Genomic DNA, 144,179 nt, shown 5'->3' with positions numbered 1-144,179 from the left:
AATGTGCAGTTATACTTTTTTCAACCTATCATCTTCACATCTTGGACAATTATGTCTTGCTGTACTTTCCAGAAGTGCCATGCATGCACTCATTTATCAAAACCATTCCATAAAATTGTTGTGCATTTACTGTAGGCCTCACACTGCAATTGTGCTCTTCTCCCCTCTCCCCCAGATTGAACACAGCAAGATCTATGGCCCTCTGTGGAAGTCAAAGTACGGGCCCTTGGTGATAGTGAATGTGGCCAGTGCTGAGCTGATTGAGCAGGTGTTGAGACAGGAGGGCCGCCATCCCACCCGCATGGACATGCCCCACTGGAGGAGTTACCGCGAGCTGAGGAACCACGCCTATGGGCCCCTCACAGAGTGAGTAGACAGTGGAAACACAGTCCCAGACCCTTTCATTGTAGTCTGATCCCAGATCTATTTGTGCGGCCGTGCCAACTCCTATGGTATGACGAGGGCCATACACTCTTAGAGAAAAAGGTGTTATCTAGAACCAAAAAGTTATTTGGTTGTCCCAATAGGAGAATCCTTTGAAGAACCCTTTTAGGTTCCATGTAGAATGCTTTTGGTTTCAGGTAGAAACCTTTTTGGTTCCAGGTAGAACCTCTGTGGAAAGGGTTCTCCCATGGGGACTGCAGAATAACCATTTTGGAATTCTTTGTTTTAAGAGTGTCGGAGCTGGCTATACAGTACAATCTAGGATCAGGCTACTGTCATTGTACAGACAGGATATTTTGTATTTTATTACGATCCCATAAAGCTTCAGCTACTCTTCCTGGGGTCCGAACAAAACATAAAAAATTACATAATACATAACATTAATAGACAAGGACAGAACTACATATTTTTTTATACATGCTTTCCTACATTTACAGTGAAGTCGGAAGTTTACATACTCTTAGGTTGGAGTCATTAGAACTCGTTTTTCAACCACTCCACAAATTTCTTGTTAACAAACTATAGTTTTGGCAAGTCGGTTAGGACATCTACTTTGTGCATGACACAAGTAATTTTTCCAACAATTGTTTACAGACAGATTATTTAATTTATAATTCACTGTATCACAATTCCAGTGGGTCAGAAGTTTACATACACTAAGTTGTCTGTGCCTTTAAACAACTTGGAAAATTCCAGAAAATGATGTCATGGCTTTAGAAGCTTCTGATAGGCTAATTTACATTATTTGAGCCAATTGGAGGTGTAACTATGGATGTATTTCAAGGCCTACCTTCAAACTCAGTGCCTCTTTGCATGACATCATGGGAAAATCAAAAGAAATCTGGTTCATCCTTGGGAGCAATTTCCAAATGCCTGAAGGTACCACGTTCATCTGTACAAACAATAGTACACGAGTATAAACACCATGTGACCACGCAGCCGTCATACCGCTCAGGAAGGAGACGCGTTCTGTCTCCTAGAGATTAACGTACTTTGGTGCGAAAAGTGCAAATCAATCCCAGAACAACAGCAAAGGACCTTGTGAAGATACTGGGGGAAACAGGTACAAAAGTATCCATATCCACAGTAAAACGAGTCCTATATCGACATAACCTGAAAGGTCGCTCTGCAAGGATGAAGCCACTGCTCCAAAACCACCATTATAAAGCCAGACTACGGTTTGCAACTACTAATGCACTTCACGAAATAGATGGCATCATGAGGCAGGAAAATTATGTGGCTCTATTGAAGCAACATCTCAAGACATCAGTCAGGAAGTTAAAGCTTGGTTGCAAATGGATCTTCCAAATGTACATTGACCCCAATCATACTTCCAAAGTTGTGGCAAAATGGCTTAAGGACAACAAAGTCAAGGTAATGGAGTGGCCATCACAAAGCTCAATCCCATAGAAAATTTGTGGGCAGAACTGAAAAAGCGTGTGCGAGTAAGGAGGCCAACAAACCTGACTCAGTTACACCAGCTCTGTCAGGAGGAATGGGCCAAAATTCACCCAATTTATTGTGGGAAGCTTGTGGAAGGCTACCCGAAATGTTTGACTCAAGTTAAACAATTTGAAGGCAATGCTACCAAATACTAATTGAGTGTATGTAAACTTCTGACCCACTGGGAAAAGCTGAAATAAATAATTCTCTCCACTATTATTCTGACATTTCACATTCTTAAAATAAAGTGGTGATCCTAACTTAATTTTTTTCTAGGATTAAATGTCAGAAATTGTGTAACAGAGTTTAAATGTATTTGGCAAGGTGTATGTAAACTTCCCACTTCAACTGTATGTAAATGTATTTTGCAGTTTTTTATTTTCAATACATTTGCTAACGTTTCTAAAATCTTGTTTTCATTTTGTCATTGAGGTATTATGTGTAGATTGAGGGAAAAAAACAATTTAAAGCATTATAGAAAAAGGCTGTATCGTAACAAAATGTGGATAAAGTCAAGGGGTCTGAATACTTTCCAAATGCACTGTAGATAACAACTCAAGGACAGAACTAGTTACCTAGATTTAAAATAAGAATAAACACTTCATACCCTTAAGCCTAACATTCAATACATCAACAATACTTTGATCTACTGAGGCAGGCCCTGAAATCCTAATGTCACTGCACCAATGTTCTTTAAACAACCTGAGAGATTCTCAAGACATCAGCTAGTCAGTGAGCTGAGTAGACTATCATGTCATACGGAGCATGACTGAAATCCTTACTCTACTGAGGCTTTGTTTACAATTACTTTCTCTGAGCAGGCTCGAATATCCTAATGCCAAGGGCACACCTTATCTTGAACTTCAGCCCAAATACCAGATATTCTCAAGAGGGAGATGCTACAAGCTATTTAGGTCAGAGGCGTTGTGCTGTTTTACTTGTTTTTTTAAAGCAAAAGTTTCTGCTTTGGCTGCTTGCTTGAGTCATTTGAGTTTGCAAGGAGTTTAATGCTATCATGCTATCACATACATTACTGTGTGTTGCCTTGAATTTGTTTTGGTTATAGGGACTGGGAAGAGTCTTCTGGTTGCAAGTCTTGTGGAGTATGAATGTCACTCCACTGGTATGTAGTTATTCCTGTGTTGCTTGTCCCAACACCACAGTGAAATATCAGTGTAGTAGTAGGAACATGTGCAAGAATTTGACAAGCACAAACACTTGAACCATGGGCTGCATATACAGAGCCTAGATGAGCCAGACTGTACATGAAACACAAAACCTAGGACATAAAACCTCAGCATGATCCATCATGTCGTGCTTGAACCAGTGTTGTACTAGCAAAGGATTGTGGTGCATCTGGGGGATATGTTAAAGAGATTTTCTGGTGCTTTTGAATACTTTTTAGCCAGTAGTTCTGAAAGCAGCGCTCACAAGCCAAAAGTGGTCCCCGAAAAATAGCCTACTACATCACATATGTGCAGATATGCGCACCATGTCATTGTTCTCTCTCCCGCTCTGCTGTGTGTGCATCTTGCTAGTTGTCACCCGAATGGCTACGGCTCATTGGCTAGAACTCAAATTGCTATGGGCTGGCCCACGTGGGACCACATTTTAGGAGAATGGCGCAGCACTGTTGTCAGAAAAACTGTTGCTTTCAAACTAGGTATTTTGTGGCTAAATGAGGTAAAAAATAGTTATTCTGGTCATAGATTATGCATGTACGAACCCATTGACACATGCAGCACAAATCGATTGTGTCACTTTTTACACACAACAATACAGTGGGGCAAAAAAGTATTTAGTCAACCACCAATTGTGCAAGTTCTCCCACTTAAAAAGATGAGAGAGGCCTGTAATTTTCATAATAGGTACACTTCAACTACTTTTGCATATTCTCTCTGAAACAGTTCTTCTTTGTTTCAAATTACTATTCAGTGCATCTCTTCTCCATGATTCTGTTTATGTCTATACTACAGGATGGGTGCTCAGTGGCAGCGGATCAGGAGTATCCTGAACCCGCGGATGCTGAAGCCTAAGCATGTCTCAGCCTACACCAACGCCATCAATGACGTGGTCACAGACTTCATAGAAAAGGTGGCATGGCTCAGGGAGACCAAGGGAGAAGGGGTCATGGTGAACGATCTGGCTGGAGAACTCTACAAGTTCGCCTTTGAAGGTTATTAACAGAGGAAATGACAGTCTGTAATAATGTTCTAGTCCCCATCATATTCAAATCTGGACCTCTAAGCCAGTTCCGCTGCTTTTAAAAATGATTCTGTTCTTATCAGGGACCTGGGACACCAAGTGGATGCAATTATTTATACGGTTGAACAGAAAACCAGAAGTAGTCCAGACCTCGTAGGGTAAGATTTGAATACCCCTGGTCTAGTCATTAGAAAGGAAAATCTTAGAACAATTGAGGAACTGATATCAGCTTCATGAAGTTTAAAAAGCTGTCCTCATCATGATCTTATAATTATGTCATTTTGACGTTACGTTATTTTGACGTTCTGGCACAGGTACAAGTGTTTCTGTGTCTTTGGTATCTGTTTTCTGTGAATTGGGAGAAACGTGTGAATGTGAAAGGACAAGGTGCATTGTGAGGGTTGTGGACGGCTATATCTGTTAGAAAGTGATGACCTTGAAGTAATTGCACAGTGATCTTTAGCCTTGGAAGTTGAGTAGATACTGAGTAGCTGATTGTTTGACTACCTTGTTGGGTAGGCAGTTCTTAATATAATTTTGAAGGACAGCGTATTCAGTTGGTCAAGGGCAGTAGTGATGAAAAATGTCTATCTGGATGTTCTAGATCACGAGTCAAACTCATTCCATGGAGGGCAGAGTGTCTGTGGGTTTCTTCTCCTCCCTTGTACTTAATTAATTAATTAAGGTAATTAATTATTGAAGAAATCCCCTCACATGGTTGTCTAGGAATTAATTGAAAGGAAAACCCAAAAACCCTCAGACACTTGGCCCTCCATGGAATGAGTTTGACACCCCTGTTCTCGATCCGTACTATGGCCTTTGCTCGCATATCGCGATTGTATGATGTGACATCATCACCATCATACACTGTGTAAACTACCATCCTGATGCTGTAATGTACCCTTTAACCTCACATAATGTCATCATAGTCATGACATTGTCCTAAAGAAACAAACAAGTAATTCATAGGTTCTAATTGTGTAATTACCCTTTTACCATGCACTTTTAAGTAAATACCTGTTAATTTCTCTACCGGCATTGAATTTGATGCCTTAGATTTATACTTTATTGATATCCAATCTAATCTATATCCAATTAAATAAACTGCTACCATTGTTTGTCTCTGTCCTCAGGGATCTGTTCTGTGCTGTTTGAGACCCGTATGGGCTGTCTGAATGAGGAGGTTCCTGAAGAGACCCAGAAGTTCATTTTTTCAGTAGGAGAGATGTTTCGCCTCTCCCCCATCATCGTTCTCTTCCCCAAGTCCACCTGGCCCTACCTCCCCGTCTGGAAACATTTTGTGGCTGTCTGGGATCACCTCTTCAAAGTTGGTGAGTGATCCAGAAGCCTTGGTTTCCAGAATGAATCATGCCATGTTTCACAATTGCACAGAAATTAGTTTTGCATCACATGCTACATCACGTATAGAAAATAGTTAAAAAAGTTACACAGTAAAACTTCACAACATAACACATCATCACGTAGCCATGAACCTAAGTAACCTCTACTACATGCAAGCAAGTGAGGGGCGGGATGTAGGGTATATTTGGAGGGCACTCACTCGTTTCGCATGTGAAACATGGGAAACTAAAATCTGCTTTATGTCATTTTTACCAGCATGTCACCTGTGCAACTACTCAAACAGGACCTACTAGTGACACGCTCAATACGGAATAAGAGGTTCAATGAAGCGGATGCTAAGCTACAGGACTGTTTTGCTAGCCCAAACTGGAACATTTTCCGGGATTTATCCAATAACATTGAGGAGTTTATCACATCAGTCACCGGCTTCATTAATAAGTTCATCGACAACATCATCCCCACAGTGATCGTGCGAGCATACCTCAACCAGAAGCCATGGATTACAGGCAATATCCGCACTAAGCTAAAGACTAGAGCAGCCGCTTTCAAGGAGTGGGACACTAATTCGGACGCTTATAAGAAATCCCGCTAACACCTCCGACAAGTCATCAAACAGGAAAACCATCAATACAGGACTAAGATCGAATCCTACCATGCCTGTAGCAGGGCTTGCAAACTATCACGGATTACAAAGGGAAACCCAGCCGCGAGCTGCCCAGCGACGCGAGCCTACCAGATATGCTACATGCCTTCTATGTTCGCTTCAAGGCAAGCAACACTGAACCATGCAGAAGAGCATGAGCTGTTCCAGATGACTGTGTGATCTCGCTCTCTGTAGCTGATGTGAGTAAGACCTTTAAATAGGCCCCTCAGGGGTGGGTGCGTAGTCCCATCCTGTACTCCCTGTTCACCCACGACTGCGTGGCTGCGCACGACTCCAACACCATTATCAAGTTTTCTGATGACACAATGGTGGTAGGACTGATCACCGACAACGATGAGGCAGCCTATAGGGAGGAGGTCAGAGGTCAGCGATGGAGGGGTGAGCACACCCCCATCCACATCGACAGGGCTGTAGTGATCCTCAGAAAGTTATACAGCTGCACCATTGAGAGCATCTTGACTGGCTGCCTCACCGTTTGGTACGGCAACTGCAAGGCACCACAACGTAAGGCGCTACAGAGGGTGTTGACATCACTGGGGCCAAGCTCATTGCCATCCAGAACCTTTATACCAGGCGGTGTCAGAGGGAGGCACAAAAAAATGGTCAAAGACTCCAGCCAACCAAGCCATAGACTGTTCTTGATGCTACCGCACAGCAAGCAATACCAGTGCACTGACTTTGGATCCAACATGACCCTGAACAGCATTATACCCCAAAGCCATAAGACTGCTAAACAAGACTGCTAAATGGCTAATTAAATGGCTACCCGCTGCTACTGTCTATTGGCTATCCTGTTGCCTAGTAAGTTTAACCCTACCTAAATGTACATAGCTACCCCTGCACATTGACTCGGTACTGGTACTCGCTGTATATAGCCATGTTAATTTTTACTCGTTATTCACAGTGTATTTATCTCTAACTATGTGCTGTTGAAAAAGGACCAGTGAGTAAGCATTTCACCGTTAATCTACACCGTGTTTACGAAGCATGAGACATAAGATTTGATTGGATTTCTCATGTAAAAGGAGTGAGTGCCCTCACATACCCTACAATACTGTCTCCTTTAGTTTCAGCAGAGGTTTCAAAAGTTCAATGGCTGTGTTTCAGCTCTAAGCAAATCAAAGCAAAGTTCACACTGATAATCTTTGGCTTGTTGACTTGAGCTCAGGGTGCACCCCCATAACCAATTCTTTCTTTGGCCGCCTCTCCTTCCAGTCCTTCCAGTTCTCTGCTGCCAATGACTGGAACGAACTACAAACATCTCTGAAACTGGAAACACTTATCTCCCTCACTAGCTTTAAGCACCAACTGTCAGAGCAGCTCACAGATTACTGCACCTGTACATAGCCCACCTATAATTTAGCCCAAACCTCTTTCCCTACTGTATTTATTTATTTGATTTATTTATTAATTTTGCTCCTTTGCACCCCATTATTTTTATTTCTACTTTGCACATTCTTCCATTGCAAATCTACCATTCCAGTGTTTTACTTGCTATATTGTATTTACTTTGCCACCATGGCCTTTTTTTTTTTCTGTACCTCCCTTATCTCACCTCATTTGCTCACATCGTATATAGACTTGTTTATACTTTATTATTGACTGTATGTTTGTTTTACTCCATGTGTAACTCTGTGTCGTTGTATGTGTCGAACTGCTTTGCTTTATCTTGGCCAGGTTGCAATTGTAAATGAGAACTTGTTCTCAACTTGCCTACCTGGTTAAATAAAGGTGAAATAAAAATAAAATAAATAATAGGCTGTCATATTACATTGTAGTATATCGCCATCTAGTGGCAGATATCCTACATGAGCAAAAATAACATCCCATCATGACTCAGGTCCATATCAAGTGTCTTTTCTCGATTATTCGCTTCCTCTCCTTGCCTCCTCCTCAGAACATCAGAGGGAAGTGAGGGCCGAGAAGAACATCCAATGCCCTCCTCGCTCTTGTTGCAATTGTAAAGGATGTCACACTGCTTGCTTAGCCAGTCCTACTTTCTCATGATTCAGCTCATACTGAGGCTTGAACACAGGACCTCTCACTTGCAATCACCTGTAACTGCCCTCCTGAAGCATCTTCCCCAGTTGCGCCACCGAAAAGCAAGCTATTCTGCAGAGCAAGTGGGACACTTTAGGCTGAGGAGTGAGTTTCACAGATCCCTATCTGCTACACAAGGATTGAGAAAAGACTTGAGATTCACCCTAAGTATTTATATTGTCTTTGTGCTGGTTGCTATATCCTCTGACTTCAGCTCTCTCCCCATGCAGCGGAGGAGCAGGTGCGTCAGAAGATGGAGGAGATCCAGGAGAGGATCTCCCTGGGCCAGCCAGTGCAGGGAGAGTACCTCACACACCTCCTTGTCAGCGAACAGATGTCTGTCACTGAGATACTGGGCTCCATCACTGAGCTACTGCTGGCTGGGGTCGACACAGTGAGGAGGGATGTGTGTGTGTGTGTGTGTCTTAAAATACCAGTGAGGAGCTGTTTCACAGTGGGGTGAAAACAGGTGGGGAAAGGGGTGATGGCCTGGGGGGTGGGCATGTTTTTTTTCTTAATTTCAACCACTTTAGATTGTGATTTGTTGAATGAACGTTTGCAACATACCACATTTGCTAACTTCGTCATGTACAGTTACAACAGCAGCATAACAGTATCCATACAATATTATTAGCTTACAACCTATTCCTATTGTAATTGTTTTTGTATGCTCCAGACGTCCAACACCGTCTCGTGGTCTCTGTACCACATGGCCCTGGAGCCAGAGATCCAGGAGAAGCTGTACCAGGAAGTGATCAGTGTCTGCCCGGGGGACAAGGTGCCAACTAGTGATGACATCGCCAGAATGCCCTGGCTTAAGACTGTTGTCAGGGAGACACTACGGTACGTTATTAGTCATCTGTCATCCCCACTCAGGTCATTTTCAGTAGATTCACTAATTAATAAAATGAATAATGGGTTATTAAAGTTATTATATTCATAATGAGGTCCTCATAATGAGTTGTTAAATTCATTATATGCCAATGTGCTTATGTGTAGTTTTTTTAAATGATTTATTTCTTGTTAATTAGTCAAATGGAGCAAATCCCTTTCTCTCCCGAAGATGGACCACATAGCGCTATTTTTTAGCATGAACTCTGCAGGCGAAACAAACTCCACTACACTCTCTACTCCTAGTGACTTTCTTGTATTCTCCCTCCTCAGGATGTACCCAGTAGTACCCGGGAATGCCCGCATCAATGTGGAAAATGAAATAGTCGTGGGGGACCACCTCTTCCCCAAAAATGTGAGTTTTACTTTTGTCATCTTGTACTGTTGGAAATGGTTGCTATTGGTGAACTTAATTACTTTTCTTTTCATCCTGTATGGAGAGGAGATCCGATCACACTTGTATATTCAGTTTTATCCAGAGTTATACATGCACTTTCACCATTCAATATTTTATTTAGTTCAAAACCAGGGTAGAGTTTTGGTTTGTCAATATCGCTCACACCAAACAATTATACAGTATACCACTAATCAGAGTTAGAGAGCGACTATGTTTGACTGTTCTCCTCTCTTCTGTCCTCTCCCTCCATCACTTCTCTCTCCTCCTTTCTTTCCATCTCTCTGTTCCAGACCCTGTTCCACCTGTGTCACTATGCCGTGTCCTATGACCAGACAGTGTTCCCGGAGCCCCATGCCTTCCTGCCACAGCGCTGGCTCCGTGGCGGCCGGGGGGAAGACAAGAAGAACCAGCACCCCTTCGGCTCCGTGCCCTTCGGTTTCGGGGTCCGGGCCTGCCTGGGCCGGAGGGTGGCCGAGCTGGAGATGTACCTCATCCTTTCAAGGGTAAGAATTCCAGGCCTGTTCTGTAGTAGCTACCCTTCATCAAACAGCATTATTCTGTTATGTAGGACTGTTATAGTAGCTTGGGATGCTGACCACTTGTTAAAAAGCTAGATTTTCTGCATCTGATAATGGTCAAGGGTCAATACAGCATCCTCTGGCTATAATACATTTCCTACATCAATTTTCATATTGGTGACGCTAGAGGTTTGAGAGGTTAATGCTACAGTAAGTTTAACCTACTTTTTAGCCCCAAAACCAGGACATTGAGTAAGTTAGTTAGTGTTGCTCTAGTCTGTAGTAACAGTCTTGTAGAATCTGGTTCAAATTGTTGTGGTGTTCCTCTGTTAGCTTCTGCATTGGAAGGAAAACATGGCACTTCTGGCACCGACAGAGATGGCCGCCTCGCTTCGCGTTCCTAGGAAACTATGCAGTATCTTGTATTTTTATGTGTTATTTCTTACATTATTACCCCAGGTAATCTTAGGTTTTATTACAAACAGTCGGGAGGAACTATTGGATATAAGAGCAACGTCAGTTCACCTACATTATGACCAGGAGTACGACTTTCCTGAAGCGGATCCTCTGTTTGGCCTACCACCCAGGACAATGGATCGGATCCCAGCCGGCGACCCAAAACAACGGCAGCGTAGAAGAGCTGTCTTCTGGTCAGGCTCCGTAGACGGGCACACCGCTCCCGAGCATATGTCCAGTCTCTTGACAACAAGGTAGATGAAATCCGAGCAAGGGTAGCATTCCAGAGAGATATCCGAGACTGTAACGTTCTTAGTTTCACGGAAACATGGCTCACTCGAGACACGCTATCTGAGTCGGTACAGCCACCTGGTTTCTTCCCGCATCGCGCTGACATAAACAAGCATCTCTCTGGTAAGAAGAAGGGCAGGGGTGTATGCCTTATGATTAACGAGAAGTGGTGTGATCATAATAACATACAGGAACTCAAGTCCTTTTGTTCACCTGGCTTAGAATTCCTCACTATCAAATGCCGACCGCATAATCTACCAAGCGAATTCTCTTCAATCATAATCACAGTCGTGTCTATTCCCGCCCAAGCAGACACATCGACGGCCCTGAAAGAACTTCATCGGACTCCATGTAAACTGGAAACCACATATCCTGAGGCTGCATTTATTGTAGCTGGGGATTTTAACAAGGCTAATCTGAATACAAAGCTCCCCAAATTCTATCAGCATATCGATTGTGCTACCAGGGCTGGCAAAACCCTAGACCACTGTTATTCTAACTTCCGCGACGCATATAAGGCCCTCCCCCACCCACCCTTCGGAAAAGCTGACCACGACTCCATTTTGTTGCTCCCAGCCTATTGACAGAAACTAAAACAGGAAGCACCCGCGCTCAGGTCTGTTCAACGCTGGTCCGACCAATCGGATTCCACGCTTCAAAATTGCTTCGATCACGTGGACTGGGATATATTCCGCATTGCGGCGAACAACAACATTGACGAATACGCTGATTCGGTGTGCGAGTTTACTAACAAGTGCATCGGTGATGTTGTACCCACAGTGTCTATTAAAACATGGATTGATGGCAGCATTCGCACAAAACTGAATGTGCGAACCACTGCTTTTAATTAGGGCAAGGTGACCGGAAACATGACCGAATACAAACAGTGTAGCTATTCCCTCCGCAAGGCAATCAAACAAGCTAAGCGTCAGTACAGAGACAAAGTGGAGTCGCAATTCAATGGCTCAGACATGAGAGGTATGTGGCAGGGTCTACAGTCAATCACGGACTACAAAAGAAAAACCAGCCCCATCGCGGATCACCATGCCTTGCTCCCAGACAGACTAAACACCTTTTTTGCTCGCTTTGAGGACAATACAGTGCCACTGACACGGCCCGCTACCAAAGCCTGCGGGCTCTCCTTCACCGCAGCCAACGTGAGTAAAACATTTAAACGTGTTAACCCTCGCAAGGCTGCAGGCCCAGATGGCAGCTGGCTGGTGTGTTTACAGACATATTCAATCAATCCTTATACCAGTCTGCTGTCCCCACATGCTTCAAGAGGGCCACCATTGTTCCTGTTCCCAAGAAAGCTAAGGTAACAGAGCTAAATGACTCACTTCCGTCATCATGAAGTGCTTTGAGAGACAAGTCAAGGACCATATCACCTCCACCCTACCTGACACCCTAGACCCACTCCAATTTGCTTACCACCCCAATAGGTCCACAGATGACGCAATTGCCATCACACTGCCCTAACCCATCTGGACAAGAGGAATACCTATGTAAGAATGCTGTTCATCGATTACAGCTCAGCATTTAACACCAGAGTACCCTCCAAACTCGTCATTAAGCTCGAGACCCTGGGTCTCAACCCCGCCCTGTGCAACTGGGTCCTCGACTTCCTGACTGGCCGCCCCCAGGTGGTGAGGGTAGGTAACATCTCCACCCCGCTGATCCTCAACACTGGGTCCCCGCAAGGGTGCGTTCACAGCCCTCTCCTGTACTCCCTGTTCACCCACGACTGCGTGGCCATGTACGCCTCCAGCTCAATCATCAAGTTTGCAGACGACACTACAGTGGTAGGCTTGATTACCAACAACGACGAGACGGCCTACAGGGAGGAGGTGAGGGCCCTCGGAGTGTGGTGTCAGGAAAATAACCTCACACTCAATGTCAACAAAACAAAGGAGATGATCGTGGACTTCAGGAAACAGCAGAGAGAGCAGCCCCCTATCTACATTGACAGGACAGTAGTGGAGAGGGTGGAAAGTTTTAAGTTCCTCGGCATACACATCACGGACAAACTGAAATGGTTCACCCACACAGACAGCGTGGTGAAGAAGGCGCAGCAGCGCCTCTTCAACCTCAGGAGGCTGAGGTTCACCAAAAACACTCACAAACTTTTACAGATGCACAATCGAGAGCATCCTGTCGGGCTGTATCACCGCCTGGTACGGCAGCTGCTCCGCCCATAACCGGAAGGCTCTGCACAACGCATCACCGGTTGCAAACTACCAGCCCTCCAGGACACCTACACCACCCGATGTCTCAGGAAGGCCAAAAAGATCATCAAGGACAACAACCACCCGAGCCACTGCCTGTTCACCCCGCTATCATCCAGATGGCGAGGTCAGTACAGGTGCATCAAAGCGGGGACCGAGAGACTGAAAAACAGCTTCTATCTCAAGGCCATCAGACTGTTAAACAGCCACCACTAACATTGAGTGGCTGCCGCCAACATACTGACTCAACTCTAGCCTCTTTAAGAATGGAAAAATGAATGTAATCAATTTATCACTAGCCACTTTATATAATGCTTACATACCCTACATTACTCATTTCATATTTATATACTGTACCGCTATACCATCTACTGCATCTTGCCATCTTGATGTAATTAAATGTATCACTAGCCACTTTAAACAATGCCGCTTTATATAATGTTATCATACCCTACATTACTCATCTCATATGTATATACTGTACTCTATACCATCTACTGCATCTTGCCTATGCCGCTTGGCCGTCACTCATTTATATATTTTTATGTACATATTCATATTCATTCCTTTACACTTGTAAAGGTAGTTTTTGTGAAATTGTTAGGTTATATTACTTGTTAGATATTACTGCATGGTCGGAACTAGAAGCACAAGCATTTCGCTACACTCACATTAACATCTGCTAACCATGTGTATGTGACAAATAAATTTGATTTGATTTTGGCAGACCAGACCTTCACCTTTGGTCTGATTCAGCCCATCTGGATACATGGTGATACCATGAATCTGTCTGTCGGCAAGGAATATGTAATCATTAACTTAACTTGGATTGTTAGAAGGAAGGAGTTGTACTTTCAAACCTCCAGTCTTTAAGATCCTGTATAGTGTTCTCATATGTTTTATTGATTCAGAGACACAGCTGAATAATAGGATAAAACAATGACTTTCACATCTATTTACTGTACATGTTTCAATTAGGAGAGTTTATATTTCTTGGTTATTGTGCAATTCAAGAGTTTTTGTTCCTTTTATCTATTATGTACAGTATGTATCTTTCCATTGAACACATGGATAGCTAATATTCTCTCAGACTAGGACAATAACATACTAATGTCAACATGTTTTCCTCTCTCTGTCCTCCCAGTTGATAAAACACTATGAGATACGTGCAGATCCTGCTGGAGCCACAGTTAAGCCAATCACAAGAACCCTTCTTGTCCCTGCTACCCCAATCAACCTGCAGTTTATTAATAGGACAGTCCAGTAGCAAGAGGAACCAATGGCAGCAGAAGGAATTTCCCTATGAACCACATTAGTATCAAAGGTGGTATATTATATTGACAAGATAAACAAGTGACCGCTGTGACAATGGAAATATATATCCTGAAAGATAGAGGAAGCCAGATCAGGTGAGGCCATTCTAGCCAATGAAAGGGCAGATGTGTGTGAACAACAGGCCAAAGATATAGATAGAGGACTCATCTTTGTATCTGTGCTATTATATATTTATTTTTGTTATTTGATTATTTAAAAAAAACATTTTTACCCCTTTTTCTCCCCAATTTCGTGGTATCCAATTGGTAGTTACAGTCTTGTCTCATTGCTGCAACACCCGTACGGACTCGGGAGAGGCGAAGGTCGAGAGCCGTGCGTCCTCCGAAACACAACCCAACCAATGTCGCACTGCTTGTTGACACAATGCCCACTTAATCTGGAAGCCAGGCGACCGTGTCAGTGTGCACTGTGTCAGTGTGCACTGCGCCCGGCCCGCAACAGGAGTTGCTGGTGCGCGATGGGACAAGGACATCCCTGCCGGCAAAAACCCTCCCCTTACCCGGACGACGTTTGGCCAATTGTGCTCCACCCCATGCGTCTCCCGGTCGCGGCTGGTTGCAACGGACCATGGACTCCCAACTCATAGGAATTCCCACCCAGTTGACTACTTTAAAATGGTGGAAGCCCTCAAAGGCAATGTCCATGCTAAAGCGTATAATATTTGCCAAAGCGTATATCCATGATGAGTCCTCTATCTATCTATTTATCTCTATGACACAGGCACAACTCAAAGTAGCCCGAAATGCCACGTGCATCCACTTATATCAGTGCATTCGTAACAACCTAAGCATCAAGATACGTATATTTAATCAAATAAGCATCAATTAGCAATTCATTTTTTTGATGACCAAATTAGACACTGATTGGCCTCCATACAAACATTCCTTACTTTGTATGCTTATTTTCATGGACAGATTTTGGGCAGCGTATAACTCCGCTTCATCTCTGTTAGTATACACACCGTGTAAGTCTTCCTGTCACCAAGCACTTGTTAATGGACAAGTCACTAAGTGTACTACTTTACCTCACTTAACTTTCCCATGCCTTAATAAGTGACCCACAAATGTGTAACGTCAGGACCACAACACAGCGAGACCACAGTAAGACCCTGTTGTTGACAGTGTGTTGTCATTAAATTAACATGTATTTCTGTAGATAGGTTTAGTTTAATTTAACAACTGTCTTGCTCCATGTGAGGCTGTGTTATTTGTTGCTAATTAACACAGTTTAATTTGTATGTTTTTTTAAAGTTCTATGATTTTAAAATGTATTTTATGATATATGACAATGCACATATTATAGATGTATAATTACCTACAAAGTTATGCTGTTGATTCAGTATTGAAGATGTTCTAAATGAATGTAACACAATAAAATAGCCTTTTAGCCACTTTTGTGATGTATTTTTCACAGAGATTCCTTTTGAGGACATTCTCTAGTATTACAATGATTGATAAGACAGTTTGGACTTTGCCGGATGAAAGCTGGCTTATGTCCCAAATGGCACCTTATCCCCTAGTGCACTGATATTGACCGGGGCCCATAGTGGATAGGGTGCCATTTGGGACGCACACCTTTAGCCTCAACACTACTAGAGATGCTACTGTGGAATAACAGCTTGTACTGCTGGGAAACTTTAATTATGAGGTTCCACAATTCCACAGCACTATTTGTTTTACTACTTTACTCACATCTGTAACAGTGTGACAGTACACTGTTGTTACACTGGCTTAAAGCTACTGTAATATAACGTGCCACAGAAAAGAGTTGTGACTAGAGAGAGTACAGCCATGACCGGAAGTGACTTTTCATAGCAGGTTAGGAGAGCATTTTAGCTAACCCTAACCCTTTTCCTAACCTTAACCTAAGTCTCCTAACCTGCCACTTTAATTATCCTAACCTGCTACAAAAAAAGTAACTTCCGGTCGCAGCTGTACTCCCTTTAGTCAGAACCACAGAAAAAGTTAGATTTTCTCCACCAAGCATGGTGACTTCAAGCCGTGGATAATAAGACTAGATAAGTCTTATGCATACTGAACAGTATTTTATCACAAAATATATTCAGTATAAGTCCTGTCATTCATGTTTCCCTAGTATTCAATTCAAAAAACGTTTATGTCCTGAGAGGGAACTTCATGAGCGGTGACAGGGTGATACATACAATACACTTAACAACATAGCAAAATAGAACACAGAAACATTAACAGTATAACAGATTAGATTAGAAGCAATCTATGCAATCACAGGCTATACAGTGGGGCAAAACATTTATTTAGTCAGCCACCAATTGTGCAAGTTCTCCCACTTAAAAAGATGAAAGAGGCCTGTAATTTTCATCATAGGTACACTTCAACAATGACAGACAAAATTAGAAAAAAAATCATCCAGAAAATCACATTGTAGGATTTTTAATGAATTTATTTGCAAATTATGGTGGAAAATAAGTATTTGGTCACCTACAAACAAGCAAGATTTCTGGCTCTCACAGACCTGTAACTTCTTCTTTAAGAGGCTCCTCTGTCCTCCACTCGTTACCTGTATTAATGGCACCTGTTTGAACTTGTTATCAGTATAAAAGACACCTGTCCACAACCTCAAACAGTCACACTCCAAACTCCACTATGGCCAAGACCAAAGAGCTGTCAAAGGACACCAGAAACAAAATTGTAGACCTGCACCAGGCTGGGAAGACTGAATCTGCAATAGGTAGGAAGCTTGGTTTGAAGAAATCAACTGTGGGAACAATTATTAGGAAATGGAAGATATACAAGACCACTGATAATCTCCCTCGATCTGGGGCTCCACGCAAGATCTCACCCCGTGGGGTCAAAATGATCACAAAAATAATTTTCACAAATCCCAGAACCATACGGGGGACCTAGTGAATGACCTGCAGAGTGCTGGGACCAAAGTAACAAAGCCTACCATCAGTAACACACTACGCCGCCAGGGACTCAAATCCTGCAGTGCCAGACGTGTCCCCCTGCTTAAGCCAGTACATGTCCAGGCCCGTCTGAAGTTTTCTAGAGAGCATTTGGATGATCCAGAAGAAGATTGGGAGAATGTCATATGCTCAGATGAAACCAAAATAGAGCTTTTTGGTAAAAACTCAACTCGTTGTGTTTGGAGGACAAAGAATGCTGAGTTGCATCCAAAGAACACCATACCTACTGTGAAGCATGGGGGTAGAAACATCATGCTTGAGTGAAAACCTCCTTCCATCAGCAAGGGCATTGAAGATGAAATGTGGCTGGGTCTTTCAGCATGACAATGATCCCAAACACACCGCCCGGGCAACGGAGGAGTGGCTTCGTAAGAAGCATTTTAAGGTCCTGGAGTGGCCTAGCCAGTCTCCAGATCTCAACCCCATAGAAAATCTTTGGAGGGAGTTGAAAGTCTGTGTTGCCCGGCAACAGCCCCAAAACATCACTGCTCTAGAGGAGATCTGCATGGAGGAATGGGCCAAAATACCAGAAACAGTGTGTGAAAACCTTGTGAAGACTTACAGAAAACGTTTGACCTCTGTCATTGCCAACAAAGGGTATATAACAATGTATTGAGATAAACTTTTGTTATTGACCAAATGCTTATTTTCCACCATAATTTGCAAATAAATTCATAAAAAATCCTACAATGTGATTTTCTGGATTTTCTTTCTCATTTTGTCTGTCATAGTTGAAGTGTACCTATGGTGAAAATTACAGGCCTCTCTCATCTTTTTAATTGGGAGAACTTGCACAATTGGTGGCTGACTAAATACTTTTTTTGCCCCACTGTATATACACATATAAAAAAATATATATTAAAACGAGAAGCTGCTCTCTTAGAATTGTATGACAGATCTACAGTATATCTGTGTCCGGAGGGTAGGGGACTGTACTGGTAATGGAGTATGTGCATAATATTCAAGGCTATTTGTTCCCCGTTATTCCTTGTTTTTTTTTATAGATGTCACTAAGGGGTTTCTGGCTTTCTCCAATGACCTTCCCACTGTTTTTTATTACAGTGGGCTCTGTGACGACCCTCCCACTCTGTCTGACGAATTCTTTCTCTTTGGATGTCGGTGGGCGGAGCCGGGAGGGTCGTCAGTGAAATGGGACACACTTGGGCTCAGGTGTGTCCCAGGATAAATGCACCTCTTCCCCATTCATTGAGGAGACTCTCTGCATGCAGACACAGATTTTGGTTGTGTATTTTTTGTGGCTGATTTTGGTTGTTTGCGTTGGCACCTTTCAACATCCCTCATAATCACATTTATGCACGCAACCACTCACTTACACTACTGATTACTGATTACACACACCATTGTTAATTATATTTAGTTAACTTTAGTTAAATAAATATATTTTGTTATTCCCTATCTCCATGTTGTCTCGTTTGTTTCGTGCTTTGAGACGGTTTGTGAAAGCTTTAACTAGTGTTCCATAGAGCACCAAACCACCACACAATATTAAAATCTAGGATGGAATCTATAAAGCATTTATGAAATGCTTGGAGGATGGCTGGGTGTTCATTAAACTGCCTACATATCTGTAAAAAGAACAGCCATTGTTGACATTTAGAGTGAATCTGTTCAGTGTTCCTTTTGAAGGAGAGCTTGTTGTGAATGTTGGTTCCTAGGTATTTATAGTCCTCCACTCACTCAATGATCTGGCTGTTAATCTCCCCTTCAAACAGCATAGCTTCAAGTGCATCCTCATCCCTAGATAACCAAGCCAAATGGTGCAGTTTCTGTCCTCATTCGAATATCATAAAGGAATAAAAGAAAGGTGTTGGCATGAAATTGCAATATAAAACAGGGGACCTTTACACTTTATGGCATTATTTGGAGTTAATTGTGACTTAAAATGCACTTGACAAATCAGTGTTGTGGATTTAGAGGTCATTTGAAGTCACTGGATGATAAGGGTAATATCACTATCAGATCTATTTGCTTATTTTAGTTACCATAGATGCAGCGATTCAGTTGGCACAACATGTTTACGAAATAACCAATGTTTGAAACTGTTAACCCTTTTGGAAGTGGTTCCATATTGAACTTGCAGGCTCGATTTTCTTTTCACATCAGAGTTCTCTTTTTTTTTTCTCTCTCTCTCTCTCTCTCTCTAAATTCAGCGTGCAGTTAGCATGCTGATTACAGGAATATCCACCAGAGCTGCCAGAGAATTTAATGTTCATTACTCTACCATAAGCCCCCTCCGACGTAATTTAAAAAAATGTGGCAGTACGTCCAACCAGCCTTATACAACTTCAGACCATGTTTATGACATCATGTGGACAAGCGGTGTGCTGATGTCAACGTTGTGAACAGAGTGCCCCCAGTTGTGGCGGTGGGGTTATCGTGTGGGCAGGCATAAGCTACAGACAACGAGCACAATTGTGTTTTATCGATGGAAATTTGAATGCACAGAGATACCGTGACAAGATCCTGAGGCCCATTGTTGTGCCATTCATCTGCCGCCATCACCTCATGTTTCAGCATGATAATGCATGGGCCCATGTCGCAAGTATCTGTACTCAATTCCTGGAAGCTGAAAATGTTCTTCCATGCCCTGCATACTCACCAGACATGTCAACCATTGAGCATGTTTGGGATGCTCTGGATTGACGTGTACGACAGCGTGTTCCAGTTCCCGCCAATATCCAGAAACTTCGCACAGCCATTGAAGATTAGTGGGTCAACATTCCACAGGCCACAATCAACAGCCTGATCAACTCAATGTGAAGGATGTGTCGTGCTGCATGAGGCAAATGGTGGTCACACCAGATACAGACTGGTTTTCTGATCCACGCCCCTCATTTTTTAAAAGTATCTTTGACCAACAGATGCATATCTGTATTGCCAGTCATGTGAAATCCATAGATTAGGGCCTAATGAATTCATTTAAATTGACGGATTTCCCCATATGAACTGTAACTCAGTGAAATCGTATAAATTGTTGCATGTTGTGTTTATATTTTTCTTCAGAATATATTGCCTAAATAACACCAAAAACCAACAAAGCAATTAAACAAAGACAAAAACAATCAGACAGCAAACAATACACATTTAAAATGTGACATAGTTTTGTTTTTTTTCACCTTTATTTAACCAGGCAGGCCAATTGAGAACAAGTTCTCATTTACAACTGTGACCTGGCCAAGATTTAGCAAAGCAGTGTGACACACACAACAACACAGAGTTACACATGGAATAAACAAACGTACAGTCAATAACACAATAGAAAAAAATCTATATACAGATGAGGCAAGATTAGGGAAGAATGGCAATAAATAGGCTGTAGCGGCTATTAGTAAGCTATTGCGACAATGTGCAACTTGTAGAATGAATGATTGATTGAAGGGAACTAAATAGGCAGATACATGTTGGTTATAGTTTAGTTTAGTTTATTTTTTTATTTTTACAGGGACAGTGCACATTAATCAACGTTTCAGTAAAAGTGCCCGTTTTAGCCAGCCGGCTAATTTTCAACCGCAGTCCCTGGGCAGGTTATTAAAAACAATTAAAATATAGACAATAGCAGCATAGGACAAGCAAGACATAGCATACAGACAGAGCAACATAGGACAAGCAAGACGTAGCATACAGACAGAGCAACATAAAACAAAAAGCAGCAAGACAAAATTCATAAAAGCAACAAAGTGTTTCCACACCTCACAAGCTACAGACAACAGACAACATGGAAAGCGGCAACACACAGCTAGGGACCATGTTCACAAATCTGATTGACCTTTAGCCATGTCTTCAAGCATTTTGTGAAAGTGTGATATGTGGTGCAGTTATGTGTGTCTGATGGCAGTGTATTCCAGACATGGGAAGCTCTCACAGAGAATGCAGATTTACTAAAGGTGCTTTTCCTTAGGGGAACTATACAGTCACCTTTCATGGCAGACCTTGTGGATCTGCTGCCATATGTCTGGGTTTTCTGTTTAACAAAAATATTGAGTGGAGGGGGAGCCAGGCCATTAAGGATCTTGAATACAAGACATGCGTCGATGTATTGCACAAGATTTTCCCAACTCAAGAGCTCATGCTTTCTAAGAATGTGACAATGATGATGGCTATTGGGCTTCCTATCAAGCACTTTGAGAGCCTGTTTGTAGACAGACTGAATAGGTTTTAATGTTGTACAGCAAGCTTGGGCCCAACTAGTCAAGCAGTATGTTAAGTGGGGGAGTATCATAGATTTGAAGTACAGTTTTGCTACCTCTGTAGTCAAACAATTTCGTATAAATCGGAAATTAGCTAGGTTGAATTTGGTTATATGAATTACCTTTTTCACATGCTTTTTAAAAGAGAGGTTGGAATCAAGTATGATGCCAAGGTACTTAAAATCGGATACCACCTGGAGCTTCTCCCCTGACACATAGACATCTGGCTCAGTAGCATCTGTTGCCCTCTTTGTGAAGAACATGCAAACAGTTTTTTTCACATTGAGATGCAAACACGAGTCACTGAGCCACTTTGTAACCTGGACCATTACAGTAGTGAGTTCTTGTGCAGCTTGTTGTTTGCTCTTTGCATGCACATATATCACTGTATCATCTGCATACATTTGAACTTCAGACCCAGTACAGACAGAAGGCAGATCATTAATGTACAGGCTGAACAGGAGGGGCCCCAATATTGACCCTTGGGGCACGCCCACATCATAGCTACGAGTGGGCGACAGCTCATTGCTCACTCTGACACACTGAGTTCTGCCTTCAAGGTATGATTTCATCCATCTCAAGGCATCAGGGGAAAAGTTGAACTTGGACAATTTTGTGATGAGAATCTCATGGTTAACAGTATCAAAAGCCTTCCTTAGGTCCAGAAACATAGCCCCAACAGCACCCCCTTTGTCCATCTTGGACTTCACATTTTCCAGAAGAAAGCAGTTGGCAGTTTCTGTGGAGTGTTTCGCTCTGAAGCCAAACTGCATGGAGTGTAATGTGAAGGGGCTGTTGTTGAGGTGGGCAATCAGTTGTTCTGCTACACACTTTTCAACAACCTTTGACACCACAGGTAGTATACTAATGGGCCTGTAGTTACTCACGTCAGCAGGGTCACCTGATTTAAAGATGGCCATTATTATGGCCGACTTCCATACCCTTGGAAACACACCGAGACCAATAGATGTGTTGGTGACCTTAGTAATGGGGCCAATGAGTGACTCTTTGTAGTTTTTAAGAAAGGTAGAGTCCATCCCAAACACATCTTTGGCTTTAGAGTTCTTTAGTGAGCTAATCACCTTGTTCACCTTTGACTCAGAAACCTCCCTTATGATGAAGACAGGTTGAGTGTCATTCACTAGCACTGAGCCCAAGAAACAAGTGGAGGGGTTCTGTGTCAGTGCCCTGACAGAGTCAATAAAGTAGGAATTGAAGGCTATTGCTATTTCGACTGCATCCTGTGTTAGATTGTTATTCACCATGATTTCTAGTCTTTTTGCAGTGTTACTATGGTCTTTCCCTGTTAACTTTTTTAGATTCTCCCATATCAATTTAGAATTTCCCTTTGCTTCACCAATTATGTTAATAAAAAAGTTTGCCTTGGCCTGTCTGATTTCTTTCATCACCTTATTTCTCAACATGGTAAACTTACGTCTGTCATGCTCTAATTTAGATTTTAGGGCTATTTTTAGAGCATAATCAATAATCAATTTCCAGATTTCTCCATTTAGCCAAGGAAGAGTGCTCTTTTGGCCAGGTTTGGATTTGATTTTCTTTAGGAAGCCATTTATTGTAGTCTGGATTGTGGATAGAAAAACCTGACTATCAGCTTCCACGTCTGTATAGGACAAGAGATCATTCCAGTTTATTCCCTTAATTGCTTTTTCAAAATAGTTTAATTCACTCTTAGGTATTCTGAGTTGATCCGGCTTTCTAACAGTAGAGAGGTTAAACCTGCTCTTAGACAGCTTTCTGGCTATAAGTGTCAGATTATGATCAGACAGCCCAGTAACCATATTGAATGATTTAGTCACTCTCTCTGGTTTATTACTGAACACCAAATCAATCTGTGTTTTAGAGCAACAAGTCACCCTGGTTGGCCCTTTAACTAGCTGTGTAAGGTCAAAGGTATTAGTGATCCGTTTGAGGGTTTTCCTACAACACTTGTCTTCATAATTAATGTTAAAATCTCCCATTAAGATGACCTCTTTCCCAAAATCACATTCCCTAAGCATGGTATTAAACTGATCAAAAAACACCATTTTGGTGGAAGGTGGCCTATACATTCCAATGAGGGTAAAAGACATTTGGGGAGACAGTGTAACGTTCAGGCCGATACATTCTAGTTCATTATCACATGACCACTCAATTTGTTTACATCGGATATGTTATTTAATGTATATCATCACACCCCCTCCTCTTCCTTCAATCCTGTCTCTCCTGAAAACATTGTAGCCAGGCACAATCAAAGCAGCATATGGAGAGTGTTTATGGAGCCATGTCTCTGAGAGGCAGAGAAAGTCAAGGTTGGAGTCTGTGAGTAGATGTTGAATTTGATCACTTTTTGGAATGACACTACGAATGTTCAAGTGCCCCCCTAGTAGTCCCTTGGGCTTAGCTCGTGGGTCCCAGATGACTCGAGAGTGATTGACACATTGAAAAAAGTTACATTTTCTGTGTTTTCTGACGGCTGGGTTTAGGCCGGTTTGTTTCGTTTTGATTAGGGGCAGTTCGGTAGCGCAATTAACAATCCCTCCCGCCTGCACTGGATGCGGGGAACTAATTAAAATAGCTTGCGTACCAGAAACAGAGTCAGGGATCGCATATAGCGACTCTGGTATGTTTGAAGAGTCAAAATCTATCCTGGAGCCGGGTGAGTCGAGAGAAACCATAGGACCATAGCACTCACCCACCTCCACAGCGGCGACGACCAGTGGACGAGGCCATCCACCGCTCTCCACTCCGGTGCGTATCACTGGCTCGGTGATATTGGGCCCAGGATTGAGTTGTACATCCCCGGAGAGCAGGAGGGCCATATATATATTTACATTGGTATTTTTGACTCACTGGCTGACCTTTTCTTGTGGCAGCAAGTCACAAATCTTGCTTCTGGGATTGCACACAGAGGTATTTCCCCTAACAGATATGGGGTTTTGAATTTGTGTTCAAATTCTTTGTGGATTTGTGTAATTTGAGGGAAATATATGTCTCTTATATGGTCCTACATTTGGCAGGAAGTTAGAAAGTGCAGCTTGGTTTCCACCTCATTTTGTGGACAGTGGGTACATATCCTGTCTTCATGCTCCTGAGTGGGGCAGCGGTCTAAGGCACTGCATCTCAGTGCTAGAGGCGTCACTACAGACACCCTGGTTCGAATCCGGGCTGTATCACAACCGGCTGTGATCCTAATTGTCCCTAGAATTTCTAAGCAAACAGCTGGAGGCAGGGCTTTCTCCTATAGAGCTCAATTTTTATGGAATGGTCTGCCTACCCATGTGAGAGACGCAAACTCGGTCTCAACCTTTAAGTATTTACTGAAGACTCATCTCTTCAGTGGGTCATATGATTAAGTGTAGTCTGGCCCAGGAGTGTGAGGGTGAACAGAAAGGCTCTGGAGCAACGAAACGCCCTTGCTGTCTCTGCCTTGCCGGTTCCCTTCTTTCCACTGGGTTCTCTGCCTCTAACCCTATTACAGGGGCTGAGTCACTGGCTTACTGGTGCTCTTTCATGCCGTCCCTAGGAGGGGTGCGTCACTTGAGTGGGTTGAGTCACTGATGTGATCTTCCTGTCTGGGTTGGCGCCCCCCCTTGGGTTGTGCCGTGGCGGAGATCTTTGTGGGCTATACTCGGCCTTGTCTCAGGATGGTAAGTTGGTAGTTGAATATATCCCTCTAGTGGTGTGGGGGCTGTGCTTTGGCAAAGTGGGTGGGGTTATATCCTTCCTGTTTGGTCCTGTCCGGGGGTATCATCGGATGGGGCCACAGTGTCTCCTGACCCCTCCTGTCTCAGCCTCCAGTATTTATGCTGCAGTAGTTTATGTGTCAAGGGCCTGGGTTAAATTTGTTATATCTGGAGTACTTCTCCTGTCTTATCCGGTGTCCTGTGTGAATTTAAGTATGCTCTCTCTAATAATTGGGAATCCCATAAGGCAGCACAAATGGTCCTGTGTTGTCCGGGTTTGGCCGGTGTCAGCCATCATTGTAAATAAGAATTTGTTCTTAACTGACTGGCCTAATTAAATAATGGTTCAATATTTTTTTTTTTAAGTACACACATTCAACAACCAATTAAAAAGTCACGCTGTTATGTAGTCAGTGTCTCTACTGCCGCCTATGGTGCTCATGCATAGGGGATGGTCACTGGCACCAGGGTGGAACATCATAGCACATCAAAGGAGAATGTAAATGTGACATGCTGACCATTCATGTATTTACAATTGGAGACTATTGACATGGCAAATACAACCAAACAGCATGGTAGGGGTTTCATGGGGGAAATAGTTATATGCTAATAGTACTGTATATACTATTGAGTTATACAATCCACTATTTTGTTGCTGAGAATTGTCCTGCACTGCAAGGAATGCAGATGAGCTTTGCGATTTACATACATTCACTGAAAACCCACACTAATATGGTTATATTAACGGTATTGCACGTTTCATGTAGCCTACTTTTGGCCAGCTAATAGCATAACCCCTGATCAAGCAACATTACATTGAAATCTTGTTTCTGCATGATTATTTTGCTGTAACAATACAGGTCAAATTGAGATCCTACAACTGTGTGTGTGGAAATCAGGAAATATTAGAGATGAACTACATGAACATTTTTTGGTGTGAACAGTTTGTTTTATTCCTTCACTTCAACAATAGCACTCTCCATGAGAAAAAAAAATGCACGATAACAAAACCCTATAAATGCATGAATGTCTCAGTTAAAAGTGCCAGAACATATGGAAGTTATCCAATTCAGAAGGTATTCAAAAAACGAGGAGGACCAGAGGCACTCTTCGTACAATGAAAATGCCTTCATTTTTACAGTATGTTTAATGGAACACATGTAAAAACTCGGACGCGTTTCAGCAGCATGGACTTCGTCAGAGTAGACGAACGAAGCTACAAGTTACGAATTATGAATTCACATCAAGCCAACTACTACCACAGTTTAATCAGTTAAATAGGCAGACAAATGATTTGATAAGAAAATTATGATGGATAAATGTTCTCTAAACTTTGTGTCAATCATTTTCTTATCAAAAGGTAGGCTTAGCCTACCCTAATTTTGCGTGAGAAAACACTACTGTTAGTCTACTATCCACCAGTGGGACTCACAGGCTATGATCACTTCAGCCAATTTCAACAGGCATTCCATGCTCAGGTTTGCGGGTTCAAAAACCCAAACAAGAACTCTATTGTGCATCCAGAATCTGGTTCACAGGCAGGTTCCCACACAGTCCAGACTATGCTGGGCTATATGAAAGTAAAGTAAGATATGCTATTCTACTGACAGTAGCAGATCTGTACTGAACAGCCCTTGAAGTCACAAATTCATGGATCTGGAGTCGAATATTAACTAACGGGTTGAACATATGTTATAAGAGAGCTGCGTTTTCCAATGCTGCGCAGGGCGCTCAGTCACAGACAAGAGAGGAACGGACTTGGACGCACGTCAAGAGGTCCACCGACCGATGCGACGCTAGTGTGCCAAAAACACTCCAGAAAAAAACAGAGGAAATGGAGAAACGAAAGGGTAATGTGTGTCTTTTTATTGGATCCATGGTCATGCATTTTTGAAGGAAAGAGTTTTACACGCAAACTTTGTTATGAATAGTTTTCAGTTTTTTGTAGAGTGACAAATGGTGAATGACTGTCGTTATGCATGCCAATGCTTGACAAGATGGATGGATGTAGGCAAATGTGTAACATGTGCTCGATTTATAGAAATGCTGAAATATGTGGAATTTGTCATTTTGCATTTAGTGGTTGGTTTTCACTGCAAAACTTCGGAATTTGTTTTCCATCACATCTGTCTATTTGCAATGGAACTGAGCCAACAGGCGCATCATCGGATCGTTTGTATTAATTTGACCTATTATTACCATAAACCACTCTCTTCTCATAGGCCATAGAGCGTAATAATAATGAGTAGTCTGGCGTTAATTATTATTTTATTATTAATAGTCAGTATGGCTATTCCCAGAAATTATGCACCTTATTGACTAGTATTTGTCAGAAGGCCTGCATTTATGAGATATTATGCTTAAAGTAACTGTCCAGTGAAAATCTCACTTTTAAAAGTTCATATTCTGTTAACTCATACTCATAATGTTGTCCTATCCTATACTGGTACTTGTGGCCAAAGCCTACATTGTAGAAAAAAAACACTTAAAACCCCCCACCTCAAACCTATATCTCAAACAGGCATTTAAAAATGCTTACTATTTCCTGATGAGGATGAGCTGGCCAATCAGCGGTCTACTTGAATTCATATTTTTATGGACCAGTATACACCCACACCATTCTGTTGTTGGGCTACACCCACACCATTCTGTTGTTGGGGTACACCCACACCATTCTGTTGTTGGGCTACACCCACACCATTCTGTTGTTGGGGTACACCCACACCATTCTGTTGTTGGGGTACACCCACACCATTCCAACACAGAAAAGCTGCTTTTTTATCATACTTCATTTAAAAAAGTGGAAGGAAAACGATTTCACTCATATTGTAATTAATTATAGGCCTTATTTCATAGAAATCTGGAAATACTGGACAGTTAATTGAAATGTAGATACAGTACGTCATGTCATGTACATGCATCTTGTAAATACAATACCTCCAATGTTAAATTATTTTGTGATTTCCTTACAGAACATGAGTTAAAAATTCATGAAAATGGAAAGACAAGCAAATCACCGGTAATTTTTGATATTTCTCTACTTTCATGTTTCATTGCACTATATCCATAGGCCTGTCTTTGTTTTCTGGGTTTCTTAGTTGAGCAACATTTCAACAATAATTTCTTCTTCTTCAGACCTTAGTAGTACTTGTCATTTCTTTGTACCATGAATGGATAATGTCATAATTGTATTGTTTAACTGATTGTAGTTAGAATGGATATTGGATACTCCGGTGAACTGTGCATACAGTCTTTATGTACCCTCTCTATTTTTTCTCTCCCTCTCTCTCTTTCTCTCTCCCTTCTCCCCTCTCTCTGTCTCTCTCTCTCCTTTCTGCTCAGAAACTATGTGGGACCAACTACCCTGTCAGCATCTCCTTTATAGTGGTGAATGAGTTCTGTGAACGCTTCTCCTACTATGGAATGAAAGGTATAGTAACCTATAATTAAGAATGTTTCTCCTAACTAAGAACCTAAGAATATAATACAATTGTTCTCCTAAGTAAGAACCTAACTAAGAACATTACTAAGAATGGTTCTCCTACAATGGCTTGAAAAATAGTTCACCTAAGACACAAACAAGCGACATGAACAGGCAAGTGCACATGTGACAAAGTGAAAATGTAGTGTTTCCATCAACTTCGCGTGGAATGTAGATATCAAAGACCGCTGCAGTTCGGAGTAGTAGGTGAAACCATTCACTTCAGGAAAAGGGGTGATATAAATCAAGTTTCCTTTCATTATGTGTTGCTGAATTCATAATAATATTTGCTGCCATTTTAGTAAGGTTGGCAATACGAGAGGTCTTTGGAGTTACCATTTTTGTATTATTTTCTATGAAAGACAACTGGTGGGTTTTGAGTGCTTCTCCCCTATTTGGGATGTTGGTCTGCCTACTCTTCAGTGTGAGAGAGGTATTCTGAGAGCGTTTTTGTGTCTCCTTCCTCTGTATATAAAACGGTTTAAAACTGTATAACACAATAGTATCCTGATGTCAAAAACGAATGTGACTATGAATATATTTATTTAGCCGTTAATGTATTTAAGACATATTTCGGCAAATTAACCAAGTTTTTGCTGGCTTAGCTAGCCATGTTAATGACGAGTTAACTAGCAGCGTTGGTCACTGCACTATTGCTTGCAGGTGATTTGCTAGCAGGTGGTTTATTGAAATATTAAGTGAATGTTTATTTTCTTACTACCTTAAAAGGTTTATGTAAAAAGGGTTGTACTTGTGCTCTATATTTATGGATTCATATCACATCAGATTGAGAGTATGTATCACTACTGTTGCTCTTATCTAAAGTATATATTGTGTCCTACCTAACCAGTGAACGTGTGGCTGTGACCGTCATGTCAAAGCCTGTCATCACTGGTTGATATCTTTTACTGCTTGTATGCTTTTCTGTATTTTTTAAACACAACGCATACTATACGATCACTTTGTGTATGAGTCAGAGATATTCTGAGAGCAGTGAACGTGTGGCTGTGACCGCCCTGTCATCACTGTTTAATAACTTTTACTGCAGATAAAAACCGAGTCAACCTGAAGTGTGGGTGTCCATGTGCCTTTCTTCTGGGTGGCTATGTGAAGTTGGTTACACACAGATAGGGTTCAACAGCGGTGGCCCTCCCATTAGGGCATTAGGGGCAAAATATATATATATTTAATTATACTGAACAAAAATATAAATGTAACATGCAACAATTTCAAAAATGTTACTGAGTTACATAAAAGTTCATATAAGTAAATCAGTCAATTGAAATAAATAAATTAGGTCTAATCTATGGATTTCACTTAACTGGGAATACAGATATGCATCTGTTAGTCACAGATACATTAAAAAAAGGTAAGGCGTGGATCAGAAAACAAGTCAGTATCTGGTGTGACCACCATTTGCCTCATGCAGCGTGACACATCTCCTTCGCATAGAGCTGATTAGGCTGTTGATTGTGGCCTATGGAATGTTGTCCCACTCCTCTTCAATGTCTGTGCGAAGTTTCTGTATATTGGTGGGAACTGGAACACACTATCATTCATGTCGATCCAGAGCATCCAAACATGCTCAATGGGTGACATTTCTGGTGAGTATGTAGGCCAGCTTCTTGATATGCCACACCTGTCAGGCTGATGGATTATCTTGGCAAATGAGGAATGCTCACTAACAGGGATGTAAATTGAGAGAAATTATATTTTTGTGCGTATGAAACATTTTTATGATCTTATTTCAGCTCATGAAACATAAGACCAACACTTTATATGTTGCACTTATATTTTTGTTCAGTGTAAATAAAATATATAATTCATGGATTATGTTTTAAATCATCATAAAAGTGTGGTAAATGTGTACTTTTTCATGTTTCAAAAATATATTGTTCAAAACAAGCTGTTCAGTTACTACTCTGCCCCTCAGTAACTGCCAGCAGCAGCAGCTCTACCTCCGTGGGCGCATGCGAACATGGATTGTTTTCCACCTATTTGCTTATGAGGGCGAACTGACCCAATTAAATCTCAGGAGCATAAATTATAACAGCAAAAAGTAAATGGACCATTCTGGGGCCCTCAAATGTGCGTCTGTTCAGTCACAACATCTTGTTCTGCTCTAGTCTCCCTACCAATGATTCTCTTGCATCAGACTGCTTACTTCCGCATGTGAGGCTAGATCTGCTCTATCAGGTACAGATGGCCCTAAAGCAAAAAACTAATTGTAATTAACATGTAAATAAATAATCAGAACAGTCATGGTAGCCTGGGACCTGATAAACCGGACAACTACATCCAACAAGTGTCGAAGGACAGGGATACGCTAGCTAGAACTTTCCCATAGTGGATCTTGTAACACAAAAAGCATGACCAATTTTATTTTTTCCCACCATGTTGTTCATCAGGTTCTACTGTAAGTGACAGGGCAACGTGTTGTGTGGACTAAAACAGTATACAACTGTGTGTTTCACAAAGCGTAATCAAATGAATTAGCCAGCTACAGTCATTTTGAGAAACATTGAGAAATAGTTTGGTAGATTTTTTGTTCAAATTAACTAGTTATCTAACTTTGATAAGCAGCTAGCTAGCTAGCTATAGCTGCTAGTAACTTGCTAGCTAGTTAGCTCCCATGCCAATTTCAAGTCTTTCTAAACTAATATCTGACTAACTCAGAAATATGAAGTTATTTCAGAATGAAAGTTACCTGGCTAGTGCATCATGCTTTGTGACATTATATTAGCTAGATATCCCCAGTTAAGTAATGCTTGTTGTGTTCTTCCTGGTGCACTTATTAGTTTGTGACGTGAGCTAGCTGCTCATTCTAAATAGTATAATCTAATCTGTTCAAAACATTGGCAGCATGTGCAGCACCGATCATTCGGTTGAAGTCGGTGTATGTATGCTGTTGTTCAAATGCACAGATCACATGATATATCTTCTTAAAGAAAAGTCCAGTATTCAGCCAATCAGTGGCTTCCACTGGGGCTCAACCAGTGCCTGAGCACCTGCCCTTTTGCCCTCCTATGAAAGTGCTCTTGTAGCTCCATGGATTTAAAAAAATGTTATAACGTACTTTTTTTAAATTTTGAGTCTCTTTTCATTTTAAATGTAACGATTTGCACATCAAGCTAGATACTTTCATAAGCTCTTGAATCGCCTCCTCTGCCCCAAGAGCACACTCGTTTGACTTGCATGCAGTGGCCACTGGCTGTGGGTGGCAGGAATGGTGCCGGGCAGACATCCACATTTTAAGTTGGATCTGACATGTGTCACAGGTTATTTTGAGTATGTCTGTGCATGGCCCTGGTCATGAGAAGCAGCAAACGCCCATGTCAAATACAATAAGTCAATGAGGCCATTTTGACAGAGGGTCCACACTATGTATCCATTTTGGCCTCAGACCTGAACTTCATTTCACTTGATCTAGACCCCCTGTCTGTCTGTCTGTCTCTCTGTCTTTCTGTCTGACTGCCTGACTTACATCCTTTCCTGTGAAACACACTTAAAGAAAAAAGAGATAAATGCATCCCAAATGACACCCTATTGATTATGTAGTGTTTTAATAAGTAGTGCACTATATAGGGAAAAGGGTGCCACCCGTTGAACGTCAATGTTAAGTGGATGGGCATAAAAAACATATCTTCATGAGAGTGCCATGAACAGTAGGTTGTAATGCCTTACACTGTTAGAAAGTCACATCATAGATTTCATTTTCAAATGTCATGCTATGAACATTTACAATTGACATGCTATAAGATTTGTGCTGCCTAATAATGTTTTATATACAGTTGAAGTCAGAAGTTTACATACACCTTCGCCAAATACATTTAAACTCAGTTTTTCACAATTCCTGACATTTAATCCTAGTAAAGATTCCCTGTTTTAGGTCAGTTAGGATCACCATTTTATTTTAAGAATGTGAAATGTCAGAATAATAGTAGAGAGAATGATTTATTTGAGCTTTTATTTCTTTCATCACATTCCCAGTGGGTCAGAAGTTTACATACACTCAATTAGTATTTGGTAGCATTGCCTTTAAATTGTTTAACTTGGGTCAAACGTTTCAGGTTGCCTTCCACAAGCTTCCCACAATAAGTTGGGTGAATTTTGGCCCCTTCCTCCTGACAAAGCGGGTGTAACTGAGTCAGGTTTGTAGGCCTCCTTGCTCGCACACGCTTTTTCAGGTCTGCCCACACATTTTCTATAGGAATGAGGTCAGGGCTTTGTGATGGCCACTCTAATACCTAGACTTTGTTGTGCTTAAGCCATTTTGCCACAACATTAGAAGTATGCTTGGGGTCAATGTCCATTTGGAAGACGCATTTTCTTTATTTTTTTTATTTATTTTACCTTTATTTAACCAGGTGGGCAAGTTGAGAACAAGTTCTCATTTACAATTGCGACCTGGCCAAGATAAAGCAAAGCAGTTCGACAGATACAACGACACAGAGTTACACATGGAGTAAAACAAACATACAGTCAATAATACAGTATAAACAAGTCTATATACAATGTGAGCAAATGAGGTGAGAAGGGAGGTAAAGGCAGAAAAGGCCATGGTGGCAAGGTAAATACAATATAGCAAATAAAACACTGGAATGGTAGTTTTGCAATGGAAGAATGTGCAAAGTAGAAATACAAATAATGGGGTGCAAAGGAGCAAAATAAATAAATACATTAAATACAGTTGGGAAAGAGGTAGTTGTTTGGGCTAAATTATAGGTGGGCTATGTACAGGTGCAGTAATCTGTGAGCTGCTCTGACAGTTGGTGCTTAAAGCTAGTGAGGGAGATAAGTGTTTCCAGTTTCAGAGATTTTTGTAGTTCGTTCCAGTCATTGGCAGCAGAGAACTGGAAAGAGAGGCGGCCAAAGAAATAATTGGTTTTGGGGGTGACTAGAGAGATATACCTGCTGGAGCGTGTGCTACAGGTGGGAGATGCTATGGTGACCAGCGAGCTGAGATAAGGGGGGACTTTACCTAGCAGGGTCTTGTAGATGACATGGAGCCAGTGGGATTGGCGACGAGTATGAAGCGAGGGCCAGCCAACGAGAGCGTACAGGTCACAATGGTGGGTAGTATATGGGGCTTTGGTGACAAAACGGATTGCACTGTGATAGACTGCATCCAATTTGTTGAGTAGGGTATTGGAGGCTATTTTGTAAATGACATCGCCAAAGTCGAGGATTGGTAGGATGGTCAGTTTTACAAGGGTATGTTTGGCAGCATGAGTGAAGGATGCTTTGTTGCGAAATAGGAAGCCAATTCTAGATTTAACTTTGGATTGGAGATGTTTGATATGGGTCTGGAAGGAGAGTTTACAGTCTAACCAGACACCTAAGTATTTGTAGTTGTCCACGTATTCTAAGTCAGAGCCGTCCAGAGTAGTGATGTTGGACAGGCGGGTAGGTGCAGGTAGCGATCGGTTGAAGAGCATGCATTTAGTTTTACTTGTATTTAAGAGCAATTGGAGGCCACGGAAGGAGAGTTGTATGGCATTGAAGCTTGCCTGGAGGGTTGTTAACACAGTGTCCAAAGAAGGGCCGGAAGTATACAGAATGGTGTCGTCTGCGTAGAGGTGAATCAGAGACTCACCAGCAGCAAGAGCGACCTCATTGATGTATACAGAGAAGAGAGTCGGTCCAAGAATTGAATTGAAGAATTGAATTTGCAACCAAGCTTTAACTTCCTGACTGATGTCTTGAGATGTTGCTTCAATATATCCACGTAATTTTCCTACCCCATGATGCCATCAATTTTGTGAAGTGCACCAGTCCCTCCTGCACCAATGCACCCCCACAACATAATCCTGCCACCCCTGTGCTTCATTGTTGGAATGATGTTCTTTGGCTTGCAAGCTTCTTCCTTGCTGTGCGGCGTTTCAGGTTATGTCGATATAGGACTATTTTTTACTGTGGATATAGATACTTTTGTACCTGTTTCCTCCAGCATCTTCACAACGTCCTTTGCTGTTGTTCTGGGATTAATTTGCACTTTTCACACCAAAGTAAGTTTATCTCTAGGAGACAGAACACGTCTCCTTCCTGAGCGGTATGATGGCTGCATGGTCCCATGGTGTTTATAGTTGCGTACTATTGTTTGTACAGATGAACGTGGTACCTTCAGGCATTTTGAAATTGCTCCCAAGGATGAACCAGACTTGTGGAGGTCTGCCATTTCTTGGCTGATTGTGGAGGTCTCTAGGTCTTGGCTGATTTCTTTTGGTTTCCCCATGATGTCAAGAAAAGAGGTACTGAGTTTGAAGGTAGGCCTTGAAATACGTCCACAGGTAGACCTCCAATTGATTCAAATGACGTCAATTAGCCTATCAGAAGCTTCTACAGCCATGACATAATTTTCTGGATTTTTCCAAGCTGTTTTATAAGCACAGTCAACTTAGTGTATGTAAACTTCTGACCCACTGGAATTGTGATACAGTAAATTATAAGTGAAATAATCATTCTGTAAACAATTGTTGGAAAAATTACTGGTGTCATGCACAAAGTAGATGTCCTAATCGACTTGCCAAAACTATAGTTTGTTAACAGGAAATTTGTGGACTGTTTGAAAAACGAGTTTTAATGACTCCAACCTAAGTGTATGTAAACTTCTGACTTCAAGTGTAACTAGTGGTCAGGGAAAATCTAACGACTGGTGGACTGCTCAGTCCTAGTGGACTGCTCTCATTCGTTGTAGTCTCTCTCCCCCAGCAACTCTACTGATTCATCACAATCTCATCTTTCATCTATTTTTAAGTTTGTCCCTCTTTGATGAACAAAGTGGTTTTGTTTCACATCTTCAAACTGTTCAATTTTTAAAATGTAATTCTATATAAATTGATGTGTGTTTGTCATAGAACGATGGAACTACTTTCTAACGTTCCAGTAGACTCTCAGTTTGCAGCTATATGCAGCTTATCTGCCTGTGATGTACCGGTGATGTACCGTTCCAACACAAATTGACAGACAGTCCAATCAGTGAATGCGCGATAAGGTGGTACTCCCAAGTCTCCAATGGCTGTGGATATATGACCGGATACCCCAGAGTAATTTGAGGCTAAATTAATTGAAGCAGTCAAATTCGTTGTTGATGAAAACCCACTGTAACAGAAGTTGATTAATAAGCCAATAACCTTGATATGACTTGATAAAACAATTACATTATAACGAAAGTCTCCTAAATAGGGGACTTAAAGTTTAAAAGGTTTTAAGTGTGTTTCCTTATTTTCAGTAGTAAAGAGTTTACACAATCTCATCCTTATTTTCAGTAGCAAATAGTTTACGTAGTCTCACATATAAAAAAAATACATTGTAGTATTGTACGTTAATTGAAAATAAGAACAGAAGACTGTTTAGCCACATTATTATATTGCAAAACCCAGATCCCTAACCTGGTGCTCACTGTGTTTCTTTGTAGCGGTGCTGACACTGTACTTCATCAACTACCTGCATTGGGACCCGAACCTTTCCACAGCAGTGTACCATGCCTTCTCCAGCCTCTGCTACTTCACCCCTGTGCTGGGGGCCCTCATCGCTGACTCTTGGCTGGGCAAGTTCAAGTGAGTTCGATGTAGAAGCCACTTTCAAAAATATATATAGATGTTTTTATTTTTTATTTCACCTTTATTTAACCAGGTAGGCTAGTTGAGAACAAGTTCTCATTTACAACTGCGACCTGGCCAAGATAAAGCAAAGCAGCGCGACACCAACAACAACACAGAGTTACACATGGAATAAACAAACATACAGTCAATAATACAATAGAAAAAGTCTATATACAGTGTGTGCAAATTATGTAAGATAATTGAGGTAAGGCAATAAATAGGCCATAGTGGCGAAATGATTACAATTTAGCAATTAAACACTGGAGCGATAGATGTGCAGAAGATGAATGTGCAAGTAGAGATACTGGGGTGCAAAGGAGCAAAAAATAAATAACAATATTGGGATGAGGTAATTGGATGGGCTATTTACAGATGGGCTATGTACAGGTGCAGTGATCTGTGAGCTGCTCTGACAGCTGGTGCTTAAAGTTAGTGAGGGAGATATGAGTCTCCAGCTTCAGTGATTTTTGCATTTTGTTCCAGTCATTGGTAGCAGAGAACTGGAAGGAAAGGAGGCCAAAGTAGGAATTGGCTTTGGGGGTGACCAGTGAAATATACATGCTGGAGCGCGTGCTATGGGTGGGTGCTGCTATGGTGACCAGTGAGCTGAGATAAGGCGGGGCTTTACCTAACAAAGACTTATAGATGACCTGGAGCCAGTGGGTTTGGTGACGAATATGAAACGAGGGCCAGCCAACGAGAGCATACAGGTCGCAATGGTGGGTAGTATATGGGGCTTTGGTGACAAAACGGATGGCACTGTGATAGACTGCATCCAATTTGCTGAGTAGAGTGTTGGACGCTATTTTGTAAATGACATCGCCGAAGTCAAGGATCGGCAGGATAGTCTGTTTTACGAGGGCATGTTTGGCATCATGAGTGAAGCATGCTTTGTTTGAAATAGGAAGCTGATTATAGATTTAATTTTGGATTGGAGATGCTTAATGTGAGTCTGGAAGGAGAGTTTACAGTCTAACCAGACACCTAGGTATTTGTAGTTGTCCACATATTCTAAGTCAGAACCGTCCAGAATAGTGATGCTGGACGGGCGGGCAGGTGCGGGCAGTGATCGGTTGAAGATCGGTTGAAGCATTTAGTTTTACTTGCATTTAAGAGCAGTTGGAGGCCACGGAAAGAGAGTTGTATGGCCTTGAAGCTCGTCTGGAGGTTAGTTAACACAGTGTCCAAAGAAGGGCCAGAAGTATACAGAATGGTGCCATCTGCGTATAGGTGGATCAGATAATCACCAGCAGCAAGAGCGACATCATTGATGTATACAGAGAAAATAGTCTGCCCGAGAATTGAACCCTGTGGCACCCCCATAGAGACTGCCAGAGGTCCGGACAACATGCCCTCCGATTTGACACACTGAACTCTGTTTGAGAAGTAGTTGGTGAACCAGGCGAGGCAGTCATTTGAGAGACCAAGGCTGTTGAGTCTGCCGATAAGTATGTGGTGATTGACAGAGTCGAAAGCCTTGGCCAGTCGATGAATACAGCTGTACAGTATTGTCCTTTATCGATGGCGGTTATGATATCATTTAGGACCTTGAGCGTGGCTGAGGTGCACCCATGACCATCTCGGAAACCAGATTGCATAGCGGAGAAGTTACGGTGCGATTCGAAGTGGTCGGTGATCTGTTTGTTAACATGGCTTTCAAAGACCTTAGAGAGGCAGGGTAGGATAGATATAGGTCTGTAGCAGTTTGGGTCTAGAGTGTCTCTCCCTTTTGTAGAAGGGGATGACCGCGGTAGCTTAACAATCTTTTGGTATCTCAGACGATACGAAAGAGAGTTTGAACAGGCTAGTAATAGGGCTTGCAACAATTTCGGCAGATCATTTTAGAAAGAGAGGGTCCAGATTGTCTAGCCCGGCTGATTTGTAGGGGTCCAGATTTTGCAGCTCTTTCAGATCATCAACTATCTGGATTTGGGTGAAGGAGAAATGGGGGGAGGCTTGGGCAAGTTGCTGTGGGGGATGCAGGACTATTGACCAGGGTAGGGGTAGCCAGGTGGAAAGCATGGCCAGCCGTATAAAAATGCTTGAAATTGAAATTCTCAATTATCGTGGATTTATCGGTGGTGACAGTGTTTCCTAGCCTCAGTGCAGTGGGCAGCTGGGAGGAGGTGCTTTTATTCTCCATGGACTTTACAGTGTCCCAGAACTTTTTGAAGTTTGTGCAGGATGTAAATTTCTGTTTGAAAAAGCTAGCCTTTGCTTTCCTAACTGCCTGTATATATTGGTTCCTAACTTCCCTGAAAAGTTGCATATCGCGTGGGCTATTCGATGCTAATGCAGTACGCCACAGGATGTTTTTGTGCTGGTCAAGGGCAGTCAGGTCTGGAGTGAACCAAGGGCTATATCTGTTCCTGGTTCTAAATTTTTTGAACGGGGCATACTTATTTAAGATGGTGAGGAAAGCACTTTTAAATAATAACCAGGCATCCTCTACTGACGGAATGAGATAAATATCCTTCCAGGATACCCGGGACAGGTCGATTAAAAAGGTCTGCTCGATGAAGTGTTTTAGGGAGCGTTTGACAGTGATGAGGGGTGGTCGTTTGACCGCAGTCCCATTACGGATGCAGGCAATGAGGCACTGATCGCTGAGATCCTGGTTGAAGACAGCAGAGGTGTATTTGGAGGGCAGGTTGGTTAGGAAGATATCAATGAGGGTGCCCGTATTTACAGATTTGGGGTTGAGATTTATGTGAGATTGAGGGCATCACGCTTAGATTGTAGGATGTCTGGGGTGTTAACATGTCCCAGATTAGGTCACCTAACAGCACGAGCTCTGAAGATAGATGGGGGGCAATCAATTGACATATGCTGTCCAGGGCACAGCTGGGGGCAGAAGGTGGTCTATAGCAAGCGGCAACAGTGAGAGACTTGTTTCTGGAAAGGTGGATTTTTAAAAGTAGAAGCTCCAGTTGTTTGTGCACAGACCGGGATAGTAAGATACAACTCTTTGGGCTATCTCTGCAGTAGATTACAACTCAACCCCCTTTTACAGTTCTATGTTGTCGGAAAATGTTATAGTTAGGGATGGAAATTTCAGAGTCTTTTCATCCCTTAAAGGGAAATATACTCTGTTTGATCTATTGTGGTTTCAAGTATTCTATTCTATTCTATTCTATTATTTTCTATTCTAAGCTAATTGTGAAAGTAATTACTGTGTGTCATGTCTTCCACAGGACCATTATCTACCTCTCTGTTGTCTATGTGCTCGGTCACATCGTCAAGTCTGTTGGGGCCATACCGAGTGTGGGGGACTCAACCATACACATGTGAGTAGTTGATCACTGATTGGTTAAGAGCTAGAAATGTTGCCCTGTAAATGCGTTGACCAATCTGACATCTAACGCTGTGCTCTGTGTGTGTATGTGTGTGTGTTCTAGAGTACTGTCTATGGTGGGTCTGATCCTCATAGCCTTTGGTACAGGAGGTATCAAACCCTGTGTAGCAGCGTTCGGAGGCGACCAGTTTGATGAAGAGCATGTAAGAGACTATTATATCCAACATTTATACAAGGGTTGGAACTTTTCAGGGAACAGAACCAAAAAAACGGAAAATAACAAAATTATTTGAGGAACAGAACCCAAACCGGAAACGAAAGCGACCTATACTGTTCCGAAACAGAAACTTTATTTTAAAGGCATGGGAAACAGTAAATAATGTAATTTTACATTCCGGGCATTTTTTTCCAGTCCCACAAAAATTACAACAAAGAGCCTATGCAAAGCTCTCTTTGAAACTTATTCCAGTGTCTTCCTGCCAGCTGGAAATCTTTGCCAGTGGATATGCGTTATCTGTAGGGTGCCCCTCCCCTCTGAAGCATAGGTTACTTTGTAGCCTACTGACAACATTACAAGCATGATCCATAAATGAGGAAGAGTTGTCTAAAAGAATGGATTAGCTTTTTCAATGCTAGTTAAGGATACTATAGTTATCACATTTCACAGTGGATTTATTAACTACAAAAGGTAAAATGGGATTTTAATTGTATTGCTGCTAGCTGGAAATCTTTGCCAGTGGGTATGCATTTATGTGTAGGCTGCCCCTCCCCTCTGAAGCTTGTTAGCTTGTTAGCTTGTGGACCAGAGCTAATGTTTGCTCTGGTTCAACGTTAAACCAATGCTGAAGATCAAAGACGTTCCTCCATAGAAGCCGCTGGCAAAATTTCAGTAGCATCTCACGCACTTCACTGTGACTGACTGTTTTTCTTTCACTATGATTGAAACTATGCTGTTACGGCAAAATACAATTAGCTCTTAATGACTTTCCTATACAGATTAAATCGCTTACCCGCTCCAAAGCAAGCTGTTCTATCCGCACTGATTGGTGAAGCAATTTAATGTCAAGCTAAATGTAAAAAAACATGCCTAGAAGGCCAGCATCCTGGAGTCGCCTCTTCACTGTTGACATTGAGACTGGTGTTTTGCGGGTACTATTTAATGAAGCTGTCAGTTGAGGACTTGTGAGGCATCTCTTTCTCAAACTAGACACTCTAATGTACTTGTCCTCTTGCTCAGTTGTGCACCGGAGCCTCCCACTCTTCTTTCTATTCTGGTTAGAGCCAATTTGCGCTGTTCTGTGAAGGGAGTAGTACACAGCGTTGTACGAGATCTTCAGTTTCTTGGCAATTTCTGGCATGGAATAGCCTTCATTTCTCAGAACAAGAATAGACTGACAAGTTTCAGAAGAAAGTTCTTTGTTTCTGGCCATTTTGAGCCTGTAATCGAACCCACAAATGCTGATGCTCCAGATACTCAACTAGTCTAAAGAAGGCCATTTTTATTGCTTCTTTAATAAGCACAAAAGTTTTCAGCTATACTAACATAATTGCAAAAGCGTTTCTAATGATCAATTAGCCTTTTAAAATGATCAACTTGGATTAGCTAACACAACGTGCCATTGGAACACAGGAGTAATGGTTGCTGATAATGGGCCTCTGTACGCCTTTGTAGATATTCCATTAAAAATCAGCCATTTCCAGCTACAATAGTAATTTGCAACATTAACAATGTCTACACTGCATTTCTGATCAATTTGATGTTATTTTAATGGACAAAATGTGATTTTCTTTCAAAAAACAAGGACATTTCTAAGTGTCCCCAAACTTTTGAACAGTAGTGTATATCTGTACTTTTTTGGGGCCCGAACCGGTTCAGAACAGTGGAACGAAGAAAAAATAATAATACTTCTGTTCAGAACAAAATAATTAGAAACTATTTTCAGTTCCAACCCCTGCTTTCATACTGTCACTGCAATATGTGAGGGATGGTTCAATCAAACATCTGTGATTACTAAAATGTGTTTTGTTGAAGGGCTATTGAAGTAGAAATATGATAGAAATTCAGCCATGAATGGAAGAAAACAACTTTATTGAGCTGTAAAATAACTAATCTAAATTGATTGTCTGATATTAAACAGTGTTCACCATCATTGGTTTTCTCCCCTCTCACCTCAGACAAATGAAAGGAGGAAATTCTTCTCCATTTTCTACATGTCCATCAATGGTGGGAGTGTCTTATCGACACTCATCACACCAATGTTGCGAGGTTCGTGTAAACATTAACCTTAATCCTAACCTTAATATTGAGGGCTTTGGCTTCTGAAATTGCATATGGCTGCTGCATAGATAGCACAGCATAACTGTACTGTATGTGTGTTCTTATACTTGCAGGAGATGTGCAGTGTTTTGGTGGTGACTGCTATGCTCTTGCCTTCGGAGTACCAGCGATTTTGATGGTCATTGCTCTAGGTGAGTGTATTCTCTTCTTCACACCTCTTCTTATGAAGCCAGTCTGAATTTCTACTTGAGACTAAAATATACCCAGTTAGTAAACCTGGTAGAAAGGATGTTATTACTTTACCAGATTACAACCTTGCCTGCTGGGTAAAGTATGTATTGAATGCATTCAGCACAGGCCTGGCTGTGCAGCAGACGTGTATACATGAGCTACTTTTCACATAGCCAAGCTACCATTATGGGTCACAGTGGGGGGCTGTGGCCCCCGAGTCGGAAAACAGAGTTTGTTTTGATAGAGCATGCTTTAGCCTGGCAGAGGCAGTGAACCCTAAAGAAGAATGGGATTCTGAGGCAGTCAGCAGAAAGACCCTAATGGCAGGAACATCGATGTGTGTGTAGGGCCTGGTAAACATGGAGCCTTGCCAGTCAAAACAACACGGAACTGTGTTAGACACACATAAACATGCATAGGCACACGCACACTCACACTCACATTCACGCACACACACACACACACATGCGCACACACACACACACACACACACACACACACACACACACACACAAACACACACACACACACACACACAGATGGCTGGTATTGGCTAATTGCTGATCTTGTCCGTTAAAACATATTATTGATGTAGCGGTAGGTGGGTTACGGTAACAATACAAACAGGACACACATGTTGTTGACATATGTAAATACAGTCTGTAGGTCTTTTGGCTAATTTGTTTTAGTTCCTAAACAAATGTCATCTACCCAGATAGCACACATCATCAACACTCTTCAGTGTGTAGTCAAGAAATGTACTATAACAGAGAGTAAGGGTCTTGATTACTTCTAACCATTCGGGGATGACCATGGGTGGAAAAAGCTTATCTAGGAACTCCTAAAATTCAAATTTTTACATGCCAAAAGGACTTCACTTCGGGAACTCATTGGGAACTCCCACACGTCCGTCTCCCCTCAGTTCCCCCTTGGTCTGACAGAAAGACAACAGTGATGATAGTTTGTTTGCAGTTAGGTACAAATGTATAATAAACTCAGCAAAAAAATAATTGTCTTCTCACTGTAACTGTGTTTATTTTCAGCAAACTTAACATGTGTAAATATTTGTATGAACATAACAAGATTCAACAACTGAGATATAAACTGAACAATTTCCACAGACATGTGACTAACAGAAATGGAATAATGTGTCCCTGAACAAAGGTGGGGTCAAAATCAAAAGTAACAGTCAGTATCTGGTGTGGTCACCATCTGCACTAGTATTAACGCTAGCGTCCTACCTCGTCAACAGCCAGTGAAACTGCAGGGCACCAAATTCAAAACAACAGAAATCCCATAATTAAAATTCCTCAAACATACATGTATTTTACACCATTTTAAAGAAAAACTTGTTGTAAATCCAACCACAGTGTCCGGTTTCAAAAAGGCTTTACGACAAAAGCACACCAAACAATTATGTTAGGTCAGAGCCAAGTCACAGAAAAACACAGCCATTTTTCCAGCCAAAGAGAGGAGTCACAAAAAGCAGAAATAGAGATAAAATTCATCACTAACCTTTGATGATCTTCATCAGATGACACTCATAGGACTTCATGTTACACAATACATGTATGTTTTGTTCAGTAAAGTTCATATTTATATCCAAAAATCTGAGTTTACATTGGAGTGTTATGTTCAGTAGTTCCAAAACATCCGGTGATTTTGCAGAGAGCCACATCAATTTACAGAAATACTCATAATAAACATTGCTAAAAGATACAACTGTTGTGCATGGAATTTTAGATCCTCTTCTCCTTAATGCAACCCCTGTGTCAGATTTCAAAAAAACTTTACGGAAAAAGCAAACCATGCAATAATCTGAGTACAGCGCTCAGACAACAAATCAAGCCAAACAGATATCCGCCATGTTGGAGTCAACAGAAGTCAGAAATATCATTATAAATATTCACTTACCTTTGATGATCTTCATCAGAATGCACTCCCAGGAATCCCAGTTCCACAATAAATGTCTGTTTGATCGATAATGTCCATCATTTATGTCCAAATACCTCCATGTTGTTCGCGCATTTAGCACAGTATTCCAAATTCATGACGCGCGATCAGTCAAAAAGTTATGTTACAGTCCGCAGAAACATGTCAAACGAAATATAGAATCAATCTTTAGAATGCTTTTAACATAAATCTTCAATAATGTTCCAACCGGAGAATTCCTTTGTCTTCAGAAATGCAATGGAACGCAAGCTAACTCTCACGTGAACGAGCGTGGCCAGCTCGTGGTTCTCTGGCAGACCTCTGACTCATTCCCCTCTCATTCGCCCCCACTTCACAGTAGAAGCATCAAACAAGGTTCTAAAGACTGTTGACATCTAGTGGAAGCCTTGGGAACTGCAATATGACCCCATAGACACCGTGTATTCGATAGGCCAAGAGTTGAAAAACTACAAACCTCAGATTTCCACTTCCTCGTTGGATTTATTTCTCAGTTTTTTGCCTGCCATATGAGTTCTGTTATACTCACAGACATCATTCAAACAGTTTTAGAAACTTCAGAGTGTTTTCTATCCAAATCTACTACTTATGCATATTCTAGCTTTTATGGCTGAGCAGCAGGCAGTTTAATTTGGGCACGCTTTTCATCCAAAATTCCCAATGTTGCCCCCTACCCTAGAGAAGTTAAGTACTGCAGTGCATCTCCTCCTCATGGACTGCACCAGATTTGCCAGTTCTTGCTGTGAGATGTTACCCCACACTTCCACCAAGGCACCTGCAAGTTCCCGGGCATTTCTGGGGGGATGGCCCTAGCCCTCACCCTCCGATCCAACAGGTTCCAGATGTGCTCAATGGGATTGAGATCTAGGCTCTTCGCTGGCCATGGCAGAACACTGACATTCCTGCCTTGCAGGAAATCACGCACATAACGAGCAGTATGGCTGGTGGCATTGCAATGCTGGAGGGTCATGTCAGGATGAGCCTGCGGGAAGGGTACCACATGAGGTAGGAGGATGTCTTCCCTGTAACACACAACGTTGAGATTGCCTGCAATGACAACAAGCTTAGTCCCATGATGCTGTGACACACCGCCCCAGACCATGACGGACCCTCCACCTCCAAATCAATCCTGCTCCAGAGTACAGGCCTCGGTGTAACGCTCATTCCTTCGACGATAAACGTGAAACCCAACCTCACCCCCGTGAGACAAAACGGCGACTCGTCAGTGAAGAGCACTTTTACCCAGTCCTGTCTGGTCCAGCGACGGTGGGTTTGTGCCCATAGGCGACGTTGTTCCCGGTGATGTCTGGTGAGGACCTGCCTTACAACAGGCCTACAAACCCTTAGTCTAGCCTCTCTCAGCCTATTGCGGACAGTCTGAGCACTGATGGAGGGATTGTGCGTTCCTGGTGTAACTCGGGCAGTTGTTGTTGCCATCCTGTACCTGTCCCGCAGGTGTGATGTTTGGATGTACCAATCCTGTGCAGGTGTTTATGGTTCTTTGAACAAGCATGGGAAACAGTGTTTAAACCATTTACAATGAAGATCTGTGAAGTTATTTTGGATTTTTACGAATGATCTTTGGAAGACAGGGTCCTGAAAAAGGGACTTTTCTTTTTTTGCTGAGTTTAGCACAACTTCTACTCAACATCTACTCAAACTCCACTCTTTATATGTTCATGTCTTTGTAGTTGTGTTCATCTCTGGAAGTGGGATGTATAAGAAGAGTCCACCGGAAGGGAACATCTTGTTGGATGTGTGTAAGTGCATGGGGGTAAGTCATCCATCTCTCATTCTCTCAGCAGTCATATACTTCCATAGAAAGATGTCTCTCGTGGCAGACTGTTAACATTTCTGGCCAGCACACTCAATATTTGGTTCTGGGTTCTGAGATTACAGAAAGATAAACCTCTGTCCCTGGGCTGAATATTGTACCATGACTGCTCCTGTTCCCTCCACCCTACAGTTGGCCATCAAGAATCGTTGGAAGAGCTCTAAATATGACCCTAAGAAGAAACACTGGCTGGACTGGGCAGAGGACAAGTATCCGGTATGATTATCAAGAATGAAATAACTTTTTCTGATTAACTCCAGTGACGACTAGAATGACTTCATAGAGCTTTTAATTGCCCCCATTAACTGTGTTTCAGATTAAGATATGATAAGATAATATAAAGATAAGAAAACGCTATTGTCCCTAACATGTTCATAAAATTGCATTTTGTCTTTGGTGATCTGGCATACAGGTAAACGTCTACAGGAGAAGGTAAATGTGTATGTATAAAGAAGTCTCTCCTGATAGTGACCCATAATGTATGGTTTCCTATGTGTTTCTCTACAGAGACGTCTGATCCATGAGATTAAGATGGTCCTAAGGGTTCTAGTGCTCTACATCCCTCTGCCCATGTTTTGGGCTCTGTTTGACCAGCAGGTAAGGACCCAACGCTTACCCTTACCCTAACCAGCCTCACGAGAACAGTAATCACCACCCTCGCTGTTAAAAAGCCCCGGCCTAAGCAATTCCTTTCATGATTCTGAAACCCAGGATACAGTCCAATACAGTGAGTATGGACTGAGTTAAGACAGTAATTTCAACCAGCTTTGCCCTCTGGGACCCCAAGTTCTGCTTGCCTAAGGCTCCTCTCCTCTCCTCTGGCCAACAACAAACAGCACCACACTACCATCTGATTAGGGATAACTGCAAATTCCAAACACACATCTAACATTTCGTTTGGCTTTCCATTAGGCATGTTAGAAGCCAAGGACATTGGATTAATGAGGTCTGATTATGCCATTGAAGTGAATGGTGATGGCGAACCAGCTATCCAGTGCCATAGAATACAATGAATGGGCCAGTGATAACATGATAACATTCAGCCGTCTTTGTTTTGTGATGCTGTAGGGATCCCGTTGGACTCTCCAGGCCACTCGGATGAACATGGCCTTCGTAAGTTCCTTTTTCTTTCTTTCAATGTACAGTACATAACAACAGTGGTATGAGTCTCGCAGTGAATGGTCTTCGTAAGTTTATTTCCTTGTGTAGCAATGTGCTTTACAACTGTGGTAAAAGATGATTGTACAATATTTATGATTTCATAGTATTCTGAATTGTTTTATTATCGTTGACTCTAATCTGAAATTGAGATCTTGTTGTAAAATCTGTCTCCATGTTACAGGGATCAACATTTGTCCTGAAGCCTGATCAAATGCAGGTACCTGCAGTTCCTTACTCTCTTCCCACTCTCTGCGCGGTCGACAGAAAGCCGATGTTTCCAGTTTTCAGGGATACAGTATTTCAACCTAACTTCCGCTTCCCCTGAAAAATGGATATGGGGTCTCCGCTCAATAGTTTCTTTACGCCTGCTCCGTTAGGTTACTCACTTCCTAACAGTACATAATACATTACTACTGTTTATAATCTTTATACTAAACTCAGCAAAAAAAGAAACAGCCCTTTTTCAGGACCCTGTCTTTCAAAGATAATTCGTAAAAATCCAAATAACTTCACAGATCTTCATTGTAAAGAGTTTAAACACTGTTTCCCATGCTTGCAATGAACCACAAACAATTAATGAGCATGCACCTGTGGAACAGTCATTAAGACACTAACAGCTTACAGACGGTAGGCAATTAAGGTTACAGTTGTGAAAACCTAGGACACTAAAGAGGCCTTTCTACTGCCTCTGAAAAACACCAAAAGAAAAATGCCTAGGATCCCTGCTCATCTGCATGAACGTGCCTTAGGCATGCTGCAAGGAGGCATGAGGACTATCGATGTGGCCAGGGCAATAAATTGCAATGTCCTTACTGTGAGACACCTAAGACAGCGCTACAGGGAGACAGGACGGACAGCTGATCATCCTCGCAGTGGCAGACCACGTGTAACAACACCTGCACAGGATCGGTACATCCGAGCATCACACCTGCGGGACAGGTACAGGATGGCAACAACAACTGCCCGAGTTACACCAGGAACGCACAATTCCTCCATCAGTGCTCAGACTTTCCGCAATAGGCTGAGAGAGACTGGACCGGGGGCTTGTAGGCCTGTTGTAAGGCAGGTCTTCACCAGACATCACCGGAAACAACGTCGCCTATGGGCACAAACCCACCGTCGCTGGACCAGACAGGACTGGCAAAAAGTGCTCTTCACTGACGAGTCGCCGTTTTGTCTCACCAGGGGCGATGGTCGGATTCACGTTTATCGTCGAAGGAATGAGCGTTACACCTGTACTCTGGAGCGGGATTGATTTGGAGGTGGAGGGTCTGTCATGGTCTGGGGCGGTGTGTCACAGCATCATCGGACTGAGCTTGTTGTCATTGCAGGAAATCTCAACGCTGTGCGTTACAGAGAAGACATCCTTCTCCCTCATGTGGTACCCTTCCTGCAGGCTCATCCTGACATGACTCTCCAGCATGACAATGCCTCCAGCCATACTGCTCATTATGTGCGTGATTTCCTGCAAGACTGGAATGTCAGTGTTCTTCCATGGCCAGCGAAGAGCCCGGATTTCAATCCCATTGAGCACGTCTGGGACCTATTGGATCGGAGGGTGAGGGTTAGGGCCATTCCCCGCCAGAAATGCCCAAGAACTTGCAGGTGCCTTGGTGGAAGAGTGGGGTAACATCTCACAGCAAGAACTGGCAAATCTGGTGCAGTACATGAGGAGGAGATGCACTGCAGTACTTAATGCAGATGGTGGCCACACCAGATTCTGACTGTTACTTTTGATTTTGACCCCACCTTTGTTCAGAGACACATTATTCAATTTCTGTTAGTCACATGTCTGTGGAACTTGTTCAGTTTATATCTCAGTTGTGGAATCTTGTTATATTCATACAAATATTTACACATACGCAGTTGACAGTGAGAAGACATTTCTTTTTTTTGCTGAGTTTAGAACTGTAACCATAGGTTATCTCTCTCATGGCCTTGACTAAGATCACGCTTGTTTTCTCCTGAACCCAAACCCTTTTATAATGGATATTACCACCATAATGCTATCTTTTTATTGAGAACATTGAGCACAAATATTTACTGGTGTCTTTTATAAGTATGCTGCATTAACCTTTATGATTTTATGATATTTTTAGGGGGTTTTTTATTGTCATTTATAGGCGTGTGCCCTGTGTTTTGTTCTTGCTTATTTTTTCAGATGTTAAACGCTCTGCTGATCCTCGTGTTTGTGCCTATCTTTGACATGGTTGTGTACCCACTCATAGGCCTGTGTAGGATCAATCTCACGTGAGTGGACCTTGTGTGTCTGAACACTAGCTGTCTCATCCTTGCTTCTTCCGTCCTTATTTCCTCAATTCCTTGCCTTTCCTATCAAAGTATCATTGTAGGAGGGACCTTGGATCATCTTCTCCAATGCGTTTTAAGGATAATTGGGGAAGCAAGGAGGAAGGAAGCAAGGCTACGTTTTCAGATACAGCCCGTCTCTAAACGAGCGGGAGCTTTAGCTGACGGTGGACACTACAGCGTTCCACAGTCATCTTTTATGAGGAAACTAAGGGAGTAAGGAATGGTGCAAGAACAGGCATCATGTGGCTTACACAGCTGCCTGTTGGCCATAAAGAAAACATTTGTAGCTACTCTACCAAACCTTGTGATCTTATCATGTCATAGAGATGGGTGAAAGATACGTGGAAACAATGTCGTGCAAACGTCTTCTCCTACAGAGATATAAAACAACTGACCAAATGAGTCATTTCTGGGAACAGAAATGGTTGTTACTGTGTAGTAGCAACTGTGTACTACTGGTTAGCACTGTGTAGTAGTACGTGGTAACAACTGTGTTAGGGACAATGTTGACCAGTGTGAGTTGACCGTAAAGCACTCTGTTAAAGATGCACTCTCGAACGTTTGTATAAATTCAGCCAGTAGTTTTGAAAGTGGTGCTCACAAGCCAAAAGGGGTCCCCATGTTTTGTGTACTAACTACGTCATCAAATCATATACATCCATTTCGTATGCTTTGTTATGTCATGCAAAAAAAGTTATCCAATTCGTACTATATGTAACAAATTTGTTGTGCTTAAGATCCTAGAGGGCATCTTTAAAAGTCTATAAGTGTAGTGTAGTGTAAGGTATCTAAGGGTAGGGTGGTGTCAGATTGTTTGATTGTCAGATTCTTCCATCTCTTCTCAGGCCGCTGAAGAAGATGGCTGTGGGTATGATCTTTGCTGCGCTGGCCTTCGGTTCTGCCACCTTGGTGGAGGTCAATGTCACGGTAAGACTAAACATCTCTGGCTCAATTTCACTTTAGATTTTGTTTGTATAACTTGCCAAAGGCCAGAACAATCCCTAATCGTGTTTTTGCAAGATTATCATAATTCTCAATAACTTCTGAAACAACCTCTTTAAATCCATAGTGACAGAATCATGGCGTTTACCCTACCTATAGCAGCTGTAGCTGTGGGAAGAGACTACCTTGATTCTAATGTCCCCTCTATCTTCTCTTTGCCTCTGGTAGAAAACGGTGGTGGAGCCTGCACCACAGGGACAATGTCTGCTACAGGTCTACAATCTGGCTGTCAGTGACGTCAAACTGAACATCCCTGGGAGTAACCTCTTCTCACAACCCATCAAATCCTATGAAGTAAACTAGATTGGCAGTTTTGTAAAACAATACAACAGTAAAGCACATTACAGGATGTTTTACTGTAACCTAACCATATAATTAATGTACCCATGAGGGTGTGGCCAAATTGCTGTGGTCTGTGTGGCTTTGTACATTCCTGTAATTATATTTCTATGAACTTAACTTAAGTTGATAATGCTATGCTTATAACACATCATGTATTTATAAACGTTGACAGCAGCTCTTACAGAAAGCAGTCCTACCAGATAGGAGTGTGTTCTTCTGGGGTCAGCGTGTCTTTTGTTTTGGCTATATAGCTGAACATAAACCTTGTCAATTCACTCTGCCACTGTGTCTGTCCATTAGGATCCACCAGCATATCAGCATATTCAACTAGGGGGACACAACAAGACCATCACTATGGCGGTCACCCAAAATGAAATCCTTTACCAGTGTGTCCAGACCTTCACAGAGCAGAAAGCCTACACTCTCGTCCTGCACAGCAATGGTTCTGAGATTGTGTGTCAACTAGTGAGTCTGAAGTCTGATCTGAAGCACCCTAATGATTACAAAAGTTATTGAACGATGTGGTAGCTCTTCTTAATAACCTACTACAGAAATGATTTCTGTATTTCCAACTTTCATGATCTGTTCTGTTAATTTTGTATTTATTGTTTCATAATATAGGCAACAGACAACATACATAAAAGTGAAAAAATGGAAGCGTACCTGAGGTAATGATGTTTCTATGTCTGAATTTAACTGGAGGAAAGAATAAGAGTTCATCATCTTGTGAATCATCTTGTACAATGGAAAAATACATGTTCCCCATGACTCTCAGCTATAGATCCATGAATATATGTTATCCCATCTCTGCATACCTGCATTAGAAATGTATTGGAGCTGAAGCATTTAACATGGTCACTGTCTCGAACAGATTCATCAACACACGGAGCGAGGCTGTGAACATAACAGTAGGTGCTGTGGATTTTTACGTACCTGCTGACTATGGCATATCTCCCCATAACAGTGTGGAAAGAAAAGAGTGAGTATGACTTGCATATTTCCTTTCCATTGCAGTTCATCTTAACAAATATTAAAGTATCTCATCCCAGTCCACTGACAGAATATCCTATAATTGATATTCCTAATTTTCTAACATTGAAAATCTGACTGATATATTAACAAATCAGTAATAGATACAATACTAGATCATATCTCATATTACCTCTGCCTTCTCTAAATCCTTCACCTATCCCATCTCTCACAGGTACACAAATGATAAGTGTACATCAGGCTCACAGAATTTCCTCATCACCCTGGGCCTGCTTGACTTTGGAGCCTCGTACACTGTCATTCTCAAAGGAGTGAGTCAGACCACTGGCTTTACATGAGACCACAAAATACCATACTGTAGATACTATATGTGTTTCCTGCTACAGCCTGATGCCAGTATAACTATAAATACCTGGACTAGCACAGTACTAGCTACCTGGTAGTTAATCTAGTAAGTGTATGTGATCCCTGCGATAATTGAACCCACAACCTTGGTATTGTTAGCATTTTCAGTGCCTGCACTGGCATACAGTACTAACCTCCTTTACTTTTTTTCCCAGGATCCTGGAGAGATCATTCTACAGAAAATGGAGGATGTGAAGGCCAACAATGTCCACATAGCCTGGCAGATTCCACAATACGTCCTGATCACAGCGGGAGAAGTCATGTTCTCCATCACAGGCCTCGAGTTCTCCTACTCACAGGTCAGTAGTTGTCTTACTCGCAGGTCAGCAGTGATTAGTAATTGGTTATTGGTTGAGTATTGATAATAAGCCTAAAATGCCTACATACTGTAGGTACCTCTGAATATCTGAAAGAATTGGGGTGTCCAATATGATGAAAATTCTACCTAGACTTTCAGAGGGCAAGATGAAGCTAAAACTATATTGCTTATACCAACCGGAACCCTTTCAGATCTACATGAAATGCATAGGGGGATTACAAGGTTATGGGTTGATTATTTGGAATTCCGCCTTTACAAGGAGAGAATATAATGTTTGAGTGAAGAACGTGTGCATCATCGTTAATATCCCCCAGAGCTGTGTGATCTGTCCCTGCTTTTCCCCACCAATGATAAACAATAGTTTGGTCTATGTTCAATACAGGCCCCAGCTAACATGAAGTCAGTGCTGCAGGCCGGCTGGCTGCTGACTGTAGCCTTTGGCAATGTCATTGTGCTGATCGTCGCAGAGGGGGCAGGTCTGGATCAGGTAAGTCTCAGTCCCAGTAGTAGAAGAGTGCTTTTGTTTTCACTGTGCTGTTTAGAAGATCTTGTCATTGCACCATTGAACCCATAGACTGCATAAAACAGTTAAAAACACAGAACCAAATGTCTGTGGTAGTCCACTAGAGGGCAACCAATCACAACATCATTACTGTCTTGGTCCCTTTCTCAAGTAGAGTACACCAGGGTAATAAATATGGCCTTCAAATAACAACATAGGCCTGTGTTAAATGTGTTTAACGTTGAGTCAAACTTCTAATTCCCAGTGGATGGAGTTCCTGCTGTTCGCTGGCCTCCTGGTGGCAGTCTGCATCATCTTCTCCATCATGGCTTACTTCTACACCTACGTAGACCCTGACGAGCTAGACAAGCTGTTCCCAGACAAGACAGTCAATGACGACGATGAAGACAACTTGAAAAAGAACCAGAAATACCACCTGGACCAGACAGACAACAGTATGTACTTGAACCCAATAGAGAAGCGCACTAAGATGTAGCTTGGTGACTGACGTACTGTGTTACGACTTCCCCCTCGATAGACCTGTAAGCCCCTATTGTGGAATGTTTTTATGCATTGGTAAATCAAAGCAAAGCATTACGATTTGGTGAATGCTGTTTGAGTATATTTTGACTGAGCCTTACTGTATGTAGTTTGTTGTTGTCACACTGTCTGTGTGATCTTATGTACTAACCAGAGTTAGCACTCCAACCTAGACACCTCAAAATCCACAGGTGAAACCCAGGACCAGTAGGAACAAAACAACATTGTTGAAATACTTTATGGCAAAATAAATGTAATTTTTGTGAATTTATAACATTTTACAGAATTTTGCAGTACTGCACATAATTAAACAAACGTTAGCTTCCTGTTTATAATGTTGTTCACAGTAGACAAGGAACACAACTGTCTCTTATAGTTAATGATACATGAAAGGGAACCTATCCAAAAACAACACAATAACAGAACATTGTAAAAATGGTCCCTCTTCATACAGGCTACTTGAGACAAAACTGGAGTAGACGGAAGTCCAGTAATACTTGACTAAACCAAAGTACAGATGACAAAGACAACAGTAAACATGTAGTCCCGCACAAATGATGCAGCGCCACCAGCTTGGGCTAATTGAGATATTGTGTGTGACTAGCAAATTTCTGTTAATTACTATAGCTCCACGCCTTGGCCAATCAGTGTAATTTTGTAAAAGCCAGATCTCTGCAGCAAGACGCATCATTCACCCAATTTTCGTCAGAATTGGCCCGGTGGTGTCTGAGATATTGTGTGTGACTAACGTATGAACAAAAGGAAGGATGGAGACAAATCCACAGTCCCCTCCCCAATTTCATCGTGGGGGACAACTATGGAGTCAGGGAAAAGTCTCAAGACACTCTAGAGAAGACATGCTGCTCCTAATCATCAGCATAACATTTTCTAATCTTGAGAAACATTTTCTTGTAATTTTACTGTAAATAAAAAATGAAATGCTAAATAAAAAGGTGTACATTTCTCTAGTTGAATATTTTATACTTTTATTTCTGATGGTGTCACTAGAAAGCTTACTACTCTTATGGCTTTGCAGGACTAGCTCACTGTTGATGGAATCGGTATGCACATTTATAATCTTTACTCATTCATGGCTTTGGCTCGTGGGATTTCCTTCCCTTATCACAGATCCATGACTACCGACAGAAAGCAATCACACCACTTCCTAGTAATGGACATATTACATCCATCACTCCTTAGACAACCTTCATTAATCACGGTTTCATAACAGGCTGCCATTCTACCATTCTCTCTGAGTTCCAAATGGCACCTATAGGGCTCTGGTCAAAAGTAGTGCACTAAATAGATAATAGGGTGCCATTTGGGATGTAAACAGCTGGGGAATGTAATGCAGAAAATGTAGCCGACGTCTGAGAGATATCACTATTATTACAAAGATTAGGATCATACAAAGTAATTCTAAGTGCTATTTGAGTGCTATTTGCTCGGCGTGTATAGAATTAAATGAATTAAACTAATAGCACAAGACAACAAAACATGGTAAGAATGTAAGAAATAATCTTGTCTTGGATTTGACCTCATGGAACTGAGTCCCCAAGATTATAATAGTCATATAACAGACTACAATAAACCATATCTAAGGGGGTAGAAAAAGAAGGAGCATCTCTTTCCTTTTTCCTTCTCTGACACTGGAATAACTATGAGCCAGGCAGGATTTCCCATGTGGGCACCTGCAGAACACAGAAGTTCATTCCGTGGTTTCCAAATCTCTAAAACACTGCTAACTCCACAGAGAGAATCTCAGCAGTAGTATTAGAGGACAAAAGAGCCACTGTCAGAGGTTTTACTACTATGATCTACCTTCACTACCTCAGTTACTCAAGTCAACTGTCTTACTGATCTCCTTCCCCCTTTTTAACACTTAAGGGAACTTATTTACGATCTACTTCTTTGATGAGTGTTGTGGTGCTTTTTAAGTGTTACTCAACTAAGTCCAAAACAATATACTTACAGATTACTTCCTGACCTGTTTTCATGCCTTTTAACAATTGAGGGAACTTAATTAAAGGAGTAGTTCACTATTTTACAACTTGATATTAGATGTTTCTTAACCCATGAATTAGTCGATGGGCCAAGATAACTGAACCCTGAATTATAGTTTTTCTCTAAACAGCCACAACAAATGCCAGCTAATCTTAGCCACCACAAGCTAACAATCAATGGAAGAGAGAGCATGTAAAAGGTCAAAATCCCCTGAAATCAATTAAAATCAACTCCGCATTTAGTTTTATATTAAAGGTGATTTGGCCATTGAAAAAAACATGCTCACATACCCCATCACTTCCATTGATTGTTAGCTTGTGGTGGCTAAAGTTAGCTGAAGTTTGTAGTGGATGTTTAAAGAGAACTGGACCATAGATTACAGTTTCTCCTGGCCCATAGACTACTTTCCAGGCAATTAACCATCTAACATCAAGTTGTAAAATAGTTAACTACTCTTTTAACAGTCAATCTACTTATTCTGTGAGTGTTAGACTCTGCTGCAATATCCACATATTAGCTTACCACTTAGTATGAAGTAATGTAGTATGGCATTCATTCTAAGTAGTATGCTAGTATGAACATTGTAATGCAGACTATGAGGCTATGTTGGGACTGTCCATGATCTGACTGTTTCTCCATCAGTAGTTCAGTGACTCTAGTGATGACCTCAGGGTGAACCAGGCACTGCAGTAGGTCGTTGGTGATGATGGATATGGGGCAGTGTCTGACCTCGTATCTGTCCCCAGGTGGTGGCCTTCCTATATCTCTGTAGCCTGGCTCTGGTAACACTAGAGGGTCTGAGGCTGAACTGGCGATTGGACATGGCTCCCCTCCATGCTGGTGTGGGCTCTACTCCCACAACCAGGTCTGCTAGGCCTGACTATGTCACAGTCTTTGGATGTTGATGGTCCGTCTTTTTCTTTGGGGTTCTGCTCTGTAGTTTTCTATTTGCCATTCTGGTTCCAGGTCACAGGGATGAGGTGGGGGCTGAAGGGTACAGTAGATTGTAAGGAAGAGGAGGGTGAGTAGGAGTCCTCTGCTGTGGTGATGAAGGGCTAGTGTTCTAAGCTTGGCCCTTGGAGTCACGATATGCCCCTATACGGGTCCCTGGATGGCCCCCTGCTGGGGTATCCTGGATCTGTTAGTCACGGTGACTTGTTGTCCCTCTCCTCTCTATTCAGGCCCCCACAGCCAGCTTCAGGTACTGCATGTTCACATCAGTACCACCAACCCCTCCTTCAGACAAATAAAGAAAGTCGAAACCAAAATAATCAATGTTTCGGCACCATCCACCTTACTCAGGGTTGACATACCTCAGGGACTATGGTCAGTACTGTATGTTTACATGGTCTCTGTCTCTTAACTAGTCTCACACACGTAATCCTTTGTTCTGTACCCTCTTTCGAGCTCTTAATTTCTTACCTAAAAAAACAAGTTTTAGGCTAGGCAATCTCTAGCATAAGGTCAGTCAACAACTCAAATGCTTGAATGCTAATTGGAGCTAGACAGATTTGTCAATATGGGTGGGTTGGAATTCAGTCATCTCCTCTCTGTTGTTCTATGCTGCATTCCTGGGACTTTTGTCTTTCCCTGGACCTCAGCGAAATGGGACAAATTCCTCCCTGTGATCTATGTTCTTATAAGGACAACAAATGGTCGGACTGCACTGAGAATCACCCTCAGTGTGCATGACAAATGTACCATCAGATTTGGCAAGGTACAGAGGGTTCGTTGTGGCTTGTGACAAGTGCCAACTGAACTGTCAATATTTTGACATACAGTAGAGTGTGAAGAGGATAAGTCGGGGTCAAGGTAACCTGGTCCAAGATCTGTTTATGCCGTCTTCACAAGTCCTATGGTCATTGTCAATGACAATTGGTATATATTCAATTGTATATAGACTTTTCCCTATTGTATTATTGACTGTATGTTTGTTTATTCCATGTGTATCTCTGTGTTGTTGTTTGTGTCACACTGCTTTGCTTTATCTTGGCCAGGTCGCAGTTGTAAATGAGAACTTGTTCTCAACTAGCCTACCTGGTTAAATAAAGGTGCAATTTAAAAAAACAAATAAAAAGACAGCACAAACAGATCTGGGATCAAGGGTCAGGATACTGTACCTTCGTGGGATTGAGCCAGGCATCATCATTGTCGTTACTAAGTGTCGTCCTCAGAGCACAGACAATGGCTTTGGCGAGGGCCTCGCCTACTCTTGCCTCATCATCAACTTCCTGTATCAGATCCGGAAGAAGAAAGAAAAACTCCTATCATGGGAAAGAAGTCGCTGATAAAGACATTATGTGCAGCAGGCATAATTGATTGTGTCTGTGACGTTGTCTCACAGCCAGTTATCAGGAGGCGCCAGAGGTGACACACTACCTGAATACACATTCCTCTCATCTAGATATATCAATGTGTTATGCAGTGCACCACTCTTTTACATGCACACCCACAAATCATTATGGCAGCCATAGCTTTACTCTGAGGCCTGTTCATTACTCAAAAACCCACAGTCATCATCAGGGAATCTCAATACCCGTCACATCCATCCCTCGTGAGGCTGCGTCCCAAATGACACCCTATTCCCTATATAGTGCACTACTTTTGACCAGGGCCCTATGGGCGGTAGGGGTAGCTTGTGGTGGGAAAACCACATCAAGCTGTAAATATGGCCCTCTGAAACGTTTAATTTCCTCTGAAGCATATGAGGTGACTTTACTGTACTTACCAACTCAATCCAGGAGTTGATGGAGACGTTAACAGGGTCGACAGACTCCACATGGTGCCCCCAGTGTCTGGGAACAAATAGCACCTATTGCAGTAGGAGGGCAATAGGGTCAGATGTCAGAAGAAACACAATGTGATAGGTAGGAATATGGATAAGGAATGTATTTCTTAGTAGGAGTACTGAAGGAGCCAAAAATGTCTGGAATTGTCTTCTAGCACCACAGATCACAGTCCAGGGGTCAGAGAGCAGAGCATAGCCAGTCAATAAGTAGTAGAGCTGAATGAGTCAAGGACTGTAAAGATTAGAATGCTGAGTGCTCTGTGTGATGACCCTCCCCCTCTGTCTGCCAAATTCTTTCTCTTTGCTCTTGTTTTCCTTATTAGGATGTCGGTGGGCGGAGCTGGGCATGGGTGTGTCCCGGGATAAATAGACCTCTTCCCCATTCATTGAGGAGACTCTCTCCATGCAGACATGCTGTTTGAGTTTGTTGTGGCTGGGTTGTTTGTGTTGGCCTCGTTCAATGCGCCTCATTATCACATCTATACATGCAACCACTCACTTACACTACTGACTAAACACCATTGTTTATTTGTATATAGGTTACCTCACTTAATAAATATATCTTTGTTATTCCATATCTCCATGTTGTCTCCCTTTTTTGTTACGGGCTTTGAGCTGGTTCGTGACAAGTGGGGGCTCATCTGGGGTTTTGAAGGTATGTTTCTCGTGTTGTGGTGCGAGTCAGCTGGGATTTTGAAGTTATGATTTTGGCTTTGTGGTGTGAGTCATCCAGGATCATAAAGTTGGTTCCTAGACATTTTGGTGTATTGCACTTTCTGGCATTATGAAGGACTAATACTAGTGTCATTAGGCTAACTGGTATGTGTATTGTTTGGTAGAAAATGCGGAGTTAATGTTGGAAACCTCTGTAGGTGCTTTGTTTGCATATTTTGTTACAGATTTTTTGAGTTGTAATGTTTGGTGCTGTGTTGGTTGCCTTTTTGTTTGGTAAACTTGCCACTGTGGTGGATAGTTGATTGTGTGCTGCGTTGGAGAGTACATTGGTTAGTTTCCAGGCCCCTGCCCAGGCTGGAAACTCTTGCTCTACTCGCTGTTGGGACGGTCTGAGGTGAATACAATCTGCAGTGTACCTCAGTGGGAGAAATAGGTAGGGTAGTGCCATTTGTTACCTGGAGCTATAGCCTTTCTTTTTTTCCCCTGTTAGGCTTAGCGATGTGTTTCATTTTGGAATAGGTTGGGCATGGTTTTTTTGTTTGTTTTTGTGTGGACTCAGCAGTTGTCTCGGTGGCACATCTGTGGCTTGGGGGGAATCTGCCAGTGTGCTGGTGGGGTTTTTCTCTTAACAGTGGGGTACAGTGTGTCATTCATTACCCATCATGAATCCGCACAAAGACTAGGGTTGAGTTATTGTAGGATTTGGGGAAGCTCCATATATCTCATCTGTCTTCTGTGGTGCCCAGTGTGATTGGCATTTCTCTTGTGGTCTGGTGTGCTCAGCAGAGGGAAGAGAATCATGTTGTATTTACTTGTGACTATGGTGTCTAATGTAGACAAGTTCATTCGCTTTCCATCAGAGGAACTATTCAAATATGTACTAAAGAGCATCTGTTGAAGATCGCTGATCACTACCAGGTTGAAATTAGTGATAAACGTAACATTTCCATTCAATCTGATGCAAATTGGTATTCTTGAAGGTCCCACTGGGGCAGCCTCTGCCGAGGACTTGCCGTCTCCCCATTTCAATCGCCGCTCCATCTGTTAGCCCTAGTAGTCTTTTGAACTCCAAAAAGAACTTCTTCTGTTACGACTAGAGCATGATTGTGTTAAGCTAGAGCATGATTGTGTTAAGCTAGAGCATGATCGTGTAAAGTATGAAAAGGAATTGGCATTTAAACAGGATTTGGAGCGTACTAAAATCAAATTGCAACAAGAGCTGCTAGAGTTGGTTAGGGAAGGAAAGCTCTCAGGGAGAGTTTGCTCTGGGAAGGTGACCCAGATTTACCTAGGGGTCGCTCTTGGTTGTGCCTGGGCTCATTTGATATTGTTGTAAACTTATGGTTGTTGCCAAAATTTAATGGAAGGACCCTGAGACGTTCTTTTCGTTGGAACTTGTTGCTGACGTGGTCTTGTGCGCCCTGTTCCTGAATGTCTACATGACTGACCGTTGTTTATTTTGTTTGGTATTGTCCTGTTCTGTTGCTCCTGTCTGTTCCCTTCTGGCCTCGTTTTCTTCTTTCCTCTTAAAGGTTGCTTCCTGTTGTCAAAGGTTGCTGAGGTCTGGGGAGGACGAGGTTGGCTGGGGCAGTAGGACTAGGATCCAGGGCAGTATTTTGTTGTTTGTGTGATTGGTGTGGTGTTCCGGGGTCCTTGTTGGTCCCCGGTTTTATTTGTATATAGGTTGCCTCAGTTAAATATATTTTTGTTATTCCTTATCTCCAACTCTTTTTTTTGTTACGGGCTTCGAGCCGGTTCGTGACATATGAAACAGAAATTTGAGACTGGTTCAACACAGTGGGGACACTAGCCACTAGATGGCAGCTTGTGACCTCCCTCCACTCCCTCTAAGAGGCTTCTGTCCAATTCATAATGTGGCTCTGGTCTTTATTCAAGTGACCAGGCCATATTGATCCTCTGGTTCCACTGCAGTCTTAATTCATTCAGCCTAGAGATAAGTCTGCTGCGTGCTATGTTTGATTTGGACAGACTTAACAATATTTCAATAAATCACAGTGATAAGTGTTTTATTCTAGGGGGTAACTGAGCTTAATCTTGACACAATAGACGATACGTCCTAGTTCAACCCCACAGACATAGAGCCGTGGAAAACAGACATCTGTTATAAGTGTATAACCTCTAAAGACCTAATTCTTTGAAGTTCCCTTTAAACTAGGTGTCATGTACATACATAATAGGTTATAGGTTTAACGTATAAACCAATTGAACAGCCCCCACTGTTTTGCTTCTTAGTGGTATCACTTGTGACTAACTTCATTAGTATTCTGCAGGAGCACTTAGTTTCCCAGAGATAAGAAGTGGGACAGACACTCATTGCTTTGCCACTGTCTTGACTCAAAGAGAGCGTGTGGATGTGCTGGCTTATACTGCTGGAATCTGAAGGGTGAAAGAGTGGTGGGTATCACAGAGACAAAAGACAACACAACCCCTCTCCTAATTAGCTTCTAGAGTCCGTATCAAGACAGGAAAAGGCCAGTGGTCACAAACCAAAGTATGAATAATGAGACAAAGAGAATTTAAATTATTTAAACATCTTTGACCTGCAAGCTCACTCAGATCTCATACTGTGCAGCAGCAATGTGGGGTTGAGTAAGGCTGAACCTTCCAATGATTAATATTCCATTGACTAGGGCTGCTGCGTCTGAATTGGTGAATCTGGTCAATATAAGTGGATTATATAGGGAATAGCGTGCTATTTGGAACTCCTAGAAGTCTGGGTGGCTGTTGTTACAATCTTACTTTCATGTAGCATACCTGTCCTCTTCATCCATAATGAATCTCTGCTCTGCCAGAACAATCCTCAGCAGCCAGTGTTATAGATTATGGCTAGGTCTTAATTGGATTTATAAACCAAAATCCTTGTCACCAATCCTGAATCCTAACAGATGAGAGGCTGTGAGCTGAGGCAGAGAAACATGCTCCTTTTGAGAGTCAATAATGTTTAACATTAAAGCTTCTGTTCTGTCACGGTTACTCAATTATTAACCGATAAAACAAACATGTCATTGTCCCGCTCTCCTGTTCTGGCACTCAACGTGGCCGGTCTACTAACCACCGGTCCTGGCAATCCACATTACGCACACATGGAAACCATCATTGCACACACCTGCTCCCCATCGTTGCGCACACCTGAACTTCATCATCACCCTGATTACTCTCCCTTTATTTAGCCCTCAGTAGCTCAGTCTTCAGGCAGTTTTGGTTTGCGCCTGTTTTGAGCATAGTCATGGTTTTATTATTAAACTCACCTTCTTCCTGACTCCCTGTGTTTACGTTACAGAATACTGCCTCTCAAGATATGGAAGCAGCAGAAGTTAAGGATATCTCCCAGATGGTCGACGAACAGGAACACCTACTCCGCCAACACCATGACCAGCTGGCTCAACTGGGTACGGTAATGGATCAGGTCCTCCACGTTCCCCACCACCCGCGAGAATTCATCTCCAACTAGTGGATGATCCTCTACCACGAGTCGTCCCAGCGAGCCAGATCCCCAGCCGATCCGTATGTATGTATGTATCCCAACCGGACAAATGACCCGACTCCATCGGAATGTCGTGGCTTACTACTCTAGTGCTCTCTCTACTTCAATCATCAGACAGGAGCCCCCACCACCGAGAGGTCCAAGGTTGCTGCGGTCATTTCCCTGCTTACCGGACGGGCTTTGGAGTGGGCTACGGCCTTCTAGGAGAGGAGGAGCTGAGTTCCTATGAGAGGTTCATGGCTCTGTTTATGGCGATCATCCACCTGAGAGCAGAGCGGGAGGTGAGCGACTGCTCCGTCAGGGTGCCCAGATCACTGCAGAGTACGCCCTCATCTTCCAGACTGTGGAATAAGACGATTCTCTAAATCCTGCCATTTTATCCCTCTCTTCGGTCTCCCTACTGCTCCCCAGGTCGCTGAGGCACAGTTCCAGCAGTTCTTCCGACACTATGGCCTTCCGGAGGACATCGTCTCCGATAGTGGCCTCCAATTCACGTCACGGGTATGGAAAGCCTTCATGGAGAAGCTGGGGGTCACCGTCAGCCTCACTTCTGGGTACCGGCCTCAGTCCACCGGGCAGGTGGAGAGGATGAACCAGGAGCTGGGGAGGTTGCTTAGGTGCTGGCCTGGTTCCATCCCTGGATAGAGTACACCCAGAATGCACTGTGCCACTCCTCCACCGGGCAGACCCCCTTCCAGTGTGTCCTGGGATATCAACCAGCTCTGGCTCCATGGACCCCAAGCCAGACCGACGCTTCTGCGGCAGACGAGTAGTTCAGAAGGAGCAGGTGGAGCCGGCAGACTGAGGCTCCCGTATTCCATCCTGGTGATCGTGTCTGACTCGCCACCGGGAACCTCCTGCTCTGCCTGCTCTGTAGGAAGCTGAGTCTCCGGTTTATGGGGCCCTGTAACTTAAGGTCCTCCGGTCAACGAGGTAACCTATAGATTACAACTACCCGGTGGTTCCTGGTTACCCGCCCCTGAACATTGATGGGAGTCTCACCTTTGCTGTCAGGTCCCTGCTGGACTCCCGACGTCGTGGGGGTTGGCTCCAGTACCTGGTGGACTGGGAGGGTACGGTCCAGAGGAGCGCTGTTGGGTCCCGGTGGACGCCCCCCGCGACGCCCCTGGACATCGATGGGTGCCTCGCCTTTGCCGTCAGGTCCCTCCTGGACTCCTGACGTCGTGGGGGTTGGCTACAGTACCTGGTGTACTGGGAGGGTATGGGCCTGGCGTCATCCTGCGGCTAGTGGAGGGGGGTACTGTCACGCCTACTCCTGTCACTTCCGCTCCGGCACTCGACGTCGCCAGTCTACTAACCACCGGTCCTAGCAACCCACATTACGCACACCTGGCAACCATCATTGCGCACACCTGGACTTCATCATCACCCTCAGTCTTCAGGCAGTATTGGTATGGTTTATGTTGAATACGCTACCCCTGTTTTGATTATCTTCATGTTTCTTATTATTAAACTCACCTTCTGCACCTGCTTCCTGACTCCCTCGACACAGATTAAGCCAGGTCCTGAAAAAAAAAAAAAAGCATGATCAAGGGAGGATCTGGCACAGTGTGTACCTGTCCAGGCTAGAGGGTGACTGTGGGCCTTGGTGTGTCTGTGGGGAACCTTTGGAGGTCTGTCTGGAGTACGTCACACTAGACTCCTCATAGGAGATCCTGCTGGGGTACAGACCGCTTGTTTGCAGGGGGGAACAGGTGCCAACGCTTCCTGAAATATAACAGGGTAGGAGTGCTGATCTAGGTTCAGTTTATTTTAAAGGGAAAGCCATCTTCACCAAAGCCATTGCATGCTTCATTGCAAGTTAAGCATGTTACTGTACTTCAGCATGTGCCAAATAAAACTTGAAACCACAATGGTTCTATTCTATGTAGTTGAGGAAACCTGGAATCTATCGCCATTCAATTTAAGCTATAGTTCAATATAATCAAATATAATATAATCAATATAATCAATATACTCTTTATTGAAATATTATGTAATGTTAGTTCTTTGGTTAGGTCATCACATCAATGTGAAAGGTTTCAACAGCCAATTTAAAGAAACAAGACTAGTGATCTTCAAATGTGAAAGCAGTGAGACGATAATATGCACAAATATATTTGTATCTTTTGTCAGACTCCGTGCTCCACACAACTAACTAACTAAAGCGCCTCACCTCATACCCCCATCTCTCGCTCATGAGACCTCGATGAATGACTTTCTCTTTCAGGGACCAGAGAACCCATCTGATCTCCACAAGTGAGTTTCATCCCCTTCCCCTCTGTCTCCCTACCCTCTTCTCAGCCTCTCACCTCCCTCCTCTCAGCCCCTCACCCCACTTCTCTCCTGACTCTCACCCCACTCCCCTCCCAGGAAATAAAAACAGCCACCTCTACATCCTCCAAAAGTAGTTTCTAAACCTTCTTTCCTCAGAGATAGAGGGATGAATGGTGAGTAGATCTTTGCCCTACAGACAGTTCTCATTCTATTGATTTGCTGTATCTATTGTCTGACTCCAGTACCACTCCTTTCTTCTCAGCTATAATGCTGTTAAATTGTTTCATTCTAATCTATTGTACAATTCCCTCTGTGAAGGGAAACATCCATCGTCTGTGTGCACTACTACCACTTGCCAGTGAGAGATGTTTTGTTCATTAGGGCTCATTGAAGCAAAACAATTAGCAACAGAAAACAAAAGGCGCTTCTTATTGGACATGTCCAGGTAGTCCTTCTCCATTTCAGTTTTTATTTTTCTTGTTTTGTGCCTACTGAACACTACCCAGTTCTGTACAATTACCTTCCTTGCACCTGTAGTACCAGGTTCTACCCATAGGAGTTCAGGTGGCAGAGAGTATTGGCACCTTCTGTATCAATCCACAATGTGCTGTCTCTCCCACTACAACCCAGGAACCCAAACTGAGACCACACCACGTCCTGTAATGCACACAATACAGTTCCAATTACTAACACTGTAATTATCAATCATACTGTATATTCATGGTTGCTATAATCTCATATCAATTTATGCGGTCATCTATTTAAATAATCTCATCTAACATTTTAAATATGTCATTGTAAAGAAAACAATTCATATTCATGGAACAAATATGTCAATGTGCCATGATCAGTTTCAATATTACGGTATGGCAGCAATACATCCCGAGGGAAACCTCCATTGTCACTAGACACAGGTGAAAATGCATGCCCATTCACCATCTCATGGGTTGCTTAATAGGCAGTGCAATGACTGTCAACAAAGGTTGTACCCCAAATGACACCTTATGCCCTATATATTGTACTACTTTTCACCAGACCCCTATGGGCCCTGGTCAAAAGTAGTGCACTATGTAGGAATAGGATGCCAATAGGGACAGACACTCTCTAGAGGAAACAAGATGTTTGTTGTCTGTAGGCTCTTTGTCAAACCATTTGCGCTGTCAATCATTTCCTGTTAAAAAGCAACAAAAAAAAGTGGAGTTTCTGCCCAGCACCCTGGATAATGAAACCATTACCATGTTCAGGCAACTGTAAATGATAGACTTCACAATCTTGGCTTTCAGCAACTTTTAAATGGCGCTATTCATCATTTAAAAAGGCATCTGACTGCCTGTCTTTAAGGCATGAATTTCGTCAGACCTGTGAAAAAATGCAGGCCGCCCCTTAAGCATCTATTATCATTAAAGGAAAATGAATTAATGGAGGCCAGCTCGAACTAGAGTGGACGTTCAAGGCCTTGACTGCCCGAGGACTCAAAAGGAAAAGGGCTGCCATTGAAAAGTTCCACTGAAAATGTCTGTCCTATCACGACAGGATATCATCAAAAAGAGAGAGAATGTCTGCTGATTGCTAAAGTTGTCACTTTTGATTTGTACGTGTCTGTATCAATTTAGGCTTAGGCTAGTTAGCTTCTCCAGGATCGCTGATGGGGCAAAGGAATTCATTAAAGATACCCATGCATCTGTTTTACATTTACATGTTGGTGTGATACTGTCAGAACTGGACTCAATTTCATTTTAATTCAATTGATGAATAAATAAAAAATCACGGCACAAATTGATAATCGTCCATTATTTTCTCTGAGTACAACTTTATTAAAGAATGGAATTTCAAATACATCTCTTGACCTGAATGGACTGAGGAAAAATCCCATATAGTTGTGTCTGTGCATTGAATATAACAGATCAGAGCAGCCCATGTGTTAACCAAAATGGCTTTAATTCAGCAGACTGATTCAAGGGACAGGCTTTTCATTGTGACAGAACCACTTGAACATTCCATAGAACTAACCCCATGGCTTGAATCTGTCTAAGGCTGAGCACTTAATGTGAGCCCTGTCCTCAACCACCCTACAAGTTACTCATCACACCTGGCAACCTGCAAACAGAAAGTTAGTGATTGAGGACAGAAATAGCATACAAAAAGTAAGAAATCACAGGCAGACAAATTGCAGAGTGACAACATGTAATCCTTCTTAACATTCTGTCAGTGCTGAAAAGACTAATAATTCTTAATTATGTTTTTCAGTTCCTTGATTATATAAGATATATATGACTGTGTAGCATCATGAGATTGATTGAGGAGGGTGTGTACATCTGAAATAGACAGTAGTTTACCTCAAACATGTCTTGTCTTGGAGAAGCAGTGCCATGTACTTGCAGTAGGCCCAGTAGGCCCAGTACTCTGAGAGGTGGTAGTCAGAAAACACCCAACATCTGCACCAGTCTGTCTGACCCTCTGTCCAGGACTGATACTCCTCAAGTCTGGCCTCTACATATGAGCACTGAGCTCAAAAATAAGTGCTTGACAATGAAAAGATCGAAAGGGAGAGGGAGAGAACATATGTTTCCCATGCTGATAAAGCCTTTTGAACTGAATTGCCACCCTGAGTTCAAAAAGTTTTACAGGACAATCTCTATTTTGGTGGCCTCTGGTACATTCTAATGCCTTGATTCCATCTGAAATACATAGTGAAATGATTGAATACCTTTTCAAGTTCACCTCCCAGATTGGAAAAATGTGTTGTGGTATTGTGTAGAAAGACATGAATTTACAATTGTATTATTGATAATGTGTTAATTCAATGTAAATACATTATATTCTAAGTAAAAGAAGATTAAACATTTAACCCATATTCTCTTGAGATTAAAGTCTTATTTAGAGTTGTACTGCAATATATGAATTGCCAAAATGTTGCATGTGCAGGGCAGTGGTGGAAAAAGTACCCAATTGTCATACTTGAGTAAAAGTAAAGATACCTTAATAGAAAATGACAAGTAAAAGTGAAAGTCACCCTGTAAAATCCTACTTGAGTAAAAGTCTAAAAGTATTTGGTTTTAAATATACTTCAGTATCAAAAGGAAATGTAATTGCTATACTGAAGTATTAAAAGTAAAAGTATAAATAATTTTAAATGCCTAATATTAATCAAACCAGACCGCACCATTTCCATGTGTTTTTACAGAGAGCCAGGGGCATGCCCCTACCCTCAGACATAATTTACAAATGAAGCATTTAGTATTTAGTGAGTCTGCCAGATCAGAGGCAGTAGGGGTGACCAGGGATTTTCTCTTGATAATTGTGTGAATTAGACCATTTTCCTGTCCTGCTAAGCATTCAAAATGTAACAAGTACTTTTGTGTGTCCAGGGAAAACAGTAATGACGTCACATAAAGACAAAGTTTACGCAAAAGTAATAATATAAAGTTGTCAAAAATATAAATAGTAAAGTACAGATACCCCAAAAAACTACTTAAGTAGGACTTTCAAGTATTTTTACTTAAGTACTTTACATTACTGGTGCAGGGTATACAGGCTGTCTCCAATTTATTAATGCACAATTTGACTAAATGGGTCATGGAAAAAGTTGTGTTTTTTGCGAAAACTTTGTCTTTATGTGACGTCATTACTGTTTTTATCGACACAAAATAGTTAAGTGGAAACGCACCCAAGTAGGCAATTGTCACACCTATTTTCTATGAAAACTTTTTAAATGTCGACCAACAATCCCTCTACAAGTTAACAGAAACATAGCTACTGTCTGGCAAGACCCAACATCCTGGGAAATCCTTTGGTTTACGTGTCCTGATGCGATACCATGGACATATAACCACGTTGCATGATTTATGAATAACAAAGGGAAGAGGAGATCAACTTTATTCAGTCAGTTTGATACCTTTTATGAACTTGTCAACACTTGCTGTTTAGTTGTCAATCAACACACAGTGGCCTAAATAGCCTACTATGCGTGCTGGCTATGTGAAACACGCAAAAGAAAATAAATGAATGTGTCAGAAAACAATAATTAGGCTAAATCCTGGATTTCGACTCATTGTTACAACTTACATTAGTCAACATGGGACATTAAAATTCACAAGCATCGCGCTCTCTCCCTCCTCAGTGTAAAGACATTTGACTGCACCAGAGATCTGTACGGTGCATTCGGAAAGTATTCAGACCCCTTCACTTTCTACTAATTTTGTTACGTTACAACCTTATTCTAAAATGGATTCAAAAATGTTTCCCCTCATCAATCTACACACAATACCACATAATGACAAAGCAAAAACTGTTTTTTTATGAATTTTTGAAAATTTATTTAAAAAATATAACTGAAATATCACATTTACATAATTATTCAGACCCTTTACTCAGTACTTTGATGAAGCAGCTTTGACTGCGATTACAACAGAGTCTTGAGTATGACGCTACAAGCTTGGCACACCTGTATTTCTCCCATTCTTCTCTGCAGATCCTCTCAAGCTCTGTCAGGTTGGATGAGGAGCGTCGCTGCACAGCTATTTTGAGGTCTCTCCAGAGATGTTAGATCGGGTTCAAGTCCGGACTCTGGCTGGTCCATTCAAGGACATTCAGAGACTTGTCCCGAAGCCACTCCTGTGTTCTCTTGGCTGTGTGCTTAGGGTCATTGTCTTGTTGGAAGGTGAACCTTCGCCCAAGTCTGAGGTCCTGAGCGCGGATCTCTGTGCAATTTGCTCCATTCATCTTTCCCTCAATCCTGACTAGTCTCCCAGTCCATGCTGCTGAAAAACATCCACACAGCATGATGCTGCCACCACCATGCTTCACCATAGGGATGGTATTGGCCAGGTGATGAGTGGTGGCCGGGCGGCTAGCTCTAGGAAGAGTCTTGGTCATTCCAAGCTTCTTCCATTTAAGAATGTTGGAGGCCACTGTGTTCTTGGGGACCTTCAATGCTGCATAAATGTTTGGTACCCTTTCCCAGATCGGTGCCTCGACACAATCTTGTCTCGAAGCTCTGTGGACAATTCCTTTGACCTCATGGCTTGGTTTTTGCTCTGACATGCACTGTCAACTGTGGGACTTTTCCAAATTATGTCCAATCAATTGAATTTACCACAGTGGACTCCAATCAAGTTGTGGAAACATCTCAAGGTTGATCAATGGAAACAGGATGCACCCGAGCTCAATTTCAAGTCTCATAGCAGAGGGTGAAACCTCTCACTTTGCCTCTTCCTCTCTGGCACATTTCCCTGTCATCGCTCACTTTGTGACTGACAGGCGCCTATCCTATCAATAGATCGTTAGAAGTTGCATATTGTTCATTCTAGTGGGAGAGGTCTCGACGGACTTGCAAATTGAATCTTTTAAATGAAAATGAAAAGTAGCCTAGTAAATATGAAGTGGAAAATGTAGCCGGCTGAAAATGAGTCCGTAACCGGCTGATTAGCCGACAGCCGGCACTAATGGGAAACACTGCTACTGGCGTCTCCATTTGGTTTATTCTGCTTGAACAATGTGTCAGTCGGATCAAGGGTGGGTGATGACATTTATAATTAACCATGTTAAATTATACCTTCGGTCTGCTGTCACAAAATATGTACCTTTAAAAATATTTTTGACATTCTGAAGGCTGGCAGACCAAAGCCAATATTTACACTACCAAATGTACAAACAATTTACTGGAGCTTTATTTTAGACCACATCAAACTGCAAAACCTGCCAGAGACCAGAGCAACTGGAGGAAGCTTGAGGTTGGTCATTCTGCAGCCAAAAAGTGATGATAAAGTGCCAAGTGATGATAAAGACAATGGCTTGAGAACATTGGGAAAGCACAATGTATCACAACTAAACTAAACATAGGCCTACAAATTGTTCAGTAATTATAACAGTAAACAACAAGGTCTTTGGAGCCAAAGAGGCAACGTAGCCATGCACGATGCACAGAGCTCAATGGCTGACTGCACATAAATTATGAAGAATGGTGGCGTAAAATATCTTCCTGACAATGCCTGAAGTTTTAGCGCAGCAGGCTGGGTGAGGTAATGCAAAGTTGGCCCAGTCCAGACACAACCCATAGCTCCTACAGGCACTTGTCTAACTTGGCAAAACTGATCCTAAATCAGCACTCCTAATGTGAGACACTTAATACATACAGCCTCTGAAATAACTGGTGTCGTGACGTGACTATCATTAATGTGATGACTGCTATTCATCGAATAATTACCTCCTACGTTTAATTATTACTTGATTAAATTAATCATGTAACAATTAATTCACTAGAAATTTGGAGCACCACGAGAAAAGTTTTTTTAATGAGTTACCGTTTCCCGAATTAACTCAAGAACACATCAATATCATATCATACCAGTCATGGATATCAGCACAAACCCTAGCCTAAGTGATGAATCAGCGATACACAAATTGGCTTAATTATTTATTTACTAACTAACTAAACAATCACACAGAATTACAAAAACACACACAATAGGTTATATTGATCACAAACATAATGCAATGAAAAGTCCCTAGTGGACTAACCCGATATAGCGGCTTGTTACACATTGGAAAGGGGGTGGGGATAAAGCAAAGAAGTTCGACAAAAACAACAACACAGAGTTACACATGGAGTAAAATAAACATACAGTCATAATACAGCAGAAAAATAAGTCTATATACAATGTGAGCAAATGAGGTGAGATAAGGGAGGTAAAGGCAAAAAAAAGGCCATGGTGGCGAAGTAAATACAATATAGCAAGTAAAACAATGGAATGGTAGATTTGCAGTGGATGTCACGCCCTGACCTTAGAGATCATTTTTATGTCTCTATTTTGGTTTGGTCAGGGCGTGAGTTGGGGTGGGCATTCTATGTTTTGTGTTCTATGTTTTCTACTTCTGTGTGTTTTGGCCGGGTGTGGTTCTCAATCAGAGGCAGCTGTGTTTTCCCACCTGTGTTTTGTGGGAAGTTGTTTTCTGTTTTTGTGTCTGCACCAAACAGAACTGTTTCGGTTTCGTTCGTTCTCTTTGTTGGTTTTGTTATTCAGTGTTCAGTTCTATTATTAAATCATGAACACTTACAAAGCTGCGCTTTGGTCCACTTCTTACACTTTGGTTATCCTTCCAGGATACTCCGGCCAGGTCGATTAGAAAGGCCTGCTCGCTGAAGTGTTTCAGGGAGCGTTTGACAGTGATGAGTGGAGGTCGTTTGACCGCTGACCCATTACGGACGCAGGCAATGAGGCAGTGATCGCTGAGATCTTGATTGAAAACAGCAGAGGTGTATTTAGAGGGCAAGTTGGTTAGGATGATATCTATGAGGGTGCCAGTGTTTATGGCTTTGGGGTGGTACCTGGTAGGTTCATTGATAATTTGTGTGAGATTGAGGGCATCAAGCTTAGATTGTAGGATGGCTGGAGTGTTAAGCATGTTCCTGTTTCGGTCGCCTAGCAGCACGAGCTCTGAAGATAGATGGGGGGCAATCAGTTCACATATTGTGTCCAGAGCACAGCTGGGGGCAGAGAGTGGTCTATAGCAGGCGGCAACGGTGAGAGACTTGTTTTTAGAGAGGTGGATTTTAAAAGTAGAAGTTCAAATTGTTTGTGTACAGACCTGGATAGTAGGACAGAACTCTGCAGGCTATCTTTGCAGTAGATTGCAACACCGCCCCCTTTGGACCTTCTATCTTGTCTGAAAATGTTGTAGTTAGGGATGAAGATTTCAAAATTTTTGGTGGTCTTCCTAAGCCAGGATTCAGACACGGCTAGAACATCCGGGTTGGCAAAGTGTGCTAAAGCAGTGAATAAAACACATTTAGGGAGGAGGCTTCTAATGTTAACATGCATGAAACCAAGGCTACGGTTACAGAAGTCATCAAAAGAGAGCACCTGGGGAATAGGAGTGGAGCTAGGCACTGCAGGGCCTGGATTCACCTCTACATCACCAGAGGAACAGAGGATGAGTAGGATAAGGGTACGGCTAAAAGCTATGAGAATTGGTCGTCTAGAACGTCCGGAACTGGGGGCGATAAAAAGGTATAATGTACAGACAAAGGAATGGTAGGATGTGAATACAGTGGAGGTAAACCTAGGTATTGAGTGATGATGAGAGAGATATTGTCTCTAGAAACGTAATTGAAACCAGGTGATGTCATTGCATGTGTGGGTGGTGGAACTGAAAGGTTGGATAAGGTATAATGAGCAGGGCTGGAGGCTCTATAGTGAAATAAGCCAATAAACACTAACCAGAACAGCAATGGACAAGGCATATTGACATTAAGTAGAGGCATGCTTAGTCGAGTGATCATAAGGATCCAGTGAATAGTGAGGTTGGCTGGGGTCACGGTGATTCAGACAGCTAGCCGGGCTATCGGTAGCAAGCTAGCATAGGATGGAGGTCTGTTTTTAGCCACATCGTGCGTTTCCGTCGGTAGATTAGTGGGGTTCCGTGTGGTAGAGGGGATCAATCCAATTGGCAAAATAGATATAGTTATAGTGACCCAAGAAAATTTGTACGATAGACCTATTCAGATAGCAGCCGATAAGACAGCTGACGATTAGCGGGCCACAGATGGGCGTTCAGGTAACGTCGCGGCAGAGGGACCAGTTGGATAACTCCCTCGAGCAGATAACGTCGGTAGTCCAGTCGTGAAGGCCCGGTGGGGCTCCGCATCGGCAGTAAAACGGGTCCGGATAGGTGATTGTAGCCCAGGAGTGGCTGATGGAACTCTTCAGCTGGCTAGCTCCTGGATTGACGTGAGCTCCTGGATCGGCGTAAGCCAATAGTCACACGGATAGCAGCTAGCTAGCTGCGAGATCCAGGTGAAAATGTCCAGAGCTTACGGTTATGGAGAGAAAAATAGGTCCGGTATGTTCTGGTCTGAGTCGCGTTGTACAAAACTGGCGATAGCTTTTCGAGCTAAATGATAGCTGATGACTACAAACCGTGGTTAGCTGAATACTAACATTACCTAGTAAATTGGCTAGCTTCTGGTTAGCTTCTGGCTAGCTTCTGGCTAGCTTTTGGTTAGCTTTTGGTTAGCTTCTGGCTAGCTTCTATTGTGGATTTCAGATTTGAGGTAAATAATACTTTTTTTTTTAAATTGGTGAGGCGGGTTGCAGGAGAGTGTTTTTAAGTTGAGTTTTTGGAAAAGAAAATATATAAAAGATACGTGAAGAAATATGTATATATATATATATATACACGGGACACGACAAGATGAGGACAAAGGACGTCTGACTGCTATGCCATCTTGGATCAATATGATATCAATAATATAAAGAGCTGGAGAGACAAAGAGAGTGGACTTATAGTACATACAGTTGGAAGCTATGCTCACGGGAATATGAATACTTTGCACATGAACGACCGCTCATTCAGGAAAGGAATGCAATGTATATGTTTACACGTAGATGTCTTTGTCGCCTCTCTGTTAAACTCGATGGGTGCTATGGTGTAGTTATCAAGGGATGTAAAGACTCTGCTTTGTCCACCAGAGTATTTCTGTCTGTAATAAAGCCCTTTTGTGTGGATAAACTCATGATTGGCCCACCCATGGCTTCACCACTGCCCAGTCATGTGAAATCCATAGATTAGGGCCTAATGAATTTATTTAAATTGACTGATTTCCTTATATGAAGTGTAACTCAGTAAAATAATTTAAATTGTTGCATTTATATTTTTGTTCAGTATAAGAAGTGGCTAAGGTGCAGTGGATACATGAAAAGCCTAGGGCTTAGAGTTGTTTCTGCACTGGACCGTTCTCTTACTCTTCTTCTCATGCCTTCTCCCATTCTGAGTCGGACAGCCTTCCCTCCTAGACATCGTGACAGGTGGTCCACAGTCTGACACACACAGCCAAAATTAATCAAATACATTTTGTGCCGAATACAACTAGTGAAGACTTTACCGTGAAATGCTTACTTACGAGCCCTTCCCAACGATGCAGTTTAATAATAATAATTCTAATTAAATAGTAACACAAGTAATGAAATCAAATAGAACAATGGAGCTATATTAGTGCTGTGCTAGGGGGCACTATTTTCAGTCCGGATGAAAAGTGTGCCCAAAGTAAACTGCCTGATACTCAGGCCCAGAAGCTAGGATATGCATAGTATTAGTAGATTTGGATGGAAAACACTCTGAAGTTTCTAAAATGGTTTGAATGATGTCTGTGAGTATAACAGAACTTATTTGGCAGGCGAAACACCGAGGACAAACCATCCAGGATTTTGTTTTTGAGGTCACTCTCTATTCAACAGGTTTTCATTGGGAATCTATAATTCTAAGGCAGTTGCTTGCAGTTCCTATCGCTTCCACTGGATGTCAACAGTCTCTAGAAATTGGTTGAGGTTTTTCCTTTGAGAAATGAAGAAGTAGCCCTGTTCAGAACGAGGGTCGAGTGATGTGTACTGTTGTGGTTGGGGGTGACCGCGTGACCTAAAAGCTCGCTCCACTTTGTTTTCCTCCGGTATTGAATGCAGTTTTTTCCGTCTTAAATTTGATTGATTATTTACGTTTAAAAATACCTAAAGTTGAATCTGGAAAGTTGTTTGAAATGTTTGGATCAAGTTTACAGGTAACAAATTAGATAATGTGTAGTCATGCGCTCGTGGAATCGGTGTATTTTCTGAATCATACCAAATAAATTGACATTTTGGATATACAACGACAGAATTTATCAAACAAAAGGACCATTTGTGATGTTTAATGGACATATTGGAGTGCCAACAGAAGAAGATATGCAAAGGTAAAGCATGCATTATATGTTATTTCTGACTTTGTGTTGTGTCTGGCGGGTTGAATTATGATTTTCATGTGTATGTTTGCTGGGGTGCTGTCCTCAGATAATAGCATGGTTTGCTATTTTTGAAATCTGACACTGACTGGATTAACAAGAAGTTAATTTTTAAACCAATGTATAACACTTGTATGATTTATGAATTATTATTATGAGTATTTCTGTTTTTGAATTTGGCGTGCTGCTATTTCACTGGGTGTTGTCAAATCAATCCCGTTAACGGCGCTACAAGGGATCCCTAAGAGGTTTAAGAAAAGTCCCATGATTGTAGTGACTGCCCGTTACTGCATCATTTATTTACATGACTTTAATAAAATATTTGTTTTATTTGATGACTATATTATTTCATTCCAAATCATAGAATCTCATCTCTATAAAGCTGCTGCCTATGCTGCCTATGCTTTTATGACTGTGGAATACCAACTATCAATCACTTAGATCATATATTTTCAGCCTTGTGAAGCAACTGCTTTCGATCACCCTTTCCCTCTTCTCTTAAAGGGGAATTTCACCCTTGGGGAATATGGGCTTGTTTTCATCATGTCCAAGGCATTTCTAGGTCAGTGAGAGGTGTTTCACACATAATTTCCCAATAGGAAGGCAGGTCTGGGCATCTCGTGCTGAATATACACCCTATTTCAGCTTCTGGTGTATTGATCTGGGGGGCAAGATCTGAAATTAAATGTAGTCCTGCTTTGTGACATTTCGCAAAGGCTCTATGTGATACTGATCACACTATATGTTTTGTGCTTGTTGATATGGTTGTCCTTGTTCGATAGAGCCATTGGATGTCTTTCAGCGATGTTCCTGTCAGCTGATTTATTCCAAAATATTTAAGCTGACACATTTTTTCCAGTCTCTGAAAATCTACATCTAGGTTTAGGTTTTACAATTGGAGATCTATTGTATCTCGATTTAAAAACATATTCTCTTTTTAGTCATAGATATGGCTACTAAACAGCAAGCTTAACTTACAACCAGCCACCTAAGCTAGGTTTACCAGCAAACGTGAGCACATGACTGGAGTTGGCTAGCTAGTTAGCCTGGCACCTGCTAACTTGTTACTATATGCTAGGCCTACCATTTGTAACTTTTTTTGCAAACTTGCAAACATCAGAAACTGTAAATGCTGAACAGAAATATAAATGCAACATGCAGAGTTGGTCCCATGTTTATATTACACAGGTGCACCTTTAGCTGGGGACAATAAAAGGCCACGCTAGAATGTGCAGTTTTGTCACACAACACAATTCCACAGATATCTCAAGTTTTGAGGGAACATGCAATTGGCATGCTGATTGCAGGAATATCCACCAGAGCTGTTACCATAAGCCGCCTCCAACATTGTTTTAGAGAATTTGGCAGTACGTCCAACCCGCCTCACAACCGCAGACCGTGTGTATCCACGCCAGCCCAGGACCTCCACATTTGGCTTCTTCACCTGCGGGATCAACTGAAACCAGCCACCAGGACAGCTGACGAAACTGTGGGTTTTCACAACCGAAGGATTTCTGCATAAACTGTCTCAGGGAAGCTCATCTACGTGCTGGTCATCCTCACCAGGGTTTGACCTGACTGCAGTTCGGTGTCGTAACCTTCGAAAAACCTTCATTTTTTATTTTATTTATTTTTTATTTAACTAGACAAGTCAGTTAAAAACAAATAATGTTTTACAATGGCTGTCTACCCAGGGCAAACTCTAACCTGAACGACGCTGGGCGAACCGGCCCTATGGGACTCCCAATCACGGCCGGTTGATTAACAGCTCGGAATCGAACTAAGGTCTGTACTAATGCCTTTAGCACTGAGATGCAGTGCCTTAGACCGCTGCATCACTCGGGAGCTCCCGTTGCTGATCTCAACGTTGTGAACAGAGTGCCCCTTGGTGACGGTGGGGTTATGGTATGGGCAAGCATAAGATACGGAAAATGAAAACAACTGCATTTTATCAATGGTAATTTGAATGCATTGCTATACCGTGATGAGATTCTGAGGCCCATTGTCGTATCATTTATCCGCCGCCATCACCTCATGTTTCAGCATGATAATGCATGGCCCCATGTTGCAAGGATGTGTACACATTTCCTGAAAACTGAAAATATCCCAGTTCTTCCATGGCCTGCAAACTCACCAGAAATGCCACCCATTGAGCATGTCTGGGATGCTCTGGTTCAACGTGTACGACAGCATGTTCCAGTTCCTGATAATATCCAGAAACTTCGCACAGCCATTAAAGAGGACTGGGACAACATTCCACAGGCCACAATAAACAGCCTGATCAACTCTATGCAAAGGAGATGTGTTACGCTGCATGAGGCAAACGGTGGTCACACCACATACTGACTGGTTTTCTGATCCACGCCCCTACCTTTTTTTAATGTATACGTGGTCGTACATTATCTGTATTTCTAGTCATGCGAAATCCATAGATTAGGGCATAATGAATGTATTGAAATTGACTGACTTCCTTATATGAACTGTAACTCAGTAAAATCTTAGAAATTGTTGCATTTTGCATTTATTTTTGTTCATTATAGTTTTACCAGCTAGCTATGTAACATAATTGACAAGGGCTGACATTGGTTATGATCATGACCGTGGAGGCTTTTAAAAATCAGTAAATGATAGGCATGATGCAAGATAGGATTTCAAACAGATGTAAATAGCAATTATTGTCAAACAAGCAAGCTATGTTGATGAGGAGAAACAATGAGAAGAAACAATAACACTACGATTTATCTGTTGTAAATCTCTAAAACTGATAAGCTGGTTTTACTATAAAAATATTTGAGAGACTAGTCAAGGATCATATCACCTCTACCTTACCTGCCACCATAGGCCCACTTCAATTTGCTTACCGCCCCAAAAGATCCACAGACGATGCAATCGCCATCACTCTGCACACTGCCCTATCCCATCTGGACAAGAGCAATAATTATGTAAGAATGCTGTTCATTGACTATAGCTCAGCATTCAACACCATAGTAACCCCCAAGCTCATCATTAAGCTCAAGGCCCTGAGCCTGAACCCCGCCCTGTGCAACTGAGTCCTGGACTTTGTGATGGGCCGCCCTCAGGTGCTGAAGGTAGGAAACATCACCTCCACTCCACTGATCCTCAGACACTGGGGCCCCACAAGGGTGTGAGCTCAGCCCCCTCCTGTACTCCCTGGTCACCCATGACTGCATGGCCAAGCACGCCTCTAACTCAATCATCAAGTTTGCAGATGATACAACAGTAGTAGGCTTGATTACCAACAATGATGAGACAGCCTACAGGGAGGAGGTGAGGGCTCTGGGAGTGTGGTGCCTGGAAAACAACCTCTCACTCAACGACAACAAAACAATGGAAATGATCGTGGACTCCAGGAAACAGCAGAGGGTGCACTATCTACATCGACAGGACCGCAGTGGAGAAGGTGGAAAGCTTCAAGTTCCTTGGTATGCACATCACTGACCAACTGAAATGGACAATCCACACAGACAGTGTGGTGAAGAAGGCGCAACAGAGCCTCTTCAACTTCAGGATGCTACATTTTTTTGGCTTGTCACCTAAGCCCTCACAAACCTTTACAGATACACAATTGAAAGCATCCTGTCGGGCTGTACCCACCGCCTGGTACGGCAACTGCACCGCCCACAATGGCAAGGCTCTCCAGAGGGTGGTGCGGTCTGCCCAACGCATTACCGGGGGCAAACTACCCGCCCTCCAGGACACCTACAGCACCTGATGTCACAGGAAGGCCAAAAAGATAATCAAGGACATAAACTACCCGAGTTACTCCCTGTTCACCCCGCTATCATCCAGAAGGCGAGGTCAGTACAGGTACATCAAAGCTGGGGCCGAGAAAATCAGCTTCTATCTCAAGGCCATCAGACTGTTAAACAGCCATCACTAGCACATTAGAGGCTGCTGCCTGTAGGCATAGACTAGAAATCACTGGGCACTTTAAGGAATGGAACACTAGTCACTTTAATAATGTTTACATATCTGGCATTACTCATCTCATATGTATATACTGTATTCTATACTATTCTACGGTATCTTAGTCACTTAATGTTTAAATATCTGGCATTACTCATCTCATATGTATATACTGTTTTCTATACTATTCTACGGTATCTCATTCACTTAATAATGTTTACATATCTTGCATTACTCATCTCATATGTATATAGTGTATTCTATACTATTCTACTGTATCTTAGTCCGTTCTGCTCTGACATCGCTCGTTCATATGAATATAGTCTTAATTAATTCCTACCTAGATTTGTGTATATTGGGTATATGTCGTGTAATTTGTTAAATATTACGTGTTAGATATTACTGCACTGTCGGAGCTAGAAGCACAGGCATTTCGCTACACCCTCAGTAACATATGCTAATCATGTGTATGTGACAAATCAAATTTGATTTAATTTAGCCAGATTCCGCTGGAAAATGTTTCATCTATTGCGAAATGTTTTGCAACGGGAATTGTTTACCGTTTACTTTAGGAACCAAACGGAAGCAACACTAGCTAAAGGAAATAAACGGAGCGGGACCTACATTCATTTGTCGTTGCGAAACGTTTTGCAACAGACGAAACGTTTTTCAACGGAATCCAACTAATAGTAATTAATGCCTACTGTACATCCCAGGTTTCGCTTTCAAAATTGTGACCATTTCCGTGAACGTCCAGGCATGCGCAGTGAAGTAGCAATGACATCGATTGTTGTTGTTTCTCTGGGCAACTGATATTGAAGTTAGATACCGGTACATTTGTTGCCATTGTGTAATCGAATATTGGACATAGCGCGCGGACTAAATCGCTGCTGAACGAACGCTACATTGTATCAAATGCGATGGGTGCTGCATCGAGCACAGAGGGTGAAAGGGAACCTCTTCTTGTTCCTCCTGACCGCGAGACGAGCATTCAGCCAGTTTACAGCCAAGTCTACGGGAGAAGATGGCTGGTTCTGACTCTGTTTTCCTTGTTGGCGTTCATGCAAGGGATAGTATGGAACACCTGGGGCCCAATTCAGAACTCTGCCATGCATGCGTACGATTTCACCAAATCTGACATCGCCGTGCTTGTTCTTTGGGGGCCAGTGGGGTTCGCGCCTTGGCTGCTATTTATATGGCTAATGGACAAAAAGGGTGAGTTGTTTTGTTCTAAATGACAGTTGACAATACTGTACTGGAACACAATGTACTTTCCTTCATGTCATTTAAAAAATTTTTTTGTCTCCATTCCAACATTTATATAGTTTTATTGCAGTGCATGAAGTTGTGAATTGTTGACACACAAATCCCTATAAAACTTTCAAGATACGATATTTCTGAGAAATCATAGATCAAAGTTGATCAGCTAAGCTACCCCCCCCCCCCCCCCTCCAAACCAAATCAACCACAAGAAAGGAAACAAAGAAACATCTTAACATTTCCCTCAGACTGACCTAGTTGCAATGTTGTTCAAATCAAATTGTATTAGTCACATGCAGCGAATACAACAGGTGTAGATCTTACAGTGAAATTCTTACTTATGAGCCCCCAACAAACAATGCAGTTAAAAAAATACGGATAAGAAATAAAAGTAACAAGTAATTAAAGAGCAACAGTAAAATAACAATAGCGAGACTATAAACAGGGGGGTACCGGTACAGAGTCAATGTGCGGGGGCACCAGTTAGTTGAGGTAATATGTACATTTAGGTAGAGTTATTAAAGTGACTATGCATAGATAATAACAGAGAGTAGCAGCGGTGTAAAAAAAGGGGGGCAATGCAAATAGTCTGGGTAGCCATTTGATTATATGTTTAGGAGTCTTATAGCTTGGGGGTAGAAGCTGTTTAGAAGCCTCTTGGACCTAGACTTGGCGCTTCGGTACCGCTTGCCGTGCGGTAGCAGAGAGAACAGTCTATGACTATGGTGGCTGGGGTCTTTGACAATTTTTAGGGCCTTCCTCTGACACCGCCTGGTATGTAGGTCCTGGATGGCAGGAAGCTTGGCCCCAGTGATGTACTGGGCCGTACGCACTACTCTCTGTAGTACCTTGTGGCCGAGCAGTTGCCATACCAGGCAGTGATGGTGCAGCTGTAGAACCTTTTGAGGATCTGAGGACCAATGCCAAATCTTTTCAGTCTCCTGAGAGGGAATAGGTTTTGATGTGCCCTCTTCACGACTGTCTTGTGTGCTTGGACTATGTTAGTTTGTTTTGTGATGTGGACATCAAGGAACGTGAACCTCTCAACCTGCTCCACTGCAGCCCCGTTGATGGGAAAGGGGGCATGCTCAGACCTCTTTTTCCTGTAGTCCACAATCATCTCCTTTGTCTTGATCACGTTGAGGGAGAGGTTGTTGTCCTTGCACCACACGGCCATAACACGGCCATAAATAACATAATGTTTCTGTCTTTTCAGTATGTTCTTTTCACCAAGTCGTTTTAGTAACCATTACAAACCAGCCTCCACAGAATAACATGTTCCTGTAAGAAATGGTGACTGACTTACTGCCTCTGTGGAGTTTTTGCTAGGACCCACTTATGTGTAGTCTCTGAAATCTCGTTCACCAATCTCTCAAACAACACAGTCCAGTCAAGTGTAATTTACAGGCAGTTCAAGTAACACTTAAAAGGAGCCATGTATAAGTGTCGCGACAAGCGCTCCCATACAGGCTAGCTAACCACCAAACCAAACCAGTTCCTCCACATCACTTGATTGACACCGTTAGCTAACACCCATCTAACACACAGAACACACTGTCAGGTGACAAAAACAGTTAATTTATCTCCCAGGAAACATAAAAGCAAATAACATATAAAGCATATTAAAGCAAAGGGCATTTGTCATAAGTTTGTCATGTGGTTAGTTAGTCATCTAGGGACATGACTGTCTCTCTAAAAACAAAATGATGACAGTGCTATGGGTGTTACATAATCTAAACAGGTCATACAGTGTAATATAATTTTTTGCTACTGTAGTATGTAGGCCAACCCTGATGAAAAGCAGCTCCAATGACTGTCTGGTAGAGATTAGAATGAAATGTATTTTGTACACAGGATCCACATACCAGCATCTGCCATTGTTTAGTTGTGCCATCTTTAGTACATGGAGATCTGACAGACAGGAACAGATTTCCTAAAGGGAACCCGCAGAAACATTTGGAGATACAGAATTCATGTTTCCCCAACATTTCTTTATTTTATTTGTATTTATTAAACCATTAATTAACTAGGCAGTGATCAAAATCAGATTTAGTTTATCTGATGATAGGATTATCAATTTGTCACCAATTGTGTACTTTTTCAGCTAGTGACTCGCACTCATCACTACCAAGGGGAAATTGGGGAACAGATAATGACTAGGGGAACAGAAGTTCTCTTAAATGATGGTCATGTGGTGGAAACTGAAAATGTAGACTTAAGTCAGAAAGGAAGCTGCATTTCTCTGGGTGTGTATATGAGGAAGAGAACTGGGATGTTGTGGTTTGGGGGGAGTTGACTGGGGACTAGTGATTCATATTTGGGATAATGTTTAGAATGATCTCAACAATTATAGAAAATACACTATGTGACCAAAAGTATGTGGACAACTGCTCGTCGAACATCTCTCATTCCAAAATCATGGGTATGGACTTGGTCTCCCTTTCCTGCTATAACAGCCTCCAGTCTTCTGGGAAGCCTTGTTGGAACATTGCTGCGGGGTCTTGCTTCCATTCAGCCACAAGAGCATTAGTGAGGTCAGGCACTGATGTTGGGCGATTAGGCCTGGCTCGCAGTCAGAGTTCTAATTAATCCCAAAGGTGATCGATGGGGTTGCAGTCAGGGCTCTGTACCAGCCAGTCAAGTTCTTCCACACCGATTATGACAAACCATTTCTGTATGGACCTCGCTTTGCACGGGGGCATTATCGTCCTGAAACAGGAAAGGGCATTCCTCAAACTGTTGCCACAAAGTTGGAAGCACAGAATCGTCTAGAATGTCATTGTATGATGTAGCATTAAGATTTGCCTTCATTGGAACTTACGGGCTTAGCCCGAACCATGAAAAACAGCCCCATATCATTATTCCTCCTCCACCAAACTTTACAGTGGACACTATGCATTCGGGCAAGTAGCGTTCTCCTGGCATTCTCCAAACCCAAATTAGTCCGTCAGACTAACAGATGGTGAAGTGTGACTCATCACTCCAGATAATGCGTTTCCACTGCTCCAGAGTCCAATGGCCACTCCAGCCGACGCTTGCCATTGCGCATGGTGGTCATAGGCATGTGTGTGGTTGCTAGGCCATGGAAATTAATTTAATGAAGCTCCCGACGACAGTTCTTGTCCTGACGTTGCTTCCAGAGGCAGTTTGGAACACAGTGAGTGTTACAACCATGGACAGACAATTTCTACACGCTTCAGCACTTGACGGTCCCGTTCTGTGAGCTTGTGTGGCCTACCACAACTGAGCCGTTGTTGCTCCTAGATGTTTCCCCTTCACAATAACAGCACTTGCAGTTGACTGGGGCAGCTCTAGCAGGGCAGAAACTTGACTAACTGACTTGTTGGGAAGGTGGCATCCTATGATGGTGCCATGTTGAAAGTCACTGAGCTATTCAGGAAGGCCATTCTACTGCCAATGTTTGTCTATGGAAATTGCATGGCTGTTTGCTCGATTTTATACACCGTTCAGCAACGGGTGTGGCTGAAATAGCATAGTCCACTAATTTGAAGTGGTGTCCACATACTTTTGTATATACAGTGCATTCGGAAATTATTCAGACCCCTTGACTTTTTCCAAATTTTGATACAGCCTTATTCTAAAATGTATTAAATATTTTTTTCCCTCATTCTACACACAATACCCCATAATGACAAGGCAAAAAAAGTTTTGGGGGACATATAATAGATTACAAATGAAAAACAGAAATATCACATTTGCATAAATATTCAGACACTTTACTCAGTAATTTGTTGAAGCACCTTTGGCAGCGATTACAGCATTGAGTCTTCTTGGTTAAGACACCACAAGCTTGGCACACCTGTATTTGGGGAGTTTCTCCCAGGTTGGATGGGGAGCGTCACTGCACAGCTATTTTCAGGTCTCTATAGTCCAGAGATCTTCGATCGGGTTCAAGTCCGGGTTCTGGCGGGGCCATTTCAAGGACTTTCAGAGACTTGTCCCGAAGCCACTCCTGCATTGTCTTTGCTGTGTGTTTAGGGTTGTTGTCATGTTGGAAGGTGAACCTTCACCCAGTCTGAGGTCCTGAGATCTCTGGAGCAGGTTTTCATCAAGGATCGTACTTTGCTCCGTTCATCTTTCCCTCGATCCAGACTAATCTTTCAGTCCCTGCTGAAAAACATGCCCACAGCATGATGCTGCCAACACCATGCTTCACCTAAGGGATGATGCCAGGTTTCCTCCAGAAATGACACTTGGCGGGCCTCCCGGGTGGCGCAGTGGTCTAGCTGTGCCACCAGAGATTCTGGGTTCGAGCCCAGGCTCTGCTGCAGGCCGGCCGCGACCAGGAGGCTCATGGGGCGACGCACAATTGGCCCAGCGTTGTCCGGGTTAGGAAGGGTTTGGCCGGCAGGGATATCCTTGTCTCATCGCGCACTAGTGACTCCTGTGGCGGGCTGGGCGCAGTGCACGCTGCCCAGGTCGCTAGGTGTATGGTGTTTCCTCCGACACATTGGTGCGGCTGACTTCTGGGTTGGATGTGCATTGTGTCAAGAAGCAGTGCGGCTTGGTTGGGTTGTGTTTCGAAGGACGCATGGCTCTCGACCTTCGCCTCTCCTGAGTCTGTACAGGAGTTGCAGCGATGAGACAAGACAGTAACTACTACTAATTGGATACCACGAAAAAGGGGTAAAATAAAACAAAAATAATAAAACAAGGGGAAAAAAAGAAGTGACACTTGGCATTCAGGCCCAAGAGTTCAATCTTGGATTCATCAGACCAGAGATTCTTGTTTCTTATGGTCTGAGAGTCTTTAGGTGCCTTTTGGCAAACTCCAAGCAGACTGTCATGTGCCTTTTACTGAGTGGCTCTTGCTGGCCAGTATAACATATATGCCTGATTGGTAGAGTGGTGCAGAGATGGTTGTCCTTCAGGAATGTAATCCCATCTTCACAGAGGAACTCTGGCAGAGCTCCAGAGTGACCATTGGGTTCTTGGTCACCTCCCTGACCAAGGCCCTCCCCCGATTGCTCAATTTGGCCGGGCGGCCAGCACTAGGAATAGTCTTGGTGGTTCCAAACTTCTTCCATTTAAGAATGATGGAGGCCACTGTGTTGTTGGGGACCAGATCTGTGCCTTGACTCAATCCTGTCTCTACAGACAATTCCTTCGACCTCCTGGCTTGGTTTTGCTCTGACATACACTGTCAACTGTGAGTCCTTATATAGACAGATGTGTGCCTTTCCAAATCATGTCCAATCAATTGAATTTACCACAAGTTGACTCCAATCAAGTTGTAGAAACATCTCAAGGATGCTCAATGGGAACAGGATGCACCTGAGCTCAATTTCGAGTCTCATAGCAAAGGGTCTGAATAGTTATGTAAATAAGGTATTTCTGTTTTAAAAATTTTATAAATTAGCAAACATTTCTTAAAACCTGTTTTCACTTAGTCATTACGTGGTATTGTGTGTAAATTGATGATATTTAAAAAATAAATATTTTAGAATAAGGCTGTAACTTAACAAAATGGAAAAAGTAAAGGGGTCTGAATACTTTCTGAATGCACTGTGTAGTAGTACTGTAACATTTGGAACAGTTTTACAGAATAACCTCCCATTTTTCTCTCTCTAGTCCCCAAACTAACCTACTTCAACCCCACCTCTCCCATCGCTGTCTCCCCTCTTCTCTTTACTCTCTCGCCATCTCTCCCCTCTTTCTCCACCTCGCCCCTTTCATGCTACATCTCTCCCCTCTTGTGCTGCAGGTCTGCGGGTGTCTCTTCTACTGTCAGCCTTCTTCATGGTGATTGGGACAGCGCTGCGAAGTGTCCCTGTACAAGAACAGCATCTAAGACGATGGTAACAACCCTCACTCCCAGAGCCATGCTAAATACTTTATATATAGTCCATACCAACCTTTTCTAGCATGAGAGCTACTCATTTATTTTCAAACTTTCAAATTATTCTCTTTTCCTCTTGCCTGCAACTCTTCCACTGGTCCTTACTGTACACAATAACGTTTTCTGTCAACATACTTGGTAAAATAAATAATGGTAAATTAACAACTCTTAATAAAAGGATGGCCCTATAAAATCTGTGATTTTCTCTCTCCAAATTATGTTTGATATTTTCCCAAATTATGTTTTCTCAGTTGAATTTTTCCTGGTTTTTGTTTTTCACTCTCAACATTACAATTGTTTATAGAGAAACAATTGGATATTCATGTAAATGCTTAAATTACAACAGAAGACCATTTCTTGTGGGGGTCTGGAAGAAAACTAACAAGTAGATTATTTATTTTTTATTGCGCATCTAGTGAGTGAGGAATGTGCCGTCTAATGTGCCTGTCTAGTGATGGTTCTGTACTGCTGCTGCTCATTTCATGGCCTAGTTTGCAAATAACAAATACCAGTCAAAATTTTGGACACACCTACTCATTCAATTATTATTATTTTTTACTATTTTATATATTGTAAATAATAGTGAAGACATCACAACTATGAAATAACACATGGAATCATGTAGTATCCAAAAAAGTGTTTAACAAATCAAAATAGATTTTAGATTTTAGATTCTTCAAAGTATCCACCCATTTGCCTTGATGGCAGCTTTGCACACTCTTGGCATTCTCTCAACCAGCTTCACCTGGAATGATTTTCCAACAGTCTTGATGGAGTTCCCACATATGCTGAGCACTTGTTGGCTGCTTTTCTTTCACTCTGCGGTCCAACTCATCCCAAACCATCTCAATTGGGTTGAGGTCAGGTGATTGTGGAGGCCAGGTAATCTGAAGCAGCACTCCATCACTCTCCTTGGTAATATAGCCCTTACACAGCTTGGAGGTGGTGTTGGGTCATTATCCTGTTGAAAAACAAATGATAGTCCCACCAAGCGCAAACCAGATGTGGTATTATTGGGGTATTATTGATTGTATGTTTGTTTATTCCATGTGTAACTCTGTGTTGTTGTATGTGTCAAACTGTATTGCTTTAGAATGCTGTGGTAGCCATGCTGGTTAAGGGTACCTTGAAATCTAAATAAATCACAGACAGTGTCACCAGCAAAGCACCATCACACCACCTCCTCCAGGCTTCATGGTGGGAACCACACATGCGGATATCATCCGTTCACCTACTCTGCGTCTCAAAAAGACACGGCGGTTGGAACCAGAAATCTCTCATTTGGACTCATCAGACCAAAGGACAGATTTACACTGGTCTAATGTCCGTTTCTTGTTTCTTGGCCCAAGCAAGTCTCTTCTTCTTATTGGTGTCCTTTAGTAGTGGTTTCTTTGCAGAAATTTGACCATGAAGGCCTGATTCATACTGTCCCCTCTGAACAGTTGATGTTGAGATGTGTCTGTTACTTGAACTCTGTGAAGCATTTATTTAGGCTGCAATTTCTGAGACAGGTAACTCTAATGAACTTATCCTCTGCAGCAGAGGTAACTCTGGGTCTATCTTTCCTGTGGCAGTCCTCATGAGAGCCAGTTTCATCATAGCGCTTGATGGTTTTTGCGACTGCACTTGAAGAAATGTTCCGCATTGACTGACCTTCATGTCTTAAAGTATTGATGGACTGTAATTTCTCTTTGCTTATTTGAGCTGTTCTTACCATAATATGGACATGATCTTTTACCAAATCTTCTGTATACCACCACTACCTTGTCACAACACAACTGATTGGCTCAAATGCATTAAGATGGAAAGATATTCCACAAATATTTTTTTTTAACAAGGCACACCTGTTAATTGAAATATATTCCAGGTGAGGTACACCTCATGAAGCTGGTTGAGAGAATGCCAAGAGTGTGCAAAGTTGTCATCAAGGCAAAGGAAGGCTATTTTGAAGAATCTTAAATATAAAATATATTTTGATATGTTTAACACTTGTTTTGGTTACTACATGATTTCATATGTGTTATTTCATAGTTTTGATGTGTTCACTATTATTCTACAATGTAGAAAATAGTAAAAAATAAAGTAAAACCCTTGAATGAGTAGGTGTGTCCAAACCTTTGACTGGTACTGTACATCTGCCAGGTAAGCCTACTATGCAGTTAACAATTAATTGAGGAGGTTTTGGTGAAAGTATTTCTGTCAACCCACAAGTTTGTTATCACATCAACTGTCTACACACGGAGTGATCGACAAACACGCGCACCACACAGACATATGGGCAATATTGCTGGAAATTAATTGGCAGATAACGTGTTAGGTTTTAAAGAAAAATATATATATATATATATATATGACCAGTGAAATATACCTGCTGGAGCGTGTGCTACGGGTTTGGCTTTTAAAGCCAATACTGGCTAACCAGGGGTTAAATAATGTCAATGTTTTGTTGCTGGGAGGTTGCAGTGTCTGATTCTTGTGAGGTAGAACACGTGAACATTTCATGTACTTTCAGAATTGTTTGGTGAGCTACTCCTAGGTGGCCTGAGAGTTACTGGTGGCTCATGATCAACCCGGTCCATACTGTATACACAGTTGAAGTCGGAAGTTTACATACACTTAGGTTGGAGTCATTCAAACTCGTTTTTCAACCACTCCACAAATGTCTTGCTAACAAACTATAGTTTTGACAAGTCGGTTAGGACATCTACTTTGTGCATGACACAAGTAATTGTTCCAACAATTGTTTACAGACAGATTATTTCACTTATAATTCACTGTATCACAATTCCAGTGGGTCAGAAGTTTACATACACTAAGTTGACTGTGCCTTTAAACAGCTTGGAAAATTCCAGAAAATTATGTCATGGCTTTAGAAGCTTCTGATAGGCTAATTGACATAATTTGAGTCAATTGGAGCTATACCTGTGGAAGGCCTACCTTCAAACTCTGTGCCTCTTTGCTTGACATCATGGGAAAATCAAAAGAAATCATCCAAGACCTCAGAAAACAAATTGTAGACCTTCACAAATCTGGTTCATCCTTGGGAGAAATGTCCAAATGCCTGAAGGTACCACGTTTATCTGTACAAACAATAGTATGCAAGCATTAACACCATGAGACCACGCAGCCGTCATACCGCTCAGGAACGCGGTATGGCGTTCTGTCTTCTAGAGATGAACGTACTTTGGTGCAAGAAGTGCAAATCAATCCCAGAACAACAGCAAAGGACCTTGTGAAGATGCTGGAGGAAACAGGTACAAAGTGTCTATATCCACAGTAAAAAGAGTCCTATATCGACATAACCTGAAAGGCTGCTCAGCAAGGAAGAAGCCACTGCTCCAAAACCGTCATAAAAAGCCAGACTACGGTTTGCAAATGCACATGGGGACAAAGATTGTACTTTTTGGAGAACTTTCCTCTGGTTTAATGAAACAAAAATAGAACTGTTTGGCCATAATGACCATCGTTATGTTTGGAGGAAAAAGGGGATGCTTGCAAGCCGAAGAACACCATCCCAACCGTGAAGAACGGGGGTGGCAGCATCATGTTGTGGGTGTGCTTTGCTGCAGGAGGGACTGGTGCACTTCACAAAATTGAAGAAATCATGTGGAAGGAAAATTCTGTGGATATATTGAAACCATCTCATGACATCAGTCAGGAAGTTAAAGCTTGGTCACAAATGGGTCTTCCAAATTGACAATGACCCCAAGCATTCTTCCAAAGTTGTGGAAAAATGACTTAAGGTCAACAAAGTCAAGGTATTGGAGTGGCCATCTGTCGTGGAAAATTGCAAGATTATGTTATAATGCTTGTATTGCATTATAATGGTTGTTTTATTCGACCATAATAGAGTATTCTGTTAACTATTGTGTGTGTGTTCCACTGAGGATGGGCCTCTATGAGAGAGCACTGACAGAGGAGATTTACGATGTCTTTGGGTGATAAAACCTAAAGAGCATTCCAGATAACATGAGGTAATGGTTCTGTGCTATGAATTACCAGGAACGAGATTAGAACCTCGTCTTAAGGGACCAAACTGAACGATAATTTATAGTGATTGTTATCTGGCTAAGAAATACTCCTTTCTCAATTATAATGTCCCTTTGTGAACTGTTCCTAAGATCTGTGGTTCGTCATGTAAGTTGAGAGGGGTGTATCTTGGCTATAAAAGATCTTTGTACTTTTATGTTGGTACTTTCATTGGTTCATTAGAGATGGCGCATCATTGAAAGTCAAAAGGCTATTGCAAAGCTCTTATTATTTAAGATGTACTTTAAGTATAACTCTGACTGGTGTGTGAAGTTTGTAACTCTCCTCATTTGGTAAAGCAGAAATAAACCACCACACATCACAAAGCCCTGACCTCAATCCTATAGAAAATGTGTGGGCAGAATTGAAAAAGTGTGTGCGGGCAAAAACAATTGTTGTGTGTAGAAATTATAATGGACCTACATATATTTCCAAATATCTGCCCTTTGACCTGCCAGTCTGAGAAATGATCTGTGCGGCCCTCTGTTGAATTTTCACATCCCGATGTGACCCTCAAGCCAAAGTTATTGCCCACCCTTGCTTTATATAGTGATACAGTCAGGTCCAGAATTATTGCCCACCCTTGCTTTATATAGTGATACAGTCAGGTCCAGAATTATTGCCCACCCTTGCTTTATATAGTGATACAGTCAGGTCCAGAATTATTGCCCACCCTTGCTTTATATAGTGATACAGTCAGGTCCAGAATTATTGCCCACCCTTGCTTTATATAGGGATACAGTCAGGTCCAGAATTATTGCCCACCCTTGCTTTATATATATTTCCTCAATACAGAATCTTTACAGAGCCTTTATATCATTCAGTCTGCGCCTAAGGACTGCCCTCTTCAAAGTCCGGAGACTGAGTTAGCTATTGAAAAATGTGGGTTTTGCTGTTTATGTGGATTTTGATATGCGCTTGCGATTATTGTCTTGCTGGAAGGTCCACTTGCGGCCAAGTTTCAGGTTCCTGGCAGAGGCAACCAGGTCTTTGGCTAAAATGTCCTGGTACTTGGTAAAGTTCATAATCCCATTGACTTTAACAAGATACAGTACACCTGTGTCCAATACCAGGCAAGTTTACCACTGTTCCAGTGGTTTAAACTTCTTAATGGTTTTTTCATGCTTGTTAACTAATTTTTATACCCCAGTGAAACAGAAAGCCATGGAAGGCCACAGTACAGTTTCTTAAAAAGAGATTAACTGAAATAAAATAGAATGTTAATGCAGATTTAATTTATTTAGATTTTTTTTTTATAAGAATGTTAAGGGGTACCAATAATTGTCACCTTTTAGAAATAATTATATTGTTTGTTAAACAAAATCTTTCACTGAGCAATGATATTAGTATAAAATAATTATCCAACTTCTTTCAGCATACTGTAGTGTCTTTACTATCATTAAACTGAAGACTTATAGTTTTTATCAAAGATTCTCTGTAATTAGTGTTACGCGATCAAACTGATTAATCATGTAACTGTAATTAACTAGGAAGTCGGGGCACCAAGGAAAATATTCAGATTACAAAATATTCAGATTACAAAGATATTTTCATATCTGATCCATAGTCTTCTGATTAATGAATTATTTACTTTACCTCACGTTAGTCTCATTCCAAACGTTGTAAATTGTTGGTTATCTGCACGAACCCAGTCTTCACTATGAGTCATCCATACATCAATTGTCTTAAATCATTTATTTATTACTAACTAAGTAATTCACAGAAATACATGAACAAACAATCAAGGTAAATATGGTTACAAGAAATGATAGGGGAATGTGCCCTAGTGGGCTAAACCGGCATCGCGGCTTGGTGGACAAAAGGGGGAGTCAGCTGAGAAGTCACTACAGAGTAATAATTATAACAGTTGAAATACTAATCCTTTGCACATGAACGCTCACTCATTCGGGAACAATTGCAATCAATATATATATTTACGCTCAGTGTGTCATCTTGATCGCTGTTGAAAAGTTAGTTTCTGTTGGAGAGTTTGTCCAGGTTAGAGGGGATAGTTCAGAGCGACATTCATCCGTTTCGTTATGGAGTGAATGTTTCGGCGGTTGTCGTTCTTCGCGTTCAATGATACCAAATTCCTAGCTGCAGACTAGTAATTAATATCAAAGACTTGTCTTATTCTGTCTGTATCGATTGTCTAAGAGTTTAACCACGTGGTATGGTTAAAGGATTCAGCAATGGTCTGCAACCTTCGTCCCCTCCTAATGGAGAAAAACATGGTCTGGTGATAATTTCTCAAAGTTGGGTTTTATTCAGAATTGCAGAAAAGGGCTGTCCCAGAATGCCTGACCCTAACTGGGCTAAAGGGCGGTCCTCTGATTTAGTTAAACTCAAAAGGGAATTGGAGTTTCCTTCATTAAACAGTCTAAAATCACATCACACAATTTTACAAACAGTATCATACTCACTCATTCATCTTATACAACAATTAGATGTAAATCTCATATCTGAGGCTATTATATAAACAGCGTTATGGTAATGTGGCCGCACCGTCTCCCATGAGCCTCACCAAAATGTAACGGACCAGTTCATAGCTGGATTCTTCACCGATCTTTTATACTTTCTCCGGAACATAAATGTTGTTCGGACCTCAAGTTCTGTGAGGTGGAAGAAATTCCTTTGTTCTCTATGAAAATTCACTCTGTCTCTTATACTGTGTGGCCATGAGGCTGGGTCTTCTCAGGAATTTACGACCTCTCTCTGACCACAGCAGCCTAGTTGAAGGAGGCAGGGGGAGGCTGGGAGAGGGGGATGGGCTTGCTGTACCCAAAGAGGACAACGTCATGACAATATAGCTCAATATTTGAATAAGTTATCCAGTCTTTTTTTTCTCATCTTTATCAAAGGTGCCAATAATTTTGAACCTGACTTTTTGCTCCATGCTGTATGATTCTGCTCAAACCTGGTCTACGGTGCATTCGGAAAGTATTTAGACCTCTTGACTTTTTCCATATTTTGTTACAGCCTTATTCCAAAATATATTAAATAGTTTTTTCTCCTCATCAATCTACACACAATACCCCATAAGGACAAAGCAAAAACAGGTTTTTAGACATTTTTGCAAATGTATTAAAAATAAAGCACTGAAATATCACATTTACATAAGTATTCAGACCCTTTACTCAGTACTTTGTTGAAGCACCTTTGGCAGCAATTACACCTGTATTTGGGGAGTTTTTCCCATTATTCTCTGCAGATCCTCTCAAGCTCTGTCATGTTGGATGGGGAGTGTCTCTGCACAGCTATTTTCAGAGATTTTCGATTGGGTTCAAGTCCAGGCTCTGGCTGGGCCACTCAAGGACATTGAGACTTGTCCCGAAGCTACTCCTGCATTGTCTTGGCTGTGTGCTTAGGTTAGTTGTCCTGTTAGGTGAACCTTCGCCCCAGCCTGAGGTCCTGAGCTCACTGGAGCATGTTTTCATCAAGGATCTCTATGTATTTTGCTTTGTTCATCTTTCCCTCGATCCTAACTAGTCTCACATTCCCTGCCGCTGAAAACATGCCCACAGCATGAATCTGCCACCACCAAGCTTCACCGTAGGGATTGTGCCAGGTTTCTTCCAGACGTGACGCTTGATTTCATCAGACCAGACAATCTTGTTTCTCATGGTCTGAGAGTCCTTTAGGTGCCTTTTGGCAAACTCCAAGCGGGCTGTCATGTGCCTTTTACTTAGAAGTAGCTTCCGTCTGGCCAGTTTACCATAAAGGCCTGATTGGTGGAGTGCTGCAGAAATGGCTGTCTTTCTGGAAGGTTCTCCCATCTTCACAGAAGAACTCTGTCAGAGTCACCATCATGTTCTTCGTCACATCCCTGACCAAAGCCCTTCTCTCCCGATTGCTGAGTTTGGCCGGGTGGCCAGCTCTAGGAAGAGTCTTAGTGTTTCCAAACTTCTTCCATTTAAGAATGATGGAGGCCACTGTGTTTTTGGAGACATTCCCCAGATCTGTGTCTCGACACAATCCTGTCTCGGAGCTCTACGGACAATTCCTTCGATCATGTTTTGGTTTTTGCTCTGACATGCACTGTTAACTCTGACAGGTATGTGCCTTTCCAAATCATGTCCAGTCAATTGAATTTACCACAGTTGGACTCCAATCAAGTTGTAGAAACATCTCAAGGATGGTCAATGGAGACAGGATGCACCTAAGCTCAATTTCGAGTCTCGTTGCAAAGGGTCTGAATACTTATTTAAGTAAGGTTTTTCTGTTTTTTATTTGTAATAAATTTGCAATAGATTCGAAAAACCATTATGTCATTATGGGGTATTGTGTGTAGATGTAGGATTTTTTATTTATTTAATCCATTTTAGAATAAGGCTGTAAAGTAACAATGTGGAAAAAGTCAAAGTTTGAATACTTTCCCGAATGCACTGTACTCTGGCATGAGTTTCGATACAAGATCATGCCCCATAATGTTGTGAGATTATTTCTCTAGAAAACTCAGATCAAACGTAGGCTACTCAGATCAAACGTAGGCTACACAGAATTGTATATTTATTAAAATTACAAATCATTTGAATAGCTATGGTAATTTGCTGGTTTCTGCTTTTAAATTGCAGCTTTAGGGAGAAAAGAAAGGACCCATCTAGTTGAGCATAGTTTTGATGGATGAAAGAATTCATGAACCACTTGTTTGACACTCATATTGAACTGTCACATTGAAATAGTTCCTGCTCGTTTTGAATGCCTCACAATAACAGAGACCTGGAAATGGGATTGAGGCTCACCGTTTCCTCCTAAAAATGTGAATTCTATTTTAATTGTTGAATTGTGTGGATGCTTCTTTTTTGTTGCTCTTATTGACTACTGCTTTCATTCACACTGTCATTTCTGCCATCCTTATTTCCACCAGCTGAAAACCCCCGAGAAGGAAACCATGTCCTTTCTTCCATTGCTCTCTTAAAAAATATAGTCAATACTAAAAAAGCATCTGTGTGTTGAAAGGAGGCCTAGGCAAGGTTATCTGGATTACTTATAAAGGTACTTTTATTATCCTACCTGCTCTATTGTTCATCTCCCACGTATTTCTTATTAGGCTCCACAATGAGCTCGAGTCAGGTGATACATGAAGGGTATTTCAATTGAGGAAGGAAATTGTATTCCCTTAATGAGGTGTATAGCACTTTCACCAACTGAATTTATGATGTTAGGTTTGTTCATTTTGCTCCCAAAGGTTAGGTTAAAAACTCATTGTATTCTAACGGCACATTTTCTCGGAGTCTGATTGGGTCTGTAAAATGAGACCATTTAGTTAAGTTTATTGCTATATTAATACAGACTAAAAAGTCTAAAATAAATTGGAAAGATTGGCTCTTGTTTTAGGAGAGATGCTTAGGAAATGAGACTCATGAATGATTCCTTCATTGTAGAAAATGATATAAAGGTGTTTGAAGAAAGTATAAACTTTTATATTGTGTTTGCCCCAGGCTTTGTAAAGTCTGGTCCCAAATCTGTTTATGCTACAACACATATCTGGGACCAGGCTAAGGCTATGTGCCATTACTGCATGTAACTGACAACAACCTCTTCATGCCCCACAAGTCTTCATTCTCCCTGTGTCACCTCTATGCTTCAGAGGGCAGCTGAGTATGGAACAACAGAATAGGTGTGTGTGTGTGTGTGTGTGTGTGTGTGTGTGTGTGTGTGTGTGTGTGTGTGTATGTGTACTAGACTAGAGATCTGCATAAAGTTGACTTGAAACTACATGTCCTTGGCCAAGGGTCATCCATAAGCATGACATAATATTGTGTTGGTGTGGACGTTTTTACAGTGACTATGCCTACGTGGCTGAAGAGGGCATATGCTGTTGTACTTTGTCATGTGAGAAATACAGGGTCACACTGAGGCATACACCATCAAACAAGAGAGGCGGTTCTCGTGGAGGAGTGTTACATTGCAGGCAGTAAGGATGCCTACACAACCGCACTCTGCAGACAAAGTACTCTGTGGAGTGCTGTTGTGATTATAAGATCTCCGCATCCAACTGAGACCCAGAAAGTGTTGCTATCGAGGTGATAAAGTGCCAATACGTAAAGGTTTAACACCCATCTATGTTAAGCACTATCCCTGAGATGGTGTCTCTCCTCTCACAGTTCCAGTGATTACATTATACATCTAGCCTATACGGGACAAACAATTCAAGACACGCTTACCACGCCTAACTCCTGTACTAATTCATGTCAACCTATGTTTATAGTTGTAGTATTTAAGAGTAGGTAACAGTTGTAATGCCAGTAAGGGAGGATTTTATGATCAACTTTGTGCCTTTTATGAAAACGCGTTAGTGATGTCAAAATATACTCCTAGAGGGAAGGTAGATCCTTATGCCATGCGAGTGGAGTACCTCCCTCATACCATGGCAACCGTACTGTTCTGTGAGTTGTGCGGTTCCTGAGCAAGCAGCCACTGTGCGTTTAAACCATAAAGATTTATGAAGTTTCTCAGAGGGCTTGAAATTGTTCTGACCTTTGGAGATCAGAACAGATAACCTGAGGTAACCTCTGACACTTTCACTTAGGCGTATATGATTCCTTAATATTTCCACTGAACAGTAAAGCCTTATTGAGCTGTGTATCTAACAGCCTATGATCTATTCAGAAACAGATCCCCAAGTCACCAGCAGGTGTCACTCATTGCATTGCGTTTGCTGCTGCTGCTGCTCACAGGTCTATGGCTGCACAGTTCGAGATCTGAGACATGGGGTTTGTGTTATTTTTACCCATGCTGCTGCCATCTACTTGTCTCACACACACATAAATATTCAATTTCCATCTCTCTTGAAACGTCAAGAGTGTGGGTGCTGCTGGGGCTACGACGGTGATTTTAGATACGACCAATGGTAAGAGGTTCTGCTGATCTGTTGAGAGGTCTGTGGGAATAAGAGGAGATGAACGGGGAGAGGAGAAGACAGGGTAGAAGAGGGGAGAGGTGAGGGAAGTAAAGGAAAGAGGAGCAGATAGGAGAGAAAAGGAAAGCAGGAGGAGAGGAGCTGAGAGAAGAGGAGAGGAAGGGAGCTGAGAGGAGGAGAGGAGAAGATAGAAAATGAGAGGAAGGAAGCTGAGAGAGGACAGGAGAAGATAGAAAAGGAGAAGAAGGAAGCTGAGAGGAGGACAGGAGAAGAGAGGAGAAGAGGTGAAGATAGAAAATGAGAGGTAGGAAGCTGAGAGGAGAAGGAAAAGAGGAGAGGAGAAAGAAAAGGAGAAGAAGGAAGCTGAGATGAGGACAGGAGCTGAGAGAAGAGAGGAGGAGAAGAGGTGAAGATAGAAAATGAGAGGAAGGAAGCTGAGAGGAGGACAGGAGAAGAGAGAAGAGGTGAAGATAGAAAATGAGAGGTAGGAAGCTGAGGGAAGAGAGGAGAAAGAAAAGGAGAAGAAGGAAGCTGAGAGGAGGACAGGAGATGATAGAAAAGGAGAGGAAGGAAGCTGAGAGGACAGGAGCTGGGAGAAGAGAGGAGGAGAAGAGGTGAAGATAGAAAAGGAGAGGAAGGAAGCTGAGAGGAGGACAGGAGCGGAGAAGAGGGGAAGATAGAAAAGGAGAAGAAGGAAGAGCTGAGAGGAGAAGAGCGGAGAAGAAGAGGTGAAGATAGAAAAGGAGAGAATCTGAAAGGAGCTGAGTGAGTTCAAGTGCATCCCAGCCAGCGATCAAACAGAGTCTTTGATTTTCATCCCCTCCTAAAGATTGATTTAGAAACAGGATGGCTCCCCTGACAGCACACACTAGATCATATTTTTAAAGAGGGAGAACAATCGTTTCATGTTCGATGGGCGTATTTCTTCACCATATGCTCTGGAGGGTAAACTTTGTTCAGTTTGGAGCTCATTTCTGAGAATCAAAGGGAGTGGGTTGTGAGATTGAAACACCTTCCTGTTGTCAGAGCTGCTCTCTGGTGTAGTTCAAGTAAGGAAACGTACCTGAAGGCGATCTTTGTGTGAGTCAGAATATCTGAAAAGAGGCCAGGGCAGGGGAGGAGGAGAAAAGACAAGACATCATTACAATGGTCACTAATTTGACAGAGGTCCGAGCACCAATATGATAACTCTTGAATTAAAGCAGGCAATGCTCAAATGTTTGCAAATACAGAGAACTGATGCAAAGGTTCTCTCTCAGAAATATCTTCACATCTCGTTGATTGGCTACACACACACACACACACACACACACAACCGTGACGTGTTGTGTCCCTGTACCAACTGCAAACTTTGCCACTGTGCCAATGATACTGCCATGGCCTCTCTGATTGTACATTAGATTCGATCAGGTATCTGGAAGTGGCAGTGGGATCATTTCTGTCGCACAGTGCCAGGTTAGAGACGCGACCATATCGTATATCTAACTGACTGACTTGCACGCTGGGCTGGCTTGGTCTCAGAGCAATGAGATTTTCTCTGACAGGGTTCATCAATATACATTAAGTGAATCATCTCTCACAGAACGACTGCCCTCCCTCCATCCTCCCCTCTTCCACACCCAGGGTTGGAGAGTTACTCATGTGATCTGATTAAAACTAACTTCAATCAGTTATGTTACCAGCAAAAATATTGTAATCAGATTACAGATACTATTGAAAAACTAGATTACTTTTTGGATTCCGAAAAGATGTTTGTGAAAAAAAAAACATTGACACCTTTCTGTTTTCTCAATGACATTCAATTCAGGCATTGAAAAAGGGTGCCGGTTTTAATTTGTTCCACCTTAGTGAGTCTGACCAAATCAGAGACCACTATGATGACACACCAAATGCGTTTGATGGATCCTTTTTGTCTTCTAATGCCTCTTAAAGGGAAAGTAATCCAAAAGAGGTCAGTTTTAGGATGTGTTGTCATCAAGTGTACAAGATGGAAGATAGATTTGTGGACAAGCGGGCACCATAAATCTTTTAATTATTTTGATCATTCTGTTTGACTTGAATGGAATGAATGATCACAGCGTGAGAGGGAGGGAGACTGGGGACGGGTGCGAGATGGAGGGAGTGTGGAGGAGGGAGAGAGACTGGGGGAAGGAAGAGAGAGCTGGAGAAGGAGTGTGTTAAGTGAGGGGAGGGAGAGAGAGGAGGAAGGTGAAAGGGATTGAGGGAAAGCAGTGGGAGAGGGAGAGAGATGTGAGGGAGAGTATTGTAGGAGATGGAGGGAGGGGGGAGTTAACCGTCGTTTGAGAAGATCTCAGGAGGAGATATGGGATAGCTACACTTCCATCGATCTGTCTTGTCAGCGTTGACAGCTCTTTGTCTTCTGCTATGAGCTTATCTGGTTTGAACTCAAGGCAGACAGCAGTGTTCGACTGGTTTACGGGTGCCAGGACTGTAGCAGAATGTCTGTCAATATTAGTGCTGTGTTCTTTTCCTCGAGATAAGACTCAGCAAAGAAGATGCACAGGTTCTTAATAGTTTTTTTTAGTCTCACCTTTGTTGCCTGCCTTGTAATCTTTTCGAAGAGTTATTGTACATTTACCAAGCTGAAGAAGCTTCTATCTGGAAAGATAACCATTTTATCTTAAATCATACCCACATTAATGCTAATAATGAAAATCGTTAAAGGATTTGCACCAGAGGTGGGCAATTTTGTCTCGGGCCTCGTTGGGGCTTCAAAATTCAGTGGATGGTCGCAAGTTTTTTTTTTTTTTTTTTTTGTTGTTGTCAAAAGCAATTTGGCCAGAAAAGGGAAGTTATTTGACAATATATAGGTCCATTGTAAATCCGACATACTTACTATCCTATCTAGTTTTAGACGATCAAGAGTGGCCTGGAGTGTTTTTTAATCCAAATAATACAGTGGGGCAAAAAAGTATTTAGTCAGCCACCAATTGTGCATGTTCTCCCACTTAAAAAGATGAGAGGCATGTAATGTTCATCATAGGTACACTTCAACTATGACAGACAAAATGAGGGGAAAACAATCCAGAAAATCATATTGTAGGATTTTTAATGAATTTATTTGCAAATTATGGTGGAAAATAAGTATTTGGTCACCTACAAACAAACAAGATTTCTGGCTCTCACAGACCTGTAACTTCTTCTTTAAGAGGCTCCTCTGTCCTCCACTCGTTACCTGTATTAATGGCACCTGTTTAAACTTGTTATCAGACAACCTCAAACAGTCACACTCCAAACTCCACTTTGGCCAAGACCAAAGAGCTGTCAAAGGACACCAGAAACAAAATTGTAGACCTGCACCAGGCTGGGAAGACTGAATCTGCAATAGGTAAGCAGCTTGGTTTGAAGAAATCAACTGTGGGAGCAATTATTGGGAAATGGAAGACATACAAGACCACTGATAATCTCCCTCGATCTGGGGCTCCATGCAAGATCTCACCCCGTGGGGTCAAAATGATCACAAGAACGGTGAGCAAAAATCCCAGAACCACACAGGGGGACCTAAGTGAATGACCTGCAGAGAGCTGGGACCAAAGTAACAAAGCCTACCATCAGTAACACACTACACGGCCAGGGACTCAAATCCTGCAGTGCCAGACATGTCCCCCTGCTTTTGCTAGAGAGCATTTGGATGATCCGGAAGAAGATTGGGAGAATGTCATATGCTCAGATGAGACCATAGAACTTTTTGGTAAAAACTCAACTAGTCGTGTTTGGAGGACAAAGAATGCTGAATTGCATCCAAAGAACACCATACCTACTGTGAAGCATGGGGGTGGACACATCATGCTTTGGGGCTGTTTTTCTGCAAAGGGACCAGGACGACTGATCCGTGTAAAGGAAAGAATGAATGGGGCCATGTATCGTGAGATTTTGAGTGAAAACCTCCTTCCATCAGCAAGGGCATTGAAGATGAAACGTGGCTGGGTCTTTCAGCATGACAATGATCCCAAATACACCACCCGGGCAACGAAGGAGTGGCTTCGTAAGAAGCATTTCAAGGTCCTGGAGTGGCCTAGCCAGTCTCCAGATCTCAACCCCATAGAAAATCTTTGGAGGGAGTTGAAAGTCTGTGTTGCCCAGCAACAGCCCCAAAACATCACTGCTCTAGAGGAGATCTGTATGGAGGAATGGGCCAAAATACCAGCAACAGTGTGTGAAAACCTTGTGAAGACTTACAGAAAACGTTTTGACCTCTGTCATTGCCAACAAAGGGTATATAACAAAGTATTGAGATAAACTTTTGTTATTGACCAAATACTTATTTTCCACCAGAATTTGCAAATAAATTCATAACAAATCCTACAATGTGATTTTCAGGATTTTTTTTCCCATTTTGTATGTCATCGTTGAAGTGTACCTATGATGAAAATTACAGGCCTCTCTCATCTTTTTAAGTGGGAGAACTTGCACAATTGGTGGCTGACTAAATACTTTTTTGCTCCACTGTATTTATTTAAAAAAGGAAATTACGTCAAACCTCCTTCGGTTCTGATTGAATGGGTTCGTGGGCCAGATCCGTAGTTTGTCCACCCCTGTTTAGATGATGTTTTCTATTGCCACTCAGACACACTGGTTTGGGAAGGGCTGGCAGGGCACAGGGGATGACTCAGATTTCACTCTGCAGCAGCAGGACTCAGACTTCATGAGAGAATCCTGACTCCGACAGGAGTAAATAGAAAGAAGAAGAAATATGGTCATAAATAACCATACCCATAGAGATATATATTTTTCAAAAATGTAGAATTATATTTATTCATTTTTTAAACTACTTTTCCCTATAGGCTAACACTAGAATGAAAATTGCAGGTAGTTTCTCACATGGAAACATGCTGAGGGAAATGGATTCTTTCTAGTTAATGGCATCTCTCTGGTTACACTGTCTGGCTACATTGCATCTGTTGTCTATATGCATAATGTGATATTAATGTTTCATGTTTCCTTCCTGATCCTCTCTTCAGGTTAATACACGCCGGTCAGCTGCTGAATGGCTTGGCTGGTCCAACCATAATGAGTGCCGGCCCCCTCCTCTCCACCACATGGTTCGCTCCGGACCAACGAGCCACAGCCACCGCTGTCGCCTCATTGGTGAGCTACCTGGGGGCGGCGTGCTCCTTCATTGTCGGCCCACTGCTTGTGCCCGCCCCCAACGACACCACACGTGCCATGGTGAACCGAGCCGACGTCTCGACAGACACCCAGATGAACCACATACGAGACAGAATCCAACTGGTTTTGTATGCAGGTACTGATGTTCTAATATCTTATGTAGCTGTAATGTATGCATTCATAAAGCTTTTATAAGGAGCCAAACTGTGAAGTGTTATTCAGATACATAAGAGACGAGATCCAAATGGTTATGTATGCAGGCAGGTACTGAGAAAAAGAAATGCGGTCTCTACCTCACTTTGAAACACTGGCGCATACTGAAGATGAGAAGATATTCAGCAACTCTATGGCGCAATTGTCCTACCAAGAGTAGCTGAATATCTTCTCATGTTATGTATGCAGGTAGGTACTGACAGCACCGCAGCCTCTCAGTCATTCATCATTACCCAACAGGAATCAATAGCAGATCATCTCTGGATCATGTCTGCCCTGTCTAGTCCAGGGAGAGAAATACAATCAGCTGAAAGTGATGCGACTGTCTGTCTCATCACGCAAATATCAGACTCAAACGTCTCAACAACATAACATTCAGAACAGAACTGGCTGCCATAAAAAGATGGAGGCTTAGCCTGTTCTGCTTAACTGATTCAGAAAATTAAAGCATTTAAAGAAAGAAAAAAACATCATCCCCAACAATAGTAGATTGAGGCTTTGTGTTAACTATTAGTATTACATTTCAAAGGACAGAACTGACACATTTCCTGAACTGAGAGCTTTAGAGGTCAGAAAGTATTTAGATGGAATTCAATTCATTGACGTTTTCCTCCTGCTCCTCTGAGGAGAATAAATTATACACTTCCGCAGTCACACCTGCACTACAGAAAAGCAGCAATCAACAGTTGTGCCAAGTGTTTTGGTTTGAAAAATCAATGTGATCTGGCATGGACCCTGTCCTGTGCCAGCCAGAGAGTAAAAATGCAGCTGCTGTCCAATCAAACTGCACATTATGATAGGAAAAAGCATGATTTATGATTCTGGTGGTACTTTTTGGGAATGGACAGACTAAAAATGCTGTGGACTTTCAAATAGAAATGGGTCCCGTTTGGTTGCCCAGGCCAGGCCAAGCCCAGTGAAAGGGGTTGGGGGATTTAGGAGCTTGTCTGGAAGGCAGGGCCTTTAGGGCATGCTGACAGAGAGAGTATCAGAGACCTCTACAGTCTCTGTGCCAGCTGAGTGATGTAGTCCCAGGCCCAGCTCTCTGATAAGCCGCTTGTCTCTTAATTGACTAATCTGGGCATCTGCAATAGAGCAGGGCTGGAACTCTACAGTGCCTTCAGGAAGTGTTCATACCCCTTGATTTATTCCACATTTTGTTGTTACAGCCTGAATTCCAAATTGATTAAATATATCCCCCCCCCCCACCTTTCTATGCACAGTACCCCATAATGATAAAGTGAAAACATGTTTTTAGAAATGTTAGCAAATGTATTGAAAATTAAATACAGAAAAATGTCATTTACATAAGGATTCACGCCCCTGAGTCAATACTTTTTAGAAGTACCTTCAGCTGCGATTACAGCTGTGAGTCTTTCTGGGTAAGTCTGTAAGAGCTTTCCACACCTGGATTGTGCAACATTTGCCCATTATTCTTTTCAAAATTCTTCAAGCTCTATCAAATTGGTTGTTGATCATTGCTAGACAACCATTTTCAGGAATTAGGAATTAGTTCACCATAGTTCTTTAAGTAAATTGAAGTCAAATCTGTAACTCGGCCACCCACATTCACTGTCTTCTTGGTGCAACTCCAGTGTAGATTTGGCCTTGTCTCTTAGGTCATTATCCCGCTGAAAGGTCAGTTTGTCTCCCAGTCGTGGAAAGCAGACTGAACCAGGTTTTCCACTAGGAATTTGCCTGTGCTTAGCTCCATTCTGTTTCTTTTTTTATACTGAAAACCCCTAGTCCTTAATGATTACAAGCATGCACATGACATGATACAGCCACCACTGTACTTGAAAATATGGAGAGTAGTACGCTGTAATATGTTGTGTTGGATTTGCCACATGCATAACACACACTTTTACTTTAGTGCCTTATTGCAACAGGATACAGGTTTTGGAATATTTGTCTTCTGTACAGGCTTCCTTTTTGTCTCTCTGTCATTTAGGTTAGTATTGTGGAGTAACTACAATGTTGTTGATCCATCCTCAGTTTTCTCTTATCACAGACATTCAACTTTTGCAACTGTTTTAAAGTCACCATTGACCTCATGGTGAAATCCCTGAGCGGTTTCCTTCCTTTCCAGAAACTGAATTAGGAAGGACGCCTGTATCTTTGTAATAACTGGGTATATTGATACGCCACCCAAAGTGTAATTAATATCTTCACCATGCTCAAAGGGATAGTCAATATCTGCTTTATTTTTATTTATTTAGCTATCTACCAATAGGTGCCCTTCTTTACAAGGCATTGGAAAACCTCTCTGGTATTTGTGGTTGAATCTATGTTTGAAATTCACTGCTCGACTGAGGGACCTTACAGGTAATTGTATGTGTGGGGTACAGAGATGAGGTAGTCATTCAAAAATCATTGTTAAACATTATTATGCCACACAGAGTGAGTCCATGCAACTTATTCAAATCAAATAGTATTTGTGACATGCGCCGAATACAAGAGGTGTGTGAAATGCTTACTTAACAGTGAAATGCTTACTTAACAGTGAAATGCTTACTTAACAGTGAAATGCTTACTTAACAGTGAAATGCTTACTTAACAGTGAAATGCTTATTTAACAGTGAAATGCTTACTTAACAGTGAAATGCTTACTTAACAGTGAAATGCTTACTTAACAGTGAAATGCTTACTTAACAGTGAAATGCTTACTTAACAGTGAAATGCTTACTTAACAGTGAAATGCTTACTTAACAGTGAAATGCTTACTTAACAGTGAAATGCTTATTTAACAGTGAAATGCTTACTTAACAGTGAAATGCTTACTTAACAGTGAAATGCTTACTTAACCAACAATGCAGGTTTAAGAAAATTCCCCACCCCAAAAAAGTAAGAGATAAAAATAACAAATAGCCTGGGTAGCCATTTGATTAGATGTTCAGGAGTCTTATGGCTTGGGGCTAGAAGCTGTTTAGAAGCCTCTTGGACCTAGACTTGGCGCTCCGGTACCGCTTGCCGTGTGGTAGCAGAGAGAACAGTCTGGCTGGAGTCTTTGACAATTTATAGGGCCTTCCTCTGATACCGCCTGGTATGGAGGTCCTGGATGGCAGGAAGCTTGGCCCCGGTGATGTACTGGGCCGTATGCACTACCCTCTGTAGTGCCTTGCGGTTGGAGGCCGAGCAGTTGCCATACATGGCAGTGATGCAACTCATCAGGATGCTCTCTGTTGCAGCTGTAAAACCTTTTGAGGATCTAAGGACCCATGCCAAATCTTTTCAGTATCCTGAGGGGGAATGGGCATTGCCGTGCCCTCTTCACGACTGTCTTGGTGTGTTTGGACCATGTTAGTTTGTTGGTGATGTGGACGCCAAGGAACTTGAAGCTCTCAACCTGCTCCACTACAGCCTCGTCGATGAGAATGGGGGCATGCTCTGTCCTCCTTTTCCTGTATCCACAATCATCTCCTTTGTCTTGATCACGTTGAGGGAGAAGTTGTTTTCCTTGCACCACACAGTCAGGTCTCTGACCTCCTCCCTATAGGCTGTCTCATCGTTGTCGGTCATCAGGCCTACCAGTGTTGTGTCATTGGCAAACTTAATGATGGTGTTGGAGTCGTGCAGTCATGAGTGAACAGGGAGTACAGGAGGGGACTGAGCACGCACCTCTGAGGGGCCCCCGTGTTGAAGATCAGCGTGGCAGTTGTGTTGTTACCTACCCTTACAACTTGGGGGTGGCCCGTCAGGAAGTCCAGGATCTGGTTGCAGAGGGAGGTGTTTAGTCCCAGGGTCCTTAGTTTAGTCATGAGCTTTGAGGGCACTATGGTGTTGAATGCTGAGCTTTCAATGAATAGCATTCTCACGTAGGTGTTCCTTTTGTCCAGGTGGGAAAGGGCAGTATGGAGTGCAATAGAGATTGCATCATCTGTGGATCTTTTGGGTTGGTATGCAAATTGGAGTGTGTTAGGGTTTCTGGGATAATGGTGTTTATGTTAGCCATTACCAGCCTTTCAAAGCATTTCATGGCTACAGACCTGAGTGCTACGTGTCGGTAGTAATTTAGGCAGGTTACCTTAGTGTTCTTGGGCACAGGGACTATGATGGTCTGCTTGAAACATGTTGGTATTACATACTCAGACAGGAAGAGGTTGAAAATATCAGTGAAAACACTTTCCAGTTGTTCAGCTCGGAGTACACGTCCTGGTAATACGTCTGGCCCTGCGGCCGTGTGAATGTTGACCTGTTTTAAGGTCTTACTCACATCGACTGCGGAGATCGTGATCACACAGTCGTCTGGAACAGCTGATGCTCTTATGCATGTTTCAGTGTTACGTGCCTCGAAGCGAGCCTTATTATGTGACATGTTAAGCACATTTCTACTCCTGAACCTATTTAGCCTTGCCATAACAAAGGGGCTGAATTCTTATTGATTCAAGACATTTCAGCTTTTCATTTTTTAAACATTTCTAAAAACATAATTTTACTTTGACTTTATTGGGTATTGTGTGTAGGCCAGTAACAAAACATCTCAATTTAATCCATTTTAAATTCAGGCTGTAACACAATAAAATGTGTAAAAGATTAAGAGGTGTGAATAGTTTCTGAAGGCACACCGTATGTCCTCAGGTTCTGTGCTCTGCCAGTCCTACACAGTTCTATCTCAAAGTAGGGTGGAATCAGAGCCATGTGATTCTGGGTGGAATGGTTTTGGTGACACATTGACTGAGTTCAGGTAGGTAGTAAACCAATAATAACCCTTCTATTTGACTGTGTTAATAAGCTACTGATCTGTCTTTTCCTGTGTCTCTGTATCCCTCCGGACATAAAGAGTTTGGTGTGGTGGCGATGCTGTTTGCTGCGGTACTGCTCTATTTCCCCTCCCGACCCCCCATTCCTCCCAGTGTGGCTGCTGCCAGCCAGAGACTCAGCTACAGGAGCAGCATCTGCAGACTACTCAGGTATGTACTGTCGGGTCCTTTGCCATCATCACACACCTTAAGTGGTCATTTTTTTATTAGACCTTAAAATGATTAAAATGATTCATAACTACTGTCACAAAAGGGCCTGGGGTGTCCTCGGTCGCCTCTCAACATGCCCTGTCCTGTTTTAACTTTGAGATGAGGAAGGAATGAATGGGTCTGTTTGATTAGTGGGTATGGAGAAATTAAATGAAGGGGTCTTGTTCCTCTGCCATGCGCCATCTGTTGGGCCTGCTGGTTAATGTGCATCAAAGACATCCTCTCTCCCCCTAGATTAATTACAGTCATAAGATGGCACTGGCATTCCCCTGGCCCTGCTGAATAAATAGATCATCATCATCCTCTTCTCCTCATCCACACATAGCCAGGGTTCTCTGGAGGCCATGGTCATGTAACATGCTCACATAGCCAGGGTTCTCTGGAGGCCATGGTCATGTAACATGCTCACATAGCCAGGGTTCTCTGGAGGCCATGGTCATGTAACATGCTCATACAGCCTGCATTCAGAATGCACTGTCTGTGGGCCGGGGATCACGCGCTGGGCTGTGGACAGACCGCCAGTGAGCAGGCTGGTTGAACTCCCTACAGTCGACCCCCCCCAGCCAGACGGAGCACTCTTTCTTTTTCTCTCTCTTCCTCTCTATCTCTCTTATTCTTTTTCTTTTCTCGTTCTCTCTCGCTCTGTCCTTTTCTCTCCCTCTGTCTATCACTTGCTCACTCACTCACTTGATCTCTCTCTCTCTCTCTCTCTCTCTCTCTCTCTCCCTAGTTCTCACTGACTCTCTCTGATTAACAATAACAAACTCCCTGCAAAGCACACAGCTTCAAGAGAGGGATAATACCAGTCAAGCTGACATAAACCCAATGAAGACACTGTCTGATGCACGCATGCATACACACACACACATCTGGAGTCCCACTGATAGGCAGCCTTCCAGTGGCCAGTCTGACCTATTTCACACTCAAGCAGCATCAGTAGCTGTCTGGCTGAGGATTGTAGACAGAAGGGAAAAAAATAAAAGCTGGGCCTTATTTGTGTAAGTTCCACACTTCAAAGAAAGATAAACTTGGGTTAGCAGCAACATTCTGTTTTCTGAAGTTAGCTAGGTCTTGAGTTGTATCCTTCCTTCTAAGCCAGCCTTTCCACTTCTGTTGTACCAGTGTTTCCCAGAGTTAGCTAGGTCTTGAGTTGTATCCTTCCTTCTAAGCCAGCCTTTCCACTTCTGTTGTACCAGTGTTTCCCAGAGTTAGCTAGGTCTTGAGTTGTATCCTTCCTTCTAAGGCAGCCTTTCCACTTCTGTTGTACCAGTGTTTCCCAGAGTTAGCTAGGTCTTGAGTTGTATCCTTCCTTCTAAGCCAGCCTTTCCACTTCTGTTGTACCAGTGTTTCCCAGAGTTAGCTAGGTCTTGAGTTGTATCCTTCCTTCTAAGCCAGACTTTCCACTTCTGTTGTACCAGTGTTTCCCAGAGTTAGCTAGGTCTTGAGCTGGATTCTAAGCCACCACTTTTGCCCTTTCTTCCACTCCTGTTGGTGAGAGAGTTTGAACCATAGTTAATGATCTGGAGCTTGATAGGTTACCCCATCTGTTCAGGTCTGATGCAGAGCCTCATCACAACACAGAGCAGGGGTGTGTCCCAAATGGCACCACATTCCCTTTATAGTGCACTACTTTTGACCAGGGTCTAAAGACCTCTGGTCTAAAGTAACGCACTAATAGGGAATACGGTGCCGTTTGGGCAGGTTGACGTTTGTCATGAACAAGAATCTTGCCCTGGGCCTCCCGGGTGGCCCAGTGGTTAAGGGTGCTGTACTGCAGCGCCAGCTGTGCCATCAGAGACTCTGGGTTCGCGCCCAGGCTCTGTCGTAACCGGCCGCGACCGGGAAGTCCATGGGGCGATGCACAATTGGCCTAGCGTCGTCCGGGTTAGGGAGGGCTTGGTCGGTAGGGATGTCCTTGTCTCATCGCGCACCAGCGACTCCTGTGGCGGGCCGGGCACAGTGCGCGCTAGCCAAGGTTGCCAGGTACACGGTGTTTCCTCCGGCACATTGGTGCGGCTGGCTTCCGGGTTGGATGCGCGCTGCGTTAAGAAGCAGTGCGGCTAGGTTGGGTTGTGTAATGGAGGACGCATGACTTTCAACCTTCGTCTCTCCCGAGCCCGTACAGGAGTTGTAGCGATGAGACAAGATAGTAGCTACTATTGGACACCACGAAATTGGGGAGAAAAAAAATAATAAAAAAATCTTGCCCTGGAGGCAGAACTGAGCGAGTTCTGCTAGATTGTGCTGCTGCAAAATCAAAAGTTTAAATTATAGAAATTCATGAAACCAAAATTAGCTTTTTGGTCTTAATGTAGGGTTAGGTGATGGTTTGGTTTAAAATCTGATGTTATAACAGTGGCTGTGCCAGCTAGGGACCACTCTGCACAGTACACGAGTCTTGACAATAAATGCCAACCTTCGTCATTTGGGACACAGCCCAGCTCTCCACACATGTAGAAAAGTTCTCAGTACTACCTGACAACTACTCTTAGAATAGTGATGACGTTAGTTAGCAGCATTAGTATTGCTAATGGTCCCACTATAATTATTTACAAATTATTTATTTACACAAGAAAATACAAAAGGATGAAGGTTTAAAAGGCAATCTAAAAGAATATGCAGGAGAGGTAAGAAACCCAGACGGGCTTGTAGGCACCTCCCTTTCAATGTTTAGAAAACAAAACCATACAAAAATAAGTAGCAAAATAGATGATGAACAAGCGTGTAAAGAAGTCAAAAGAAAATTCAAGTACAGTGCATAGAGTTGCAGTGCTTGAGGTGTTCCAGGAAACTGTTCCAAAAACCTCTGTAGAAGATGGACCTCTGTAGGAGATGGACCTCTGTAGAAGATGGACCTCTGTCGGAGATGGACCTCTGTCGGAGATGGGCCTCTGTAGGAGATGGGCCTCTATGGGAGATGGGCCTCTATAGGAGATGGACCTATGTAGGAGATGGACCTATGTAGGAGATGGGCCTCTGTAGGAGATGGACCTCTGTAGGAGATGGACCTCTGTCGGAGATGGGCCTCTGTGGGAGATGGGCCTCTGTGGGAGATGGACCTCTGTGGGAGATGGGCCTCTGTGGGAGATGGACCTCTGTGGGAGATGGACCTCTGTGGGAGATGGGCCTCTGTGGGAGATGGGCCTCTGTGGGAGATGAACCTCTGTGGGAGATGGACCTCTGTGGGAGATGGACCTCTGTAGGAGATGGAAAATTGGCCTAGTCTTCTACGGGAAAAAGAGGTGTGGAGATCGGTGTCAGTTCTAGTGGAGTAGTGGTGGACCTGAGTATTAAATGTGAATAGCAATTTGAAAAGAAACAGGGAGTAGATTTGTTTTTTAATGTAAATACAAACAGACAGAATTGAAGTTGGTTGATGTCATAAATATAGAGGATTTTAAAGCTATGGAAAGGAACTGGCACAGCTGTCTGAGTGAGATGTATGAATCATTTTGCCTAGGAAGGTTCTATCCTGCTCATTCTGATGCATTGAACTCCAGCCAAGACCTGCCAAGGACAAATGGCACTTAGCTGATGATGTTGCTGGCTTCGTGGCTCCCCAGAATATTTCACCCTCCGGTGCATTGCCCTGTGCTGTGCTTACTTAGGCTGAGTCCCAAATAGCACCCTATTCCCTATATAGTGCACCACTTTTGACCAGAGCCCTATGGGCTATAGTGCACTACACAGAGAATAGGGTGCCATTTGAGACAAAACCTTACTGTACAGTAATCTAAATAAGCTGTGGGCCGGAAAAAGGTGCAAGTATATTGATTTCCCGCCGGCCGCCATCACAGCAAGGTTAATAATACAGTAGCAGCTGGTAGCTGGAGAGAGAGGGCAAGTCACTTTTATGAGTCTATAACACTCTCTCTCGTCTAGACTCCTCCAAGCCCAAGTACCACAGGACAGGGTACTGGGGTACACTCTCTTACAGTGGATAGGAGTAGGAGTGCCAATCCAGGATCAGTTTTGCCTCATTGATTGTAATGAATGGACAGGGGTGACCTGATCCTCAGCAATCCTACTGTTGATACTAGAGGTCGACCGATTAATCGGAATGGCTGATTAATTAGGGACGATTTCAAGTTTTCATAACAATCGGAAATCGGTATTTTTGGGCCCTGATTTGGCCGTTTTTTTTTTTTTTTTTTCCCTTTACACCTTTATATAATCTTTATTTAACTAGGCAAGTCAGTTAAGAACATATTCTTATTTTCAATGACGGCCTAGGAATGGTGGGTTAACTGCCTCGTTCAGGGGCAGAACGACCGATTTTCACCTTGTCAGCTCGGGTGATTCAATCACCTGCCTCTCGTTGCACTTCACAAGGAGACTGCCTGTTACGCGCATGCAGTAAGCCAAGGTATGTTGCTAGCTAGCATTAAACTTATCTTATAAAAAACAATCAATCAATCAATCATAATCACTAGTTAACTACAGATGGTTGATGATATTACTAGTTTATCTAGCATGTCCTGCGTGGCATATAATCTGACTGAGCATACAACAAACATCACTTTCGTGCGTTTTGCCAGCAGCTTTTTGTTGTGCGTCAAGCATTGCGCTGTTTATGACTTCAAGACTATCAACTCCTGAGATGAGGCTGGTGTAACCGATGTGAAATGGCTAGCTAGTTAGCGGGGTGCGCGCTAATAGCGTTTCAAACGTCACTCGCTCTGAGACTTGGAGTGGCTGTTGTCGTTGTGTGCCTGGTTCGAGCCCAGGGAGGAGCGAGGAGAGGGACGGAAGCTATACTGTTACACTGGCAATACTAAAGTGCCTATAAGAACATCCAATAGCCAAAGGTTAATGAAATACAAATGGTATAGAGAGAAATAGTCCTATAATTCCTATAATAACTACAACCTAAAACTTCTTACCTGGGAATATTGTAGACTCATGCTAAAACGAACCACCAGCTTTCATATGTTCTCATGTTCTGAGCAAGGAACTTAAACGTTTTCTTTCTTACATGGCACATATTGCACTTTTACTTTCTACTTCAACACTTTTTTTTTGCATTATTTAAATCAAATTGAATGTGTTTCATTATTTATTTGAGGCTAAATTGATTTTACTGATGTATTATACTCTGCTCAAAAAAATAAAGGGAACACTTAAACAACACAATGTAACTCCAAGTCAATCACACAATCAACAGGTGGAAATTATAGGCAATTAGCAAGACACCCCCAATAAAGAAGTGGTTCTGCAGGTGATAACCACAGACCACTTCTCAGTTCCTATGCTTCCTGGCTGATGTTTTGGTCACTTTTGAATGCGGGCGGTGCTTTCACTCTAGTGGTAGCTTGAGACGGAGTCTACAACCCACACAAGTGGCTCAGGTAGTGCAGCTCATCCAGGATGGCACATCAATGCGAGCTGTGGGAAGAAGGTTTGCTGTGTCTGTCAGCGTAGTGTCCAGAGCATGGAGGCGCTACCAGGAGACAGGCCAGTACATCAGGAGACAACCCAGCAGCAGGACCGCTACCTCTGCCTTTGTGCAAGGAGGAGCAGGAGGAGCACTGCCAGAGCCCTGCAAAATGACCTCCAGCAGGCCACAAATGTGCATGTGTCTGCTCAAACGGTCAGAAACAAACTCCATGAGGGTGGTATGAGGGCCCGACGTCCACAGGTGGGGATTGTGCTTACAGCCCAACACCGTGCAGGACGTTTGGCATTTGCCAGAGAACACCAAGATTGGCAAATTCGCCACTGGCGCCCTGTGCTCTTCACAGATGAAAGCAGGTTCACACTGAGCACATGTGACAGACGTGACAGTCTGGAGACGCCATGGAGAACGTTCTGCTGCCTGCAACATCCTCCAGCATGACCGGTTTGGCGGTGGGTCAGTCATGGTGTGGGGTGGCATTTCTTTGGGGTGGCATTCCTCCATGTGCTCGCCAGAGCTAGCCTGACTGCCATTAGGTACCGAGATGAGATCCTCAGACCCCTTGTGAGACCATATGCTGGTGCGGTTGGCCCTAGGTTCCTCCTAATGCAAGACAATGCTAGACCTCATGTGGCTGGAGTGTGTCAGCAGTTCCTGCAAGAGGAAGGCATTGATGCTATGGACTGGCCCGCCCGTTCCCCAGACCTGAATCCAATTGAGCACATCTGGGACATCATGTCTCGCTCCATCCACCAACGCCACGTTGCACCACAGACTGTCCAGGAGTTGGCGGATGCTTTAGTCCAGGCCTGGGAGGAGATCCCTCAGGAGACCATCCGCCACCTCATCAGGAGCATGCCCAGGCGTTGTAGGGAGGTCATACAGGCACGTGGAGGCCACACAAACTACTGAGCCTCATTTTGACTTGTTGAGTGTGACTCCAAATCCAGACTTCCATGGGTTGATAAATTTGATTTCCATTGATCATTTTTGTGTGATTTTGTTGTTAGCACATTCAACTATGTAAAGAAAAAAGTGTTTAAAAATAATATTTCTTTCAGATCTAGGATGTGTTATTTTAGTGTTCCCTTTATTTTTTTGAGCAGTGTATTAAGTTAAAAGAAGTGTTCATTCAGTATTGTTGTAATTGTCATTATTACAAATAAAATAAGATAAAATAATCGGTATCGGCCTTTTTTTGGCCCCCCAATTATCGGTATCGGTATCGGCGTTGAAAAATCATAATCGGTCGACCTCTAGTTGATACATACAATACATCCCCTAGTCTGTTTTCCTGTCTGTCTGTCTCCTCAGAGTTTGTTTATCCCAGTTTCATCTCAGCACAGACTGAGGTAATCAGCTGAGAGAGTTAAGAGTGGTGCCAGCCCATCATGCTTTATTAGCATTTATACGAGTGTCTCGCCAATCACCAGGTCTGTGTAGCCAGGAGTGTGTGTGTGTGCGTGTGTGTGTGCGTGCGTGCGTGCTTCTGTGTATCTGAACACAGAGAGAAGACTCCCCCTAAAAGAGGAGCCCCCCCCAACCCTCCGTCTCAACTAGCTGCTAACACTGTCTGTCTGGCACCCCTCCAATCACTCTCTGCCCAATTACAATCATCCATAACACCTTGTTCTCATCACTGCCGCCTCCGCCCCAAAACCCTGTCCCTGCCATGTCGCTGATTTAATTTGAGGACCATCACTTCACCCCTCTCTAACAGCACCATTAAATCTCCAGCCTTCTGGTCTGACAGTGACAGCAGCCGTCAGAGAAGGGGAAATCTCTCCCTCTCTCTCTCCCTCTCTCTCTCTCTCTCTCTCTCTCTCTCTCTCTCTCTCTCTCTCAGGACTGTTTGTTTTCCTAGCTTCTGTTCAGGATGGACGGCTGGCGTTTACTCATGCATTTGTTCATGACATCCATTGATATGCCGGCTGCGTCCTGTATGTATCTCGGAGGGACATCTGGCGAATGCTTAAGGCGTTCCTCATCCTCAGGGAGGGAGGGGGGATGAAAAGCAACTCTGAGGAAAATATAGTTCACAGCTACATAGACTTAGACTTGAAAGTCTATTGTTTTGTTTCAAACTAAGTTGAGGAGTAAACTTGTCCCAAGTTGCTGCATAGCACTATATGACATCAATGTATTCCTCTGGCACTTTAGACCGCAATGTTGCAGCTTTATTCTCCTTGAAGAGAACCTCCACAGAGATACAGATTCATGGAGCACATTGATGGACAAACAACCAGCATCGTGGTCATGATCTTGATTAGCATCTTGTAAAATTCATGCTTAAGAATAACCCACCTCTTAGTGGTTTGTCAGTGTTTACAAAGACTGACAGACCTGGCCAAAGTCAACATTGATATGACCAACTCCAACTATTTATATTAGATTTACCCCTGATCTCTCATCTCAGACTGTTACTTGGCCAGAGACCACACAAAATTAGCTTTTGTTCCATATTGTAGGCATCTCACTTAGTTCCCTTGTTTGAACTATGCCTTGGTTCTACCCGATACACCCTCTTAATGTCTCAATGGCAGAGCATAAACCTAGAACGTTCTCATAACCATCAACAAACTGTTTACAGCAGGTGGTAAATGTGTCGTTTGTAGACCACAGAGGAATCAGGCCTGGGGAATTGATTTAAATGGGATTGGCTTAATCTACTTGAAAGCAAAAGCGATAATGCCACTATCTGGTCTGGGAAAGTATGCCTGTGGGGGACGTTAGATGGGGCATTAGATGGAGCTAAATAGTTTTTGACTTTGGAATGACCTTCCTTCCAGGGATCTTTTGATTCACAGAACAATCGGAGGGAGTCATTGTCTTGGATCATCATCTAAGATGTGAAATGACTTTATTTGTGGACATGCTACTATTGCCAAACCCATTAATATGAATAAATACATGATTAAGTAGATCAGTTTGTTGTGTGGTTGGTGTCACCTCATCAAAGGTTATTGGTTCTTCATCTCAATCTCATTGCATAGCTGTTGTTCTCCCCTGTATTCAAACCTCATCATGGTGTCACCTCCAGCCTAGCCCTGCCAGCCTGTCAGGCAGCTCTTCTCTTCCTGGTTCCTGACCAGGTGTTTATCTCTCTGTCACTACACTGAGGTGGGATCGATCCTCCCTGACAATAAGAGATGGTGTGGGCTGACAGGATAGGAAAGCAAGAGGTTGTCTGGTGGCAGGTCTCCAGACACTGTCAACCAGAGAGAAGGAAGTTTGCTAGGTAGGGATACTGTAGGACTTGCTGCTAAAAAGCCTTTGTTTCTCTCTCTTTCCCTCCAGTAACCTCCGGTTCCTGATGATAGCATTGGCCTACGCGGTGCCTACAGGGGTGGTGGCAGGCTGGTCAGGAGTTCTGGACATGATCCTCACCCCTGCCAGAGTCAGCCAGGTAAGGAACACACACCTGACCCAACACCCATAACATGAGTTTAGAACATACCAAAGACACAGATTGTCTGTTCCCAATTATCCTAGCATTACTCACTTTATTCACTCTGAATGGTAGTACAGTAATAGCAGTTCTGGAAGACAATTTAGACATGTTCAAACTGATCATTACAAAGGGCATTTATTACAACAGAGTATTTATAACATCTGCTTCCAATCTCCTCCAAATGATCTGCTCTGGTACAACACACAATGAAAAGCTTTCAGTGTTGGCACTCACCTATTGAAGCACTGAAATGGGACTGCTAGCCTTCCTGAAATCATCCCCATCATTCTAAAAGCGCCTGTGATGTGGCACATTTTGGGTGAGGTGTAATTTCCCTTGCTGAAGTGAACGTTTACATGCCAAATAACACTGTATTCCATACATAGTGCACTATGGACCTTGGTCAAAAGTAGTGCACTATCTAGGGAGTAGGATGCCATTTTGGATTCAGACTCTGTAATTTCCCAGACGGAAATGGATGTTGACTCATAATTAACCCCAGTGGCCCATGCCATACAGTATTGACATAACTTCGAGCCCAGCATGGCAACTCAAAATATCTTCTTCACAAATTCCTTTTTACTTTCCCATCCTGGACTCATTAAAAAGCAGCAGGCCCTTGTGAATACCACTTTGAACTTCAAAACCCACCCTCAAAAAATACCTAATTACAAGTTTTTAAAACTATCCTCCATTCCGCATAGGCTTGTTTGGTTGGTTGGTCCGTCCTCTTCTCTCTCCTATCGGACCATCTTCTTCTCTAAGTGTAGCTAACTTTTTAAGGGTCTAATAAAACATGGGTGGAATCCACAGCACATGATTTGCATATGGGAAAATGTGGAGCATGTCAAGAAAGCGAGGCGCTTAACACTTTAGATTCTTAGCTTAATTAGACCGGCTGCATCTCAGACCCTTCAACGGTACAGGATTAGCATCAGAGATCCAGGATGAGAGAGAATGAGAGGAGAGATGTTGGGATACAGAGCAGAGCACCCTCTACTTTTAACACGATCGCAGTGGCTCAAAGGAGACAAAAGAGGCTTCTTTTCAAGGTTACCATCAGACAGGTACTTGAGAAGAAATCACAAAGCTGTGGGATAACACACACACCTTCGCTTCGCTATCTTTCCTTTCTGTCAGAACCCACAGGGAGTATCATCAATTCTTTATCCTCTTTATGTCTTACAGTTTCATTTGTCGTCAAAAGGAAATGTTAAGGAACTTTTCTCATCCAAGTTGCCTTTATCTGGCTGTCTAAACATGGTGTCACAAAGATGCTGCCTTACCTAAACTCTGTACAGAGTTTTTCCCAGGCTCAAAACTTAGAAACAGAGTTGTTACAATGCATCACTACTGCAGCGGCAGCGTTCACTCCTCAGAACTTTCAGTATGTTTTATGTTTGATCTTGATTTCAGAGTTTCACATTGCAAACCACACACTACTGTAAAACACATTAGCCTACCTAACTTACGATCCCATACAGCCTGCAAGGTGCCTTGGCACCAACAAACCATGACCATATTCTGATAAGATGCTATCAGCAGCAACATTCATTGAGGAATACAATGAGGGTAGATATAAGGTGTGAAATGATATCTCTATGGATGTGACAGTCTGACACACGTACTAAACATATTTAGGTCAGGGATCAACAGGAAAACAGTGCTGACAAAGTGGGTGATGTGATACACACACACTCTCTTTCCCTCTACACTACACGCTGTGCGCTCCCACTGTCATCCCAGACACAGCTCTCTCTCTCTCTCTGCAGCGAGGCGATCAATACAGAGGCGCTGCTTTAGCCCCTCGTCCCCCTTCACTGCCTTCCAATCACCTCCCAGCTGCTCTCCACTTCTCCACTCAAATGCCACTTGCCAATCTTACTGCTGCCGTGTCCCTCCAGCCATTGCAGCGGCCGTGCTGTTCTCTGCATTCCCATTAACAGGCTCTGTTCTGCAGATATCAAACACTGGTTTCAATCTTCCGCCATGTAGTACATCCACCCACAGGGGAGGGGTGTGTGGTGTGTGTGCAGACAAAGCAGTCAGTGCATTTTTTGTTTTTATACAAAGAAAATCTGTGAAGGTGTCTACTTTGTTTTTCACCCCTGCTTCATCCTGTCTTTCCCAGAACACACAAACCCTCACCTCCACAGTCCCAACCTTCCTCCCAGCCTTCTGAGATTATTTCCTGTTCATTTTGTAGCTGTCCAACCTAAGGTGGTTCACCCACCAGTGGCAATAACAGTGTCAACCACCACGCTGCCTAGCTGATGAGTAGTGGCCGTTTGCAGTGTCTCTAAGGTGACCCTTTCTTCCTGCTGACAGAATGCATTCTGTGACATCCCATAGCGTCCCTCTCCACACAGTGGGTGCATCCCAAATGGCACCCTATTCCCATAGTGCACTACTTTTTACCAGAGGCCTATGTACGGAATAGGGTGCTATTTGTGACAGAACCGGTGTCTCCTCTCCCCACGGGGAAGTGATCCTATAAATAATAGACAAGAATGGGGCAGCAGCTGGGGATATGTCATCAGAGAGTAGTATGCTGGGGACAGGTGGAGGGGATGTGATGGTTGAAGGGGCTGGAGTTTGGAACGTGACTTGGGAAGGGTGTAGGAGATGAGGCTGAGGCAAACCTGGACTATTGTCTGAACTCTGCAGGAGCCCTCCCTCCCTCCAGACACCCAGCCCAGTGCTTGGCAAGACCATGTCCTGAGGCACGTAGCTCTGTGTCGCTGTACGTAATTAACATCGCTTTAAGAACAAGGTCCCACAGTGCGTTAATCACTCATATGTAATTGCTCCGTTAATGGAGAGTAAACATTAAGTCGCTACGCAGAAAAAAACACTCTGAAAGTTGATACTTCACCTGAAAGCACAGCAGTGGCTTCAGCTTTCTGATTACAGAGAGGCTTTCTGCACTGAGAAAGTCACTGTTGTGAACTCCTGGTACTTTTCCTGATCTAGAGTTACATCTAGCTGTGGTGGTTAATTCTGCTGCCTCCAGACAGACGGTGAACTGTAACCTTTATGCATCTCAGAGAAGGAGTGTTAAGCTAGGAATAATAATGTATACGAGAGGAAACCTGATCCTAGATTAGCACTCCTACTCTTAAATGCTTTGTGGCTATGGGCCCAGTCAGAGTGGTGGTTGGTTATGCTTCCAGACAGGCAGGCAGGCAGGCAGACAGTGTACCAACTAACTTCCGTGGTGTCTTTTGAGGCTATCCGTGGTTACCTCTGAATGAATTAGCATGGCAATGCCATCGTGTTGTGCGACACCCACGGGTAAGTGCCATGATTACTGGCTTAAAAGGCTCAGAAACAAGAGAAAATTGAAGAAAGACAAATAAGTGGATGTGCCAGGAGCCTGAAGCCCTGGCTTCCACACCGTACATAACTTCGGCACGGAAACCATTTCCTGGTTATTGACACAGTAGTAACAACGCGCATGATTATTAAGCTGAGCACGGACAAATCAGGCCTGTACGGCTGCATCTAGGACTGAGCATATTGCAGTTAATTAAACACACACACACACACACACACACACACACACACACAAAATGCTATGATCTCTTCCCTGACACTTAAATAGCATGCAGAACGATTTGCATTCAGCTTCACAACCTTTGTTCCTTTTCAAGAAAGTTTCAGAAAAGGCCCCTAGACCACGGATCTCTTCTGTACACGATGCTTTATTCACATTCTGGTCTCATCTTGTTTATACTCACATCTGGCCTCTTTCAACGTGGCTCCTCTTTTTTTCTACCTGAGTTATAGTTTAAGGTAGATTGATGTGAACCCCAGCACACCTTCATTGGCACTCAGCTTCCCCAGAGAGGTGTTTGTGTGTGTGAGAGCGTTTGTGTTGTGTGTGGGTGACACATTGGCCTCCGTCTGTGATGCAGTCAGTCTCTCATGCTGATGTTACAGCAGTAGACCCTGGGTCTAGTTCAGGAGGGAACACTGTAGAAAAACATCTCTCTTCCTATTGGGCAAGTCGTGGTAGTGTTTCCCTGCTTTACTCTGTTTTCTCCCTACAGAACAAGACCCTGGTCATAATGTTTGTTCTTTTCTTCTCCATCTGTCAGAGCAGGCGTTTGTCTGTGATGAATCATCACATTGACACCACCAGCCGTTGACTCCCACCACTATCAGAATACAGGGTTGCAATTTACCCTGGGCTTGATTGACCGTTTTCCCCAGTCTTCAGACACAGTGCCTGCTCTCTGTTTAGCCTCGGTCCCCTGAGTCGTGTTTGGCATGCTGAACATGGAATAATGCTCCCCTCTTTCTGTCTCTCGTTCTCGCTTCCACACTCTCTTCCTTGCTATCTCGTTCTCTGTCAATACCCTCATTCTCTCTTGATCTCTCCTTTTGTATCCATCTATCTCTCTCTCTCTCTGTCTGTCTCTCAAGGTGGATGCTGGCTGGATCGGGTTCTGGTCCATTGTGGGCGGCTGTGTGTTTGGAGTGGCCATGGCCAGGTAAGCAACAGAAACAGCAGACCATTTCCATGTGGTTTAGCATTGTAGCATGACTTGACCTGAATGTGCCCACAGATAACCCCTGATGGGGTGTCAGATATTTGATGTCCTTAAAGGCCCCGGACAGTTTTCTGACTTGAGATCCGTTCGCTTAACTCAGATGTTCTCCTATTGACGTCACTGAATGAATTTTGTGAAAGTCTGAGTTGAGTGTGCTTATCTCAACGATGAATCCGGCTTCTAGTTAGAGGTTGTCTGTAGTAGGCCCAGTACAGTCTGAAGGTAGGCTGGGCTTGGACTAAGCCTGACTACCAACAGCTAGCTCTCGTTCAGCGATGTGTGAGGAGAGATCCTCCCATTAATAAGCCTGTCTCATCATTTCATTCCTAAACCATCTCCTTGGACCAGGTGAGCCGTCAAATTGGAGGATAAGCATTTATCGTGAACTCCATACACTCGCTTAGTATCTTCAGATTAAGTATGCATGAAAATACACAGCCCATGTTTGGTCGTAATAGCTTTGGCTCTGCCTCCAAGGCCTGTCAACAAGATTAGCAACTAGAAACCCATTACTAAGCATGTTCACAAGAATAAATGAGTCTATTACTCTGTCTGCTTATGCTGCATTCCAGTCTGGTTCGCTCACTTTCTTGAAACATTACTGTGTTTAGTGGTATTGGAGGGGGGTAGGAGTCTCAGGGTGTGTCCTAAATGTCTATGAGCTCTGGTCAAAAGTTGTCCATTATATAGGGAAAAGGGTGCAATTTGGGATGCGCCCACCGTCTCAAACCCCTTAGCTCACCTCATCCACTCCTTCCCTCCATCTCTCTTAGTGTATTAAATCCATGGTTGTTGTGATAGACGGAGGTGAGTAAGTGAATGCTAATGCAATGGGCCACATCTCTCTAGCTGATGGATAGACTGACACACCGTAGGCCCCAATCTGTGGACTCTGCAAAAGGAATGGATCCGTCGTCCAGCTGACATGTATATGCTCATCGCCCGGTCCAATCAGCACTTCCAGGCAGGGCCAAAGTCTCACAACTCTTTAATTTGGAAAACTAGGCCATAACTCCAGCCTTGATTCATGGAACTGTTCTGTTCTTGGTATAGGCTGGAGTGGACTGGAGCTATTTAACAAACCATTGTGTGTTAACTATAGATCCAGGGTTAATCAGGGTTGGGTAAGGTTTGCAGCCTCAGTTGATGTCATGGCAGAGAAACAGAAACTAACTAATTAAAGAGTCTCAGTCAGCCAGTTGATTGGCTTCCTTCTCACGTCTGACTTAATTTGGCGTCTGTTGGCGGTTAGCTTGGGGAGCTGATCTGAGCAGAGCGGTGCTTCGGGTGGGGTTGCGTTCCATGTATGTGTTTGTTTGGGTTTTGCTGTGATTGGTGATGTGTTGTGTTTGGGAAGCGCAGTAGCAGATGCCCCTGTTTACCTCTATAGTACTGGGACCTTTGTGGAACCATTAATGATCATTTGCCTGACGATTTGGTGTTGATGGAGCTGCTGAGTTACAGTACAGAGCACACACACACACGCGCACACACACACTCTCGTGCCTGAACGTAAGTTATAACACACCTCTGTCTCACCTTATGCCACACACACATCAGAGAGCAGCTTGCCACAGGCAGCAGACATTCAAGAACTTTTGCTGCAGGTGTTATGGTTGCAAATACTAAGTGGTTTGCTTCCCGGGAGGGCTTTGTGACAGCCAAACAAACACTCACTCCCCAACACACACACATTCCTAATTTTTCTTCCCCCTGAGATGCGCCCACCACTAGATGGATGGCAGTATTTGTCACTGTGGGGGCAATTAGCGACAGGTGCTCAGAGGTGTGTCTGTCTGTGTCTTGTCTGTCTGTGTCTGTCTGTGTTTATCTGTGTCTGTGCGTGCGTCAGAGACACGTTTGACAAATGAGCCTGCGCCTTTTAATTGTCGGCCAGCAGCTTGTGGTCGGGGTGAAAATGCTGCTTTAAGACCATACCTGGAACAGAACAGAGCTGGTGGAAATTAATAATAATAACCACCTCCCATTATCCTTTGTTAAACATTATCCCCACCATTATAAGCCAAGTCCCATTATCAACCTGAGGAGAGGCATTGGGAGGGAGGGAGGGAGGGAGGGAGGGAGGGAGGGAGGGAGGGAGGGAGGGAGGGAGGGAGGGAGGGAGGGAGGGAGGTGGAAGAGTTTTTAACCACATTAACTGCCACTAGAGACCTGAGAGATGATCAGGTATTTATCTTAGATAAACGAGGGGTAAACAAGATATTTAAAATGGAAAATGGAAATAACTGAATTTGTTTTGGCCGTTGTCTGTCAGTGATATCATTACAGCCATCTATCAGACTGGTTTGTTCATTCAGTACATGCCCTTGTCTTGGCACAGAATGGAGACAAATAGACCTAATAATGATAATATCAAATGGAATAAGAATTGAATTATTCCTGCAGTTAGCCAGAGGAGAATGCACAAAATGAAATCTGATGCCAGAGGAGATTTAAGCGTCACTATCTTCTAGCCAATAAATCTGGCACAACTGTTATTGATGTGCTTTTAATTTAGACATTACCTCACAGCAAGATAGGCGTACAGTATGCTCCAGTCTTGTCAGCTGACATTGTAGGGCATAAAGGAGTCTTGAAATATACTACTTAGATGCATGCTGCATTTATTGCAGGTCTCAGTAAACAAATTAGATGTGAGAGGGGTGATAGTAATTATGATACTGGTGGTGGTGGTGGTGGTGTAGGGTAGGGTAGTGGTTCTCAAACCTCTCCTCGGGGACCCCAGACATTTCACTATTTTGTAATAGCCCCGAACTAACTCACCTGGCTTACCTAGTCAATGGTTTGATGATAGATGACACGTTGAATCAGGTGTGCTAGCTCTGGAATAGATCAAATATATGGAATGGCTGCGGGTCCCTGAGGAGAGGTTTGGGAACCACTGGTGTAGGGGACCATTAACTGTGCTCCTCTACCCAGTGAGACAAGGGTTTGGCTGGGTGTAGGAGGCGTATATAATAGGATACTGGTGCTGTTTGGGTAGAGGACTTAGCTGTGGTCCTCTACCCAGAGAGGAGAGGGGTTGACTGGGTAGGTGCAGGGCTGTAGTCTCTGGCACAGCCAGGGGAGAGTTGGAGCTAGTGGCAGATGGGTAGGAGCAGAGGCTGGCTTTGGCTGGGGAATGAGAGAGCAGACTGGGCTGGGCAGTACTTGCCTGTCCCTGCCAAAGCACCTCCTTCCATGGCCCAGCATCCCTGTTGTGTTTTCTTCCAAAAGGTACATAATAGCATGTTAGGCAGACTGCTCTGTCCATTCATGAATAGAAAGTCGATCCTAGATGTATTCTTCACTCAGACAGAACACTATGGGGGTCATACTATCAGACAGTCTGAGTGACATATGGTTCGTAGCCACACACAGACAGTGCAAAAATAAATGGTTTGAAGTTAAATAGTTTTGTTGTCTGTGAGGCTGTCCAAAACAGATTTCCCTTATGTTCCCCTGCTACAGTTTTATTGAACTCTGAGAGACTGTTTGACAAATTCAACATTTCCTGCGGGTGTTTTTTCACAAATAGTTCTTTGTTGGGTTGAACAATTTTTCTGAAGCATTTTGTCTGAGCACAACAAAACAAAGGCAATTAGTGTCTTTCCACTACGAGCTTCAATATGTGCGATGTCGGACAGGTAGGAGTAAACCTTGTCAGTCCAGGAGTAAACCTTGTCAGTAGGGTTGGGCAGTATCCATATTTTCTGTATTTTTGTACCATACCGGGGTATAGAGTGTTACCAGAAGTACATACAGTACAAGGGACAAACACTATTTCTAAAACTTACTAACACTTTAAAAAAAATAATAATATTGTCAACAGGGATCTTGATCCAAGAGGGGATTAGAAATATCTGCTGTAACCAAGAAGCTTGATATTGACATCTAGCCACTTCCATAGGAAACTAAATGCATAGCTGGAGCCCTGAGTTTGATATCGTTCATTTGACACATCTTATAGTTATACTTAACTTACAGTTCATCAGTGACGTAGCATGCAGCCCTCGCGATGTAGGGTTGCCCTCAACCCCAAAACAATTTACAATAAAACAATTTGTTTACGGTATTGAAAATCATACCAACGATATTTCAAAATACCCCTGTATATGGAATAAACTATATATTACCCAAGCCTACTTGTCAGGAGGGATAGTTCAACACATGTTGAGAGAGGAACATCTAATTAAATGGCTACCCAGACTAATTGCCCCCCCCTCCCTCCTCACTGCTGCTACTCTCTGTTATTATCTATGCATAGTCACTTTAATAACTCTACCTATACTACTGTTCAAAAGTTTAGGGTCACTTAGAAATGTCCTTGTTTTTGAAAGAAATGCACATTTTTTGTCCATTAAAATGATATCAAATTGATCAGAAATACAGTGTAGACATTGTTAATGTTGTAAATGACTATTGTAGCTGGAAACTGCAGATTGTTTTTTTAGGGAATATCTACATAGGCGTACAGAGGCCCATTATCAGCAACCATCACTCCTGTGTTCCAATGGCACATTGTATTAGCTAATCCAAGTTTATCATTTTAAAAGGCTAATTGATCATTAGAAAACCGGCAATCATGTTAGCACAGCTGAAAACTGTCCTGGTTGAAGAAGCATTAAAACTGGCCTTCTTTAGACTAGTTGAGTATCTGGAGCATCAGCATTTGTGGGTTCGATTATAGGCTCAAAATGGCAAGAAACAAAGAACTTACTTCTGAAACTCGTCAGTCTAATCTTGTCCTGAGTAACGAAGGCTATTCCGTGCGAGAAATTACCAAGAAACTGAAGATCTCGTACAACGCTGTGTACTACTCCCTTCACAGAACTGCGCAAACTGGCCCTAACCAGAATAGAAAGAGGAGTGGGTGGCCCCGGGGCACAACTGAGCAAGAGGACAAGTACATTAAAGTGTCTAGTTAGAGAAACAGACGCCTCACAAGTCCTCAATTGGCAGCTTCATTAAATAGTACCCGCAAAACACCAGTCTCAACGTCAATAGTGAAGAGACGACTCCAGGATGCAACATTAACAATGTCTACACTGTATTTCTGATCAATTTGATGTTATTTTAATGGACAAAAAAATAGCTTTTCTTTCAAAAACAAGGACATTTCTAAATGAAACCAAACTTTTGAACGGTAGTGTACATGTACATATTACCTTAATTATCTCGACTAACCTGTGCCTCCCCCCCGCACATTGACTCTGTACCGGTACCCCCTGTATATTGCCTCGCTATTGTTATTTTACTGCTACTCTTTAATTATTTTGTTTTTTATTTCATATTCTTATATATTTTTGGGGGTGGGGGGGTTTAACTGCATTGTTGGTTAGGGGTTGTAAGTAAGTATTTCACTGTAAGGTCGATCTATACCTGTGTGTATTTGGCGCATGTGACAAATACAATTTGATTTGATTTTGAACGCTAAAACACAAGGCTTTGTTTAGCGTGTCTGGATGGATAGGGAGTAGCAGACATCAAATATCTGCCTGCTTGCTTCACAGTCACTGGTGATCTAAATTACATCAACTCATATCATGGTGTATCGCTGTAAGCTGTCACCAGTTGTAACCCAGGGACAGCTACATTCTCCTGACACCATGACTGCTTCCCTTTTATCGATGGTGACATGGAGGCACATAAGTCACCCTGAGACTTGTTTACACTCTTTGTTGTGGTTTGAAGCATGTCATGATTTGCATCATCATGATGATGTGGCGAGTGACACATTGCTTCTTGCTTCTTGAAAGTCCAATATCTTAAACTCCTGACATGCAAAACATTTTGGGACCGTATCAACAGTGGACTACAGTGTTGGACTTCCAACAGTGGAAGAAAATACCAAAATATAGTTTTTGAGTAGAGTTTTCCTTTAAGCCATTTTTGAAACATACCAAATTAGGCAATGTTGTACCCGTTTCAGTTGTTGTTTTGTTGTTGTTTAAAAACAATCCTGTTTCTATCTGTGTGCTCCAGGTTTACTACCTCCATCTCTGTCTCTCTCCAGGTTTACTACCTCCATCTCTGTCTCTCTCCAGGTTTACTACCTCCATCTCTGTCTCTCTCCAGGTTTACTACCTCCATCTCTGTCTCTCTCCAGGTTTACTACCTCCATCTCTGTCTCTCTCCAGGTTTACTACCTCCATCTCTGTCTCTCTCCAGGTTTACTACCTCCATCTCTGTCTCTCTCCAGGTTTACTACCTCCATCTCTGTCTCTCTCCAGGTTTACTACCTCCATGTCTGTCTCTCTCCAGGTTTACTACCTCCATCTCTGTCTCTCTCCAGGTTTACTACCTCCATCTCTGTCTCTCTCCAGGTTTACTACCTCCATCTCTGTCTCTCCCCAGGTTTACTACCTCCATCTCTGTCTCTCTCCAGGTTTACTACCTCCATCTCTGTCCAGGTTTACTACCTCCATCTCTGTCTCTCTCCAGGTTTACTACCTCCATCTCTGTCTCTCTCCAGGTTTACTACCTCCATCTCTGTCTCTCTCCAGGTTTACTACCTCCATCTCTGTCTCTCTCCAGGTTTACTACCTCCATCTCTGTTTCTCTCCAGGTTTACTACCTCCATCTCTGTTTCTCTCCAGGTTTACTACCTCCATCTCTGTCTCTCTCCAGGTTTACTACCTCCATCTCTGTCTCTCTCCAGGTTTACTACCTCCATCTCTGTCTCTCTCCAGGTTTACTACCTCCATCTCTGTCTCTCCCCAGGTTTGCAGATTCTATCCGGGGCATGCTGAAGCTCATCCTGGTCCTGATGATGGCTGGTGCTTCCCTGGCCTCCACCTGGTTCACATTAACCTGCCTGACCAGGCTCACACACCTACCCTCCACTGCAGGTAGGCCTAGTAGAGCATGGTTTCCAGAGAATCCTAGAGCCACAATAGATATTTCAATAGAGCCACAATGGATACTTCAATAGCAGACTTGTCCTTTAGATTTAGGAAGGGACGCATGGACCGAGTAAACCAAGTACATCTCCTGTTTCTGTAGCGTGAGGCAGATTGATGTACAAGTACACCGCCTGGACAAGACTCTTGTCTATCGCAGGGCCAAGAATAGATGCATCGTGCCCATTTGTACAGTCTTTGGTATGACTCGGCCGGGGATGGAACTCCCAACCCTCCAATCTCAGGGCAGATATGGACTGCGATGCAGTAGCACATTAGCAGATTCCCTTGAAACAAACAAACACATGAACTTCACATTCACCAGCTCTAGCATTCTCATCTATCATCATTTTCATGCTTGTCATCAGTATTTTTTTCAGTCCTCTCGCTACTGGCTGACAGTGCCAAGCTAACAGACCCCAGGATTGCCCAGCCATCTGGTGTACTGTGCATGGCTGGTAATATACATAGCTCTGGTAGGAGCCTCTTCCACATTACACACCTCTCTTTGTTATCCCTTTTTTGAAATCCTCAGCTTGCGCACTTATTAAATTAATAATAATGTGTATTTTTTACACAACTTCACTGGTTTTGTTCTTCAACGACGTCTATTATCATTCATGCAATAGTGATTCGCTGGATCCGCTCCCGAGTGGCGCAGCGGTCTAAGGCACTGCATCGCAGTGCTAGAGACGTTACTATAAACCCGGGATCATTCCTGGGCTGTGCCACAACCGGCCATGGCATATTTGGCCCAGCATCGTCCGGGTGACGGGAATGTTTGGCGGAGGGGGCTTTACTTCGCTCATCGTGCCCTAGCGACTCCTTGTGGCGGGCCAGGTGTCTGCAGGCTGACCCCGGTAGCCATTTGAACGGTGTTTCCTCCGACATATTGGTGCAGCTGGGTTCTGGGTTAAGCTGGCGGGTGTTTAAAGAGCGCAGTTAGGCGGGTCATGTTTCAGAGGACGCATGACTCCACCTTCGCCTCTCTTGAGCTCGTTGGGGAGTTGCAGCGATGAGAAAAGATCGTAATTAAAATTGGGAGATAAATAAGGGGGTCCAAATTTTTTTTTAAGGTATTCGCTGACAGCGTGGGGTTTCCCTTGGACACATTCTTCATGGTTCTACTACAATACTTCCCCTACTGGAAAAGTCTACAATGTTGCGATGAAGCGGCACCATCCCCTGGGGATCAACTAGCTACAACCGGGGAGAGACTGAGACAGAGTGGGAGGAACAGAGCAGCCGTGGGACACTAGAGGTTGTCTGTGTTTGATACCAGCCTGTCTTAGAGCAGGACGGGGGTGGTTGAACAAAGGGGAGATGAGAGGGAAGAGGGGATATTCATTCAGGATTTGATGACTGTGTCGTCGGTGCAGTGGCATTGCCTCAGTTTCTCTGTGACAACGGCAGGCAGGCAGGCAGGCTGGGTCCTCTGAGGCAGCAATGTGATTTAGAGCGGTGCTGGCTAATGAGGAGTTGATTTGGCCCAATCTGCAGTGATAAAGGAGACAGAGGAGACTGAGCCATGTTCTGTCCCAAATGGTACCCTATTCCTTATATAGTGCACTACCGTAGTACTCTGGTCAAAAGTAGTGCCCTTTATAGGGAATAGGGTGCCATTTGGGATGTAACAATGCTCTGCTCCACGGTGATGGCTTAATCTCCTCTCCCAGCCCAGGGCCCCCGGGCTCGGCCTCAGAGCAGCTGAGACCTCGATCAGTGGTGGCCAAGACACACAGGCACACAAGCACGGACGCACGCACAGATACTGTGAGCACACATACACACACACACACACACACACACACACACGCGCATGCACACTAGTTGAGATGCACACACACTAGTTGAGATGCACACACACGGGCACCCGTACACACATACAAACACACACACACACTGGGAGAATCGGCCAGCAGCATATGGCACTTACCAACGCAATTTGCCTGTGCCCTGAGAATAACTAACTGTAGTCAATCTCATGAAAACACAAGCTGCACAGCAGGTGGTTTTGCCTGTGTTTTTCCCCCCATCCACCACCCACTGTTGAACCACCATTGTCTTAGCTGGAATGACATTATGAGTAAGCTTTGATATGTAACAATGAGAACTTGGAGGCCTTCTCATGGTGACACTGTTCTTATGGTCACACTAGACTAGTGTCATCTCATACTAGTTAAAGTGCCATATGTAAAAAAGGGCTTTATAAGTCACATTTGATTGGTTAACCCATGAATCCCTGTCCTCTGCTTTATAAAATGTGATGATTGATTGGTTAACCCCCCTCCCCTCTTCCCCTCAGCTACTCTTTACACCTCCTGTATCCTGGTGGGCATCTTCATCAACAGTAGTGTGCCCATCTTCTTTGAGCTCTTCATCGAGACCGTGTACCCCGTGCCAGAGGGCATCACCTGTGGCGTGGTCACCTTCCTCGGTAACCTGGTCACCGGCTGCCTCCTCTTCTTCCTCACCTTCTACAGCACAGGTAAGACTGACGGGTAGAGTACAGCTACAACACAAGATGGAAGAGAAAGAAGTGGATAGGAGAGAGCTCTAGAGCAGTAGGTCAGATTTACATCCAGGTCAAGAGGTCAAATAGATATAAGAATTAGCATTAGATTCCCAGATCTTTTAAGATATAATATTTATTTTGATTATAATAATTTCCCAGCCTGGTATTCATGGTCTTGGTCTAGTGGAGGTTCATGTATAATTTGTAAGTAGAGCACATTACATTACAGGCTCCAGGAGCAGGTCTGGAACCTGTAGAAATATAAAGTCAGTGGATCCGAAGCATCATGCCTCCTCTCCGTGGGTGCATCCCAAATGGCACACAATTGCCTTCATAGTGTGCTGCTTTTCACCAGGCCATTTTTATTTTATTTTTTTACCTTTATTTAACTAGGCAAGTCAGTTAAGAACAAATTCTTATTTTCATTGACGGCCTAGGAACAGTGGGATAACTGCCTGTTCAGGGGCAGAACGACAGATTTGTACCTTGTCAGCTCGGGGGTTTGAACTTGCAACCCTGCCGCCATGGCAACCCTGCCGCCATGGTCAAAAATAGTGCACTATGAAGGGACTAGGGTGTCACTTGGGAAGAAACCTCTGTTTCTCTCCTCTGTTGGCTGAGCTACATTCTGTTTGCAGAGCTCTTCTTTGTCTGATTGTCTAACCTTCCAGTAAAGGCTAATCACAAAGCCACTCAGGTGGAATGATGAATAATGCTTCTAGAACTTGACAGCATTCCCCCCTCAAACCCTTTTGAGTAAATAGACAGAATATATACGTACACATATTTGTGCAAACTGGATTACTATTCGTGAGATTCACTGGGTCCACCAGAGTACAGGGGGTGTACAGTCTGGCTCGTCCACCAGAGTACAGGGGGTGTACAGTCTGGTTGGTCCCCCAGAGTACAGGGGGTGTACAGTCTGGCTCGTCCACCAGAGTACAGGGGGTGTACAGTCTGGCTCGTCCACCAGAGTACAGGGGGTGTACAGTCTGGCTGGTCCCCCAGAGTACAGGGGGTGTACAGTCTAGCTGGTCCACCAGAGTACAGGGGGTGTACAGTCTGGCTCGTCCACCAGAGTACAGGGGGTGTACAGTCTGGCTGGTCCACCAGAGTACAGGGGGTGTACAGTCTGGCTGGTCCCCCAGAGTACAGGGGGTGTACAGTCTGGCTGGTCCCCCAGAGTACAGGGGGTGTACAGTCTGGCTGGTCCCCCAGAGTACAGGGGGTGTACAGTCTGGCTGGTCCCCCAGAGTACAGGGGGTGTACAGTCTTGCTTGTCCACCAGAGTACAGGGGGTGTACAGTCTGGCTGGTCCCCCAGAATACAGGGGGTGTACAGTCTGGCTGGTTCCCCAGAGTACAGGGGGTGTACAGTCTTGCTGGTCCCCCAGAGTACAGGGGGTGTACAGTCTGGCTGGTCCCCCAGAGTACAGGGGGTGTACAGTCTGGTTGGTCCCCCAGAGTACAGGGGGTGTACAGTCTGGCTGGTCCCCCAGAGTACAGGGGGTGTACAGTCTGGCTGGTTCCCCAGAGTGGTGCACTGTAGTAGGGTGCTATTTGGGAGGTAGACAAAGTGTCGACTGTCAATAGCCAGGCTGTGTCAGATGGAGATGTATGTACTGTAGGATCAGCAAAAGTATACATTTTTCTCTTCTAGTTGTTGGTGGTGGTTGATGACATCTTGGTGGATGTGTACAGAGGGGTCTGTGTGCTGGATGCTGCCCATATGGTGGGAACTGTGAAGGGAACAGTGTTGGCGGCTTCCTACCCTCTTTCCCTCTGACACCCAGGAGATTAAACTGAGATGAGAGCGCTTTGGCGCAGCTTTAGCTTTTAAAATATAACCCTGTTGTGGTCACAGGCAGTAGTGTGGTTTATGTTACCCTTGGGTCTCTCGCTCCCTCCCTTCTGCACTGAGTGATGCTCAGAGACTATACCCAGCTGAGACTGGTCTGAGATCTATTGTTAAGGGCCCAAGACATCTTGAGTTCAGAATCCTGTGGTATTCCTGTGAGGACTGGACACTCTTGATGACTGCCAGTAGCTCGGCCCTATAAAAGTAGAGCAGTTGGTGTTCCTCAGGAATCAGTGTTAGGAACAATTAATATGATATGTACATGTCCCTATAGGAATTTAGACCATTGGTTTACATGTATTTGAGACAACTTATTAAAAGGTAATAGTAAACATGTTGTCCCTCATGAATTTAGCAAATTTGTAAATATTGGCTCTCTATGGCAAGACACATCATTCACCCAAGTTTCGTCAAAATCGGTCCAGTGCTGTCTGAGATATCGTGTGTGACGAACGTACAAACGTACTAACGGACGGAGACGTATCCACAGTCCCCTTTTTGATTTCATTGTGGGGGACAACTACGACTAAATCCAGTTCCTGTTGTCTCTGTCCTGTTTATCAACCAATGTGGATGAACGGAGGATAACATTCAACCACCACAAAACAGATTTGTAAGGAATAGGACCGTATGATAGCACAGGAGGTTGGTCGCACCTTAATTGGGGAGGACGGGCTTGTGGTAATGGTTGGAGCAGAATGAGTGGAATGGTATCAAATGCATCGAACACATGGTTTGATGCCATTCCATTTGCTCTGTTCCAGCCATTATTATGAGCCATCCTCCCCTCAGCAGCCTCCACTGTATGATAGGGCTACAATATTTTATTTTTTACCTCTACTTCATTCATTTCAGCCTTATACAGTAATCGATGTGGCATATGCGGTGGTGTGGAATTAAAAGCAGAAGAATTCCATATAAATCTTTGCCTTTTCAAAATCAACCCCGCTCCATCCTTCATTTTAAATTGGCAATCTCAGCCTCAAAGATGTTCATTTATTTTTTGGTTACAGTTGATTTAAAATTTCCATTCGCTGCTCACTGCCAAAATAACAAATTCTGAAGTATCAATGCTTTAACTTCTTTAAAAAATATATTTGTATACATATTGTTTTAATATTGAAGGGTTGCTAGGGTCTCGGCTCAGCGGGTCCCAACTTCCTTCTATTCCAGCAGGGTATTTCAGGGTGCCTCCCAAATGGCACCCTTTGCTCTATATAGGACTGAATCTGTCTGAAAACACGAATGGAGACAACATTGGCCATATGAATACAGCTGTTGGTACTTTAGATTTCATCGTCTCTGTGTTTGTGATTTAGCTAGGGAGAGGTGGGTGGAATACAAAGTAGGGAGCCTTATTGTGAAGTGTAGAGTCAAAGATTCCTCGTCTATGTGGAGGAGTTAGCGGTTGTGTGGGATAGGCAGCTATATCGTTGTGTTTGTTGCCAAGACTTCTACGAGGGAAACAGACCGAAAATAATTGCCGCTTTTCTTTTTGTTTTAAACTTAGTTTTTGTCAAACTTTGCTGTGTTTGTCTTGAAGTACAACACTATGAGATGAATAACATGTTATTTGGCATATCTGTAATTCCTAACCTTTTGTGAATGTTATGGAGGCGTCAGACTGTAGCGCCACGTTGATCATTAACAAGCCTTTTGTTTTGCAGTTGCACTTTTTATTTCTGGGATGTTTTTGAAGGATCGTCGTGGGAACAGTTGACAGTGTAATCAAACACACCCTATTAGGAACACACAGTCATATTAAACAGTCTTAATGTCTACCCACCCAGTCGCAACATTCTGACAGTAATAGAAAATAATTATTCTCATTTTGTTTCATTGAACGTTTTATGATTTCATTTCATTTATTTCTGGCTAATGTCAGCCAGTCAGCCAGTCAGCCAGCTCCATTCCCCTAAAAAAAACAGCTATGTAAAGTGAGAAGACATTTAACCAGCTCTGAAAAGCTACATCCATTTTAAAACGCGGCATTATCTGCGACAATTAGGAATAATTCTGGTATGATAAGCGGCTTTGGCTGATGGCGCAGGGTGAGGCGTCAATATAGCCAGAGGGAGAAGTGAAAACATCATTTCAATTGTCCTTTCTAACTGTCAGTTGGGTATTATCACTGAGCTACTGGAGCTATGATAGCCTGCATCAGCGTATCTCTCCCCAGAGGCTCTTTCATTATGAATGTACAGAAAGGGAAATAGATTCAGTCCACTCCTATTCCCCTGTGTATTGCTGTTCAAGCAACTTTCTACAAAGTACAGCCCACCACTCCTCACTGACGATGTCAGAGGGACCATGACCGCACAAGCCACTTAGCCCCATCTTCACAAACAAATACTTGTTGGTAAGCATACAAAGACACATTAGCATTCATTCAGACTCTACACCCGTTCACATATCTCTTAATCTCCATTCTAAATGGATGAATCCGGGGCAGGCGGGTTGTGGTGACAACACAGTCAGAGAAACACAACTCCGTAAACGGGCCTCCACACCAACAGGCAACAGGTTACTGAGCTAACTTGATTAATGACTGTGCTACTGCACAATGGAACGTCCTTCACCTTTTCACTTCTTCTTTTGTCTTCCACTGTGCTCTGGACCCACAGATGTTCTCTCTCTTTCTCTCTCTCTCTCTCTCTGTCCACTGTGCTCTGGACTCTCAGATGTTCTCTCTGTCCACTGTGTTCTGGACCCACAGATGTTCTCTCGCTCTCTGTCCACTGTGCTCTGGACCCACAGATGTTCTCTCTCTCTCTCTCTCTCTCTCTCTGTCCACTGTGCTCTTGACCCACAGATGTTCTCTCTCTGTCCACTGTGTTTTGGACCCACAGATGTTCTCGCTCTCTCTGTCCACTGTGCTCTGGACCCACAGATGTTTTCTCTCTGTCCACTGTGTTTTGGACCCACAGATGTTCTCGCTCTCTCTGTCCACTGTGCTCTGGACCCACAGATGTTCTCTCTCTGTCCACTGTGCTCTGGACCCACAGATGTTTTCTCTCTCTGTCTCTCTCTCTGTCCACTGTGCTCTGGACCCACAGAGGCCTCCAATTGCTCTTAAATACAAGTAAAACTAAATGCATGCTCTTCAACCGATCGCTACCTGTACCTACCCGCCTGTCCAACATTACTACTCTGGACGGCTCTGACTTAGAATACGTGGACAACTACAAATACTTAGGTGTCTGGTTAGACTGTAAACTCTCCTTCCAGACCCATATCAAACATCTCCAATCCAAAGTTAAATCTAGAATTGGCTTCCTATTTCGCAACAAAGCATCCTTCACTCATGCTGCCAAACATACCCTTGTAAAACTGACCATCCTACCTATCCTCGACTTTGGCGATGTCATTTACAAAATAGCCTCCAATACCCTACTCAACAAATTGGATGCAGTCTATCACAGTGCAATCCGTTTTGTCACCAAAGCCCCATATACTACCCACCATTGCGACCTGTACGCTCTCGTTGGCTGGCCCTCGCTTCATACTCGTCGCCAAACCCACTGGCTCCATGTCATCTACAAGACCCTGCTAGGTAAATTCCCCCCTTATCTCAGCTCGCTGGTCACCATTGCATCTCCCACCTGTAGCACACGCTCCAGCAGGTATATCTCTCTAGTCACCCCCAAAACCAATTCTTTCTTTGGCCGCCTCTCCTTCCAGTTCTCTGCTGCCAATGACTGGAACGAACTACAAAAATCTCTGAAACTGGAAACACTTATCTCCCTCACTAGCTTTAAGCACCAACTGTCAGAGCAGCTCACAGATTACTGCACCTGTACATAGCCCACCTATAATTTAGCCCAAACAACTACCTCTTTCCCTACTGTATTTTATTTATTTATTTATTTTGCTCCTTTGCACCCCATTATTTTTATTTCTACTTTGCACATTCTCCCATTGCAAATATACCATTCCAGTGTTTTACTTGCTATATTGTATTTACTTTGCCACCATGGCCTTTTGCCTTTACCTCCCTTATCTCACCTCATTTGCTCACATCGTATATAGACTTGTTTATACTGTATTATTGACTGTATGTTTGTTTTACTCCATGTGTAACTCTGTCGTTGTATGGGTCGAACTGCTTTGCTTTATCTTGGCCAGGTTGCAGTTGTAAATGAGAACTTGTTCTCAACTTGCCTACCTGGTTAAATAAAGGTGAAATAAAAACATAAAATAAAATATGTTCTCTGTCTCTGTCCACTGTGTTCTGGACCCACAGATGTTCTCTGTTTCTGTCTCTGTCCACTGTGTTCTCGACCCACTGATGTTCTCTCTCTCTCTGTCCACTGTGTTCTGGACCCACAGATGTTATCTCTGTCCCCTGTGCTCTGGACCCACAGATGTTATCTCTGTCCACTGTGCTCTGGACCCACAGATGTTATCTCTGTCCACTGTGTTCTGGACCCACAGATATTCTCGCTCTCTCTGTCCACTGTGTTCTGGACCCACAGATGTTTTCGCTCTCTGTCTACTGTGCTCTGGACCCACAGATGTTCTCTGTCCACTGTGTTCTGGACCCACAGATTCTGTTTCTCCGTCCACTGTGCTCTGGACCAACAGATGTTCTCTCTCTGTCCACTGTGCTCTGGACCCACAGATGTTCTCTCTCTGTCGACTGTGTTCTGGACCCACAGATGTTCTCTGTCTCTGCTCACTGTGTTCTGGACCCACAGATGTTCTCTCTGTCCACTGGGCTCTGGACCCACAGATGTTCTCTCTGTCCACTACTCTGGACCCACAGATGTTCTCTCTGTCCACTGTGTTCTGGACCCACAGATGTTTTCGCTCTCTGTCCACTGTGCTCTGGACCCACAGATGTTTTCTCTCTCCCTGTCCACTGTGCTCTGGACCCACAGATGTTCTCTCTGTCCACTGTGTTCTGGACCCACAGATGTTTTCGCTCTCTCTGTCCACTGTGTTCTGGACCCACAGATGTTTTCGCTCTCTGTCCACTGTGCTCTGGACCCACAGATGTTTTCGCTCTCTGTCCACTGTGCTCTGGACCCACAGATGTTCTCTGTCTCTGCCCACTGTGTTCTGGACCCACAGATGTTCTCTCTGTCCACTGTGCTCTGGACCCACAGATGTTGTCTCTCTGTCCACTGTGCTCTGGACCCACAGATGTTGTCTCTCTGTCCACTGTGCTCTGGACCCACAGATGTTTTCTCTCTCTCTGTCCACTGTGTTCTGGACCCACAGATGTTCTCTCTGTCCACTGTGCTCTGGACCCACAGATGTTCTCTCTCTGTCTCTCTCTCTGTCCACTGTGTTCTGGACCCACAGATGTTCTCTGTCTCTGTCCACTGTGTTCTGGACCCACAGATGTTCTCTCTCTGTCCACTGTGCTCTGGACCAACAGATGTTCGCTCTCTGTCCACTGTGCTCTGGACCCACAGATGTTCTCTCTCTCCACTGTGCTCTGGACCCACAGATGTTCTCTCTCTCCACTGTGCTCTGGACCCACAGATGTTCTCTCTCTGTCTCTCTCTCTGTCCACTGTGTTCTGGACCCACAGATGTTCTCTGTCTCTGTCCACTGTGTTCTGGACCCACAGATGTTCTCTCTCTGTCCACTGTGCTCTGGACCAACAGATGTTCGCTCTCTGTCCACTGTGCTCTGGACCCACAGATGTTTTCTCTCTCCCTGTCCACTGTGTTCTGGACCCACAGATGTTCTCCCTGTCCACTGTGTTCTGGACCCACAGATGTTTTCGCTCTCTCTGTCCACTGTGTTCTGGACCCACAGATGTTTTCGCTCTCTGTCCACTGTGCTCTGGACCCACAGATGTTTTCGCTCTCTGTCCACTGTGCTCTGGACCCACAGATGTTCTCTGTCTCTGCCCACTGTGTTCTGGACCCACAGATGTTCTCTCTGTCCACTGGGCTCTGGACCCACAGATGTTGTCTCTCTGTCCACTGTGCTCTGGACCCACAGATGTTGTCTCTCTGTCCACTGTGCTCTGGACCCACAGATGTTTTCTCTCTCTCTGTCCACTGTGTTCTGGACCCACATATGTTCTCTCTGTCCACTGTGCTCTGGACCCACAGACGTTATCTCTGTCCACTGTGCTCTGGACCCACAGATGTTCTCTCTCTGTCTACTGTGTTCTGGACCCACAGATATTCTCACTCTCTCTGTCCACTGTGTTCTGGACTCACAGATGTTTTCGCTCTCTGTCCACTGTGCTCTGGACCCACAGATTCTGTCTCTCCGTCCACTGTGTTCTGGACCCACAGATTCTGTCTCTCCGTCCACTGTGCTCTGGACCAACAGATGTTCTCTCTCTGTCCACTGTGCTCTGGACCCACAGATGTTCTCTCTCTGTCGGCTGTGTTCTGGACCCACAGATGTTCTCTGTCTCTGCCCACTGTGTTCTGGACCCACAGATGTTCTCTCTGTCCACTGGGCTCTGGACCCACAGATATTTTCGCTCTCTCTGCCCACTGTGCTCTGGACCCAAATATGTTTTTGCCCTCTGTCCACTGTGCTCTGGACCCACAGATGTTTTCTCTCTCTCTGCCCACTGTGCTCTGGACCCACAGATGTTCTCTCTCTCCACTGTGCTCTGGACCCACAGATGTTCTCTCTCTCCACTGTGCTCTGGACCCACAGATGTTCTCTCTCTGTCTCTCTCTGTCCACTGTGTTCTGGACCCACAGATGTTCTCTGTCTCTGTCCACTGTGTTCTGGACCCACAGATGTTCTCTCTCTGTCCACTGTGCTCTGGACCAACAGATGTTCTCTCTCTGTCCACTGTGCTCTGGACCCACAGATGTTCTCTCTCTGTCGACTGTGTTCTGGACCCACAGATGTTCTCTGTCTCTGCTCACTGTGTTCTGGACCCACAGATATTCTCTCTCTGTCCACTGTGTTCTGGACCCACAGATGTTCTCTCTGTCCACTGTGCTCTGGACCCACAGATGTTCTCTCTCTGTCCACTGTGTTCTGGACACACAGATATTCTCTCTCTGTCCACTGTGTTCTGGACACACAGATATTCTCTCTCTGTCCACTGTGTTCTGGACCCACAGATGTTCTCTCTGTCCACTGTGCTCTGGACCCACAGATATTCTTGCTCTCTCTGTCCACTGTGTTCTGGACCAACAGATATTCTTGCTCTCTCTGTCCACTGTGTTCTGGACCCACAGATGTTCTCTCTCTGTCCACTGTGCTCTGGACCCACAGGTGTTCTCTCTCTGTCCACTGTGCTCTGGACCCACAGATGTTCTCGCTCTCTCTGTCCACTGTGTTCTGGACCCACAGATGTCCTCTCTCTGTCCACTGTGTTCTGGACCCACATATGTTCTCTGTCTCTGTCTCTCTTTCTGTCCACTGTGCTCTGGATCCACATATGTTCTCGCTCTCTCTGTCCACTGTGCTCTGGACCCACAGATGTTCTCTCTGTCCACTGTGTTCTGCAACCACAGATGTTTTCTGTTGCTCTCTCCGTCCACTGTGTTCTGGACCCACAGATGTTCTCTCTGTCCACTGTGTTCTGGACCCACAGATGTCCTCTCTCTGTCCACTGTGTTCTGGACCCACAGATGTTTTCTGTCTCTGTCCACTGTGCTCTGGACCCACAGATCTTCTCTCTCTGTCCACTGTGCTCTGGACCCACAGATGTTTTCGCTCTCTGTCCACTGTGTTCTGGATCCACAGATGTTCTCTCTTCCTGGCTTCAGGAAGAGGCTCTTTTTGTACCCTAGTGGAGAGACAAATGAAAGGATAAGCAAGAAAAAATATTATTTTCCTTCACATTGTCCTTAGGAGGAGCCTCTCTCTTTCTTACTCTCTCCCTTATGTCCTCTTCCCCTCTGGACACTATTACTGTTTTCTGTGTAGGTTTAGGTAGCAACAATAAGTGAAAGAGTAAGTCAAAAGGCCTATTTTTTTCTCCTGTGTGCAATGCACCCTTGTCTCCTTCACCTTACCCTGGTGGAGAGGTGGATCCATTCTGGCTGACTCACTCTGAGATGTGCCAGAGGGCCAAATCATAGAATTTACCCAAACAGGCCAAACGGCTGACCTAGCTTGAGTCTCACTTCTCACCCATCGATTGAGCCGCTCACTTCAGGGGCAATTGATCAACTGCATTATAGGACCGGGCAACTGAAATTGAAATGCCCTGCAGGGGGAATTAAGATGCATGCTCCACTCAAGTTGGTGTGTTTTGACCTCATTTCTCTATATTTAGTCCTGCTGTTTCTTTATCAGGTCCCTGCCAGCTGCTGGAGGGCTGTCATCTTCTACCTTATCAGGCCGTGTGGTTCCTGTCTTAGTGGTAGGGGTGCTGGACACCCCGCTCAGTCTCTCTCTCTCTCTCTCCCTCTCTCTCTCTCTCTGCTCTCTCTCTCTTTCTGTTTCTCTCTCTCTCTGCTCTCTCTTTCTGTCTCTCTGTTTCTCTCTCACTCTCTGGTCTCTCTCTCTTTCTGTCTCTCTGTTTCTCTCTCACTCTCTGGTCTCCCTCTCTCTCTCTAGTGACTCTTTCTCTGTATTCCCTCTCTCTTTCTCGTTCTCTCTCTCCCCCCACCCACACCTCTGCATCATGTTGAGAGGGCATGCCTAGTGCTGTGCAGCTGAAAGGAGACCTATATCGATTTCTTTCTGGTGCAGTAACAGGAAGTAATGTGTCTGTCAAGGTATATGTTGCTCTACGTGTGTGTGTGTGTGTGTGTGTGTGTGTGTGTGTGTGTGTGTGTGTGTGTGTGTGTGTGTGTGTGTGTGTGTGTGTGTGTGTGTGTGTGTGTGTGTTAGAACCATGGCTCACACCAATTAGTCTCACTCTACACGTGGCTTTCCATTACCTCTTCATTACAGGCTAACTAGGGCCACTGGAGCTTAAACAGCAAAACAGGAGGGAAAAGGAAAAACATTGGGGTTCAAGTTTAGTTCAATGCTGGAAGGGAAAACAGGCCATTACTGACATTATTTAGATGCATGACACAAAGTTCAGAACCATGTCACCCTCTAGTCTATACATTGCATGATTAGGGCTTGTTTTGAGTTAGCGGACATGAATAACCTCCCCACATTAAACTATTAGAACACGTTATACTACTACTATTGCATGTCGTCGGTTGGGTTTATACACAGTCATGGAGTCAATACTTTAACTTAATGATTGGTTGTTCTTGTCGTCTGTTATAAAGGTCATTGTGATCTTGATGTACAGTAGTGTACCGGCAATGCCTGGCCTGCAGTGAGCGTAGAGGTACAGATGTAAGGAGTAACCTTCAGTGATCTAATTAACCTTTTCCATCTCTCCTCAGAGTTGTCGTGGCTAAACTGGTGTTTGACGGGCTCCTGTGCCTTCAGCCTCGTCCTCATCCTCTTCTTCAGGGAATCCTACGACCGCCTCTACCTAGACGTCTTTGTCTCAGTCTGACACACACAAAAAGACTGGAACACGAGGAGAAAAAAGACAGGAACATTTGAAACGCACTGCACAAAGAAGAAGAGGAAGAAAAATGGATTTCAGAAGTGCAACTTGCGCTCTTTTACGTTTTAAGTATAGCTGTAGGTGTAAACTTGTAATATGACGGTGGTCGGTGATTCATTGTGATTTCCTTGTAGCCAATGAGAAGCGCCAGCCAAGGGCCTCAGACAATTAGTAATTCATGTTAAGTCTTTATAAGTGTCGGTTTGGCCAGTTGGTCCTCTGATGCAGCATTGTCTTGTCTTTTTTATAATGTAAACTACAGTGGGACCTGGTCATGGTATGATGAGGGACTGTTGTTTGTTTAAAGATGCACTCTGTGGCAGGTGGTTTCCCTGTGGCCTGTTGGTCCTCTGATCTTAATGAGAGAAGAGAGGCCTGATTGGCTGAGTAGCTCTAGCAGCCAATCAGCAAGCCCCACCAATCTGTGCTAACAAGGGACCGTATAGCATTTTAGTGTCACTCATAACTGCTGGTTATGAATTGCAGGGGGCTAAAACTGTCAAACTAAGCTGTTCTGTTGAATTACCTGTGATATTACATGTCTTTTAATAGTGACATATGGTCTCCTTTTTTTACTATATCCCCCTCTCTCAAGACTTATGCAAGACATTTTTTCTCCCTATGGGATTGAATTGATTGCAGGCCGTGCAGGTTCCTGCCAGTGTCGTCGACTATGATTGGACACCACCCTGGTGCACGCCAGTGTCTTGGGATATGATTGGATGAGCCGCAGAGACCGCCTCGCTCTGCATGCAAAGTCACTGCTTTAAAACTCTCCTCTCTGTGTGTGTCGAGGCTCTGCTGCGCGGGTCTCATGATGTTACCACACAGTCCGTTTTAATGAGCAGTTCAGAATATGGACGTTGGACGTAGTAGTTTCCCCGTGTCATTCTGACCTTTCAGCTGACAACGGGAGTCAGATATTTTGGTTTGGAGTTGGTTAATATGCAGACGAACATTTCAAAATGGTCAAATGTTTTTTGTTGTTGCTGTTTACAGTTTGTTATACTATATAGGAGATTTTTGAATTTTGAACTAAACTTGTTTCAGTGAGAAAGGCATGTTTTTTTTAAATGGTTTTAACATGAAATATTTCTCAGTAGAAATGTCCATTATTATTACAGAGGGATCAGAACACTAACACAGTAGATACAGAGACAAATACAAAGACTGTCATGAAATATGTGAATACCGCTGTTGCACAGCTGAGACTGTGGCTGATTCTGTGGAAACCACAAACTATTAAGTCACCACGAAGCTGCTCTACATCTAACGCACAGCGTTCACCAGCAGTAGTCACTGTGCTGAGGACACTGACAACAAGAGGCAGGTAGTGGTTCGGTAAGCACCTCCTTGTCTGGACGGTCAGGATTGGACTTGGAGGGGATGCTTACTTTCCCACGGAGAAATAACACATGTTGAACTGATGTTCAACATGAAAAAGAGGGGAACGGGAAAGAACCACCTTTGTCCAGATTGTGGAGTGACTGGTCCTGAAAGGCACTAATCTACAAGGGACTTTAACTGGGAACTTATTTTTTCAACATGCCAAAACCACTCACCAACTCCCATTACTCGGCTGTGCCACAGACAAACCACAGAAAATGTTTTTCCTGGGTGATACGGTATATAGTATGTACAGTTGAAGTCGGAGGTTTACACCTTAGCCAAATACATTTAAACTCATTTTTCCACAATTCCTAACATTTAATCCTAGTAAGAATTCCCTGTCTTAGGTCAGTTAGGATCATCACTTTATTTTAAGAATGTCAGAATAATAGTAGAGAGAATGATTTATTCCAGCTTTTATTTCTTCCATCACATTCCCAGTGGGTCAGAAGTTTACATACACTCAATTAGTATTTGGTAGCATTCCCTTTAAATTGTTTAACTAGGGTCAAATGTTTTGGGTAGCCTTCCACAAGCTTCCCACAATAAATTGGGTGAATTTTGGCCCATTCCTCCTGACAAAGCTGGTGTAACTGAGTCAGGTTTGCAGGCCTCCTTGCTCGAACACACTTTTTCAGTTCTGCCCACAAATTATCTATGGGATTGGTCAGAGGTTTGTGATGGCCACTCCAATACCTTGACTTTGTAGTCCTTAAGACATTTTGCCACAACTTTGGAAGTTTGCTTGGGGTCATTGTCCATTTGGAAGACCCATTTGCGACCAAGCTTTAACTTCCTGACTCATGTCTTGAGATGTTGCTTCAATATATCCACCTAATTTCCCTTCTCATGATGCCATCTATTTTGTGAAGTACACCAGTCCCTCCTGCAGCAAATTACCCTCACAACATGATGCTGCCACCCCCGTGCTTCACAGTTGGGATGGTGTTCTTCGGCTTGCAAGCTTCCCCCTTTTTCCTCCAAACATAATGATGGTCATTGTGGCCAAACAATTATATTTTTGTTTCGT

The 144,179-nt window shown here is 43.2% G+C and overlaps 3 protein-coding genes and 1 pseudogene across 3 annotated transcripts in view; 3 read left to right on the top strand and 1 right to left on the bottom strand.

Annotated features, from left to right (window-relative positions):
• The window catches only part of si:dkey-91i10.3 (cytochrome P450), a 19,055-nt gene extending 4,577 nt beyond the window's left edge, over window positions 1–14,478 (top strand). The window contains exons 2-9 of the mRNA XM_021597464.2: window positions 176–366; window positions 3,864–4,063; window positions 5,226–5,423; window positions 8,389–8,552; window positions 8,835–9,001; window positions 9,323–9,404; window positions 9,737–9,949; window positions 14,081–14,478. Of these exons, the coding sequence (XP_021453139.2) occupies window positions 176–366; window positions 3,864–4,063; window positions 5,226–5,423; window positions 8,389–8,552; window positions 8,835–9,001; window positions 9,323–9,404; window positions 9,737–9,949; window positions 14,081–14,203 (1,338 nt within the window). The 3' untranslated portion in view covers window positions 14,204–14,478. The remainder of the gene's footprint in view (window positions 1–175; window positions 367–3,863; window positions 4,064–5,225; window positions 5,424–8,388; window positions 8,553–8,834; window positions 9,002–9,322; window positions 9,405–9,736; window positions 9,950–14,080) is intronic.
• Window positions 14,479–26,711: 12,233 nt separating this feature from the next.
• LOC110520276 (solute carrier family 15 member 2) lies at window positions 26,712–54,318 on the top strand. Its single transcript, XM_021597463.2, has 23 exons — window positions 26,712–26,956; window positions 28,079–28,125; window positions 28,449–28,536; window positions 36,005–36,146; window positions 39,386–39,478; window positions 39,590–39,689; window positions 41,662–41,752; window positions 41,878–41,955; window positions 45,637–45,719; window positions 45,912–45,995; window positions 46,287–46,376; window positions 46,848–46,892; window positions 47,122–47,157; window positions 49,102–49,190; window positions 50,096–50,177; window positions 50,421–50,546; window positions 50,895–51,059; window positions 51,216–51,262; window positions 51,466–51,573; window positions 51,799–51,895; window positions 52,145–52,288; window positions 52,691–52,795; window positions 53,076–54,318. Exons 1-23 carry the CDS (start codon window positions 26,941–26,943, stop codon window positions 53,304–53,306), a joined length of 2,187 nt encoding a protein of 728 aa, XP_021453138.1. The 5' UTR covers window positions 26,712–26,940; the 3' UTR covers window positions 53,307–54,318.
• A 2,177-nt stretch (window positions 54,319–56,495) lies between these two features.
• Window positions 56,496–65,304, bottom strand: LOC110520274 (annotated as a pseudogene).
• A 14,688-nt stretch (window positions 65,305–79,992) lies between these two features.
• On the top strand, window positions 79,993–143,516 carry slc49a4 (solute carrier family 49 member 4). Its single transcript, XM_021597462.2, has 9 exons — window positions 79,993–80,512; window positions 86,283–86,376; window positions 102,291–102,574; window positions 107,432–107,561; window positions 116,314–116,422; window positions 120,896–120,963; window positions 127,747–127,874; window positions 130,231–130,413; window positions 141,591–143,516. Exons 1-9 carry the CDS (start codon window positions 80,218–80,220, stop codon window positions 141,704–141,706), a joined length of 1,407 nt encoding a protein of 468 aa, XP_021453137.2. The 5' UTR covers window positions 79,993–80,217; the 3' UTR covers window positions 141,707–143,516.
• The last annotated feature ends 663 nt before the right edge of the window (window positions 143,517–144,179 follow it).

Source organism: Oncorhynchus mykiss, chromosome 3, assembly GCF_013265735.2.
Source record: "Oncorhynchus mykiss isolate Arlee chromosome 3, USDA_OmykA_1.1, whole genome shotgun sequence".
NCBI classification, from domain to species: Eukaryota; Metazoa; Chordata; class Actinopteri; order Salmoniformes; family Salmonidae; genus Oncorhynchus; species Oncorhynchus mykiss.
This window is presented reverse-complemented; position numbering and strand designations above follow the sequence as displayed.

Excerpts from the sequence above, each read along its gene's own strand:
- LOC110520276 (XM_021597463.2), top strand. Across the intron at positions 28,537-36,004 it reads CTCCTACTATGGAATGAAAG|CGGTGCTGACACTGTACTTC; the intron begins GTATAGTAACCT and ends GTTTCTTTGTAG. Across the intron at positions 45,720-45,911 it reads ATGTGTGTAAGTGCATGGGG|TTGGCCATCAAGAATCGTTG; the intron begins GTAAGTCATCCA and ends TCCACCCTACAG.
- slc49a4 (XM_021597462.2), top strand. The coding sequence starts at position 80,218 with ATGGGTGCTGCATCGAGCACAGAGGGTGAAAGGGAACCTCTTCTTGTT. Across the intron at positions 116,423-120,895 it reads CCCCTGCCAGAGTCAGCCAG|GTGGATGCTGGCTGGATCGG; the intron begins GTAAGGAACACA and ends CTGTCTCTCAAG. Across the intron at positions 127,875-130,230 it reads ACACCTACCCTCCACTGCAG|CTACTCTTTACACCTCCTGT; the intron begins GTAGGCCTAGTA and ends TCTTCCCCTCAG.